Here is a 144,179-nt window from a genome sequence, read left to right as displayed (position 1 = left end):
AACAGCTAGAACAGGCAACAGACATATAAATAACCAATGAAACAATAAACAAAGAGAATGAACACAAGAACGACCGATAACAGCCGAGTACAGGATATAGCAAAATACAAACAAGAATAAGGCCAATACTAATATGAACGAATAAGAAACCTCTGAAATACAAGCTAGAAATACAATCACACACAATAATAAATGTAAGTAGTGAACGCGTTACAGACAATCAGGCGGGAGTACACAGTATTAAAGAAATAATATTAATGAAAACAAGTAGACGTGATGAACAATTAAGGAGAAAAAAAAACAATATAATACCGGTGCAAATGCACAAGTGTAGTAAAGACAAAAATGCATGAAAGGGGAAGTTATGTATGAGAAAGAGTGCTCAAAGTGGAACGTCACGGACATCCAATATAAAGGAAGGGAGAGAATTTTCGAGTATATGAAGGTGAGGACAAAGAGAATAATAATAATAATAATAATAATAATAATAATAATAATAATAATAATAATAATAATAATAATAATAATAATAATAATAATAATAATAATAATAATAATAGAGCGTTCAGTGGCACGCATTATGGGCAAACAAGAAATGATGTGAATATGAATACCTGCGTGACAAGAGGAATAGTACTGAAATCTCTCAGTGTCGGTAAAAGTCTTTCTTGCAGGCGAAAATACTGAAGTCTCTTAAACAAATAAGAGGAAATGTGTTATTCTAAACACTATTTTGAAGCGCATGAAAAGCTCGTGCTTTCATTAATATTTACCGGTATTTATTCCATGTATTTGTTCTAATATCAGCCAGCGTACATGTTCCTCATTAGCTGTTCACAGGGGGAATGCTATAGTTTCTATTTATCTGACTACGCATACGTCGCAATATTATATGGTGTCGGATATTTTACTTCGTATGATGTGGTTCCCACCAGCTGCTCTGTAAATTTTCGGAGCTATAGGAATGACGTTACTTCTCAATTCCTACAAGTTGGCGCGAGATCGCCATAACTGTTACAAATCAATCGGCTTTGAAAGTTTTCTAAAAATCATTTGCAATTTTAATTCGATGAAATTTGAATTCTATAAATCATGGAAGGTGAACTTTTTTCGAGCTGTGGAATCTAAGCGATATATTGTGTTTAGAACAGGATACTTTCAAACCCAACTGAAATAAATTAGAGGGCTTATCGACCACCCTCTGTCGGCTCATATAGGTACTTCTGCGTGCAAAACTGCGCTTATTCTGTGGACAACATGTGTGAAGAACGACGGGATGAAATAGACTTCTGCAAGGCGCCTGTGTGCTGTGCGATGTCAGTGCACGTTAAAGATCCCCAGGTGGTCGAAATTATTCCGGAGCCCTCCACTACGGCACCTCTCTCTTCCTTTCTCCTTTCACTCCCTCCTTTATCCCTTCCCTTACGGCGCGGTTCAGGTGTCCAACGATATATGAGACAGATACTGCGCCATTTCCTTTCCCCCCCAAAAAACCAATTAAAAGCCTTGCAGATTACGTAGGTTGTTCTAACGACCGCGGTCCCGCCCTTACAAAAATTTCTTTAGACAGTCTATAGACTGTCCATATATTTCAGTTTATAAAGTCTATAGACTATCTATAGACAAACTCTAAAGAACAATCTATAGGCAATACAAATCCTATAGACAGTCTATAGACAATCAATAGATTTATGGCCATACACATTTAGTAGACTTTCGTTTATAGACAGTCCATAGACTATGAATAGACAAAAATAAATATCGATAGGAAGGCAATACAATATATAAGAAGTCTATAGACTGTATATAGGCCATTTTGTAAGGTTGTACAGCGGTTTGATTGTTTTTTTTTGTTTCACGGTGTGCTTGCAGGCTGAACGTGCGCGCATATTAGGGTCACCTGTTTCACAGCAAGCGGAAGCAAAAGCGCGCTCATTCCGAGAATTCACACCGGCGAAAAAGCAGGACGCAGCGAGGTCGAACGGCGGTAGATCATTTCCGTACACCCGCTCCGCAGAAATGAACAGGAGAGCGCGAGAGTTGGTACGAATGCGAAGGTAACAACACGCATGCGAGTTCAAAGAAAACAATCTCATACAATCGGATTCTCATTTGGATAGACTACATCGATCACTGTAAAATGTTGAACGCGGGATAGAAACCGAGTCGTATGCAGGGAGCCAATTGATGTTAGCAGCCTGTGATTTCTACTTCCATTTCGCTTTCCTTTCTGAAAAGCGGCGGTGGCAATGCGAGTTTTAGTGGGACACTAGATACACTCTAAACACTAAAATGCTAATATGAGATTAAATAGGTTCAAACCCGACCGCGGCGGCTGCGTTTTTATGGAGGAAAAACGCTAACGCGCCCGTGTGCTGTGCGATGTCAGTGCACGTTAAAGATCCCCAGGTGGTCGAAATTATTCCGGAGCCCTCCACTACGGCACCTATACCTCTCTCCTTTCAGTCCCTCCCTTATTCCTTCTCTTGCGGCGCGGTTCAGGTGTCCAACGATATATGAGACAGATACTGCGCCATTTCATTTCCCCAAAAAACAATTATTATTTTATTATTACGAGAGGAAAAAATAAAAATTAGTTTTGGGGAAAGGAAATGGCGCAGTATCTGTCTCACGTATCGGCGTACACCTGAACCACGCCGTAAGGGAAGGGATAGAGGAGGGAGTGAGAGAAGTAAGGAAGAAAGAGGTTCCGTATAGTGGAGAGCTCCGGAGTGATGTGAGTGAACGTTAAAGATCACTAGGTGGTCGAAGTAATTCCGGAGCCCTCCACTATACGGCACCTCTTTCTTCCTTTCTTCTCTCACTCCCTCCTCTATCCCTTCCCTTGCGGCGCGGTTCAGGTGTCCAACGATGTATAAGACAGATACTGCGCCATTTCATTTCCCTCAAAACCAATTATTATTATTATTATTATTATTAATATTAATATTATTATTATTATGCAACGGGCTGGCGGTCAGCCGAAGGGCTAAGTAGACAATGCTGATCCCTCCCTTTTCTTTCCGCATTTTCCACCCCTGCAGCATTTTTTACACCGTCCAGCTTCCTGATGCACGCAGCGGCGCCGTTGGAATCGTTCGACCATGCCGCGTCGCGCTTGGTCTGCGCCGCCCACGTGACGAGGCGCGCTCCCCACGTAATCGCTGACGTCATCAGTTCACTTATAAGCTACTTCCGGACAATCAACACTGCCGGAAATGAAAGCGAGTGCCACAGGCATGTGCAGGGAAATTCCGCAGCCGCGAAAAACAAGGCAAGAAGAATACACAAAACAAAACGAGCAGCAGTCGAGTAGAGAACTGTATATACACACGTAGAGACCCGAAGGAATTCGTACCATGACGGTTCGACAGTACTGGTCAAGCGAACACCCGTTTTGACTCGCTTGTTTTCGTACAGGCATTATAGTTGAACCTCGTCATAACGAAATTGAAGTGCCCTTGGGATTACTTCATAGCCGTAGCTTCGTTACAGTCCGTGTTGAGAGAGGGAAGCTTCATTCCTTCGTTATATCCATTATTTCGTTATAACGAGGTTCGAACGTGTGCGTATGTACGCGCACACACACACACACACGCACACACACACACACACACACACACACACACACACACACACACACACACACACACACACACACACACACACACACACACACACACACACATACACACACACACACACACACACATAAACGCGCGCGCGCGCGCGGTCAAACCTCGTTATAACGAAATAATTGATATTACGAAGCAGCGAAACTTCGCCTTGGAAGCTCTGTCAACACGGACTACAACGAAGCTACGGCTAATACGAAGTAATCCCAAGGCAAGAAATCACAAGACCATCCCAAGTGGGCCCCATAGCTTCCTTTTCTTCTCCTAAGAGAGAACAGTGATGTATTTTCGTCTCTGCTCGTCGAGTCGTGTAAAAACCGCGCGCATTCACTGGCGTGGAACGCGCGCGCTGCCGGCATCTTGGCGCGTTTTTTTTTTTTTTTTTTTGGCGCGCTTCCTCGTCTTTTTCCTTCATGTTTGCGCGGCAAAAGTGAAAAGGCGGTTATTTTGTGCGGTATAGAGCACGCGAGGCTGCAGCGGTCGTCAAAGAAAAAAGCGCGTAAACACAGGCTGTGCTGCGATGTATGCTTAGACTTTATGGCTGGTGTGTATATCTTCATTGCGAGTAAAAAGGTTATGTTAAGGTGGTTCTTAGAGCGAACTAAATTAGTATTTCCTATAAACCTACTACAAGATTTTATTTTTTGCAAGCTAGTACAGTTGAACCTCGTTATAACGAAGTTGAAGGGGCCCGGCGATTACTTCGTTATAGCCGTAGCTTCGTTGTAGCCAGTGTTGACCGGGCTTCCAAGGGGAATCGTCATTCCTTCGTTATATCCAAAAATTCGTTATAAACTGTATCGTTATAACGAGGTTGAACTGTATTATATGAAGAAAGTGGCTTGCAAAGTGAAATAAAATGTGCATTGTACAGAATGGATCATTCCTACTTGACCAAGAGTTCGCTTGAAATCACTATCTATGCAGCAGTGCACAAATACATATGGTTGAAAACAGCAACAACGTGAAGAGCGAACCGGTTAGTTACCGATTTTCGTGAAACAGTTGGTCAGCTCAGCCAGTCATAAAATCGATAAGATCTTTAAATTATATCATGCCAAATCAATCTTACAGGTACGTGTCCCTTTCACACTACCAGGTCCCTTAACCGCAAAAAGGAAGAGTGATTGAGCAATATATTAATTATTACTCCGTAATTACGGAAAAAAGAACTGGCAGTGGCTTAGCTCGGCTATGCCATGATATACGTAGCGAAAGCTAAGACATAGCTTGCTTAGCCTTGGTTAATCTTGATTGCAAGTTCAGGTTACTCTGGTTGTCTGGCAAGTGGTTGTTACGTGGTTCGTCACGCGGTTGGTCACGTGACCAGTCACGTGGTTGGTCACGTGGTGCGGAGAGACCACGGAGAGATCACGGGAATGCGAGCACGGCGAATCCGGAGTTCCCGGGTTCGAACCCGACCGCGGCGGCTGCGTTTTTATGGAGGCAAAACGCTAAGGCGCCCGTGTGCTGTGCGATGTCAGTGCACGTTAAAGATCCCCAGGTGGTCGAAACTATTCCGGAGCCCTCCACTACGGCACCTCTTCTTCCTTTCTTCTTTCACTCCCTCCTTTATCCCTTCCCTTACGGCGCGGTTCAGGTGTCCAACGATATATGAGACAGATACTGCGCCATTTCTTTTCCCCCAAAACCAATTATTATTATTATTAAACTGCGAGCTTGTGACCAGTGTAGCTTTCGCTACAAAAGCCCTCTGGTTTCTTTTTTGCGACTAGCCTCGTGTCCGATCCCGGCCGCGGCGGTCGAATTTCTATGCAGGCGAAATTCTAGAGGCCCGTGTACTGTGCGATTTCAGTGCACGTTAAAGAACCCCGGGTGGTCGAAATTTCCGGAGCCCTTCACTACGGCGTCTCTCATAGCCTGAGTCGCTTTGGGACGTTAAACCCCCGTAAACCAAACCAGCTTTATGCTCAGCATATAATATCCAAAAGTAATCTTTTACTGTGGTTGATAAATAACAAGAAAAAATCGTATTTCTGTGCGATTTGTTTGTTGCACTTAATAACGTTGAGACCTGCACACGTTTTGCCGCATTACTTAGAAATTTTCAGGTGCCCTAGCCCCGCCGCGGTGGCTCAGTGGTTAGGGCGCTCGACTACTGATCCGGAGCTCCCGGGTTCGAACCCGACCGCGGCGGCTGCGTTTTTATGGAGGAAAAACGCTAAGGCGCCCGTGTACTGTGCGATGTCAGTGCACGTTAAAGATCCCCAGGTGGTCGAAATTATTCCGGAGCCCTCCACTACGGCACCTCTCTCTTCCTTTCTTCTTTCACTCCCTCCTTTACCCTTCCCTTACGGCGCGGTTCAGGTGTCCAACTATATATGAGACAGATACTGCACCATTTCCTTTCCCCCAAAAAAAAACAATTATTTCAGGTGCCCTAATCTTGTAATAAGGGAGTAATTACTCAATGAAATTCATTCAAGCGCAACCAAAAGGCTACAAAGGAAAGATATACAGCCTTTTCAGAGACTTCGCAGTTATAAAAAAATTCGTCCTGTTCAGGGGTTCGAACGCGGGACCCTCACTACACCGGAGTAGTAGCTCTACCAACTGAGCTAACCGGGACGGCAAGCTTATGGTAGACCAAGAGAGAATCGATCAATAACTCGAGGTGGGAAGTGTTGGTCAAATGTTTAGGGGAATCTTCCAGGATGGAGTAGATTTCTAATAAGGGAGTAATAATTAGCACCCACCCAAGCGCCGCCACACGAAGTGTGCTGAGAAAGCTATAGCTTTCTTTTATAGCCATATGGCTGTGATTGGGTGGATACCAATGAGCAGTTAATCCCTTATTAGAAATCTACTCCATCTTGGGGGATTCCCCTATGCATTTTGACCAGCCCTAATGTTCTTTTCACATAAAGCCGTTTATTGAAGAGCCTGATAACATATCCGAATAGCGACACCCTACGCTCAACAGGTGGTGGTGGTAGTGGTTTTATTAAAAATAATAGTAAAAAGGAAGGAAAAGATTTTTGCTAGCCCCGGCATCTGCCATCGATACTGAACAGCACCTGAGCTGGGGCAGCGGAAATAAAGGACAGCAGGCAGAATGGAGAAATGAAATGAAAGAGGTGAGGGGACAGAAAGAGAGGACAGGGGGAGAAGTAATATGTTCAACAGCCAGCCGGAAAAACAGCACACATTCTATTTCCCTCCCCGGTACACCCCTCTGTAACACGACTCTCACACGAACAGGAGAAAAGATTGGCTTGTGGGAGCACCCAATGTCACGCGCGCATTATATGACCCAGCTTGTTATAGGAAAACGCTCGCTGTCCCGACACGGGGAAACACATTAGTGGCACAGTGATACCAAGGCCTTTGGCGGTGACAAATGACCCCCGCGTTTTTTTTATTCTTTTTGTATTCACGTCGGAGCGCAACAACAAAAGTGACATTTTCCCAGTGTTTAGTTATAGCCAGACAAAGAATTTTACAATGGCGCGTGAGTAGGCGAATTTTGAAGAGTAGATTATCGTCGTTTTATGTCTTAACGAAAAATTGAAACATTGAGGTGTTTATCGATGTGGATGTTACTCTTCGCTAGCCTTTCGTGCTAAAAAAGAAAGTGGTAGGTTCTCAACGGGGTAAACCGAGTTGACGCGCGAAATGCTGCGTTTAGCCTGTTAGGCTGATGGTATTGCTTAGTTTACTTTCATAGCTGTTGTACACCTTTCTCTTGGGGGATATTGGTAACATCAGATGTATCTTACCGGTACTCACGTGACTACGGGGCAGAAACGAACCAAACGCTGAACGAAATGTGTTCAGCTCAAGTTAAGGACACCGCAGCGAGCCATGGAAAGAAAACTGATAGGTGTAACGTTAAGAGACCGGAGGCGGGCAGAGTGGGTGAGGGAACAAACGCGGGTTAACGACATCCTAGTCGAAATCAAGAGGAAGAAATGGGCTTGGGCAGGGCATGTAATGCGAAGGCAAGATAACCGCTGGTCCTTAAGGGTACCGGAGTGGATTCCAAGAGAAGGCAAGCGTAGCAGACGGCGGCAGAAGGTTAGGTTAGCGGATGAGATTAAGAAGTTTGCAGGCAAAGGGTGGATGCAGCTGGCAAAAGACAGGGTTAATTGGAGAGACATGGGAAAGGCCTTTGCCCAGCAGTGGGTGTAGTCAGGCTGATGATGATGATAATGACTTTCACATAAGGGGTGATCAGTTGCGGCGACAGCATAGCCCTCTCGGGCAGTGGAGATAGCAGTGTGCTCTCGTGCAGTGGCCAGCGATGCCGATTTGTTCGCGCCGCCGTGGGCTCAAAACATAGTCCCGGCGATATTTACTTCATATCTCCAGGTTGGCCAAGGTCAACGTCAAGGTCAAACTTAACACAAGATTCTTTCACGGAACCGTGATAAGTAAGGTCCCCCTAAAGGTGAAGCTTCAAACAAGATTTTTGTTTGGAAACTTGTTAAGTAGTCCTTTCGCTGTAAAATGGTTTGCGTTTATTTCTGAGATAATATCGGAACAGTACGTTACAATCACGATATGATTTTTCAGGCTTATCTGTTCCTCACTTATTTATAACTCGAGTTTTTCGGCAAAAGGTTTATGAATACAACAGCCTAATATACGATACACTTCCGAAAACAGTCAATGCTTGCTAGCACCAGAAGCACGCAGAAACTCGACTTGCGTGTTCGGATTAAGAGTGCAGCCGACTGCACCCTTCGTCTGTACTGTAGTATCTGTAACACCGTAGCAAGATAGCGCATGTTTCATAAGGTTCCTTTTCATGTTGATCATAATGGAACGGACAATTTCCCTAGGAGCCTTTGTGCATATGGCGTCATCAGATGGTGCGTTCCGGTGGTGGTTTATTCCTGCTTTCGAGGAATGAAGGCCCTTTTTTTTTCTTTTTTCCTCCCTTTGGAAGGGGCGAGTTTCCTCTCGAGGCTCCTTTGTTCGGCAACTCGTCTTTCCCCCGTAGAAGTAGCGTCAAGAGAAGACACGTTGGAATGCCCGAACTCTTCGCGAACACGCGTGACCCAGTGAACTTACGAGCTGATCCGAATCCTTGTTTATGGCACGCTAGGGAGGAAAAAGTCGAGCCTTCTCCTACCGAATATTTCGTGTTTTCGTTGACGTTACTCTCCTGTTCTCTGGTACCCGTTTAGGCTTCTTCTCAAGGTCGTGTAGTTCTTTGTGCCTCCTTTTCACCAGCATTAACACTTCCACCACGTGAATAGAAACAACGAGAAAAGGTATGAAAGTAAATGCGAGTGACAAACTAAACACAACTTTATTATAAACTGGCTTGATATCCTGTATGGGACACCAGGAATGCGCCTAAACCAACGAAAACCATTGGCAATGTAACAGAGCGAAGTGGTAGTCGTTCTCCTTTCGCGCCGACTTTTTTACGTATATATGTGTATTAAGGTGGTGTTGGTATTCTACCTTAAAGCCGATTCCCCCTTGCAACACCTGTGAATAATAAAATGCAAAAACGACTTAAAACGAAACAAAATCTACTCAAAAATAAGAACAAAATCAGACAAATATCGGGACAACGAAATCTAAACAATGAAAAGAACCACACCATGAATAATATTTTGATTATAGTGAACTTGGCCAAAAGTTATATAGTTTTGTTTACAAGCAGAAAAATGTTGGGACTATGGGAAATGCAACGACCAGCCGGGTCACTATAGAAATGAGAATGCGGATCGGACGGGCACTTAAGAATGTCGTAATTCGCCTCAGCAACGCCGGAATTTGTACCGACAGCGAGATTTCGGCATACGGTTCTTTTCTCTGGTTGCGTGAAAGATTCAGTGCATTGCGAAAAGTCGTTGTTCAGACTTAAACTCACCCCACGCTTCCGCAAAGCCCCCAATATCTACCCTTTGTCTTCGCCAGCGAAAGCGGCACAGAATGCTTAACCGAACGGCGCAAGTAAGTAGCTCAGGGAAAAAAAAATTAAAAAGAGAGGGTTACGTGAGCAGTTTGCCCTAAAAGCATCGCGCAAGGAAACGGTACACCAAACACCTGCGAAATAAACATGCCGTGCAATAAACATCCAAATGCAAACGCATTTATAACAGCTCCGCTGGGCTCTCTACTCATGTTGCTCTATTACCGCTTCAGCGAACTGAGCGCCACTTGTGTGCAAATTAGGAACTCCGCGCTGTTTGTAATTGGGCGCGAAGCTAGGGAGCGAGAAATTCACCGTGACGTCAGTGCTATTTACTGAGTGTTTAAAAAACGAATGATGTTAATAGAGAGCTTTAGTTTCACGTACGTAGAGCTCTTACGGGTGACCAGTGCGCATGCGCAGAACGCAAAGGGCCTGCGCGAGTCTCACGTACGTACGTGAGATTCGGATTTTTACGTTGCGCTCTTTGCGTTGCTTGCGTACGTAGCGTTGACAAACATGGCGGCGCCCTGCCCGCCGCTTCACAGCCATAACAGCTTCGTCGCTAATCCCTCGAGGCGATATCGTGTTCTAAACTGTTGTAGTCGCCATCAGTTTGCCCATTCTTACCTTCGCGTAAAGTTTCAAGCGACAAATAGCTTTTGTTTTTCAGACAGAAGGGCGATTTCCCAGCTGTTAAACCTGACGAAGCAGCGCTCCGACGCAGTTCGACTGGCTTGGCTTTGACTCGTCTTGTCTTAGAGTGGCTACAGCAGTGTCTTCATCTGTCGGTAGATGGCGCTAGGAAGAACGCGTGGCGTCTGTCGCGTACGTGCAACTAAAAGGGTTTGAAACGACATGCGCGTATGCTACGTAGACTTCTCACGTTTGCGTACGTGAACTCTGTACGTACGTGAAACTAAAAGTCTCTAATGGCTGAACGCGTCACATGCGCGTAGGAAAGTGTTACTACGTCGCTTGTTGCGTCAATTCCTTTGCGGCAGCCCGGGCCTGTTCACTGCTGCCGTCTGCACGCGAGAAAAACCAAATGGCGGCGTTTCCGCACAGCGTCGTCTGCTAACACTCGCTTTTATAAAAGGAGTGCACTAGAAGACAGCTTACTCCTTATTTACTCCCACATACATATATTTGTGCTAATAGTTTACAGTCTGATGCAGAAGAAAGCATTGTTTGGACGCTATAGAGCTTTACTGCTATGGGCAATTCTCCAGCAAATCGCTGTTTTTACAGCATTCTTGTGAACAAAAGTGGAGTTTCGGCATATCTTGAACGGTTTACCTACATAAGATATATTCCAAAGCCTGCATATAAGCGTGTGGAATGATTCTGAGATTAAGGCGTAAAAAAAAGACTAACTCAGAACTATACGGCAACGTGGAGGGGCAGCAGAATATACAAGACAGAGCCAGGTACAGAGAGAATTCAGGAGAATCCCCGCCTATATTTTGGCTATTTTGTGCACTTTCCGCCCTTTAGAGGGGTTAGTAGGGTCGCTGTTACTGTGACGCTTACTGTTGTGTTTTGAGTATTTGAATAACGCGGAATTTGTAATTAAAGAAGTTAAGAAGCTTTTTTACGAAGCCAAACTGTTTTCGAGGGTGAAACGAAATGGTTTGAAGTTGGTGAAGTGGAAGAGGAGAATAGTCGTTCACTAGGAATATTTCAAGTTTTTATTCCAGCCACAGAACGACATCTCTTGTCTTTACGAAATAGAAGTTTTTTTTTTATTAGAAGATGCTATTTGGAATCACTTTCAGTGCAGCTCATGACTTTGTGTGGTTGCTTGCGCTTTTTTTCTGTTCCATTAGTGCTGTACGAAAGCTCGCTCAATAATCAGTAACGAACAATGGCAGTGACTCTTGGACTGTTTGCATCGCTCGCCAATTCATTCATTTATTCACTAGTACGAAAAATGACCGGTTAACGGGCTAAGTTAAATAAGAATAAAGTTAACATAGTTTCTGTGCACAGCTGGTGTACGTATTTCAAATTCAATATATCTACTTATTTTCTCGGTAAAAACACCTACTTCCCATAAACCTTATTACGGCGAAAGCCCTTATAGGCTCATGACTCGCCAGCGCCGATGTTCGCACAAAGTGTCACACTATAGCTGTCAATCAAACGTGTGGTTCAGGTGTCCACCGAGATTTCGAGATCTGTGAGCTACTGCGTGCGAACCCGACCGCGGCGGCTGCGTTTTTATGGAGGAAAAACGCTAAGGCGCCCGTGTGCTGCATGTGCGATGTCAGTGCACGTTAAAGATCGCCAGGTGGTCGAAATTATTCCCGAGCCCTCCACTACGGCACCTATTTCTTCCTTTCTTCTGTCACTCCCTCCCTTACACCTTCCCATACGGCGCGGTTCAGGTGTCCAACGATATATAGACAGATACTGCGCCATTTCCTTCCCCAAAAACCAATTCTTATTATTATTAGCTTCTGCGTTTCCTCCTCCAAAAACCTTTCCTTTCCTAAAAAACATATGCTTCCGAATTCCTCCACGCAAGCAGACAAGTGTCCTCACAGTTAAATAGTAATTAGTAAGTTAGTAATTGTAACTCTATGCGGGAGGTGCGGGGTTCGATCCCCCGTGCCGCCGGGTACCCACCGGTGATACAATGGGTACAAGCTTTCCCCTGGTCTGGTGCTCGGCTTATCTGGGGTGAAATGCTTGGGAAATGGGTCTTTGATCCCACCTTGTGAAATGGAAAGTACCCTGTGCCATGGCGCTCTTAGGCCAAACCTGCCCTTTCGCCATAAAAATTCATCTTCATCATCAGTAACTTGCAACTAGTAACTATTGATTAGTTCATTAGGGATCAGTTATCAGTTAGTAGGGATCAGTTAGTAATACTACTGGCTGCATTACTACGTCGTAACAGGGAGTATTAGTAGTAAGCACTTTATTAAAATTATAATCAAAAGGAAGGAAAAGATTTTTGCTAGTCCCGGCATCTGCCATCGATATTGAAGCACCTGAGCTGGGGCAGCGGAAATAAAGGATACCAGGCAGAATGGAGAAATGAAATGAAAGTGGCGCCCGTGTGCTGTGCGATGTCAGGGCACGTTGAAGATCCCCAGGTGGTCGAAATTTTTCCGGAGCCCTCCACTACGGCACCTCTTTCTTCCTTTCTTCTTCCACTCCCTCCTTTATCCTGTCCCATTTCGCGCGGTTCTGCCGTCCGCCCATTTGTGAGACAGGCACTGCGCCATTTCCTTTTCCCCAAAACCAATTTTCATTTTAAATTAAAGAGGTGAGGGGAGAGGAAGAGAGAATAGCCGGGAGAGGTAAAAAAATGAAAATGAAAACTGGATTTTAGGGAACGGAAATGGCGCAGTATGTCTCATATGTCGTTGGACACCTGAATCGCGCCGTAAGGGAAGGGCTAAAGAAGGAAGTGAAAGAAGAAAGGAAGAAAGAGGTGCAGTATAATGGAGGGCTCCAGAATAATCTCCACCACCTGGGGATCTTTAACGTGCACTGACGCTGCACAGCACACGGGCGCCTTTGCGTTTCGCCTACATCGAAACGCAGCCGCCGCGGTCGGGTTCGAACCCGGGAACTCCGGATCAGTAACTGAGCGCGCTAACCACTGAGCCAGTAATATACCCGAACGCGGCGTCTGTGTTTTAATGGTGGCGAAACTCAAAGGCGCCCGTGTGCTGTGCAGTGTCAGTGCACGTTAAAGATCCCCAGGTGGAGAAAATTATTCCGGAGCCCTCCACTACGGCACATCTTTTTTCCTTTCTTTTATCAGTAATAATAATAATAATTGGTTTTAGGGGGAAAGGAAATGGCGCAGTATCTGTCTCATATATCGTTGGACACCTGAACCGCGCCGTAAGGGAAGGGATAAAGGAGGGAGTGAAAGAAGAAAGGAAGAGAGAGGTGCCGTAGTGGAGGGCTCCGGAATAATTTCGACCACCTGGGGATCTTTAACGTGCACTGACATCGCACAGCACACGGGCGCCTTGGCGTTTTTCCTCCATAAAAACGCAGCCGCCGCGGTCGGGTTCGAACCCGGGACGGCTGCGTTTTTATGGAGGAAAAACGCCAAGGCGCCCGTGTGCTGTGCGATGTCAGTGCACGTTAAAGATCCCCAGGTGGTCGAAATTATTCCGGAGCCCTCCACTACGGCACCTCTCTCTTCCTTTCTTTTATCAGTCGTTCCTTTATTCCTACCCTTACGGCGCGGTTCAGGTGTCCGCCGAGATATGACAGATACTGCGCCATTTCCTTTCCCCTATTATTTTTATTATTAATTGGTTTTGGGGAAAGGCCATTTCCTTTCCCCAATTATTTTTATTATTTATTGGTTTTGGGGGAAAGGAAATGGCGCAGTATCTGTCTTATATATCGTTGGACACCTGAACCATGCCGTAAGGGAAGGGATAAAGGAGGGAGTGAAAGAAGAAAGGAAGAAGAGGTGCCGTAGTGGAGGGCTCCGGAATAATTTCGACCACCTGATTATTATTATTATTTAACGTGCACTGGCAGCGCACAGCACACGGCCGCCTTAGCGTTTTTCCTCCATAAAAACGCAGCCGCCGCGGTCGGGTTCGAACCCGGGAACTCCGGATCAGTAGTCAATTCAAGAATAAGTATATACAGGTTACGCGCGTGATTAGTTCACGATGAAGCAATAGAAACACGCGAACAACACTGTTGACTACAGCTCAGTATACAATAATGCACTGTGCATGCGCAAGGCTCCAGCAGACAAAGCACCTGCGCTACTGCGCATGCATGTGAAGTCACTGAGTGGCGTCACCATCTTCCGAGAGGAGCGCTCCCCAGGCAGCCTTGCGCCTTTCTTCCTTCGTAATCTCCCATTCAGTCCCGTCCGCTAATCACTGTTGAAGCTTCGTGTCTTTAGCGTGTAATATGGGAGTAGTGCAAATATTTTGCTAAGCTGATTATGCAAACGGTGGAATGTGACGCGGTGATTACGTGAAAGCAAGTGTGAACGCTTTGACAATGCAAGGGAACTGCGAGAGCTTTTTTCTAAGCTAGTACATTCACGAATGTACGGTATTACGGCAAAATGTTGAGAGAATTCTCCGATGCCTTATTCGAAAAGCAGTTGTATGTGTACGAATTTGCGTAGGTCGGCACGCTTCAATTTCTTTCGCACCCATACTTGCAAACAAAATCTGCGGATGATTTGGTTGATCAGTACTTATATCTTCAAAGCTTTGCATACGTCAGTTTAATACGCTTCACATCCCTTCGCGTGAAAGTTGTTTGTTGGGGAAAGGAAATAGCGCATTATCTGTCTCACATCTCGGCGGACACCTGAACCGCGCCGCAAGGGAAGGGATAAAGGAGGGGCTGAGAGAAGAAAGGAAGAAAGAGGTGCCGTAGTGGAGGGCTCCGGAATAATTTCGAGCCCCTGGGGATCTTTAACGTGTGCTGACATCGCACTGCACCCTGGCGCCTTCGCGTTTCGCCTCCATCGAAACGCGGTCACCGCGGTCGGGTTCGAACCCGAATACTCCGGCTCAGCAGCCGAACGTCCTCACCACTGAGCCACCGCGGTGGGTACACAAATGCTGCCGCAGTTGGATAGTGGTGCTCTTTAGCGATATAAACTTAATGGCATTGAACGCAGGGACAGATGACAGTTGCGGAGGATCACAGTGCACCTGGCCCTTCAGCTCCCAGCTGCCAACCGCATACTCCAAGTGAGCGGCAAAGGGCCCTACCGGTCCTGCTTTGTGCGGGTGTGCAGGACTAAGCCTTTTGACATCTATTGTAAACGTGGAGCAAAGTAAACACAGCGCCTCTACCTGGCTCTTATTAAACGGGCAGGTGTGATTAAAGCGGTTATATCTATTTGTGACTATTTTGTTCGTTGCAGCAGACTGAGCGTCGCGCCTCTGGCATATTATTAATTAACATTATTATATCAATGCACTCACTCAGTCACTCACTCACGCACGCGCACGCACGCACACGCACACACACCTTTTTACCCCGGTTCACGCTTCGGTAGCTTTTGTACTCAACTATTAATGCACTATTCTCAATAAAAGGGTGGTGGCAGCCGCAGCATATTGTTTTTTTTAGAGAATTGTGATCAGGTGATGATACTTCTTGAAATCAGTTTGGCATACGCTTTCATTGTCGCCTCAAACTTGTCATCATACGTAGTGCATACAACTAAAACTGAATTGCCACAAACTTCTCGACGGGGATCTGCGGCAGATAATAATAATAATAATAATAATAATCATAATAATAATAATAATAATAATAATAATAAAAATAATTGGTTTTTGGGGAAAGGAAATGGCGCAGTATCTGTCTCATATATCGTTGGACACCTGAACCGCGCCGTAAGGAAAGGGATAAAGGAGGGAGTGAAAGAAGAAAGGAAGAATAGGTGCCGTAGTGGAGGGCTCCGGAATAATTTCGACCACCTGGGGATCGTTAACGTGCACTGACATCGCACAGCACACGGGCGCATTAGCGTTTTTCCTCCATAAAATAATAATAATAATAATAATTGGTTTTTGGTGGAAAGGAAATGGCGCAGTATCTGTCTCATATATCGTTGGACACCTGAACCGCGCCGTAAGGGAAGGAATAAAGGAGAGAGTGAAAGAAGAAAGGAAGAAAGAGGTGCCGTAGTGGAGGGCTCCGGAATAATTTCGACCACCTGGGGATCTTTAACGTGCACTGACATCGCACAGCACACGGGCGCCTTAGCGTTTTTCCTCCATAAAAACGCAGCCGCCGCGGTCGGGTTCGAACCCGGGAACTCCGGATCAGTAGTCGAGCGCCCTAACCACTGAGCCACCCTCCATAAAAACGCGGCAGATGAAATTTACATATTTAACACCGTGGAAAGGCAGTGTATCTCAAATGCAGGCATCTGTGTGCTAGATCGATTCGCGTTCAACAGCAGGAAAGCTGCCATGTTTTTGACGCATGTGCGGTAAATTTGGAGCCTTCATCACGCTACAGTTCAGTTGACCAAATTATTCGCACTTTTCAGTACATAATTTTTCAGCCTTGTTATCGTTTTTTTTTAGTTGACGGCTAGGTTCTTCGTTATAACTCCAAGTCTTCTTAATTGAAAGCAACTCATTAACCGTACGGCTGCTGGGAACGAGAAAGTAACAGGTGGTATGAAAGTCCTGTGTCAGCCAATTGAGAGAAGTCCATTTGTGGCCTGCACGCAGGCGAGGGTGCTTATTCATCAACGTGATAAAGGACCTGCTATAAACCCTTCAGTCCTTCAGCGCTTACCGCGTCTTCCGGCTCTCAACTCCTCGTGGCGTAATTAACGAAGCGCTCTTTACTGTTGCTATTACTACATGTACTGTTAATACTAACTACTTCTATTAATAGCACTATTCACCATTACTACTAGTACCACTCAGGTGATGATCGAAATTTCGCCTTGTCAGAAAGCGCAATCTAAACGAAGCATTGCAGTCACTGAAATTCAAAGACGATGACATTGATGTTTCAAAGCCCGTACAGGTTCCCCGTTGAGGGGCTACTGGTACTGCTCACTGATGTGTAATTACTGACTACCTACTTTGACTTCTGGCGTTAGCTACTGCTACCACAATTACTACTCCTCGACTACTACTACTACTACTACTACTACTACTAGTAGTAGTAGTAGTAGTAGTAGTGTAGTAGTAGTAGTAGTGCATGTTCCACTTCAAGAGTTTGCGGGCCTCTGGTTTGTTGCAGCGTGGCGCAGAACGGCTCGAAGTTCATCCCTAAGATGCGAATTGCTGGAGGGTACGGCAAACTTTTTTTGCATCCTATCAAGATGAAAAAGTTTTTTGTTAATCCTTCAGAACTGTAAAATCATCTACTAGAACCCCGCTACACATTCCGGACTCCACTCGACCAGAGAGGACGGTATACTTTATCATAGCATTGCTGCCCGAGCTTATAAGGTGGAACACAAAGCTTATGCCTTACTGTAGGTATGCATACGGTATACGTTAAAATTGAGGCGCCCTAGGAATTTCTTTAATGCGTTTTCAAGTTCGCTGCAAAACTAGAAACGCATTTGGTTCTTGATTGTGAGCTAATAGTTTTTTTTTATTTTCATATGCTTGCGCCATTACGTGGAATATAGTTGAGAAACCAGCAGCACGAATACATTCGCCTGGAAAAAATAGGGTTTTGCGTTTGTCGCTGTCAATTTTCAAGCTGTGTTTTATGCTACATAAAAAAGACTCGATAAGTGTGTAGTACGCCGTATGTGAAAACACACACGCTTCTGTAGGGCGCTTACCTTTCCGACGAGGCAAGTCCAGCTAGGTGCTGCAACAATCCACGGACTGACGGCTTCGGGTAAGCTTCGCTATATCCACTAGCACGTCACAACACAAGCGCAGGCGGTCCGGCAGCTCCTAGCATCACCGGCGTAAGCGCGACTGGCGACTGCGCCGAGCCCTCGTCGGCTTGCGCGCGGCGAACAGCTGTCCGACAGGTCGACGTGCGGCGTCAGACGACTAAGAACTTCTAGGGAGCGCTAGGGAGCTCTAGGAGGCGCTAAAGAGCCCTAGGGAGCTCCATGCAAGCGGCTGCCGTCGCCCCTCATTCCGTAACTACAACAGTTGTTTGGGGAAGTCTTGTCTCTGACAGCGCGCGGCGGTACCTAGACAAAAACGAAAAGAAAAAAAAAAGCAAGAAAACGGTTACTCCAGCCGCAAAGAAGGCGCCTCTTTCCAAACGGAAAGTGCATATACGTTCGGGTTGGACATGCTATCATGTTCGTTTCGTTAATAGCGTGTCATAAATTTTGAACGCGGTTTAGAAGTGGTTAGTTTCGCCTCATTCGGTTGCACTAGAGTCAGAACTTTGATTTCGACTTCAAACGTTTACATTTGACTGAGACGTATATGTTAGGGGTACGTCATATTGGTTTCAAAGGTTCCCTGTTGGAGCTTTCTGGTATTTTATTTTTCGCATTACGGATGCTCTTAGCAATGCATCAAACTGCCTGGAAAATAAGTTGAACGAAGATGCACCGCGGAGTTTCATACCCAACAATTCTGGGCAAAATCATTTTTAAGCGGGAAACCTTTTATGAACGCAATGTTTTCATATAATGAAGGACTTCACTATAACAATCAAAATATCAGCAGATCACCCGCCGGCAGCCTTGCATTTTTTTTCTATTAATATTTTTGCGGTCGTCAAAAGCACTCCCCATTCGTTTTCTACGGCAGGCTTAGCTGTTCGACTCGACGGATTGAATCTCTTTAAAGGAAAGATTTTGTTACATATCAGAAGAATGCACAATTAATTACGTTCAATATTTCCATAACAGTATCTTAAAACTTTCTCATTTTAAATCTTTTTTGGTCGGAAATGTCGGACATGTCTTCACTGTTTTCGCAGCAAGGGAGCAACTTCTTGGTAATAAACTTTTTAACCTCTGAATTTAGGGTACTCAGTTTATACGTTTCAATACCGTACAAAATACAGCATGCACGACGGTAATTTTTTTTAACACGGAAAGTTTCGCGCTGCAGCCCAACGATTGCATAGGTAACCTTTAGTTTTGGTTACGATTGTTTAACTAGCGCTTCAACCTATTTCACTTTACTCTGCACGCCTTCCTTAAATGAGACTCTTTGTGTCTGGGTGTCAGGACTACAACTGACCTCGAAACGCTAATTAGGTGCACTGGTATTATAATTGGTTTTGGGGGGAAAGGAAATGGCGCAGTATCTGTATCATATATCGTTGGACACCTGAACCGCGCCGTAAGGGAAGGGACAAAGGAGGGAGTGAAAGAAGAAAGGAAGAAGAGGTGCCATAGTGGAGGGCTCCGGAATAATTTCGACCACCTGGACATCTTTAACGTGCACTGACATCGCACAGCACACGGGCGCCTTAGCGTTTTTCCTCCATAAAAACGCAGCCGCCGCGGTTGGGTTCGAACCCGGGAGCTACGGATCAGTAGTCGAGCGCCCTAACCACTGAGCCACCGCGGCGGGGCAACACTGGTATTCCCCGGTGCAGTTTTACTAACTGTGACGATGTTATGTACTACCTATGCTACTGACGTCATCATGACCGTCACTTTCATGTTTTGTGAGAGACGATGAAAAAGTCCTTCAATCCTATGTTTTCGTTTTCAGGATATCGTACCACGTGGCATGATCACGTCAGCCGTAAATAGAATTTGAGAACTGTCACTCTCGACGGCAAGTTATTTCTTCCGCTTTTTTTTTCTTCGATTAGTGATCAAACTTTTTCCGGACGCCGCATTCGTGACATATTGCTATCCATTCCTGTCCCTTGCTTTGGAATGTTATACAACACCGACAGGCAATGACTGTCTACCCACAGGTGACATTGTTTGGTGTTCCCACAGTTTTTTAGCCTCTCTTATACCTTAATAAAAATGGCCTATAGACAGTCTATAGACTTCATCTCCACTCTATTTCCTTTCTATATATATTTCTTTCGCGCTATTCATAGTTCATAGACTCTATAGAAAAAGTCTACTAAAAGTGTATGGCCATAAATCTATAGATTGTCTATAGACTGTTTATGGCATTTGTATTGCCTATAGACCGTTCTCTTGGGTTTGTCCAAAGACTGTCTATAGACTTTTTAGACAGAAGCCTCTGGACAGTCTATAGACTGTCTAAAGAAGTTTTTGTAAGGAATGCTCTCGTTTTGTGGCACAGGTCCCCTGCAGTAGCACTGTGAATTGTAAACCTGTGTTTGGAGCTCTTCGCCTGTACGTTCTCTTGCGCCAAAAAAAAAAAAAAAATTCATCATCACCAGCAGCAACACTGTGAATTAGCTACCGAAAATAAATAATTACTTCATAAAATAAACAAAACAACAAGCGGATAGAACATGGGACAAGGAAAACATTCAGGTGCATTTGATGATGCTAGACAGGACGGTCAGAAGAATAGAACACACCAAGTTTAGTCTGAGACCAGATTTGGAAGATTCATTCTTCTGGGTCTTTTTCATCTTTCTACCCCGGATTATGAAGCCGACAACCAATTCTGTTTGCTTGATTCTGAGCCGAAACGTCACAAGCCACTTTAGTAATGATAGGTGCACAAAACAGTGAATCGGGCAAGAAATCACCGAAAAATATGATCGCTTAATTGTGTTTGAAAACACCGAAAGATGAGTGATGAAAGTCGTTGTATGTGTTTTTGTCGTTACGCTATTTACTGCTTAGATACTATCGTGCAGTCGGCATCATATCTTTACATGATAAGAGTGGATAAAAAAAGTTTATTTCGGGCGAACTCAGGCAGGCTAATCGCATGAAATGCGAGCGATTATTAAGTGATGTAGGTGCGGCATCCTTTGCCATTAATACCGGACAACTGTGTCATGAGGAAGCGCTGCATTTAATTTATTTCCGAGCCCACACATTACCGTAAATATTTGCTGCGGCTCTGTGCATAGCGTCCAACACATATCTGGAAATGAAAGAACGCGCGCACGCACGCACGCACGCACGCACGCACGCACGCACGCACGCACGCACGCACGCACGCACGCACACACACACACACACACACACACACACACACACACACACACACACACACACACACACACACACACACACACACACACACACACACACACACACACACACACACACACACACACACACACACACACACACACACACACACAAGAAGCCATGGTGGCTCAGTAGTTATGGAGCTCGGCTGCTGTCCAAAAAGACGTGGGTTCGATCCCGGCCGCGGCGGTCGCATTTAGATGGAGGGCAAACGCTAGAGGCCCGTGTACTGTGCGACGTTAGTGTGCGTTAAAGAACCCCAGGTGGCCGGAATGATCCGGAGCCCTCCACTTCTGCTCCCCTCATAGCCTGAGCCGCTTTGGGACGTTAAATTCCATAAACACAAAACCAAAACACACACATAACACCTGTGGTCCTAGATTTCGTTGCTCGTTAAAAAACAGCAAGTTTTCCTAATTAATTCTCAGCCATCTCCTATTGCGCACGTCATAAATTATAGTGTTTAATACATAAAAATACTTTAATCTTCGGTGTTATAGTAGTCATTTGTACTGAAGTGAACAGAGTTTATCAAGCATCACCAGCACAATACGCAACGAACCTTACAGCGTATAACATTTCTTCGAGACATGACAGGACTGTGCATTTGTCGTACTGCGCTCGCGCGCTTATTTCGCCACGTTCCTTCCCTCAGCCAGGAATCACATGAATAAACAAAACACGCAACAATGATACACAAGCCGCTAGCCAGAGAGTCCGGAAGTGAGTGGGAAGGCAAGACAGCGAGAGAGGGGGGGAGGGCGTTGAACAGCGGAGAGAACGTTGCGAGCAAGCAACCGCAAGAAAAATAATCTAACGTTACTGTACATATTGCCTTGCGACAAGCCCGTGTCGAGTACTCCAGGGTAGATGAAGCGGCCGTTGACACTTAAGTGAGCGGAAGACGTGAGGCGGGGAACAACGACACCCCTCCAACACACCCACACAAGGAGCAGCGGTTGAAAAGGCAGGCAGGTCGGTCGGTCGGTCGATTTGAAGAGAGCGCCGAAGCAACAGCTGGCTCGCGAGCGAGCGACCGACACTGTAAAAGCCGGAATGCCTGGAGGAGGCGGATGCTGTCGACCTCAGAGCAAAACAAAAAAAGTTTGAAAAATCAAGATAGAGAGAGAGAGAGACCGGTCAAGCGTCGTTGGAAACGCAGCACTCAACGACGGCACAATGCGACAGGCGGGAAGGCCGAGGAGCTAGCAGGAGAAAGCCATGTGCTGGGGCCAAGCAGACGCAGACCGGTCTGGAAACGCCGGTCCGGTGTCGTCTGCTACAGGAGAGAGTAGCTAAAATGGGGACTATTTGTCCCTGGTGTCACTAAAGAGACCTGTTTATCCTCAGCATTTTTAAGACCCGAAATCGTATCTCCCTAGCCTTGTGAGTGCTCGAACTGTTGTCGGCGTCACGCAATTTTGTACGTTAATCTGTGCTGAGCGTGCTACATGTCTGTGCACACGAACTGGACCGGAGATGTACGAAGTGCTTTAGTCAAGACCGCTACTAGTTTCTAAAAAAAAAAACAGATTTTTTTTCAGGTAGCGACAGGCTTTTTGTGGCATCGTATAACAGCGTTGGCGGACGTCAGAAAACAGGCGAATCATGTTAACTAGTGAATTGAGTAGATATATTGCAGTAGTTAAGTTTTAACTATTACCGATAAGCGCTGGATTGCAATTAGAGATTTGTAGCCGGCGGTTAGTAATAGCCATATTACGTTTTAGAATTTCGAAAGTGCGATTATCGTCACCGCTGTGGGCCAACAAATTTGGGACGTTTCTGGCGCCATTCGAAAAAACGCGCGCATGCTGAGAGTGCAGAGTGAGGTTCATTAAACCGCGTCACTCCGTGCTGCTCGTACCGCGTGACAATCTCTGCCCGCCCGCGCTGGAGCAGCGAAGTGGCGGAGAGCACCACTTTCCATTCATGGTGCGGAAATATAGTGTTGTACGGAGTACGGAAATATAGTGTTCAAGTCCAACATTGCAAGCAGCCGGCATCAGGGCTGGCGTGCCTGTAGCAAAGAACAACCACGTAGGTCTTCAAGAGGAATACCTGCGGCTGCACAAGTGTACTAGGAACAACCACCTCATTTGGTCTGCCAGTTAGTAACCTTGTAGTGGCGTGAAATGAATACAGTCGAAGCTCGTTATAACGAAACGGTTTATAACAGGATAACGGATATAACGAAGGAGTGGCAACTCCCCTTTGAAGCTTGGTCAACAAGGGGTATAACGAACTTACGGCTATAAAAGAATAATCGCCAGGCCTCTTCAACTTCTCTTTAACGAGGCTCAACTGTAGAACTTTGCGTACGCATTGTCTTGTACAAAGGTCACATGGACAAAGCGACCTAAACGGCCTAAAAATAAAAGCAGTGGTCCGAAGACATTTGACCCGATCTGTCCATTCAAACGTTCAGACAGAGGATGCACATCACATAACCGTTGCACGGACAGCTAGCTTGGGCATCGAACTCGCCGCGAGAAGCTACACAAGATGTGCAGTCTGTGAGTCTATAGCCATATCCCTCCCCTGTCTCTCCTCAAAGTATGCGTGAAGCTTATTTTGAGAAACAGCCAAACGGAAGAAGCCATTTTATATTTCCATTTCTGGTGTCATAAATGCCCAGGACCTCGCAGGAAGGCATAGTAAAGTGTAACCTACTCCAGGGCTAGTTTGCTCACCTATGCTGACGAAGTTAGCGCTACACGGGACGCATACGGGAAAAATGTCTTGAAGAAAAAAGGAACGCAGAAACGAATGCAAGATCGCAGCTATATGGCGGCTGCCGGCTAATATTCTAGTTTTCAATGTATTCATGAATGTGGTCTGACTTTGAGTGTGCTCACCAGCGCCGCACCCAACCACAGCCGCGGATGTGGTAGCGTCCTTTTAAGCCGCAACTGCCTCGTCGAAGGCTGTCCAAAGTGGAATGAGGCAGCCGTGCGAAACCCCTCATACTGCATATTCTGCTCCAGTTTATTGATTCTTCCTTTTGCGCTGAGTTTAATTTCGTTTTTTTTCTTAAATAGTATTCGAGCAGGCGCCTCCCCATTCTGGTATAGAAATCATAAAGAGTTGGTCGTAAATAATTAGCACATTTTTCAACGCGACGGCGTTAAGGAGATCGTGTCGCAGAAAAGCCGGTGTCGTCGGCGTCAGCCGTGAGCGAAAAATCCCTCCTCCTCCTCCTCGCAATGTACGCCACTGCCCCAACAGATGGCGCGCGACTGCAGCGCCTCCTAGGGAGCCTACATACATGCCGCCTGCCGCCTGGCTTAGGGTGGTGACATCTCTCCCAGTGTTGCCGAGAACGGCCGCTAAACATGACGGGCAGCCATGTTGTTCCCCTTGAAGAGAGCATCCCCGGCTTTCAGTGGCGTGGTCGCTGGGGCGATCTACAACATTAGTTTATATTCTAGTTTATCGGCGTTTCTTTCGAAGTTAGTACCAACAGATGACGCCGTTCCGACGACATAGAGCAGTTCTCAGCGACGGTGCATTACACTCCGAACGGGTCTCTCCTCTGCGCGCGTCATCGCGCCAAAAGGCAGCGCTTATCAATTACGTAAAAAGGGTTCCTCCTCACGATGAGCACTAACCGAGCTTAGGTGTTGGGCGTTCAGAATTTAATGTTATGACGGTAATCAAAAGATTACGCAGGCCCACTTTTTAATGCTTATCAATTACTTGGTTCATGCGCGGCCTGTACAGAATGTGGCCGTAGTGGCTGTGTAGCTTATGTCGGGCATAATCGCCGCAAGTGTTCTATCGTTGGATAGCTTATGTCGAGTATAATTGCACCGGACTAATTGTAGGTCTCAATTAATTACCGGTAATTAGTTAATTGTAATGTAATTGAAATTTACGCTACATCACTAAGTCGCTGGATAGCTTATGTTGAGTACAATTGCACTGAACTAATCTTGTCTTACCGACCATTAATTAGATAACCGTGATTAAAAATCAATCGTTATGCTCCATCATCAAGCTATATATCGTTGGATAGCTTATGTCGAGTATAATTCCACCGGAGTAATCGCAGGTCTTAATTACCATTAATTATTTATTTGATTTAAAATTGAACCTAATGCTATAGCATCGTCATATATCGTTGAAAGGTCTCGATGAGTAGAATCGAAAATGTAACGGTAAACCGAGCTAACGCTGGTCTATGTAGGTTCAAAATAAAACCACGCAACAGAAGCAAAACAGTAGCACCTAATGCTTATGCATTCACAGCACGGGAAGAGACTTAAGTGCCCCAGTAGTTCTATTACCGACATCACAATGGCATTTGCGTGTGCAATGTACCATTAGTTTGTGCATTTTGCTCTTCTGTGAGCAATTACACATGCTCTACGCAATGAGCTATGCAACCCCATACTAGCACACTGTAGCTTCAGCAAAAGGTATAAACATACTTAAAAAAATTTAGGGAATCTTGAGGCTGATGTTAACAAATTAAGATCGAGTGTTGTAAGCGTCTTAGTTTTGTACAGATTGCCATTGAGTTAACATTAAAGCAGTGCTTCATTTCACATTGCCTACCATTTTTCCACGTGTGCTGAGAAACTAACTTACACAGGGTGTTCAGTAGGAGGCTCAAATGTTCAGAGTGTAACATGAGACTTGCTGGAATGGAATCAGAGAAAGAGGAGCAATACAAACAATGGGACAAGTGAGAAAACCTAAAATCAAGAAACCAAATGACATTTTCAGACGCCTTCGTGTAAACATTCAAGAAGCTTCTTTTATTGCCGACACACTTCTGGCAACTGTCAATTAAAGGGGAGGTGCTCATATTCTTTCTCAAGCAAACTGACAGAATATATAAGCATCCGCAGCCAGCTAAAGTGCATATGAAATTACATTCTTCCATTATCAGCATCTGTGAAACCAGTGAAATTTTTGTACACATATCAGTCACTCCTGTAAAACATATCTGGTGCGCACACTGATGGTGTAATTGCAAACAGGCTTATTATTTTTAAACATTGACCGAAGTAAAGCAGCTTCGTTGCTCAATGAACACTTCTACATAAAACAAAATATACTGATAGCCATGAACAAATTGCATGAGTGCAGTACAGAGGACACAATAAATGGGCTAAATTAGCAGGACTAGTAATGCAAACAACTCAAATGATAATTAGAAACACCACGGCAACTCTGTGGGAGCGTATGTTTTACAGCCCCTAAATAATGCAAGGCATGGTAGTGATGCTCCAGCCACAAAAATAAGACTGTTACGCACTTCACAAAAGACTTGAAACAGTGGTTTACACATTTGCATCTAGTTCCAACACTTGCTCCTAAAAACTTCACCTTTGATGAACACACTAGTGGCACGCACTGTAAATCAGTTTGCTATTTCCAAATGCTGACTGAAGCAAAGCAGCTTCATTGGTTAGTGCACACAATCTGCAAGCAACAGCTTGCTACAGAGAGGTGACATAAAAATATGCTGAAAGACGTGAACAATTTACAGGCGAGCAAAGTACACACGACATACACAGTGAAAGTGTCAGAGTGCTATATTCGGGTACAACCCAAGGAAGTAGTGGCAGATGCCCCCCGACCGTTTCCCTCCAGCCAATAGCAGTGACCGATTTTCATGACAACGCGGTCAATCCGATTAAGCCACGGTTAACTGCCGTTCATCTGCCACTCCCAGCGATGCAACTTCCCAGCATTAAACATGGTGTCATGAAAATCGGTTGGCGCCATTGGCTGGATAGAATTCTTTAAGGACATCTCCCCTATTTTCTTGAGTTGTGTCAAACTATAGAAAAACAACGAAAGCAAGGCCAAATCATTAACTAGCTGACTGCAAGCATCTAAGCATATGATGTTACCATCCTTCTCAGAGTTCAGACCAGGTTTGTTGCGGCACATGTTTTGCTAGACATTCCATCCACCCTCTGTGCATGCTGCTGTCGTAGATGGATCCTCAGTCTTGTCCTCACATATTTTGTCAGGAGGACCTTCCCTGCCTGAGCATGATGTGTTTCACAGCAACCTAAGTTCAACTTGACAGCCTTGCACAGGGCATTCAGAATGCTAGCAAATGGGGTTTTGAGCACCATGATTTCCTTCATATCTGCAAAAGTCTTAAACTGCTCCTCACATTCTATAAGGACATTAATCACTGCTTGCGTTGGATAAATGAGGTTCTCAGAATTTTTCACGTACTCTTTAAGCTTAATAAGATTGCTATACTGATTTGTAGCATCTCCAACAAGGGCATTTTTGCAGTCACTACAGTTACCAATGGACTTCATGACAGACTTGACCAGGAATCCTCCTAGATAAGCAAGAATGTCACATTCTGCTTCTGTGAGAGCACACACAAACAGGTTTTCTAGCTCTTCAGGCTCTTGGTTTTGTCCTTCATGTCTCTGGATAGTTGGGTCAAGGAGGTCAGCTAGATGCAAGCTGTCATCAACCTCGTAGCTAGAATTTGTAGGTGTGTGCATGAACTGTCCAACACAAATCAGCTTCAGTGCACACTTAACGTCGTATGCACTAGGGACCGGCTTCTTGAGTCTCAACACAGAGAATATGTTTTCGAGACAATATTGTACGAGCCGGCCAAGAAGCACATACTTGTAGCTTTGGTTGTCCAAGAGGTCTTGCGACAGGCTGAGAGCAACAGTGGTCGATGCCAGAAGGCCAGCTTGTGAAGGCTTCCAATGTGCCGTTGCTCCCATTTTCATTTGACGGAAAGTGCTGCACGTCAGTTCCAAAAGCGCAGTGGCCTCTTTATGCTTTGAAGGATCTATATCGCTCAGAGCAACAACCGGATGTCTGGCCGACATAAGGGTGTACCACCTGCTCACGAGGTTAAAAAACCACGCTGTAGCCTCTGCTTCGGGGGGCAAAATTTTTTGTTGGATTAAATATCGGATAGCAGCAGGAGCCTCACGGAACAATTGCACAGCAATGTTCACTTTCATGGTAGTGAAATGTCCACTGCTGATGTGGATTTCCGACAGCCTATTTGCAATCTTCAGCTCACTTTGACAGTCGTACTTCAACACTGCTTCAACATGCTCCACCTTGACAGTGCCAGAAGGAAGACTTTGTTCCTTAACAGTTTCTTCACCCAGAGTGAATTCTCCCACTCGGAGTAGTTGGGCACGGATGTTCTTCAAGACGTGGGCGGGGTCAGCCATAAAGAATAGTTGCCTGCCACGGAGATGCGGGTGCGGAATACAGCAGACAGTCTGTGAGTTTCTGTGGTTGGACAAGCCAAGCAGGCGCCAAACTGCACGGTTGGCAGCTCCTATGTCACTTGTGACAACAAGCACTCTAAGCGAGATTTGAAAACAAAGCTCAATCAAGTGGAACACAATGTCCTTCAAAATAGAGCCATCTATCGACCTTCCAGTGAAGTGATAGGCGATAACCTGTTTCCATCTCGTGTTCACGCCACCAACCATGAACACAAGAGCATGGTTCGCAACATCTGTAGCGGACTCCGGCAATGTAGTGCTCCCAAAAAAGCAATCAAGCGAGCGATCGTGGTCAAATCCTTGGGAGATTTCCATCTCATCCATGAAGAGCACACAGTCTTTTTCTATGTCTTGCATTGTGGCTACTTTGGATTTCAGGACATTAAAAACTTCATGAAGAACTCCAGGCAAAAATTTAATATTTTGAAGCCTTCGTATTAATGTCCTATTGCATGGCAGTGGATATGATAATGATCTTAATAATTCATAGCCTGCTGTTCCACATGCGTGCTTTATTTGAAGGGCCTCTCGAATAGTCTTCTCAGACCACTTAAGGCCCTTCGTAGTTTTCACCGTCAAAGCCCTTCTCTGGTCGTGTCTGAGGAACGGTAATTGTTCCAAGGTTATCATTTTTTGTTGTGGCGACTGTGACTTCTTTACAAGACTGCGCAGTTTTCTCTTTGTTTGCTCGTGAAGCCTCTGTAGGTTTCTGTACTTTTGGGCCAAGTCCTTATTTCTCTTTCTCAGCTCAGCATTCTGTCTTTGAAGAGACAAGTCAGTTGAAGCCGTACTTGAACCAAGTGTGAATGCAGCTTGAGGTATTTCTTTACTTGATCGCTCATTACTATGCTGTGACCTTTCAGCGCTTAAGGATTCGGCCTCCATGGGTGAAGCTGCGGGCAGAGGAAGTCGACTTGCATCAGTGGAATCTTCCCCACTGGCTTTATCTGTTCTCAGAAAGGAATGGGCAACGCTGTCTGCATAGATAACAGTGTCGACAGCTTTGGGCGGCAGCAAGGTGGTTGTTAAAGGTAGATCATACCCTGGTACCTGAGCACATTGTAGTGGACTGACAGTGTCCTGGGAACTCATGCTGTCACTCACAGCCGAGTCTTGTGTTTGTTCGGCTGTTGATGCGAAGACAGGCTCTAGAGCAGCACTACCACATGGTTCATTTCCGGTGGGGTCAAGTACTGGGCTTTGCGTTGGCGTGGCCGGACGAAAGCAAGACCGCTTCTTCGGAGGCTTCCGGTGTTTCGGGATGGCTGAAATAAAAAATTCAGTCAATAGGGTAGCACTACACTCAAGAACTGCAGAAATTCTGCATTTACAGAAGAGCAACCTAGTACCTGCATAAAACTTCCAAATAAACTTCAGGAGTAGTAATATCAGTTGGGTTTTAAGATCCCAAAGCTGTACTGGGGGGCTTTAGATTTCTTACCGCCAGTGCATATTTAACAGCGTCGGAAAGCATGCTACAACTGGCAATGATTCAGTCGTGCAAAATTGTGCTCAACAGCAGGTTGTGTTAGCAGCTGAGGTACCATTGATGCAACTAGAATTACTAATCGTCCTGAATTTTGCCATTTTAGCTTCTGTGCCAGGTGACATAGAACAAATGAGACAGCACAGTATGCAGTCTGCTTTAGGATATTTGTTTGATTCTAGACGCCCCCTTTCTCGCAGGCGTCGGGTGAATTATAAAGAAAAAACGATGCTATACAAAGTATAAACACACTATAGGTGGCCTTGTGCTCTTTGAATACAAGGCTATATCTGTGTGTTACGTTTTGCATCTTAGTATCATATATATGAGTGCATTCAATGTGTAGAGAAGATAAACAGTAGTCCCTTAGGGAAGCAGTGGGTGTTCAAGAAAAGCAAATATAGTAGGGGTAGGCAGAGAGTTAGGTGGCAAAAGTTTTGTTTAGTGCCATACTTTATACCTTTATGGCTTACACGGAAGATTTCAATTGTCATTCATTCATTTTTTTTTCAATCTACAGTGAAAAATGAGCCAGAGGTAATGCAGAAGCCGTTAAAACACAGCTTAAGGTGATTTTATGTTTGAAGGTGCTGTTCGAATGCATGATCCTACAATAACGTGCAATATACATATTTTTTTATGCCCGCGATTTAGTTTTACAAGAAATGAATTGCATGGATCCCAACAAATTTCTAGCTAGGGATCTAGATGCTGATGCAAACATGCGCTGTAGGAATGCTTGGATATAAAAGCCATATCAATAGACCAAGAAGTTTGTGTGGATAATGTGGCCACAGATGGCACAGGAACCGGTTAAAGGGAAGTCAGTAGGATAGGCTTCGTCCTGCTATGGACCTTGAAATGCTGATGGTGATGAACCTTTCTTTGCAGCCTTCTAAAAGCAGATGAGCGCACATTTTTGAGCTTGCACAAAGCAACCACAGCACTACCGTATACGTGTAGACAAATTTCTTTGCAAACATTTCATATGAATGAGGCAGAGTTGTATTTAAGAGATGGATCAAAATTAGAAGCTTACCTCGATAAGTAAAAAGTGTGGGAACCGCATCTGGCCTTAGCTTCTTTAAGCCATCCTGTCTGTTTTGCTCGAAACTTGTTTCTTCAAAATGTGCCTGAAATGAATGGCAGCAAGTACTTCATAAGCATCAAGAAGTATATTCATACCTGCACATAACTGTGACAAATGCTGCAAACCGGAACATGACTAGCGTTACAACTACAGAGCTGTTTCTACCTGCTGTAATGTTTTCACATGCTGTCTTTTACCAGGCTATAGTGCCAAGCTAAAAAAACTGAATAAGGGCTTCCTAAAGGCTTCATATGCATGCCAGTAACCGGGCATATACAAAATGTGTTCTTTTAGTCTGATCTTGGGTTTCCAATCTTTTTCTACCGAATAGCGTCGTACAGCAGAACGGTGCCTAGATAACCAGACCTGACTGAAAATAAGTTCCTCCGACCACAGCGCTCACGAAACAGCGAACGCGTACAATGTCAGAGAGATGTAGAAATTTATTTTCACTACCTCAGTCATGTTCTCTGACATGAGTCTTGGCGCATGTATTACAGCGCAAACAAGGAAGCGGGCGCCAATATATCGTGAGTGCACTCGCGTGAGAATTACAGTCAGCGAGGGCGAATGCGAACCGTTGCTTCTCGCCCTTGGTGCTCGAGACACGCCGCCAGCGCATCTAAAAACTAACGAGAAGATTGCACCCACGCCCGCAATGCGTAGCCTGTTATCAAACCCACGCCGCGCACGCCGTTCGAGGCGGCCGTGGTTTAATTATCGTAAACGTGAAGCACAGTACACCAAACATAACAAGCGAGCAGGTAACAAAAGAGAAAAAGGTACGGTACTCACAGAACATATGCGAGAAGCAGCAGTGGGTTCCCAGCAGTCTCGCTTTACTTGTGCCAGCCAACGTTTTCTTCGGTTGGAGTCAGCCGGGAAACGAAACATCCGTGTGCCCTTCCTGCAGTGGTTCGAGCACTGCGGAACGCAACACCCGGGCATTGCTGCTGCGTAAGCTTCCTGGCGCACTTAGTGCAACAACCGACAACATATGACTGTCCCACTCAACGATGAACGGCGATGAAGACGCAACTGCTGCAGCAGCTAATGCGCGCCTATGCACGGCGGGGAACAAGATGGCGCGGCGTCTTCCCGTAACCATGACAACACACGCGCTGGCAACATGGGTCTTAGCGGGAGGCGGCATGTGCTGTGTCAAAGGAAGTCACCACCCTAAGCCGGGAGGGGGCGCGACATGTAGGCTCCCTAGCGCCTCCCGCTCGTCTCGTTCGGGCGCAGTGGGGCCGTGCGGGCACGCAGGAATCACGCGGTGAGCGGCGAACAACGCAGCGCACATCCAAAGCGCGTTCACCACGGAGCTTGCGGCTTGCTGCCCGTTCGTGGCATTGGGTTTGTCGAGAACGATGTGCCGACGAACTGCGACTGCAACTCGAGTCCCGCGCGTTTCGGCAAGGCGCCTGGCAGCGCTTCTACGTGGTTTGCCGCTCCACGCGTCCGTGTCACCGTACGTAGCAGAGCGATTTGTCTAACGGGCAAGGCGTCGCGCCGAACGGGGAATGGCGTTCCGTGAACTCCCTGGCAGTGCTGCAACACGCTGTCGCGTTCCACTCTTAAAGGCGAAGCCTAAGCAAGCTCCAATTTTTTAACATCCTTTGGGTTGGACAGGAGTGATTAGATGAATCGGTTGGAAGCTTCGAAACATGGTTGTGTACAGGGATCTCTAAACACATTAAGGACCTTAGAGAAGCCGCAAACTTGGAAGACGGCGGTAGGTTGTGAGGCAGAAAAAAAAGCCTCTACTGTCTTTCGCAGCATTCCGAAAGCGCGAATGAAATAAAACCACCGGGCCGTACGCGGACAACGCGATATGCGCGCCTCTTGCGTCAAGCAGTAGAAGTAGCAGCAACAGTAGCTGTCTACAAACCGAAGGCGACCTCAGCCAACGCCCTCACCAGGCCGCCTCGACGGTTCGTTATCTACCCAACGATCCCTACGACAGCTGTGAAAAATGTGAGCGTGATATATAATCAGGCTCGTTCGGACTAAACAGGTAAGCGGCGCAGGCGTGCCGAAATTGTTATAATATATTTAGTGATTTCTCTACTCTTCAATAACAGTTACTCATGCGTTATCGGCGTCAGCAGCTTCGCGACACGCCTCTGAAGACCCTCTACTTGTAACACCTCAAGTGATCCACGCAAGATGCGCCCAACTATGCGCAAAAAGTACAGGGTTGTCCAGACTGCTCAAGCAAAACAGGTCACCTTCTTAAGCAGCAGTTATAGGCGCATTGGCGGTCCTTGTTTAATACTAGTTCGCACTGGTTCCCGCGCTATCTAATAAACCGTCCACGAAACAATCCGATCGACAGCTGCTGGCTGTCCATCGTCAATGGCCTGGTTTCAGGTTATTCAGGAGTATTTGACAACCTATCGCTATTGTTAACAGCGCGCAACGCTCAGCTGCAGCATTTAACGCCCCTTCGCAAAATTGGGCTTATACCATTACAAAAAAAATTCTGGACAGTTTATAGACTGCTGATTTACTTCTGTCTATACACTCTGTAGACTTTCTATAGACAAACCCTATAGAACAGTCTATAGGCAATGCAGGTCCTGTAGATAGTCTATGGACAGTCTATAGATTTATGGCCATACACATTTTGTAGGCTCTTGTCTATCGGCAGTCTATAGACTATGAATATAGAAAAATAAATATCTATATAAAGGCGATATAGTCGATAAGAAGTCTATAGACTGTCTGTAGACTATTTTTGTAAGGGACATGCGCTCTACTGCATCTTTCAGAATCCCTGGAAGCGGGCAAAGTCTTTTTCAGTGCCCACGAAATCCACTGCACCGTCCCCTCCTCAGAGTCTTTCGAGCCGTGTAGTATTCCACTCTGCTACTACAGTCGTGAGCAATATGAGAGGGAACGAAGTTTTTGCACAAAAATTGCGAATTTTCTTGTTATTTCTTCATTGAATTTGAATATGATTTTTTGGATGTTATACGGCAAGAGGAAACCTAGTTGTAAAACTGAAGGAACTGAGCCTATCACACGTAATTATAGAGTAATCAATAAATGACTGCACAAACCTTGTTCCCTTTCATATTGCTCCCGAATGTATATGTGTATGTAAGTAGCACCTACTTAGGCTTCGTTTTCGTAACAAGTCCGCATAAAGATCGGTTGCTTTATGGGCTTGTTATGGAGAGAGGCTAACATGGGATCGCGTGTCATGTTTGGAGTGGATATCTTAGCAGCGTTTTGTTAAAGAGTTTTGTCGGAGTGGACACGCGCTAAACCTTAACTATATATAGGCCATACAGTTAATACACCGAAATCAAACCAAAACGGACTGGCGCAATCTAATGCACACTATCTTTGCAGTTTTGTTAAACGCGGAGGCAGCCATTATAGAACGTCTGCTGACAGCCTATACCGCTTTAAGCGGACCCTGTATATGACGCACTAATCTGGGAATGTTTATCTTTTCAGTTAGTGTATATTCTAACCGGTAACATGTCAAGCTTATAACTTTGTCTTGTTTTGTTTTTTACAAACTGCCAACTCATTGGTATCCTCAGAAAAAGGTTAATGGTTAATAGATGGACAAGCAACAACGAAACACTATGGGCTGTGAGACGCGCCGTAGTGTTGTGTTCCAGATAAATTTCTAGTCCTTCTTAGGTTCTTCACAATGGACGAAAATGTCTGCACACGTGAGCGTTGTTGTAATTCCTCGTTTATTTGAATGCAGAAACGCTGAAAACATGGAGAATAAGCGACAAGGTTTTGCCACCAAAAAACTGACGGTAGGTCAGTCACGACTCTCGTTTCTTCGTTCCCATAATTAATTAAAGGACGCGGATGAAAAATAGAAAAAAAAAAGTGCCAGCACTCTTCCTGTTTTTTCTTCACTCTTTCTTCAGGCCCCTTCTAAGCGTCAGTCTTTTTATCTTTTTGTATTAATCATAAACCACCAACTACAGCCAACCTTTCTACCTGGACAGCATTGATTAGTTCCCATTTACAGGTGACACAGACACGTTTCGGTTACTGACAATTGCAGTATCAATATGAATGAAGTTGGTAGAGCTTAAAAGAATGCAAGCGAAAATTTATATTCTCGCGGCTGATCGATATATTTTTATTCAGGCACATGATTGCTTACTGACTATTTGTGCGAATTAGAAAGGACAGTTTGAAAGCACAAAATAAAGTCCCAACGAGTTGCAGTGTTTGACAAGAACAGTTCAGCTGGTCCTGCATGCGCCCCGACTGAACAACCTCAAGACTTCGGTGAACGTGTAAAATATTTCGTGGCAATAGCGCAAACAGGACCAGGGACCAAGACGAGTAGACACACACAGCGCTACTCGTCTTGGTCCCTTGTTCTGTTTGCGCTATTGCCACGAAATATGAACCAACAAGCCCGAATTTCCGCGTGGTGTAAAATATAATGTGAGAAAAAGGTTGCGGGAATCCGTATGTCTGATAGCCCATTATGTCGGATCGTAAAAATTTACCTTGAACGATTAAAAAAAATAAATGCACTGAAAAAAGTTCTCGCTTACAATGATAGGCAATAATATTTGCTAACCAATTGCACTTAAGAATCTATATGCAACAAGAAACAAGAAATTAGCAAATAGCTAAGCTGGCATGCATAAATAATGTGTGGAGATATCACTCAAGTGAATGGAAAGGTTCGTAAAAAAAAAAATAAGTGTTCAAGCAAAGACAAAAAGACGTTGAGAAACAAAAGCAGACGATATCAATAGGCTTCTTGGCATGCTATCAACGACAGCAGATGCCGGTGTGCTCATACAACCTCGAACGTCCTCCTGTTGTTACCGTCGTTACAAAACCGCTTTATGCGCTGGTCGTTGTGGCAATGAATACACCCCGGAACCGACCGCGCTTGACATCATATCAACAAAAGCCGAACATCACTGGGCGGAAGTCCTTTTCGTCGGAAGTCGGGAGGCAATTAACCTCAAGGAGAAGACTTAAGTGGCTTGCGAGCTGACCTTGGTGTCTATGCATGCTTACAGTAGTTAACAGAGAGGCTGTCCTCAAGAATAAACACTCAACCCGGCATTCAAAGGGCCTCTGGAAGAAGTAGTTGTTAAACGCAATTAACGCGACTGCCCAGCCGTCTCATCCGGACTATTACAGCCCATAACGATGAATACCGACGGCGGTAGAAGTCGATCCCCTTATTAATCGTAGGCTCTTACAATGTCTTGAAGACGCTCTCTCAAGAACAAATGCCCGGCAGTTATTAAGAATACCTGATGCATACAAACGAAGCAATCCCGCAAGATGTCCCCATCAGTGCAGTAGAATGCAGATTAAAGATGAACCTTAGAAAGACCGCCCGTGCAGTCAGCTGAAGACTTTCCAAACACCTGCTATCTAGATGTGAATAAAACGGTGTACATGGAATGGCACCAGCGAAGGCGTTGCGAACTGGTCTCGCTTTAACCGTCTGAAAGTTTAATACTTCTTACTCTTTCTCCCGCCACGGTGGCTGAGTGGTTTGGCGCTCGGCTGCTGACCCAAAAGGCGCGGGTTCGATCTCGGCGGTCGCATTGCGATGGAGGCGAAACGCTAAAGGCCCGTGTACTGTGCGATGTCAGTGCACGCTAAGGAATTCCAGGTGGTCAAAATTTCTGGAGCCCTTCACTACGGCGTCCCTCATAGCCTGAGTCGCTTTGGAACGTTAAACCTCCATAAACCAAACTAAACCGGCTTCTTACTTTACACGATAGCTGTTCTATATCTGCATTTGCTGCAACGTATTGCCATTTATCGGGGTGTCCTATTTGTACGCACTTCAGCTCCTGTTGATGTAGAGCAAACGCCTACACTACGATGAATAGCATACCTCGTACAGAGTAGCGGTTATCGGCACTAGCGCACCTTTGCTCTGCGCTAATTCTATAGTACGCAGAAGAGAAGAAAGGAGCGACCCCCCCCCCCCCCCCCCCCAGAAAAAAAATAGAGTCGCATCTAAAGCTGCAGGGCCAGCCCACTCAAAATCTTAAACGCCGCCAAACCTTCGAGCACACTCAAATTCCCTATTCTAGCGAACACAATATACGAAGCGTTGAATGACGGCTCTTCAATACGGTGGGCGCCCTACGCACCCGCAACTAGGTGACCCGAGCGCGCGGAGAATAAAACAGCCAGGCTTCGTCACTGCAGCCACTTCATTCATTCAAAAGCCGCAGCGGTTCCAGCGGCGCCCACTTCACGGCTCAGTGGAGTCGCATCAAGCGGAGAGTGTAACGCGCGGCTTCTTAGCTCCCGTATCGCTTCGCTCTCGGCGGTGCCGCACTGTGCGCATTAAAGCGATCCCCTGCCGCGTGAAGGGTTGGCAACCTTGAGCGGCTGAGGTCGCTGCCATTTTTTTCCGTCCCGCTTACCCACTCCCCCCGCTGTCTGCAGCCGCTGAAGCGTCGCGGGGACGTATGCACCCACGCAAAAGTGTGACACAATCAAATCGCATGGCCCCGCCGCGGTGGCTCAGTGGTTAGGGCGCTCGATTACTGATCCGGAGTGCCCGGTTCCGAACCCGACCGCGGTGGCTGCGTTTTTATGGAGGCAAAACGCTAAGGCGCACGTGTGCTTTGCGATGTCAGTGCACGTTAAAGATCCCCAGGTGGTCAAAATTATTCCGGAGCCCTCCACTACGGCACCTCTTCTTCCTTTCTTCTTTCAGTCCCTCCTTTATTCCTTCCCTTACGGCGCGGTTCAGGTGTCCAACGATATATGAGGCAGATACTGTGCCATTTCCTTTCCCCAAAAACCAATTATTATTATTATTATTATTATTATTATTATTATTATTATTATTATTATTATTATTATTATTATTCGAAATTTCCGGAGCCCTTCACTACGGCGTCCCTCATAGCCCGAGTCGCTTTGGAACATTAAACGCCATAAGCCAAAATAAACCAAAGCAATAGTTCTTGTTCGTGGTCTCCTATGTCTGTGAAAAGGCCGACCTGCATGTCACAAGAAGCCTGCTTTCTTTTCCAGCTAGATCCACACGGCTATCGAATGCAAACCTTCACGTTGATTGCGATTCCATTTTTTTTTTGCCAAGAAAACGAGTTCGCTCAATGTGCACAAGGGCGCTCGAATACTGATCCGGAGTACCCGGGTTCGAACCCGACCGCGACGGCTGCGTTTTTATGGAGGAAAAACGCTAAGGCGCTCGTGTGCTGTGCGATGTCAGTGCACGTTAAAGATCCCCAGGTGGTCGAAATTATTCCGGAGCCCTCCACTACGGCACCTCTTCTTCCTTTCTTCTTTCACTCCCTCCTTTATCCCTTCGCTTACGGCGCGGTTCAGGTGTCCAACGATATATGAGACGGATACTGCGCCATTTCCTTTCCCCAAAAAACAAATTATTATTATTATGTGCAGAAGCCCGCCGCGGTGGCTCAGTGGTTAGGGCGCTGGACTACTGATCCGGAGTTCCCGGCTTCGAACCCGACCGCGGCGGCTGCGTTTTTATGGAGGAAAAACGCTAAGGCGCCCGTGTGCTGTGCGATGTCAGTGCACGTTAAAGATCCCCAGGTGGTCGAAATTATTCCGGAGCCCTCCATTACGGCACCTCTTCTTCCTTTCTTCTTTCACTCCCTCCTTTATCCCTTCCTTTACGGCGCGGTTCAGGTGTCCAACGATATATGAGACAGATACTGCGCCATTTCCTTTCCCCCAAAACCAATTATTATTATTAAGACACTGAAGCTGACTACCTGACGACGTTGCACCTTATTCCTACAAAAGGAGAATGTAATAGATATATCAAGAGTATCGAATCACATTCGCGTGACGTTCAACGATGTCAGCATAAAATTACTAACTGCACGAGGGGGAACTACAAGCACTTTTCAAGTTCGGAACATTCCTGCAGCAATTGCTTTGAATTTATTTTGTAATCGCTACTTTCAGGAACAGAGTGTACGAGGGAACAAACGCCGGTTAACGATATACAATTTAAAATCAAGAACAAATCATCGGCAGGGCATGTAATTCGAAGGCAAGCTAACCGATGGTCGTTAAGTGCAACACTTTGGATTCCCCAGGGAAGACAAGCACAGCAGAATGCGAGAGAAAGTTAGCTGGGCGGATGTGACTAGCTGGGCGGATGGGATCCGCGCTGCGACGAATTTATTGCGTGTTTGTTGGACTGAACTTATTTGTTTGCGGCATCAAACAAAGCTACCGCGGGTCAACGTGAGTTACGTGCTTTGCGGGCTCCCGGGAGTTTGAGCCGACCGGCAGGCAGCCAAGGTGCTACGCCAGCGGGGCAAGGGAGAGGGAGAGTGGGGTGCTGTGACAGTAACACTCCTTCCGGGAAGACCAGAGGGGTGCGTCTTCCTGCAGCCTCGGACTGAACGGACGTTACGGCGCAGCACCGGAAGCTAAGAGGGAACTGTGGCATCCGGTTGTCCAAACAGGGGAAACGGAACACCAAGCGTCATCACTGCATGAACACTCCTGTGATGCGCTGCAACTCCACTTCGGAAGCGGCACTCGTCGGAGTAAGGCGTGGCAACTGCAAAAACTCTCGAACTCAAAATTTTGACATCACTGAATGGCGACCTCACTCAACCTCAAACTCACGCGAGAGGTTGAGGTCTGATTTGCTGACCTCACTCATAAAATTTCGAGCCGTCGCCGACCTCACCTCACGACGCGAGGTTGAGGTCATTTTGAGGTTTAGGTCGACCTCATGAGGTTTCGACCTCATGAGGTGTCCACCTCTGCTGGTGACTGTCGGGTAACCTCCGGGGATAGACTGTATGAAGACCTCCTCGGGACATCCTGGGGACCTCCGAGACTACAAATCGGGAAAACTTAAAATACAATCCTGCAGAAAGAGTGCATTGTACAGACGTGAACTCTGAGAAAAAAACCAAAAGCCTGCGAAAAGTCTACAGTAAAGGTTTATTAAAAGCAGCCAACGCTGAAAAACCCCCGGAGTTTCCTTTAAATGAGGTTACAGAATGACCTCTAAAACACACATACTGCAATACAATATCCCCGGTTGGCGCTTCCTCTACCGGTCATGCATCCATGCCTGCCGAGGAAAGCAGTGAAAAGAGCAGCTGCAGGTCCGAAACGTCTTATACACGTGCGGATTTACTGCAACAAGCGGTGGTGGAGCGAGACGTTTCGGATAGGGTAGCTTTCCAGCTATGCAGGTCGGTCGCGAGTGTAGTGCCTGCTGAATATACTGTACGCGAAACGCATCGTGTATACCGTAAACGTGCTTGCGCCCCATTGCAGGTCGGGAAGAATCCGCAGCTAAAGGGAATGCTACGCTTGTAGCCCACGCACAAACCCCTTTTCTTGTCTTTGTACCTAAAGACGCGTGACGATATGAACGGTCGGCTTATTCTCATTCCCGCGGCGGTGTGAGAATGCAAAAAAAAAGACACAGCTATAGGAGAGGGCGTCTTCTTACGGACTTATGAATGCCGTATCTGGTATCGGTAAACAAGAGTTCGGTTTTTCACTGGTGAAAAAGAAAGATGGAAAAAAGAAAGTTTGGTCTTTTTTAACTTTCTTCGGTTTGAGAAAGAGATTAGAGATGTTAAAAACCGCTTGACCGCTTCGGAAGCAGAGCTTCGGGTATCCGATAGTGCTTAGAAGCTTCTTTCCTGGATAGCCGACTCTCGATAATTTAAGCTTGAGGTGTACTCAAAATTATCCCGGAAAAAAAAGGGAAACCTTTTAAATATACTTCACGCGGACTGGACCAGAGCATACAGTTGTAAATAAGCCGGATGTTCTCTTACAAAAATGGTCTATAGTCAGTTTATAGACTTCTTATAGACTAGATTGCCTTCGTTTGGTTTTTGTCTATTCATAGTCTATGGACTGTTTATAGAACAAAGTCTACTAAAAGTGTACGGCCATAAATCTATAGATTGTCCATAGACTGTCTATAGGATTTGTATTCGTTATAGACTGTTCTCTAGGTTTTGTCTGCAGAGAGTCTATAGTCTTTATAGACAGAAGTCAATGGACAATCTATAGACTGTCTAAAGAAATTTTTGTAAGGGCTTGAACGAAGCGAGTTTGAATTGACGGCAGTTCATTGCATACCGTCTGGCTGATTACAGAAATTGGAGCCTAGAGTTTTATAGGCCAAGTTGACAGTCTTTTGCGAACACATTTATTCCGTCACAAGAAAAAATTGGTATTTTCCATGTATAAACGCGAATTCCTACTTCGTCCTTGACGTAGTACAGAAAACTTCTCAAGAAAGTCTCAGTTCTCATTTGCTGTGACAAATACTGTTACTTTCACGCAGCTTCTTCAGATTGTCTTCAACAGCCGTTTTGAAAAGTATGACATCGGCTATCTTTGCTATGGGCACAGTTAAAGCTGATGATTTATTCTCTTTGTAGTCGGCAGTGCTGGAAGCTGCAGCGCATGAACTCTTGGGACAATATCGTTGTTATACTTCTATACATGTGAATGGAAAAAAAAATTGGGAACGGACAGCTGTTATATTAATCATCGAATCACAACAGCTTGCAAAATTCAGTACACAATTCGGTTCACCACAAAGAGATTAGGGAGCGTATTCCAATCAATGAACAAAGCAAAGAAAACATGCAGCTTGTCGCAAAAGATAAATAGTTTATGGTTTATGGCGGTTTAAAGTCCCAAAGCGACTCAGGCTATGAGAGACGCCGTAGTGAAGGGCTCCGGAAATTTCGACCACCTGGGGTTCTTTATTGTGCACTGACATCGCACAGCACACGGTCCTCTAGAATGTCGCCTCCATCGAAATTTGACCACCGCGGCCGGGATCGAACCCGCATCTTTCGGGCCAGCAGCAGAGCGCCATAACCACTCAGCCACCGCGGCGGCGCAAAAGACAAATAGTATTCTAGAACGAATTAACTAATGAAAAATAAAAGTGGTCTAGCCCGTTCCACTAGATATAAGTAGGGCTGCTCCAAAAGACTGTGCATTGCAGAATGGTGTGCACGGTTATGGTACAGGTGGCCTACAGATGGGGCTACAAGCGAGTTGTGGGGGTCAGAACAAATTATGTCCACCTTGTGTTGTTTTAACATGCACTGATATTGCACATAACACAGAGCTAGCCCGATATTTTGGGTCTTTAAAAATTTGGCCTCCGCGATTGATATGAGCGACCTTGGGATCAGCATTCGCGAATCAATGTCATCGCCATACCTGCAGCTAGTCAGTTATAGCAACTTGCTAGCCTAACCCACTATACACATTTAAGCTTAATACGACAGTATTCGGGAGAGCATTTAGATCAGCGAACAAGGTTTGAACAAAGCATTTGCAGAATACGCTTGAGCAACCTCTCGTGAGACCCGTCACAAAAGACCGTCGGTCCAGTCGCTTTGGAAACACGCTTACAGGAATACAACGCCACATTATTTCCCAAGCTACACCGCTTTATTTTTTTATTTTTTTACTTTTTTTCTAAGCCGGCTCATTCGCGCTCAGCGTGCTCAAAGCGACGACGACCGGTTTTAAGTCCGTCAGCGTGCTGGGAGAAGAACGAACTCGAAGAGAACGACGCGTGCGAGCCCCAAACAGCGGAGGCCGCTTGAATGCCATTAACCTTCGTACGCCTTCTTCCGGCCCCCCGAGTCATTTGTCCCATTGTCAAGGAAAGACGAAACTGTTGCGTGAGTCCGAGAGGTTTCTTTGGAGTGGCACGTGCTTTACCGGCCGGCCGCGGCCCAAGACAGGAAGCTTGTCCCACGTGACAATGAATTCGCCCGGCGTTTGGCGCGCTTTTGTGGCCGAAGCCTACAGGCCCAGTTAGCGAACTGGGCGGGACAGTTGCGTGCGCCTGCGCACGGTTCGGGATAAACGCGGACAAAGAATGCAGGTTTGTCCATAAAGCACTGTTCCGCAAGAGGACTTGGAGAAAATGATGGCGGTTGCACGCACGCGCCTTTGTAAGCTTGTGCTAATGAAACTAAAAAAAAAAAACTCACAGCATGGTTACGACTGTGTAAAGGGAGGTTCAGCGATAGCTCTCTAGGCGTTTAGTCACGTGACCACTGTCACGTGATGCACCCGTGCAGTTGCAGGCGGCTGTTCCAAACAGAGCCACCCGTAGGCTTATGGTGGGTACTCGCGCACCCAGTGGTTACGCCGACGGCAGACGACGACGACGCGAAAGTTAGGGACGGACGCCTAACAGCTATCGCTGTTAAAGACACGTGAGGAGGTGGGATAGGGTCGACGATATTCAAATGGAAGGGGATCAAAAACTTCCGGTAATAAGCCGCGTTTACATGAATGCGACACAAGTCGAATAATAATAATAATAATAATAATAATAATAATAATAATAATAATAATAATAATAATAATAATAATAATAATAATAATAATAATAATAATATAATAATAATAATAATAATAATAATAATAATTGGTTTTGAGGGAAAGGAAATGGCGCAGTATCTGTCTCATATATCGTTGGACACCTGAACCGCGCCGTAAGGGAAGGGATAAAGGAGGGAGTGAAAGAAGAAAGGAAGAAGAGGTGCCGTAGTGGAGGGCTCCGGAATAATTTATCCCCACCAGGGGATCTTTAACGTGCGCTGACATCGCACAGCACACGGGCGCCTTAGCGTTTTGCCTCCATAAAAACGCAATTATTTGAGAGCTTGGGGGGACTTGACGACGGTGTTAATTATAATTACCCAGAACTGCACCAGGTATAGCTATAAATAAAAGGAATGACTGAAACTAGCGTAGGAATTTCATATTTGCACCAAGTTTAGTTACATATCACATGCATGAATAACGAAAACACTTTTCATGCCGCGTCCCCTCTCAATCTCGCCACGTGTCTGTTAGTAGCACGCCTGCGGCTGCTTCTTTCCAAACAAGCTTCGCGATCATGTATTACCTCATGAAACATGACACATGCATGATACAATGAAAAAGCATATGGCGTTTAGCACACTTAAGGTACGCGACCGCGCAAGATTGACACAACTTACCAGACTTCTTTCTACTCGAATGAAATAATTATGTCAACATATCAAGAAACAGTTTCAAGTAAATATTGAATGCCATAAAACGCGCCATTAAAACATGGTGTGCTATTAACAAAAAAACGCATTCCTTAGGGGCGAGTGAACCTGTCGGCGCCCCGTGCACCCCGGCTCAAGGTGATAAGTATGTGTGCAGCTACATATGTCTTTTTTTCCTTGAGCAATTATCAGCCTATACTATCCTGAAGTTCAGGTGAATGAACGCAGTAACTTGCATGCTATTTAGTGCATTGAGCGGGAGTGACTATCGACTCCCAGACTTCGCGTTTTACTACCGTGGCCCAATGCCTGTTAGCCAGTTTCCGAATGCGGCATTTATGCGCAAGAAACCTATCGAGGCTAATTAAATATTTTTTTATGCTACTACGTGGATCCAGCAGTGACGCAGCTGGTCAATACATGCTGCTTCTGCAGTGCACAGGCTTGAAGCAGCCGCCGGTAGCTGCGGCAGCTGCGGTAGGCACGGGCAAGCGGAACCTGTTTTGCCTACCATGCGAAAGTCGCTGCTAACATCAGCGCCACCGCATCTTCGTGGCGTCGCGGGGTGAAGGAGGTCCATAGACAATCTACTCTATATAGACTGTCTACAAAAAAGTCTACTAAAAGTGCATCGCCATAACGGCATACTGTTTATAGACTGGCTATGGGATTTGTATTGCCCATACACTAGTCTATAGGATTTTGACTGTAGAATGTCTGTAGGCCTCAATGGCAAAAATCTATGCACAGTCTATAGGTCGCCTAAAGAAATGTTTGTAATTCAATAAGCAGCGTTAAGCCTTATTTGTACGAAAAAATGTAGAACGGTAGATAGCAATCGTTTCCACGCGCACACAGAAAGAAAGAGACAGAAAGAGTTTTTTTTTTTTTTAAGGTCAAATTATGACCTGCACGGATTCCTCTAACAGGGGGACCAAATAAAGGAGCAATGTCCTCGACATCCACTTCTGTGGCACGCCGGTGTTAAAAACGTTCTCACTCATTAAACACGCAGAAGCCTTCGTAGCAATGCACACAATCCTAACAAAAATAAAAACGTGTCATTGCAGTGTACGGAGCTCCGCGGGACAAGCACACGCCGCACGACCGACTGCACTGCAGATCTGATCAAGATTTGTGACAATGAAAAAAGAAATCCAAAGACAGTCGAACGAACCTAAAGGCGTGCTCCTCTGTCGTGGAAGCCCGGCGTGGCATTGTTCGCAGTGTATCCATTTTATCCGGTTCGTCCTCCGGTCTGCCTACTCCCGTGCGAGTGCTTCTTCCCATTGTAAACGAAGTGGAAAAAGAAAGAAGGCCAAGAGAAAGAGGAGATGAACGTTAACGGAAAGATATAAAGAAGAGCTTAAAGAACTGTTGCAGAGGCAACAGCAGCACGTTACGAGGACCCTAGAAAAAAAAAGAAATAAATCTTAAGAAAAAGAAGCAACGAACGACTTCTTCAGTTTCGAGCTCTCCCACGTATATACGTAGACACGTGTGTAAACGATTCCATGCGCGGGACACGGGGGAGGTCCATCTATACCGGTGAGTCGTGACGTTGTCGTAATCCTTGGAAGTGGGCTTCGGTGTCGGCCCCTTTGTCGCTATGGGCGGCCGGCACTGTATAGTAGAAGCCGCGGGGAAAAAAAAAACGAAATGAATAGATAGATGAAGCCGATTCCGCCGCTTTTGGCTTCCAGTGTACGCTTGTACTTTTGTACCTCCATCTATACAGAACGCACGACGAGCCTTCGCCTTCCCGCGGAATATTTGCAGGAACCGGCGAGCCGTGAAGGCGAAACTAATAGGCTTGCCGCGCAAAGCCTTTAATTCGGTCACAGCGGCCGCAGTGTGGAAGTCCCGAGTGTCTTCTCCTCAGCGCGCTGGGTGGCTTGTAAGAGCGATTACCCCGAATCGTAGATAGAAACGAAGTTGCTCGGGAAAACGCTCGTTGCTGTTTCTTCTTTTTATTTCGGAAAAAAAAGGGGGGGGGGGCGCTCCCGATTTCCGAGTCGTTGGAGGAAGCAGAGTTGCATAGTCGCAAGAGCGTTACATCGTTTTGGAGACGAAAGAATCATTGTGCGCCGAAGCGGAAATCGGTCGCCCTGCTTGGCAACACAGAGCACAGCCTCAAGACGTTAGCTCTTTCTAATTGCGGCAGTGTCCGCAAGCAGTCAAGCGGCGCTGTAGCTGCCGCGGTGGCTCAGTGGGTATGGCCTTCACCTGCTTAACTCAAGGACGCGGGTTCGAAGCTGGCCACAGCAGCCGCATTCGGATAATGGTGAAAGGCAGTTAAGTGATGGTGAAAGATTTGAAGACAAGTGTCAAAGAGCCCAGGTGGTCGAAATTGTACCTGACCCTCCACTACGGGACGCCTCATTATCCGAGAGGGCACCCTCCGTACAAGCACGGTGCTGTTTTTACGCTATAAGACCAATTCATAAATCAATCAATTAATCAATTATTTAGTCAGTGAGTCGGGCGCTTGGTTAGTCAGTCAATCAATAAATTAATGAGTCAGTCACTCGGTTGATCAGTCAGTCAGTCAATAAACAAATAACTAAATAAATCATTTAATAAACCAATCAATCAGTCAGTCTTTCAGTTCATTCATTCATCAATCAACGAATCGTCAGTCAATTATTCAGCCAGTCAGTCGGACGCCTGGTTAGTCAGTAAATCAATCAATGAGTCAGTCACTCAGTTGGTCGGTCAGTCAGTCAGTCAGTCAATAAACAAATAACTAAATAAATCATTTAATAAACCAACCAGTCAGTTAGTCTTTCAGTTCATTGAATCAATCAATCAATCAATCAATCAATCAATCAATCAATCAATCAATCAATCAATCAATCTTTTAAAGGTTGTGGAAGGCAGGAAAAAATTGGCGGAAACTAAACGTAGATCGATCAATTACCTGCTTCGATGTGGTCATTCATTCTTTCCTTTATACATACATTAGTACAGAACGGCACGCGGAATTGCTTCTGCACTTTTTCTGTTTCTTGTTTTTGTCCAGAATGGCGGTCATTCTAACAGCCTCCGGTCAACGCAATTAAAATGCCTGTTCCCGTATTCGTAGTGGCCTTAACCGACGCCCTTGTTTCCGCTTCTCCAATGTGGAGCCGCCCTTAGACTTGAGGCACGTGTGCTTAGCTACAGGCGAGGAGTTTTACTTTTCCGGCTTTGAGCGAAACCGAACACTCCGCACGCGCATTCCGACATATCGGGACCATCGAGATAGGCGACGACCACCAGTAACGAGAGACTGCTTAGAATCACTCGAGTGGACTCACCAGCCTTGAGTTTGAAAACAAAATGAAAATGGCGCTAGCAATCAGGTCCGCAATCTGTTTCCTCCTTGACTGAGTTCCACTGGCATGTACCATCGGGGGACAAAAGTAACAGACCCGCACTCCAAGTTCCGACCCGCGCCACTATGCGTAGGGGCGCCACCTGACAAAGCACTTCCGGTGTCGAAACAGACCCATTGCGCCGGTTTCGACACCAGAAGTATCTTGTCAGGTGGCGCCCCCACGCAGAGTGGCAAAGGTCGGAACTTGGAATGTGGGTCTGTTACTTTTTCCCCCGATAGTACATAGGAGACGTAATTTTGGGAGCTGACAAGCGGTGGTGTCACCTTAAGGTGTCAGAGCGGACATGAAAGCGTCTCCGCGGGAGGGCGAGAGATGGAGCTACGAGCTAAGGGCATTTCTTGGAATCACACGGACGATGCTGTCGCAAAGTATGTATAACTGGAGGTCAGTGAGGGAGTCTATTGAATTACAATGAATTAGACGATGGATGATGATGATCACAAAGACTTTGAAGCGAGAAGATACTACAAATAATTTGGGCTAACGAAATATTGCCTCGGGAAGACATCCATATCCTCACGATACTCATGTGCGCTGAGCAGAAAGTGCTCAAAGAGAAAATCGCGCCGATAGTTGACTGGTCAAGGTTTGGCTCTCCTTTGCGCCTCGCTGCTGGCTGTCATACTTGTAAAGAACATCCGTCTTCTAAAAATCAATGAATAAAATCCGTCCTCGGTACAGATTTCTAGGCTGTTATTCTGTTTAGCGGGCAAAACAGCTATGCAACACACCCACGTTGAGTTTCGCAGTCATATCTGTCAATTTCCTTTCACTTTCTCCATACCACACAAACATACAAAAAATTGAAAAGAAAAACGATTTTTGACAACACGACCAACTAAAATGTTTGCAAAGGCGATATATATTCCAATGAATTGCGTGAATGCCCCCGAAAGTAATTACATGGCAGTTTGTGCCACTCGCAGTTAAAGTTGGAAATGCGTTGCCAACGCATTAATCGGATAATATGTAAATGTCGACCAGGCTACCTTTTGGAGCCAGAAATTTTTGCACTGATGCACCGCGTATATTACACAGCAAGAGCTAGAGAGGAAAAGGACACAAGCGTATCTAGGCTCCTCTAGGCTGCACGGCCGTTTGTATCGAAAAGTGAGTGACCCTCACATCAAGAAAAGATGATGATGATGATGATGATGATGATGATGATGATGATGAATTTTTATGGCCCAAGGGAATCTGTGGCCAAACAGCGCCATGGCACAAGGTATTTCTGATTTCTCAAGGTGGGGTCAAAGACGCATTGCCCAAGCATTTCACCCTAAAGAAGCCGAGCACCAGACCAGGGGAAAGCTTGTACCCGTTGTACCACCGGTGGGTACCCGGCGGCACTGGGGATCGAACCCCGCACCTCCCGCATGCGAGGCGGATGCTCCAAGAAAAGATTATTAGTCCAGTTAGGTTGAAACGATAGCGATCTCTTTCAAATCGCGTGAGAGTGGACATATAAGACTTGAACGTGACAATATGTGGGACTCGGAAATCACAAGCTTCTTACGAGCCTACGCTACAGAAAGGATACCATGCCCCACTCTAAACTCTTCTGGCTTTCTCTTCACCTCTCGAATGACATTGCTTTGACCTTGGCCGTGACTGCTGTTGTACCTGGTGCAACAAGCCTACACGAGCATACGTCTTGTCTCATCGCGGTAGAAACCCAGCAAGCAGAGCTGTACCGCGTCCTTGGCGAAACAGGCGCTGCGCGCGTGTATATATACACACACACCGGCTGTGTACGCGTCGCTTGGGCCTATAGTCACCCAGAGAACGTCACTCGCTAAATTTACGAACGTAATAGACATGAAGAAAGCATATTACCTCGCGTTTATATAGCTGCGCTTATACGCCTGCTTGCGTCGAAGGCGGCTCCTAGTAATGACGCCTAGTCTTTAGCTTACTGCTGAAACATTATTGTTATTATTTTTATTAAAGAAAGCAAACAAACAACACACAGCTTCTTCCGATATGTATGCAAGAATGAACACGGTTCTGTTGGGCAGAAATTTATTTAGGTTCAAAATTGTTTTTACGTGTCCGAATGCAGAAGCAAAGTTTAGACATACTCTTTAATCGATGTAGATGTGGCTCACTATAAATCTAAATATTTCATGTAGGCATAAAGAAAGGCAATCACTGCTTAAATGAAAAACACCAAATGGCAAACTGCTTACAGGGATTCCAGCAACTGTTTACTAATCATCATAGTTGTAAATTGGTACCTTGAAATCGCTAGGACTTGCCAAATAAGCATATGTTGGGAATCATGCAAATAAATAAAAAAAAGATATTACGAGACACGAAATCTTCCTTCAGGACCAAATCGAAGGAAGTGTCGCTAAGCGCACTGATCTAAGAAATATAATCTACTGCGTCCACTTTCTAACGCATGAAGTGCTTTAATTTCTGTATAGAGAGCACCGCAATAGTCTGAAACGAAGAGACCACTGTTATATACAGCACATGCCCAGAAAAAGCTGCAAGATTGCTTTGTAAGAGAATGCCGTACACAACGTCCGAAAGGTTTAGGGCGGTACAATTTTCAAACAGAATTGATCAATTAATTACTGAATTTAGTACCATCATCTGTGAGACAAACTTATTTCGCCTCTGAAAGCATTTAATCACAGTTTTGGTAGAATTCATAGCGTCGAGATCCCACTCCGCAAAATTAACGCTTTACTTACACTATTTTGCAACGGACATCGACTGAGAGGAACAGCTTCCTTAATCCATAACAACAACTGAACGTTATATACCTATATATAACGATGGGCACGCAGACAGGAGCCATTTCTTTTGAAATCACAGAATGGTGCCTATTTTGTTTGCTGTGTCTACATTTGCGACCAATTCCCTCACGAATGCCTCTGACTCTTATCGATAAAACAAACAAAAAAGCAACAAACAAACGTTCGCTTCGCTATAGCGAAGGTCAGTGTGCAAAAAGAAGAAAAATACGATAGAATCGCCTACTTTAATAACCGGCCTCGGACCGGTTATTCTCGGAGCGTCTTGCAAGCGGTCGCACACAGATTCATCTTGTTTCGCTTACACTTTTAACAGAACTCTGAAGCTGCCGGCAAGCGAACCGTCGACCTTGCGAAACATAGCAGCGTTTCAGGGGCTGCAGAGATGAGCTCTCCCTTTAGACGTGCGTACGTACTTTAGTGTATGACTTATTCACGGCAATATGTGCACTGAGGCCCGGACGTAGTCGTAAAACCTGTCATTACAGGGCCCGGCTCAGCCATGGCGTTCTTCGAGGACCGGAAGCGTGAAACGATGAAATATCCGAAGGATCGTCGTAAAAGCGTTTCCGTCGCATGCATATGTCTTGAAAGAGATAGCAGTTCACGAAGCCGCACCGCCTCGGTCTCGGTAGTTGTACAGCAGAGTCATGCTGTCTCATTATGTAGGACACGTGTAGCAGCTTCAAAACGCTGAGAAAATCGCGACGCAGTCCATTTGGACCGATGACAGATAACGTCGCTCATGGCACCGGCGGTGTTGCGATAAAAGCTGGGCCGCCGCAAAGGAAAAAAAAAAGAAAAAAAGAGACAGAAAGCGCGACTTTACCGTCACGTCAAAGCTGCAACGTATCTGTACAGAGAGGCAAGGGTATCTAATAAATTTATCTTAAACTCCGGAATACATTTCCCTGTGTGCTTCCGTTCATCCTCAATAAGTCGCACTGTATTACCAGTCAGACAACAGAGATCACAACCCTAAAATTCGCAAGTATGATTACGGGATTTATAGCGTGATACTTTTCATTTCATTTCATTTATTGATCCCTTAAAGGCCCGAAGGCATTACATAAGGGGGGGCATATTGGTTTCCAACGGCGATGATGGGAACATGCATACTTCTTTGTGAATTTGATTTGACAGCAGAATCGACCGAGCGAAACGCAAGTGTGCTGTTCTAATGGTGATGTTTTTATTTTTTTGTTTGGTTTGGTTTATGGGGGTTTAACGTCCCAAAGCGACTCAGGTTATGAGAGACGCCGTAGTTTAGGCCTCCGGAAATTTTGACCACCTGGGGTTCTTTAACGTGCACTGACATCGCACAGCACACGGGCCTCTAGAATTTCGCCTCCATCGAAATTCGACCGCCGCGGCCGGGATCGAACCCGCGTCTTTCGGGTCAGCAGCCGAGCGCCTTAACCACTGAGCCAACGCGGCGGCTTTGTATTTTTTTTTTTCACTGTTGTAAGCACACTGTTCTGTTGCCTTTAAGCACTGCGTAGCAGTCTTTGAAAAGAGACTTACCCGCAGTCTCCATTCTCCCTAAACTGGCAGGTAATAATTTTTTCCTCCAGTTGTCATTAATTGCATGAAGCGTGTACAAAAGCCAGAACACTGCTTACCTTAATCACGACAGGCAAGAAGACACTTTGCAGCAAGAAGCGGTACCACCGCAAGAAAATGATCCCACAAGACGTGTATCCACAACCACGGTGCAATAATACCCACGCCACAAACCGAGGTTCGAAACTTTCTTAGAGCGCGCACGCTTAAGTTGCCACTCCTCCCGACTCAAAGCCTTGAGCGCACGTTGCCACGTTCTTCGAACAGCCGCGAAAAAGCCGGCGTGTTGCCGGTGCCGGCATCTGACAAGCGCTGGGGAACGCGTCGGAGCAGGCATTTCTCTGATCGTCAACTTCAAGGACAGTTCTGGGGAAAGAAAGCCTCTAGACACCTCAGTTTGTACCTAGGGAAAGACTAGGGACGAAATATCTCCGTGCCGGCAGTACCCACTCGTTTTCAAGCGCCTACTTGGCCGCCGCGGTCGCTCAGTGGTTATGGCGTTCGGCTGCTGACCCGAAAGACCAGAGTTCGATCCCGGCCTTGGCGGTCAAATTAAGATGGCGGAAAAATGCTATAGGCCCGTGTACTGAGCGATGTAGGTGCCCGTTACAGAACCCTAGGTGGTCGAAATTTCCGGAGCCCTTCGCTACCGTGTCCTTCATAGCCTGAGTCGCTTTGGGACGTTAAACCCCATAAACTAAACTAAACCAAGCGCCTGCTGAGTGGAAGGGGCGGGGGGAAGAGTTTGGGTTGCAACCGTCTTAATGCATTGCTGCTGCTCGAATATGTGGCTGAGCAGAAGCTTCGGGTAAAAGCGCCAGGTTTTCATCCCTTTTATACCCGCCTCTTCGAACGATGAAAATAATAACAATAGTAATAATTTGTTGTTCAGGAGAGAAAATGAGCAGCAACAATCTGATTCAGCGTGAACACCAGAACCACAGTATGCAGGATCCTGCTGCTGTGGGTGGACTTTGACCGTGACCTTCGGGTAGTGAGCCCAAGGTCACTGGATAGCTAGCATTCTGGCCGTGGCATTCGCGTTTCGATGGAGGCTAAATTCAAAGGTTCAAAGGTACCCGTGTGCTGTGGGATGCCAGGGGAGGTGAAAAAAGCCTTGCATCTTCGAAATTTAGCCAGAGCCTTCCGCTATATATATGACGCCTCTTGGTCATAGCCCACGTGCAGCTTTGGAACGTTAAACCACATATACTATGTAATAAGACGTCGGGATTGAAGAAATAGGCTCAGGAAATCAGGACAAATGCTTTTAGTTTACTCGGCTGCCACCACGAATTGTGTGGCGCTGAACACTCAAAATCACCGCGAGAATTTCAAATGTGTGGTAGATATCGTTGATTTTCTGTGGCGGTCACAAATAGCTGATGTGAGCTCGGGAAGCTTTTTATAGGTCAGATTTTGCATCTAGAAGGAAGACTCGGCTATGGTAATCACTAATGGTCACGCAAACATTTCGAACTCTATTGCTCTTTGCAAAAGAACGAGTTTAATGTATCCCCACTCAGTTACGTGGTGTTCGCTACTTGCGCCCAAAAGATGGTGCTAGCTGCCGATTTAGGAACCGATGTCCATCCATCCATCCATCCATCCATCCATCCATCCATCCATCCATCCATCCATCCATCCATCCATCCATCCATCCATCCATCCGTCCATCCGTCCGTCCGTCCGTCCATCCATCCACCCATCCATCCATCCATCCATCCATCCACACATCCATCGGTCCATCCATCCATCCATCCATCCATCCATCCATCCATCCATCCATCCATCCATCCATCCATCCATCCATCCGTCCGTCCGTCCGCCCGCCCGCCCGCCCGCCCGCCCGTCCGTCCGTCCGTCCGTCCATCAATCGGTCCGTTCGTCCATCCAGCCATCCATCCATACATGAAGGCTGGGCGTGAGAGGGAGGGACTGAAAATAAGGAAACAGCCAGAGAAACAATATATAATTTCTGTCTTACGAGTGGCGTGTAAATCCGTCGTTCGCTACAATCTTAATTGTGTACAAAGGCTTCCTGGAGCTTCTATATTATTTCAGACTCGTGATGACGTCATTGAGGTGCGCACACATTTCTCTGTATGAGCACCTCAAACATGGAAGGCCAGCTTCAAATGACAGTGGCGATCTCGCCTTAACATAGACGGAAATTAAACGCACTGGCTGTTCTTATTACAGGTATATAGCAGTCTGGGCGGATGTCTTTTGAGGTTCGTGTCGTCGTTCTACAACATCATAACCGAGAACGGCAGCATTCAACAAAACGGCCCCAGGAAATCTTATCCGGGGCTCACTTCCAAGGAATGACATTCTTGTTGGCGTTCTTTCAAACCGGAAAATACATTCAAGACTGTTTCTTCACTGAACCTTTGTTTGTTCAAACGTAGAGCAGACAGCGAGTCGTCCTCACTGAGCTTATGCGGAAGGGGAACTGAGAAGCGTGCATTGTTTTGCATGCTCACCGCCATTCGACCTTTGGGGTCCACTGGTGAAACAGACCTCGCCTCAAATACGGGGTCAGCTTCGTCAGTACGTTCTGATATCAGTAAGCCGAAATTTTGGTTTCAAGAGAGACGTATGAGCTCCTGAAACATATTCCGAGGATAATTTCATTCCCACAACAATCCCCCCCCCCCCCCCCCCCCCCGCCCCAACATAAACAGAATGCAACTTAATATGAACTAAGAGCAGCTTTTTTCCCCCGAAGAATATTTACATTAACAGTGGGGTGTTCCTTCTCCGTTGCTCTGTACCGAAGGCTAATGACACTCTTGCTCTTTAAACAAATTCACAAGGTGGTTACATGTGAGTAACGCGAAAGAATTTCTTCATGTTGTTCTTTCTTGTAGCTACGTCACTGTCTTCAACAATAAGCGGGGCTGCTTGCGGTGCGGATGCCAATACCGACAATGACGCCGCTAAACGGGGTCAGAGCTATCATAACGGCTATCATTTTTGAAACAGAGCTGCGATTTGTGCCTTTGTGAGAGGGACGTTTATTCTTGACACTAAATCACAGCGGTCATAGCATGGATAAGAGCTGCCAGTCAAATGTCTTTGAGAACCAAGCTGGAGGCCCTAGCGGAAAGTAGTTTCTTTACTATGGCTTGGATGCTTAGTGTCTTAGTAATAGTGAAGTCTCAGGTAGGCAAAGCGGTTGGCGTCGTAGAAGACTGCTGTCCAGGAAAGACGGACCACACATAGCCCCAGTAGGCAGTCCATAAATTTTCCTGATAACAGAAAAATAGATTCTTTCTTTTCATTTTTTTTTTTCAGCTGAGATAGTTTCGGCAACGCCGCGTTATTAAGTAAGCACGGCAACTAGCGTAGACTATTCTGGTTAATAGGGTAAAACAATCACGTATCGAGTGGCACCCAGCCCAATGGGCATGCTCTGGAGAAGCTCACAACAGCCACTGGTAAATCTATGGCAACAGGGTTTGCAATGCGACTAGGCTAACATAATAATGAGAAACTCTGAACAAAACGCCCAGTTAACAAATACAAAATAAATGATAGCTTGACTCCTATGCATCACTCTACATCATCATCATCATCACCATCCCAAACCGAGTCGGGACTCTACATGTGTCATCTTTAATTGGCGCATTTTTTTCCCTTCTGAATGCTAATAAGGCGCGAGCTATCCCGTGGAAATACGTTGTTAAAGACTTGGGTACTAATAAAGCATTACAGCAGGTAGACCTGTAAGCCGTGATTACTTTTTTTCTTGAATTTAATTTTGTCCAGCGGGCGGAATGCAGGAAGTGTGGCTATTTAATTGACTTCCGCAATCTCACGTTGCCGGGGGGGCCTTGCAGCGAAGCTGTTTCCCAAAACTGCATAGCCATTTTCTGTTGTTTTCCTTCGTACCTGGACGATATGCGGTGGGGCAACATTTTTAGAGTTCCAGAAAAAGTAAAACACAAGTTAATGAGCTTGCTTGGCGGGCCGGTAAGTCGGCGGCCGTGCCTAGCAGGAAGTGCGACACTAATAAGTCGGTACGCTGGCATTGCGCAATGCATCACGTTTGAAATGAGGGAACGCCGAAAACGTTAGTTTTTGTGGTTATCCTCATTTTAATTTATTTAATTTTAAACGCTTGTATCCCAGCTGGTATTTTAGCGCGGTGGGAAACAATATACTATGGTATTAAACACAGTAGCACCGTTAAGAGATCATTTACAAAAGAAATTAGCGCAGCCTTAACTTTCGTATACACGAGCACGAAGGAAGACCAAATTTTCCCTAAAATTTTTAATTTCAGTACATGTTGAGAAGTGCGTTTCCACTGGGTACCTGGATATTGCGCCATTGATGCTAATGTGATGGCTTTTTTTTTAAAGCAAAGTCTACCATTTGCGGACCTGTGGTGGCAATTGTTCTAAACACTGCGCATTTTACAATACCCGGCTTTCAACGTTTCCTGCAACTACACTCCTTGAGACATGAGCCACTCTTTGCACCAGCGGATTTGGAGCATTTGGCATTCCTTTGGACTGTCCTCTTATGCAGCTCACAGCAATGCGAGGAGCTCATAACCCTCTTGCGGTGCAGAATACCGGGAATGAATCTTCATTTGTGCCGATCTGGGTTCTCTCTGTCGAATCTTTTTGCATCGCGGTGCAATTGAATCACTTGTTCACTTTCTCCTCTCCTGTCGGCGGTATGCTTCTCAGCGAAAAGCTTATCTGGAGACTGCACTCGCTCGTTCAGGGATTCCTCTTCCTATTCCTGCTCTTCTCTCCATTGGGGCAAGCGCCTGGGGATATGTCCTAAAACCAATGTGCGATTATCTTCACAATTATACATCAATACACCAGGGAGATTCTTTTGTTTCAACTTTCAAAATTATTTCCTTTAACACAAACTTTTACCCACGTCAACCTTAGTCGCGTCAATGTGTCACTACTGTTTGAATGTTCAAGGCACCCTGGCCAATTCTTGGTGAGTGAACAGCGCAACAAAGCCGTGACAAAAGCAAGACAAGCGCTCACTAACAAACTCAGTTCTTATTCAGCGCTTGTCTTGCCTTTGTTCCGCCTTAGTTGCGCTGTTCACCCACCATGAATGCGCTTACCAATTCGCCCAAATATCAGCTTCACCCTGGCCAATTGAAAAATGAAAATTGGCTGTCGGGGGAAGGAAATGGCGCAGTATATGCCTCACATATCGTTGGACACCTCAACCGCGCCGTAAGGGAAGGGATAAAGGAGGGAGTGAAATAATAAAGGAAGAAAGAGGTGCCGTAGTGGAGGGCTCCGGAATAATTTCTTTCACCTGGGGATCTTTAACGTGCACTGACATCGCGAAGCACACAGGCGCCTTTTGCGTTTCGCCTCCATGGAAACGCGGCCGCCGCGGTAGGGTTCGAAACCGGGAACTCCGGATCAGTAGCCGAGCGCCCTAACCACTGAGCCACCGCGGCGGGTAAGGTCCCGCTGTGGATATGCGCCACTTCACCAGAGGTCAACAACAACAACAACAACAAAAGCGACGCAAGACGTTCACCTCTCAAGGCCGGCTGTTCAAAACGAAAGCGGTCAGACGACGCCCGCCGCCACCGTAGCGGCGTCTGTTGACGTTTCGCTATTCACGCGGGCGATGCGCCCAAATATGCGGGCGTCTGCGTTGGCCGGCAAGGTTGCCTCGCTACTCGCTAAACCGGTCCGGAGCGGAGGCGCGCCGGGCACCGTTAAAGACTAGTCTTGTCTTCTCACTGCTCCGTTGGCTGCCTAATGACCATCGTCTGCTACCGAAAACGAGCAGACGCCGGCCCCGCTGCCAACGATCCGATCATCTGCTCCGATGGACACGTACACCACGTCTCGCGGGCTGGCCTTGCACTACTCTTTCGACGTCACTGCGCCCACTTTATCTTGCATGCCTGCTACTAAGGGCAGCTGCTATTGTTAGTTGAGGCACGGGGCTATATTAAGATGACGCGTTGAAGGAACTACAGGCTGGGACTTACGGGCGGTTAACGTCCCTGAGGGCCAGTTTAGGTCTCTTGGGGTTTCAGGTTTAAGCTACTTACGACTACGGAATTCCTCGAAAGGAAAGCTTATGTAACTGGCGTATTCTTCCAGCAGACTCACTATAGTGTGTGGGAAATTGCTGGATAATGAGAAAAGGTTAAAATGAGAACCGAAGCTTTTCGCCATTTGCATGTTTTTAAACCCACCGCGGTGGCTCAGTGGTTAAGGCGCTCGTCTACTGAGCCGGAATTACCCGGGTTGGAACCCGACCGCGGCGGCCGCGTTTCGATGGAGGCGTAACGCAAGAGGCGCCCCTGTGCTATGCGATGTCAGTGCACGTTGGAGATCCCCAGGTGGTCGAAATCATTCCGGAGCCCTCCACTACGGCACTTCTTTCTTCCTCTGTTCTTTCACTCCCACCTTTCGCCCTTCCCTTACAGTGCGGTTCAGGTGTCCACCGACATATATGAGGCCATTTCCTGCGCCATTTCCTTTCTTTAAAAACCAGTGTCCGTTTGCAGTTTTCTTATGCTTTTAAGGGCAACGTATGGTGCCTTCAATGAATTTCGATTAGACGGGTTAGCACTTCATAATGTTGAAAACACGTTCGTGTTTCTAGAGTTTTAAGTTTAAAACGACAACGGATTAAAGTGCTCCTTAAATCAAATCGCTATATAACAAATGCGCAGTGCCACAAGCAACCTGTGGGAAGGGTGGAGATGTGCATAGCTAAGCAAAGTGATATAAGAAACGTTAAGGGGCACAAAGACAAACTGAGGTTAATGACCTTGAGGACAAACGCATGTCCATCATGTTCTACCTGATATTAAACAAGACTGAAACCTAACGTATCTGATGGCCTGTGTAAGTCTCTTGAGGTTTCTTTTAACTCGCTAAACGAATATAGTATTCATCAAAATCATAGTTTATATAACCGGCACATGGTGCCGGGAGAATGTGCCGGTAGGAACCAATGGGAATGAGAAATTGCAGGGTAATGAAAAAGCTCCAAATTTGAAATAAGCACCCGGGTTCCCGGGTTCGAACCCGACCGCGGCGGCTGCGTTTTTATGGAGGAAAAACGCTAAGGCGCCCGTGTGCTGTGCGATGTCAGTGCACGTTAAAGATCCCCAGGTGGTCGAAATTATCCCGGAGCCCTCCACTACGGCACCTCCTTCTTCCTTTCTTCTTTCACTCCCTTCCTTATCCCTTCCCTTACGGCGCGGTTCAGGTGTCCAACGATATATGAGACAGATACTGCGCCATTTCCTTTCCCCCCAAAAACCAATTATTATTATTATTATTCATAGAACCTTTCCCTCATGCGAACGCTTAGAGGAGCAGTTGCTGTTCAGATTATTTCAAAGAAATGCAGTTCAATCAACTGCCGCTTAATGTGTCTATGGGTTTCTATCGAGGCTTAATAACCTACACAATATTTCTCCAAGGGAAGTTTAAACAACGTTTGCAATCTATTGCTGTCGCCTGCGGGGAAGGAGGCTAAGGAAAGAAAAATGATATGAGTAGCGTTAAGTCACATAAAGGGCAGTGGACGTTGAACGTTGAGGAGTAAAGCATATGCACTGCGTTCCAGCAGAAATCAAAAGAATACTTATGCAGTATGCGTAAAGACTTAAAAGTGATGACAGGTGACTTACTACCGCCACAGGGTGTGTACCAAAGAAAAGTAGCGGCCTCTGGAAATCAATAGGCATGTTGAAATTAGGGAACTCGAATAATTCGGACGGTGATGCTTTGCGAGGACCTTGTTCTAAATCTGACTCTCATAACTGCTAATTAGGGGAATATTCGCGTTCTTTTGCCCGAAGCTGTAAAGCGGCTTTGCGGCCCATCTTCTGTGGGTCGTCTGAAACTAGGTGACCCGCGCCTAGTGTGGCTAAAGTAAGAATAAATCTAAACATCACCGGGCAGCTCTTCCAATTGAACAACCTCCACGGTGCTCCCCCTTCACGGCTCAGTGGAATCGCACCCAAAGGGGAACCTGACAGGCACCGCTCTTCTATATCGTTTCGGGCGTCTCGGAGATGAATAGCTTTTTACCCGCTTCAGAGCAAACCGCAAAGGTCCGCTTCAACCTTGTGAAAGCAAGGCAGTCTTGGGCAGCCGCTGGCCCTCGTTATTCACCCCCTGTTCCTCGGTCCTGTCTCCATTCAGGCAGTTCGCTCTCACACAGAGCTGGAGAGAGGTGAAGCAATCAATCCGACCGCAAGAGGTCTTGCGCAGCCTCCTTTCATCACCGCCAGCTGTCCAGTGCCCTGCTCGCAGCGTGCGATGCAGGCACTCATTAAGTGAACACATGGTGGCACGTGACCCAGATGCGAGCACGAAAGAGATGCACGTGCCTTGAGAAGAGCGCAACAATCCATCTAGGATTTCAACTGTTAACACGCATCACTGCACTAGAAAAAGTTACCAGTTGAAGCGCCGCCTATCGGCGGACAAATAAACTACTTATCTCATAATGCTTGATAGCGGGAACTATACGTTTGAGTATTGTTTGCCCATAGGCGGTGCGGGCATCCGCTAGCTCCTTGACACAGTTTGGGAGAGGTGGGCAGTTTTTGAAGCGTATTTCCGCAGCTGGTCGGGATGAGAACAGTGAGGCGCAAGTCGTTAAAGCAAACGGCTTGGATGCGGTTTCCCTTCATACCTTTGCCAGGATGCGAACAGGTGCAGCTGCATAGCGAGGTCAAAGGGGACAAGCACCCGAGGCAAGCACCTGGCATAGCAGATTAGAAATGCCGTTGATCCTGTCACAAACGCCTTGGCCGATGTATTCAGATGATACCGACTGCTTGGTTGCTGGACTCCCAATCATGGTACGCCTTCGAGGGTGGGCATCTCAGAATTTGCCAGACATGCCCTTTAGAGTAGACAAGATCGGCGGTTACTGAACGTGATTTCCTTTTAACCGAGTGGAGGATGCAGAACATCGCAAGAGTGAAACAAGGGTTCTTTTTTTTAACCTAGAAATAGGCGTCGAGCTTTTTGAAAGCGCGCGGCTCTCTACAGTGGCACCGAAATAACCAGGAAAGAAGCTCAGTGGTCAGTACCCGCTCTCGTGCGGGGAATATTTGGGGCGATTTTTATACACGGTCATCTAGGGCTGATGGAAATACTGGTGCGTGCGGTAGGCAATCCGCACGCCTGAGGATCACGGAAGTGAAGTCTTTGCATCTTTTTCAAGGCTGAAGCCCCCGGCAGATTATTACGGTTTTAATTACCACTTTGTGCCCGCCTTAACTTTACTAAAGGAAGTTGTTGGAAATGGTGGCATGGATTTCAAGGGAAAGAAAATTTTGATGACCTCATTTTTCTGTAGAAGGAGCAGATAGAGATTTCAAAATGGAAATGAATGGTGCAACAATATTGCAAAAAAAAAATTCGCTATTACGGCCAAGATCACAAGTATGGCACCAATAGGTTTTCTGCATTCCTGTAGATGACGACGCAAAGTGTTGATGACATCACTGCGCTTTCGCTTCTAAAGAATTCACGAGAAGGTGAGTGCGACTTTCTTCCATTGATTGGCAAATAAAAAAAAAACCTTTCTCACAAGGCGACAGTAGTAACGCTGTGTCCAGATCTCGTCTGCATTTTCTTTTTGTTCGAATATATTCATTTAATCGCGTTTGAATACGTGTGTGACCGAGATCTAAGACAAATGAAACAAACAGAGAAACAACGCGGTCCTCGAGAAAAACAAACGAGGTAGGGGACCTTGATTTATGATAGCAAGCAAATCAAAAATTTAATCGTAAATTGTTGGGCTAGTTCGTATTTTGATATCACGTTCATCTTATTTCGCGCTAAGGACAGAACAGCAGGCCAAGAAGAAGGCGAAAAACTCTTCTTCGTGTATGGTGTTGTGTCTTGCGCTAAATAAGATGAATGTGATAAATGAAGTCCGTTGGTTTATGTCCGGTATTTTTCTGGATTCAATGGAACAACATGATTCCGTTAGCCTTAATGTATTGCTTATGAGATTAAATGCTTTTATAATACAAGGCGTCGTTTAGTTTCTTCTCAACTTTACCGGTTACTAATTATTCATCACATAATTTTAAACAGGAAAACTTCGCAGATAGTAAATTTGTGAACCGATCTGGCTTAGGGACCACCATTGTGTCCACTACCTTCTCACTATAAAACAAATATGAGCCATTGTTTAAGCTTGTTCTATTGCGCAAACAAACATTCAAGTGGATACAAACAGCCGAACTAAGACTCGATAGAAATACACTACATACCCTGGTAACTGATTGGAAGAATTGTAGGTAGAGTAACAGACAAAGGTATATTGAAGCCTCCAAGCAGACAAACAATGCACGCGATTTAAACTGACACTGCACACAATAACTAAACGAGTGGGCGCAGCTTACTGGCAATTTGTTAAAAAGTTGCACTAAACTTCCACAAAATGCAAAAACTTAAGTTTTCTCTTCACATTTAACGTGGATTGCCCATTTCAGCGTCTGCCCCACAGGATAAGGGTTGGCAGAAACGCGGACGTCTTCAAAAAAGTACGGAAAACCGTCGAATGGGGATGATGTTCCAGGGTAATGTCACATTGGTTCTGGCTTTCTCGAGAGACCCCCCCCACGTAAGGCGCGGTAGCAGCGTGACTACGTTTAACGTGCCATGCGTGATGTGGAAGACGGCGAAACGAACTCCAACGTGCCCAGAGCGGCTTCCATAGATGCGCTTGTTGAGAGTCGCCAGACCGAATCCGCCCGTGCAGCGGAGACCCCCTCTTCTGATGCAGATGGGAGGCGAGCGCTGCCTTTTTAAAAATACCGCGCGCTTTACTGCGGTGTGGCGTGAACCTATCTCCCAAACAGCACTGAGCACCGGCCCAATGTCGGGTATACATTGGCAATAACCGGTCCTACAAAGGCCCATCATTTGCCAATATATCACCAATGTTGGGACGATGCCGTGTGCTGCTTTCCCAGGCAGCACGGAGAATTAGCCCAATGTTCGGTTTACACTGGAAATGACCGGTTACAAAGGCCTATCGCTTGCCAATATATTCCCAATGTTGGGCCGATGCTCTGTGCTGCAAGGACTGTCTGTCTACTCCAGTCGGCACACCGTAGGCGCGAGAAGTGCCGCGCAGATCGCATGGGGAAGGACAGGTGTGGCCTCAACTTTGGAAACAAATAAATACAGCAACGGTATTTTTTCCTTCGCCTCATTAAAGAGTGAACGACTGAAGACTGCACGCCTGGAGACTGCATGTCTGGTGCACGTATGCCTTCATCGGCACTGCGGGCTCGCGTTATCATTGTAGCGCTTTTTTCTGGTCATGTAAATATGCACTACCTTTGAATTTTCCTCGCCTAAGACATGGAACGGTCGGGAGTTCGGTATTGTGGTCTGGTGCGATTGTAGTGGCTCCTTCTGATCTCTACTCGTACTGGCGTATCCATACGTCACTGATTTAAATGACTTGGAATAGAGCAAGATATAAATGCATCATCTGATTTCTTTGGCCAGGCAAGAGCTGAAGTTCTGCTTTCATACATATGGACTCTATGTACTGGAGCATATTGGAGCACTGCCGTGCAATCTATTGTTAACTACTGTGCGGTGATGCGCTGCGGATGTACTGAGCAGTATAGTGTGTAGGCCTATATGCTGTTTGATTCCTAATCCTTTAAGTGGCCGAAGGTCAATTAGGTTCACCAAAAGCCCTCCATCCCTTGCAAATATTTATTTAGACAGTCTATAGATTGCCCATAGATTTCTGTCTATAAAGTCGCTATAGACTCGCTATAGACAAACCTTAGAGAACAGCCTATAGGTAATAGAAATCCTATGGACAGCCTATAGACAATCTATACATTTTTGGCCACACATTTCTAGTAGACTTTGTCTATAGACAGTCTATAGACTATGAATATACCAATAGAAGTATCTATACGAAGGCAGTAGAGTTTATAAGATGTCTATAGACTGTCTATAGACCACTTTTAAGGGATGCGCTCTCTGATTTTCAGGGTAATTGTAAGACGTGTCCGTCACCCCAATAAAGTGCACCGTCTACTTATGTATGCTTTTCTACTCAGTGCAGATGTTGCTAGTAATTATTCGCCCAGAAGAAGGACGAAAGACAGTGAGCTTTTCATTTGTTTGTTATTCTTAATGTGTCTAGCCGCACCGCGTCTCCAATCCCTCTTTTAATTCCTCGTTCCGCATTAGGTGCCTTTAGAGCGAGTCATCTGCTGCAGCGGTGAAACGCCCTCTTAGAACGCTCTACGGTCTGGAAGGGCTTGCATAACCCGTTACGTCGCATTGTTTTTCAACGCCCACGACATTTTTACCGGAAAGTCCAGGGCTAATCAAACACGGGCCAGTGCCAGGTCGAGGCGGAACGGGCGGTGAAATAAAAAAAATTAAAAAAAAATTCATTACCCCCCTCCCCCCGGATAGTGGCCGTCGGCGCATGCGCGGTGTTAGGATAGAGTCTTAGTCCGCACTGGTGATTCAGGTCTGCTTTTTATGGAAGGAAAACATGGCCGAAGGCTGCGGTGTATGCACACCTTCCTTCTTTATTCTTTTTAGTCTAGCCCCGTACTTTTTGCTCGAGCTCTTCCTCGCGTGATAATCACTCGAAATAACTCACTTGGAACACTGATTCTGGGTTCTTTTTTTTTTTGTCCCTAACGACACGAGTTTAGCCTAGAAAAACGAAAGGTAGATTTCCTGACTCGCCTACTTGAGATGCTGTTTGTTAGCAAAGCCATCGCGCTGTGAAACTCAAAATTTTGTGCCTTGTAGATTTTAGTCTTTTATTTTCCAAGGCGATTTTTTTTTTTTTTAGCGCAGCACATAAACCAGACAAGACGGACACTCACAACTGTCTATTCAGAAAGAACGGGCGCACCTATATGCGCTCGTGAAGTCATTCGTCATATAAAATTCGTCCCAACCTTACACACCTGCAGCCAAGATAATTTTTTTTGTTTCTAGCAGACTCAAGGGTCGCGTGTACACATATATCAGCATTTTTTTCTGATAAAAAATAAGCTTCCAGGGGTTCGCGTGCCACAGTGTCAAAGGCCAATGCAGTTATTAAATGTTTTTTGTGGCAACGAACACAGAAATATTGACAAAATATCAGCTGGGATTTCACAAGTTATGGCAGTACTGGGTTCATAGATTCTCTATGAGCAAAAATAGCCGCTAGCAACTCGGTTTATAAGTATGCCTAAATGATAGTGCGCGATTCCATCATTTTGAACTCACAAGTCTGCTTATCATACATAAATCAATACAATCCAAATACATAGTTCATAAAGAGAGCAGATATTAATACGCCGTTTTGATAAATGGATAAATTTAAAAAATGCGAAACACAAGCAATATTAAGTACAAAGTAGCGCAGAAACCATAGAGCGCAATGAAAGTAACAAGACTGAAGTTGTTGAGGCAAATGTGATAAGGCGATCTTGTTTTTAGAAATAATTAAAGAGAAGAATTTTGTGTTTTAGTATACTATTTATCTAGGATTATTCGATATTTTTCTTCCAATATATATAGTAAGCCAGCGCACGTGTCTCTTAAAGATTGTGAACTGGCACAATGCTCAAGTTTTTATTAATTTGGCAAAGTGCACATCGCATTAGCAGTATAAATAAGGTCATACTTTAAACATAACCACCTCGCCGAACAAATTGTCTCGCTGTAGAGAAGTCAAAGACAATGCGAAATATTATGCAAAGGATGCATTATGATTCTAGATCATGGAAAGAGAGTTTTTCATGCGCTACCAATTCTGTTCGATATTGCATAGAATGCTGCATGTCTTGAAAAAATAAACTGTATTGAATTCAGTCTACCAGTTCAGTGAACACCGCTTCTCGGCTTATGCTTGCGCTGTGTGCAAAACTACGCGAAATTTCTGTGCACAGTACCGGCCCAGAAAGGCGGACCAAAATGAGTTATACTTGTCTCAGCCTTTTAGAATATGCACGTGATTCCGTCCAACGGTGCCATTCAGAGGGTTGCATTTGTTGTCTTTTTAGCGAGATTGTAGGCAGGACGTCCACGCAAATTAGGGTCACCTGTTCCTTGACAAGCGAAAGAAAAATCGCGCTCATTCTGAAACTGTATATAAGGACCTATGTCAGAGACTGGCTGCAGCAAGGCCGAACGGCGGGCTGTCTTTTCGGCATGCGCTCCACAGATGAGGAAGGGGAGTGCCCGAACCGACGTGTTGTACACCAAGCTAAATACATGCATGTTCGACCAACGAAAAATCGCGTGCAATCGGTTTCTTACCTTGAGCGACTACATATGGTTTCAATGGGAGTGTTCAACGCGCGATAGAAGCTGAGTCATGTAGTGAATCAAGTCCTACACTTGAGCCGAATTGATCTCCGCATCGTGGGGCTCCTACAGCAATTCTGCCTTCTTTAAAAAAAAAAGATCGTATATAATGTGGCTATTAGTGTGGATGAGGTGCAACACTGAAAGCGTCAAAAGCGAATGGAAGCGCTGAATGAAAAAAAAGGAAATAAATGTGAAAATAAAAAAAGCAAAAAAAGAAGAGAATGGGAATAAAGTAAGGAGGGAAAGAAGGCAGAACGAAAGATGAGGAGGCAAGATATCGTGCGGCATTCGAAAAGTTGTTAGGCTCGTCGCCCAGCTAAAGCTGGCGCATGGCTTACACGGTTTCTAACCGTTCGGCGTTGAGTTCGCGACGTTTCGGCACAGGCACAGTGCTCTTTAAAGTAGTAGTACGACCCGTTCTTTCCATTTGTACCGATTAGGCCTAAAAGCCAATATTTATTAATACTGCGTTATCGTGAGCACTGCACTGCGGACGCAAAAGATGGCAGTTGAAAATCCTGCTTCCATACCGTTCAATTTCAGGAAAAGCACCCATGTCGCCACGTGCTTTCAACGTGCAGTAAGGCAGTGCTACATGAATGCGCCATAATTTGAGCCGAACGGGTACATTGTGCCGTGTCATGCCAGAGAATATGCGCCTCGCATTTCGAAGTGGCGGGAATTAGATTAACCAGCGCTGCATTTGTCCGGGACGACAACATTTTACAGCCCTGCGCCTAACACCTCCCCCCCCCCCCCCCACCCCCATTCAAAAGAAAGACCCACCCACCTGACACACCCCACGGCTAGGCATCACTCACCTGTCCAAGGGCCAGTCCCGAGAGCAAGCGCTGTTGTTCACATAAGCTGAGAAACAGCGGCGTGTCAAAAAATATAACAAAAGGACACAAAAATGCGTGCACGGTGAGTAAACACTCGCAGAACGGGATTTGACAGGCTATTGAAAGTTTTGAGCTGCAGCCTCACGAATATCCAAAAAAGAAAATCAATTCCTTGCACAAATAGCTTTACCCTGTCAGTACCCACCTACTTGGGCGGAAAATAATGTCCAACATTCTTGAACAAAATTTTGAATATTAGAAAGTTATAAGCCCCGTCGCGGTGGCTCAGTGGTTAGAGCGCTCGACTACTGATCCGGAGTTCCCGGGTTCGAACCCGACCGCGGCGGCTGCGCTTTTATGGAGGAAAAACGCTAAGGCGCCCGTGTGCTGCGCGATGTCAGTGCACGTTAAAGATCCCCAGGTGGTCGAAATTATGCCGGAGCCCTCCACTACGGCACCTATTCTTCCTTTCTTCTTTCATTCCCTCGTTTATCCCTTCCCTTACGGCGCGGTTCAGGTGTCCAAAGATATATGAGACAGATACTGCGCCATTTCCTTTCCCCAAAAAACCAATTATTATAGAAAGTTATAAGGTGCTGTTATTGAAATATTGAAGGCAATGGTCCATTATTGAGAAGCATAGCCCGAATCTATCTTTTAAAGTTTTTCCATAGATCGCATCGAACAGTTAAGACTGGCGTTGAAAACCGATGGGGAACGGTTTTGGCGATAGCAGAAAACGTTGATAGCAAAAAAAAAAAAAATGCAGGCCTGTCGACGGGAGATCTGCGGATATATTGATTGTTGCAGTGAAATCTTACAGTATATGAAAAAATTGCGTTCATAAACTCCTTCCGGTTCAAAAATGCGTTTGTCCAGAATTGTTGCGCATGTATAAGACATACGAGGAATCTTGAAATTGGACTATGGAAAACGAAGCGCCTAATGAAAAAGAAAACGATGCGCTAAGGTCGGGGAAATAGAAAGAAAGCTGCTCGGTTTGGAGAACAAACAAGTTCGTGACATCCAAGCGAGAATAATAAGGGTAAAATAAACTTGAGTCGGACAAGTACAGCAGAAAAGAGACAAAAATTATGGTGGGGCAAGAAAAAAAGGATTGAAAATAAAATGCCCCAGCCCGAGCAGGAAAGAGAAAGGCGAAGTTCTCAAATCAGGCAAAGTGTATACAGATATCGAAGCAGCGCATGTAATATTTCCAATATTGGCAATACATTGGCAAAGCCGGTCCTACATTGGTCCAGAGTGAACCCATTCATGTCCAATATTGGGCCCATAACTTGTGATGCTGGGTAAGGCCCGACAAAGAAAAGTTTTGCGGGAAGTTAAATTCAGTAAATTTGCTAGGAAAAAGTGAGAGCACCTGGTGCGGGACAAAGGCAAGAGTTAGCTCATTACGAGAGAATTTCAGCTTGAATTGGACGAAACATGTCTGATGGGGTTGACTACGCCATGCGTGTTACGCTGCCAGAGAAAAGTCTCTTCCGCATAGACTCCAACTGCGCATCAAAAACTGATCTGTTATTCGCAGTGGGCGGTGAAAGAACACAATAACTTTCTAATTTGATGGTGTGTGAGCAGGAAAGAAGGAGGAGGCGTAAAATACGGCTGCACGCTATGGAGAAACATCCGCATCCGAACGGCAGGAAGTAATTCACATAATGCTCTGGCTCTTCTGACCAGTAACGCACAGCGCTATAGAAACGCTAGGTGGCGTTCCGAAACTCGAATATAATTGCTCTTCTACGCCGCCCACGATGAAGCGTGAATTTCTCGTGGGAAACAACGCATCGAAAACGAGGCTGGTCACCGTTTCTGGCTCACACAAAACTGTGCAGCGCCATGAAAGCTGTAGAATCGCCGCCGAGATGTAATGCGCCGTAATGGTTTATGGATAATCAATTGTTTCGGACAAAAGCTTCACTGCGGGGTATGAGGAATGCCGTGCTGGAGGTCATCGGTAAAAGTTTAGGTCACCTAGGGTCGCCTAGCTTGCAGAGAGCTCTCAGTGCCCGGGCGTTCTTGCATTCCGCCTCTATCGATATAAGACTGCCGCTTGGGCTCTCACTCAGCAGCCAAACGTTCTAGCTATCACCACTGCGCACAATGACTCGCAATGTGCAGTAAAATACAGTCGCACTTATTACTACGTGCAACGCACGAGATGTGTGTGAGTTTTACCGCACGAAGCAGTGTGAGCTTGGGCTCCTGTAATGTGACTCATTTCGACGTGAATCGAAAGGAATATGTTCACTTTCTGAGTAGTGTATGATCGCGTGGTAGGCTCATACAAAGTGGACAACGAAGTTCACTAGCAACGAATAAGTTGCAGGTTACAATCAAGCGCGATTAGTATTCGCACAAACGCGCAGAATTCTTTCACAGCGCATGCGTCTAAGCACGTGGGGTACCATAGCTTGAACTGAAAGTGCGGACGGTAGCCCGAAGCGCCATTTTCCAACTGGTGTCCTTTGCCAGGTTGGTTACTCGATAGAATACGGAGTAGAAGGTTTGTCCACACTCCATTTTTTTTAGAGCGCAGCTTTTCGTGGGTTTAGCCACGTCACCGCCGTCGCTGTAACAGAGTCAAACCATAAATAAATAAAAATAAACATTTCCCGAGTCGGATTGGAACCTGCGGCACCGCAAACAGATCAGCTTCGCTGGCCACTGTACAAGAGCACTAGGATACCGCCGCAGCCAATCACGTGTTGCGCTCAACTTCAACACATGCACTGTCGCGCTGGGCATTGCACACCATCGTCTTCATCAAGCTAATACTGCTATCGAGCCAACGTCTGCCGACGACCCAGCAAAGCAAAGCAATTATCCTACAGAGCCTGAGACACCTACATAGCTACGCTCAAACTTTGCATCAGGGAGAATCGCAATCATCCTTAGAATATTTTTCTGAGTGCAATGATCGTCACAGTGCGTCTCGTACCGGCTGCAGCACTGCAACGTTTTCTACCGAGAGCGTAGCCGCGATTAGGATTCGGAAAGGCGAGCGAATTCCGAACAACAGCGGCGAGAATTGCCGAGCGCGGAACAATACCTGTCAGCTGGGAGTGGGCGTAGGCATGAACGCAAGCGGCCACCAACTCACGCTGGCATAGTACGCACACAGCGCCTAGTTCCCGCCGCTCTCGAATACCTGGGCCGTGTAATGCGCTGGCGAAATAACACCGGCTAGTAGTAGACGTGAGACAACGCCTCTCCGCCCGCAGTGCGAGCGAAGGCATCTGGAACAGGCTCCCCGAACAAATGAAGGGTTTCTTGTCGACGCGGAAACGTGGGCTGGATAATGCAGCGGCACCGGAGGCCAGCCGAGATAGGCCGAGCCAGGCGAGATGTCCGGCCTGGAATGCTGGCTGCCGCGGCTGTTGCCAAACGCCCCCACCGTCGTTTGATTCGGCTTTCCCTAGCCTGGCTGCAGTGGGGGCGGTTTATCCCTAGGCTGCCGGCTGGGACAAAGCAATGCCCTCTGCATTGGGCATTGGACAAAGCATTGTCCCCAAGGGGACACTGTACAAAGGAGGGCAGCAGAGGGCGCCACGTATATACGCTAGGGGCGAAGACACTGATCTACGTAAAGGACGACAGACTATCGAGTATATGCCCGCCATATTCAAAACGATGAGCTAAACCAACAGCACGCTCACTGGGCTCGGCAGCACCCTAGTAAAAAAATATTCATATATCACCGGGGTCGCTAGTCGGTTAACAATTCTTTCCAAATTCCGTTTCATTTCTCGAAAAAAACAAGATGAAATTTAATTCGAAAAGAATGGTTAACAATATACCAATCCAGCTGTACCGCGTTGCTTCGACAGACGCTTTCAGATACCCACGAAACACTTGGTGCAACTGCTTATGAAATGCATTTCCACCGGCCGCACAAAGCCCGCGTTATTTATCGCGGCTATCCATTTCTTGTACCTATACTACTGCTCGTTCATTTTTTTTTCATTCCTTCCTAACTCGGTTGAGTTCCTTGTCAGCTTCTACGGAAAGGGAACGGAGCAAACAGGAGGCAATTCCCAGACAAGAACAAGAACACAAGTGCATGCCATCCCTCTTGCTGGGAATTGCATTGTGCTTGTGCTCACAGCCTTCCGGAAATGTCATGTACTAACTGCCCAAACCCAAGTTCTATCTAAGTATCAAGTCAGCCGCCCCAGGGTTTGCAGTCAGCATCCGTACGGTCTTTACGTGAACTCTCTGCTCACCCTGGCGTTATAGCGCTGTTCTAAAAATGCCTACCTTATTTGGATAACCTGACTAGGCAATAATCTACCTGCATAAAACATGCACGTTGTGTCTGCTGTACGTAGCCATAAATAAAGCGTGCGGTTTTAAAGACTTGAGTGTTCTGTGTTGATATACTAAAAAACAGGATTAATCCTTGGTTAATCAGGATTTAACTAAATCTTGATTAACAAACTCTTACTAATGCAGCAAGCGAGCTCTGACGTGCGGACGCATAAGTTACTGCCGTTAAAATGGGATTAAAAAAAGTAGGTCTCCCAGGTGCGGGCATGAAGTTTTGACAAAACTCGGCAGTGCGGGCCTTGGAATGCATTTTTGCATTAAAAACAACTATCAGATCGCCATTAGGTGTTAATTTTAATATCTGATGCCTACATTCCTTAGTCGCATATTGCCTTGCCCGGACCATCAGAGCGAACAATTGGTTTCCTACTAGCTGTTTTCTCCTTGTAAATGCCTTAGGGTTTTTAGTTGTCTTGAAGAGTGTATGATCACAAATAATTATGCATTCTTTTTTTTTCTCACTGGTAGGACAGACGATTAGCCCAAGTAATAGTGCTCAGCAAAAATTTTTATTCGCATTGTTTGGCACAATATTTGACATTTGGAAAAATGTGAAGGTCAACATCACTCGCATCTAAAAGAAACCTGAATTTCTGCCTTCAGCTAACGCCAGAGAGCTGGGTGGCTAAAAATATATAATGGTCATATAACATATATAAGCAGCTGTGGCAAGCATGTCATTCGTGTGGATTGAAGCGCATTTGAAAGAACAGTAAAATAATCGCAAATACTGTTAAGCTTTAAAACTCTTTGTTTCCCGTTTAGCTAGTGGTGCTGTCTGGATGAATTTCTATTCCAATCAAACGTAATTCGTCAAAATAACATCAACTGATTGCTTTCTCTTTTTGTTTGAGTACGAAAGAGGTACCATGACGAAAAACAAAACCGAACATTCTCTGTCGTCACAAAAGATTTTTAGAGTATTTTTGTCCGTAAATTTGTAGTAGCAGAATTTTCTGTATTAACAAAAGAATATCTATATTATTGTGCTGCCCCTTATTGTAGCGATCAAACCACAAAAACATACTACAGAAAAATACTACAGTACTACAGAAAAATACTACAATACTGGAGAAACATCTGCAGTCACGACGAAACAACAAAACACCTGTAGTGGTTTGCTTAAGATTCTGTAGATTTTTTTTTAACTGGCTTAGTATGAATTAATCCCTGCATGCTCACAAATATATTGGTGCTCCTCGTTTACCCGGGTGAATTTTGTTAACCAGACACTGCCATGTTTTCAAGGTTTTGTTGAAGTGTAGGAAGAACTCGAAAAAACTTGGAGGCAAGCTTAAAGCGTAAGATATGTTTGAGCTTCGAATGAACTTGATCTTTATTTGAAGATTAGTGAAGTGTATCGAGTGCATATCAAGTGCATACTATCAGTATGCACTTGACAAATCAGTGTCCAATCAGAGAGTACAGAGAAACACGTGTGTGTATTGGCACACAAAACCTCATTTATTTACAAACACATCGCACGAAAAAAAAATGTGACCAGAAAACACTACCATTGCTTTCAAGAAGCAGACATACTCTCTTCATGCTTCTCGTGGAATAAGATTCTGTCAAAAAATGAAAGCGCGCACAAGATCAAAGGCAGTCGCATTAAAATATTTGTACACTGTTCTGACTTTCCCAGTCTTTTCCCCGCTAAGCATAGATTGTCGTAAGATGGATGCCTAACTGGAATCTCTTCTTCGCAGAACACACCTCGCAGCATAGTCATTGTAGTGCCATCAGTGCTACCTTGAAAGTAATTAACCTATCTTTTTAAACTCAATTTATTTTGGGGCATACACTTCTTTATTGTTTAACGTTCAATTTGACGTTATATGCTTTGAGCGTAGCAGATATAAGCACTACAGTTACAAATACCCACAACGTACAATTCCCGAATGTGTTCAGTGCCGTTGCTCTAATGCTCAAGTTCTTCAATTCCTCGATTCAAGTACGATTCCTCAATTCACTGGCCCCAAACCTATATTGTACACAGAACATTGGGACTGAGAGTTCTGTGAACGCACCAGCTTTAAGCTCAATATAAAGCACAGATATTTGAATGCTGTATTCTGATTGGTCTAATACTTAGCGGTTAGGTGACTGTCACGCCGCCAGCGGCTATGAAATGAACTGCTCAAGGCTCCATAACAGATAAAAAATGATGATAAATATTTATGTGGACATTGGTGGTTTCAAATCTGGGTACTGCAGCTCATATAGCTAAAGGCACGTAACTGCGACTGCGTTCCTAGTCTATTGTGACCTCTGGCGTCGGACGGATGACTCGTATTTAGTTAATGGTGGGATGGTCGATGGTGGTGTGCTCTTCTCCTTTGCTTGCAGTAGGCGTGAAGCGAACCCTGACTTTGGCTCCATCGAGCGGTTCGTCCAGGTGCACGTTGTAGGCGTGAATGAAGATGTTGCACGGAACTCCGGGGCTCAACTGAGGCATCCGGAGGGCCGTCCTGCTGGGGTCGAGGGTGACGACCGTGCTATTGCCCTTGATGTCACCGTTCACGCACGTGAATTTCACTTCGTAACCGGCGCCCGGGCCGTTCCAGGACTCTGGAGGAAGCCAGGTGAGGATGTGGCCGTTGTTCAGTTCAGCGACAGAAACGTTCCTGGGTTTGGTGGGTGCTGGAAAAGAAAAGTATCGACTGATTGGAGATATGTGCATCAACTGCATGCTGTAGCGCATTAATGGCGCTAAGAAAGTTGTTTTAAATTCTCTTTTTATTGATGTTCTGTGCAGTGCATGCACTAGTACAACGAGGCAGTAAACCGTTAGCAAGAAGAATGTGTTCAGTGTTTTTTTTTTCCTCTTCGCGACAGCGCAATCATAACTATCAACATTAAGAAAACGCAGTTATCGGACCAGGCTATCAGTATGAATAGAACGCTTAGTGTGGAACTGCCAAAAGTCCAAACAGATGGCTGCTATTCAAGTCTGAATTTTTTAAAAGAAAACGTACCAAACAATTCTGGACAAAAACATTTTTCAACAGGAAACAATATTGTTAACGCAATATTTTATAAAAATTGTAAGATTTCCTTATAAATATTACTATATCCGAAGATCTCCCCTCAGTAAGCTTGCATTTCTTTGCCATTAAGTTTTTACTATTCTCAGATATGTTCCCTATTGCTTTTCTTAAGAGCCTTAACTACTTGACGCGCGTGAGGAAAAAACTTTAAAAGAAAGATACTGCTGTGCATGAGAAGAATGAACTATTATCTTCAATATTTCCACAACAGTACCTCACATTGTTCCAAAGTTCAAAAATTTTGTCCAAGAATGTTTGACATTCTGCAGAGCGCTCGATGGACCGAGGTTGAATTTGTTGGTGACATCATACATCAGAATATCCCTCGCTTCAGGTGCCTGGAACCCGTGCTGCTAAATATTGTCCTGATCTACACTTTACCACCGAAATCTGATGATATTAGGTAATATTAATAATATCTTATGGGACGGAAGTACGTTGATTCATTTGTTTCTTCCAGGCATAAGGAGATCACGGCTGCTTGGGTTCTTTCACTATGTGCGGCCAACAAAGGGGTAGCGGCTGAGCAACTAATTTTCTAACACCTGTACTGCAAACACAGCAATTACTAGCTGACACAAACCACAAGCCGTGCCTTATGCAAAACTCCAAAGTTTTAGCAATTAAACCATATTGACAAAGGTGGAATTAAGTGCTTTGTCGACTTGTAGAGGGGTGTATGAGCACTCGTAAAGTTGATGCTCTTAGCTCATCTTGTACCCACGCCCTCTTTCGCCGCTTCAATGCAAAGAAAACATGATTATTCCAAGCTGTCGAATTTTACGCCCAGAAATGCCGCGGGGATGCGGGCATTTTACGGAGGTCACTAAAGAGGCTAGTATGAAGAATTTACGATCCCAATAAAATACATTTTCCGATTGAAAATGAAAAACGATGGGGAAATACCTTTCGGCGTTATTTTAACCAGGAGCTGGAGTTTGCAATGTGCTAACCGGAGCATTGGTTTACTCTAACTTTTACCGTTATCCGTCAGCCTGAAACATCACTAAAGAGTTGTACTATAGCGTGATCCGCGATCCGCTACCCCGATCTGCTTCCGCGGGCACCACTGACGACACAGTGACACGTGACCAATGGCATGCGCTGAATTGGCCCGACGCGACACACGCGCACGCAGGTGACGTGCATGTGGTGCCATCTGGCGCTCTCGTGGTGTCCTGCGCACGTGCAGTGGCGACTCGCGGAAATCGATCACGGTAGCGGATCGCGCTATTCTAAAACTCTCTAATAAGAAGGCAACTTACCGCCTACAAGCGTTTCGAAGCCTTTGCTGCTGGCCAGGCCCTCAACGTCCAAACCCCGTCCGACGACTCCTGCCGTGACAGTTACGGTGTAGTTCCTCCAAGGGGACAGTTTGCTCAATTCTATCTCGGTGTCACGAGTGGTGAAGTTTCTCACGACATTTCTTTCGGACTCGACGGCGGTTTCGCTTTCCGACGAGCTCTGTCCGGATTGAGACGTCGCAGCATTTCGGTTCACGTCCTGTTGTGGGTGAGCGCTGAGCACAACGCGATAGTACGACCCGTGGATGCGGTCAAATTCTGCCACCTTCGACCAAAACACATCCGCTGAATTCTCTGTCACGCCTGCCACAGTCAGGCCAACAATCTCCGGAATCGGAGGAGTCCAACTTGTGCTAGTGGTCTGGATGATCGCGCTTTCAAACACCTCGTTTTCAGTCCTGACCAGCAGCTGCACTGTGGCGACCAATGCTGCGAAGTTGTCGATTCCTGGAAACGTCACGCTGAAGATGTGGCCAGATACTGTCTTGTTTAGGCAGTCTTGAGCGTTTTCGTGAGTGCCAACACAGAGAGTGACGCGGTATTCCAGGTCATCCATTGATATCACGGAGTTTGTAATAGACCAGGCGACCACCATGTCGGACGTCGAAGGCTTTCTATTCGTCGTTGTAACGGAGACGTTCGCAATAGCGGGAAACCCTTGAGCTTTTGTGGTTGCAAAATGCCGAACGGCGCTGCCTTGCCACGTTACTCTAAGTGAACCGTAAATAGGCACGACTTCTACAACATACTTCGTGTAAGGCTGGAGTCCGTCAATAAGTGCCATCGTACTGTGAGAAGACACAGATGCATTTCGTTTGACGACTTCTCCGGTTTGGTTAGCCTGATATAGCCACCAAGACACCTGGTAGCTCTTCAGGTCTTCATGTTCACCTGGGGGTGCCCAAGATAGGCGGAGCTCTGAGCCGTTTACTGCCTCTACGGTGTAGTTGACGAAGTCCTCTCGAGGGCCTGTAAAATCATAATAGAACTCTTTAAATTTGTTGCGTACAAAAAAGTGCCCAAAGTATTCTTTTTTTAAAAAATAAGCGATAGGCTAAGAGCAAAAGCAAATGGCTTGAAAACGCCGATTACATTCACATTAGGCATCAAGCAAATCGTGAATCTTTCGTTAATATAGGCGCCGCCGCTTGATTAGTTGCCGACGCTCATCTGGCAAGCGGCTCAGGGAAACAGAGTTATCAAGTTGGAATCCGCACTAAACCATGTACCTTAATTTATGATGGTCAGTAAAACAAGTGCCATAATGGATTCTATATGAGAAACTGCTGAGGAGTCACACAGTCCGAAAGAAATTTGGGATTGGAGAAGTGGCTAGAGTTGGCGATATGACGTTCACTGTTGCATTTAATTACACCTTACACTGCTCCATGACTTACATGGTCCACACTCACCCCAACGGGCACTGAAACTCCACTGGATGTCCAGAGGACGTCCCACACGTCTCCATGACATCCAAGGGAGCTTCAGTGCCCATTGGGACATAGTGGCCGATTTCTGTGGTAAATTAACATAGAAAGATCTATATCCAGAAATGTCATTTAAACTGGTCGGTTTCATTTGGAATAATTTATATTCCGGTCATTTGAATGGACGAATGAACGTTAAGAGCGTCCACTTCGAAACAGGGTGGTGGCCGATCGAAGGCAGCAGTCTTGGTACTTTTTTCTCGGTTTATTTTTTAACCAATCTTAAGACATTTGCAAAGCAAAACATAGAAATTCATCGGTTTACGCTATACGAAGTTTGCATCAGAAATTCTTTCTTTAATGCACTGCAACAAGGAATTGTTCCTTTTTTAATGTTTGCCGCACGTGCATTAACCTTACCTTCGTTATTCCTGAATCGTGGGGTTCGGGGATACCGACTGTGCCGGCGTCAACATCTCAGTGGACATTGCCCCATTCTATGCATGCCCAACAATTTTGGACTAAAGCATTTTTGAGCGGGAAAAAGTTTAGGAGCGTATTTTTTTTTCATATATTGTAAGATATCACTATAACCATCAATATATCCGCAGATCAAGTCATTTTTCCTCCCAACAGCAAGCGATTGGAACGACCTTCCCTATGCAATTGCAGATATCACCTGTCCATCAACCTTTCTAGAAAAAATTACGTTCCACCTGTCATCATGAAAAAATGTTTTGCTTCCTCATTTTAACCCCACTCATTATGTAAAACCCCCTACAGGGGGTCTTTAAGGAAATAAAAATGAAATGAAATAAGATCTCCAGTCGACAGGCTTGCATTTTTGCTGTTAACGTTTTTTGCTATTGCCAAAAGCGTTCCCCGTTGGTTTTCTATGGCACTGTTAACTGCTCTATGCAAGCGATGGGAAAACTTTAAAAGAAATATTTTGCTACACATAGGAAGAATGGCCCATTACATTCAGTATTTCCATAACAGCACCTCACAATATTCTAATATGAAAAATTTTTCTCCAAAAATGTTGGACATGAAAATATGCTCAGCTGTTTCTCCTGATTTGCACACACTGCACACGGCTCATCACTTTGGGTAGATTTCTTCTTGTATCTGTGCATTCTAAGACTTCCTGATCTCACTTCGAACAGTTGCGCTCTGCCTCCAGAATTAGCATAGAACGGTTACCAATGCGAAGCCACTAGAAGTCACAAGTTGGTGGCGCCACCTAGTAGGAATTCATGAAACCTTTAGCGGCACGTGTTCTCCCAATGGCTGAGAGCAACTGAGAGTTTCCTGTTATGAACTTCAAATCGAGTGTGTTGACATCTCATTTCCCTGTAATCACAAATCATGCCTTCTGGTTGGTATCCTTGTTTTGCCCAGAAAAAAAAAATAAGGCGTAGTGTCCTTCTCATAGGGATTGAGCGTAAAATCTGATTAAAAATGACTAATTTATCTCCTATTCTTCCATTTGCTCCATTCTGTTATTTGAGTAGAAAGTTGTTTTCCTTCTAGCCCAGGAGCTGCCATTCGGCAGCGCTTAAAACGCTTAAAACCAATTAACCCGCAATGATTAACAGGTATTGCCAATGGCTGCCCACATGTCAACCACGCAACCCCCGTCATTTATTTGCAAAACGTACGTTCAAGAAGTGCGTCATTTGTTACATTAGGCTCAAATTACACGTTGTAGATATAAATACATCAATATTATATCATATTTGAATGCTTCCCTTTTCCACAGCAGAGACCAATATGAATTGAGTCACTAAATATCCACTAAATCACTCATAAATAATTGGAGTCGAGCCTAAAGAGAAAAAAAAGACTAAATAAATAATGATCTTTGCAGAGACCATATATGGGATTCAAATTTTATTCTTGGTAAAATGGTGCCGACCCGACGCGGCAAAGGTGACAACATACGGTCGTTGGCAAAGAATTAAAGAACTTAGTGAAATGAAGAGAGTAGGCAATCTGCAGAATAAGAACCACGGAAATTATATTCCAGAGGTGGCCCTCCTGAGAACTATAGGCGCAATGACTGCGTGAGTATGAAACATTCTACTGCTCTTAGTATCAACATTAGTATCATCCGTATAAATCCTGTTCGCAGAATTCCTGAAATAGCCGCGATGCGTATACACGTCATCGAGAATGAGTATTATACCTCATAATAATGTAATTTCATTAATAATATTACACTAAATAAAGGACGTATGGAACCAGCGAGTACAGTACCGGAACATCCTAATTTGACCCGCAATGTTTTCACGTCGGTCTTTGAGTGCAGTCTTCGCAGTTGCTAGCGCTACATTATACGGTTTCAGGTTAATAAACGATACCATCTAAAAATAATTATATCCAGCCCAGCTTTCCTGCGGAAATAAAAAAAAACGAACATAAAATCCTGATTGCACTAGCCACAGGCTGCAGCACTCGAGTACGACGGCGCTATTTTCAGAATAAGTGCAAAAGTAAGGCATCAAAATTCGAAACGACGTTTGGAGATGTACATGTCACATGTCACTCGCGTAAAAACGAGAACAGAAAAGAAGGGAATACAAAAAAAAGATCACGCTACTTACACATGTCTTGGCCGACCGATTTGTCGACATTGTTACATAAAATAATCAATGGTTCGACGAAAGTTCGTCCGGTCAGGCATTGCATTAAAGATAAAGGAATGCGGTCACTGACCATGTCATGAAATTCAAAGCCGTTTGGAACCTCGTACGGGTTCCTTGATGGTCACTGACCATGTCATGAAATTCAAAGACGTTTGGAACCTCGTACGGGTTCCTCCCTTTATGCACATCGACTAAGCGCTTACTACAGCTGGGGATCCATAACACCATCGACAAACTAATAGAGGCCCACCGTGTAAATCAAATTGTCAGGCTCTCAACATCTAAGCCTGGCAGGAAAATATTACAGAAGCTGAGAATCAGTCCACCCCGGGAAGTCGCTGACAAGATCGACATGCCCATGCAGATGAGATCACACATCGCGACTCACCCCATACCAAAACGCATGGATGAGGAATATAACAGAGGACGGAGACTAGCCAGAGCTAGACACCTCTCTAAGCGCTGGGATGGAAACAAGGACACGATCTACGTCGATGCGGCTGGACCCGCTAACGGAGTCGCGGCAATTGCAGCAGTTTCACCCCGGGGAGATATCATTGCAAGCAGCCTTATCCAAGCGGTGGATACCACATCGGCTGAAGAAGCGGCTATCGCGCTAGCGATATCAAAGAACAGCGAGGCAACGGTTATGTCCGACTCACAAGCAGCGGTACGCAATTACCTCAGAGGCCGCGTTGGCGCTCCGTGTTGGGAAATTTTGGAAAGGTCTAATTCTTCCAACATCCAGATCTTCTGGACGCCAGGGCACCTCTCAACGACGGGCAATGAGGCGGCCAACACAGCTGCTCGAGCTCTCCTCCTCCGAGCATCTGGCACGCAGCCTCTCTCTGACATAGTTGACAACCCCTCACCCTTACTAAGCTGTAACAAAAGAACTGTAGCGCGACCAAGACGACCTTACTAAGCTACGCAGAAATTACGGAGTACTATAAGATCACAAGAAGGAAATATCCTCTTCCTCACAAAACCCTAAGTAAATATGAAGAGCACATAATCAGGCGACTACAAACTAATACTCTGCCCAATCCTTACCTAATGAGTAAATGGTACCCAGAAACCTACCATTCGTCCTGCCCCTTCTGTGGAGCAGTTGGCACACTCTTTCACGCGGTTTGGGAATGTCAAGAAAACCCAGACTTGGGCAGCAATACCGATCCGACTCATGAGCGCTGGGAGGCAACCCTTCATAGCCACAGCCCACTCGACCAGAAATTGCTGGTTGAGAGGGGCCGGATTATGATGGCGACCAATGGGTTCTCGTACTGAACCCACCCAGTTTTTGTGCTCTGAATAAATGTTTTTCCTCCTCCTCCTCGTACGGGTTCCTTGATCAAGGAACCCGTACGAGGTTCCAAACGTCTTTGAATTTCATGACATGGTCAGTGACCATCAAGGAACCCGTACGAGGTTCCAAACGGCTTTGAATTTCATGACATGGTCAGTGACCATCAAGGAACCCGTACGAGGTTCCGAAACGTCTTTGAATTTCATGACATGGTCAGTGACCGCAATCCTTTTTCTTTGTTACATAACAATGAGATTAAAATAAAATCCGAGCCATATTACATATTCAGTTGAGAATGCATGCGCAAAATTCGTCACCGGGGGGAATGGAGGAAATATGTTTGTAGTCATTCAAACTGAAAGCTCAGTAAAGGTTGAGTCAAATGCCTGTCTGCGGAACATTTATCAGTTTGAAGGACATTAACAAGGAAAATTAGTAGCGGAAGTAAACAGATAATTTCAGCCATGCATGGACAAGGGAGCCTCCACATGCCATTGGTCGAATGAACTACAATCAACGAGGAAATGGTACTTAGTGCTTAGGCGATATATACAGGATGTCTCACCTAAGACTGAGATTTACAAAATTTGGTTTATTTAGTGATAAGAGCGCTTTTTTCGGCACAGCATGTAAGTGCTGTAGTGCATCAGAGTAGAGCTAAGAAGTGCTAACTAGTAGGCTGGTTAACTACTATTGAATTGTTAGCGTTTTAACTATTACTATTAAGCTGCTTATTTATAGAGAGGCGTGTAGACCCTCTGACAAAATGAGCAGCTTAAGAGTAATAGTTAAAAAGTTATTCAGTAGAAGTCAACCAGCTTGATAGTTAGCACGTCTCAGGAGTATTCTGATGCACTGCACAGCTGACAGTGTTATGCCTAAAAACCGCTCTTCTAGGTCAAAAATTCCATTTTTGAAAACTGCCGAAAATCTCAGGTGAAACATCCTGTATCGGCACCAGTAACTTCCACCCCTTCGTGAAAAATCCAGATCTTGCCTTTACGTGAGCTAAATCATACAAAAATTTTATCATGACAGATGCGACCTGACTGACAATGTCTAATACTAGATATGCATTATGTGTATGAATGGTCTTCAGATAAGCCTAATCGTTCAGCTTAACGTTTTCACTGTATTCCACAAGGGTAAAGTTGTTTACTAAAATGCATGACCGCTCCCTTAATTCCGCGCCATTAATTGAGTGGTAAGGTAAGGTTGTGTCCAAAGGTATGAAGACAGGAGGTGGTATTGTAAACGCTCATTACATAAAGAATATCCATGAGATGCAATATTGTAAAGAAATAACAAATCCAGTAAACATTTAAAAACTATACCAGCTGCTTTACAAGGACAGAACTGATTGTGTTCTGGGTTTGGCTAGGCTTGTTTTAAATTCAAAGCAGGCAGTATGAAGCAAGGTAATTTCTACGGTATTGCTCTTTACCAGGACACCAATGTGTTATATCTTGTTTCCACCGCAAAATACGAGTGTGCTTACGTATCAACGTTACTTATTTATGCGTAACACGTATAACGGGCATATGTTTTACTCTGCATTTATTGAACTCGCGCGAAGACTTCTGCTTTGACATCATTAACGTGGCACTTTTATTAATAAAGAATGCTGTGCAGCCATTCCCACAAGATTCGTGCTCAAAATCCCTCAGATCGGTGGAACTGGCCAACACTCCATGAATAAATGGCTTCACCAAGATTCACTGCTCTGCGCTTCCGTCACTGACGAAGTGCTGCTGGACAGTGTTAACCCCCCAGCGGACGGGCCAGGCTCTTCATGAGCCGACTTTAATTTTTGGCTCATCACGAGCCCAGCTTGTCCCCAATGGATACTGAAACTCTGCTGGACGTCATTTGGACGTCCATGGGATGTCAAAGGGAGTTCAATGCACATTGGGTCGTGTGTTTTCTGGCAGTCCGTGCACGGTTTACTGAGAGGGGCTCTTCGGGAGCAGTTTTTTGGTTTGCCCACAGATGGCAGCACGGGTAGTAGATGACCATCGGAAGCACTTTTTCAGTGTGCCCACAGATGGCAGCACCAGTACTAAATTTCCATTTTGGTACCATTTTCGGAAAATTAATATGTCCGTTAGGGGGTTAAGGGCACTGCTAGCACTAAAAGTTATGCGGCGGTAGCAAGAGCAATCGCCACTTCTCCTTCGATGGTATGACAGTCGTGCTCCACAAAAGCCCGCACTTCGACTACGTAACCGCCTCCAGCCCACTGTTCGGACAATGAGAAAACGGTCCTCGTCGCATCAGACACGGTCTTTCGGCTTTCGCATGCAGGCTTTGAACGCGAGGCAGTGGCCGCGGATGAATCGTTCAGCGGGCACAAAGTCACTAGGTATCCCGTGGGCGGTGCACCTCCGGTGTACGTGGGCTCCTTCCAGGTTACCAAAGCTGTCACTTCTGGTTTGCCATTGTCGTGCTGATGCCTGACGACGTCGAGTGTCAGGTTGGCAGGAGAGGTACTGGGAAGCGGATTCGTGACACCCTCGCCACCAGTGATCACGAGGGCGCGGGGGCTCTGCTGGGCGTCGCTCACGCGAGTCACAGAAACGGCGTAGGACGTGTAAGGTTGAAGATCCGTAATGACGAACTGTCGACCGGGCTCTTCAGGCGTGAAGGTTAGCTTTCTTGAAGAGACTTGACTGGAATGGGTATCTCTCTTTGGTCGCCACGATACGGTGTACTCTTCGGGTGTCTTGCCGGAATCTTCCCGGTGCCAGGTGACTTCGAGAGCAGTGGCATTGACAGCTTTCACGGAGACTGGAGGCATGTCGTCGCTCGTGTCTGTTGTGGTGAGGTGCGGGGGAAAAAACCAGACGGGAAACGCATGCTTAAACAAATGTTTATTTCAAAGACGGTGTTTAACGAATTCTGACATAAATAAAGACGCTAGCATAGAAACAATTGAAAACGTCTATTACATCAAGCGCCAAACAATTACTGGACCTCGCTGTGTTAAGGCTTCGGATGTGCAATGATTGTGCATGGGTTGTAGATATGAATATGAGTTTTGTCCAAAAGGCCGCTAAAAGCAGCAGGACATAAGGGAAGACCACGTGAGCCTAAAACTGATGCTTCTGCCTTTGTTTTGCTGCTGTTACGCTGATTATAGAGAAGTATGTTCCAACTAACCCAGCTGAGCACTTTGCGGAGAATGTTTCATCGATGCTATGAAACTTATTCTCTCCTCAGAGAAATATATTCAACAATCAATCTACTAGGAATGCGGATTGACCATATCTTAGTTTAGTTTTTAGCTCCCCTCAAGTAATACGCCACCTAGTGAATGGGATCATAAGTACCAGGTACAGAAGTCAGCAGAACAGGACGCGTAAACAAGGATTCACACGGACCACGCTGGATCATAATGTACGCTGACGCCTGTAGAATCTAGAAACAGATTTCAAGTGCACATCTGTCGCTGTTTGCGATTTCGACGACTAAGCTGCTCTGGTGTGGAGTATTGAGTCAAATGTTGCACGGTGCTGATGATTGGCATAGAAATGTCCAACTATTGTCCAACAAGGAGGTTGAGAGGACGCCAATTGAAGTACTTATTATTCAGATCCCCAATAGCCTTCTAAAGAAGTGTATTGAACTCGCTTTCTTCCCTGGTGCAGGCTACGCGTAATGCAGTGACAGCTAGCATCTCGTTCATTTAAACACGCTACAGCTGGCAGAGGAGATATGCGAGAGACTCCCGTGGGCACAGTGAGATCGCAGTGCGCGTTATTGACTCATGGGTTATCGATGATGATGATGTCCTCAGGCTGAATATTGACCTTTCCACTATGATGATAGCTTCTCCTCTTCCTCCTTACATACCCCCTTTACTCCACCTTTTCCCCTTCACAAATTAATGGGGCAGTTACTACCTTTTGCTTTTTTAACAAAGCAATTACGATTTCTCTTAATTCATGCAGTAAAAATATCCGCTAGCCTAAACGTTAAATATCAGCCGTGCCACTCGGGCATATCGTTTTAGGCGGCTGTTGATGTTGCAATATCAAACAGTTTCTTCGAGTCGTCACAACCGTTCCGCAGACTCTCGGCTTGCTAAGAGCGAACACACGTCGGATGAGAGAACGAGACGAGAGTGTAAACGGAGTGAACGAGAACGGAACACAGTGAACGAGAGTGAACGAGAACGAGAACGAGAAGTGAACGAGAGTGAACAACGGAGAGTGAACTCTCGATCGACAGTCAGGTTGTACTACATAATGATATCACGAATAGTACATTAGCCTATTGGTAGCACATGTATGAACCTTTCTTTGCGTACGTGGAATGAGTGTTCCTGTTATGTTTTGTGCGTAACGAGGGAAAGACATGGATTCCACGGTGCTGATGTTTGTAATGCTAAATCTACGCTCACGCGTCTCCAGAAGTGTCAGTAGCGATGGTTTACTACTGTGCGCAACACAAACGCATCGTAACTTGTTATTATAAACACGAATACGCCTATATCGGAGTAAAAAGAGTTTAAGCTGCCCTTTAGAGCACTCCCTTTTAGGGGAAGGGGGGGGGGGTATGCTTCCCTCTGTCCGGAGTTGATTTGCTCACCAAGTTTACGGAATGCTTACTTTTGGCAGTTGAGTTATATTCCCACTCTAAAGCGCAGTAACTTAATTTCGTGCAGTTTGCAATGGGAGGACGCTGTTAAACGTGGCACCGGAGGTATTGAGGTCAGCAAATAAAAGAGCTCCAAACATTGGTTAAAATCTTCGTAACTGCTAGAACTTCCCATGTTTTGAAGAGGGAATTTATTTCCGTAGACAATGATTACTATTACGTATTTTCAGTGATGGAAACATATCCCAGGGCATGGTCAGCATACCCTGCCCCGTAAAGAAAGTGCGGCATGAAGCCAGTTTACTTCCCATATATTCCTTTCATGTTTAGAGTGTAGTACGACATGCAACGACGTGCACAGTCTACGCGAAGGAGAAATCAACGGCTCATTCCTTGAAATTAATCCAGGTTTACGGACTTTGTTAATTATCTCCTTGCAGTTCTAGAAAACTACTGGCGAAGATTAGGACTATTCTTGTGACGTTAAATTTCGTACTCACAGAATCCTTCCCTGTGCATGGCTTCATGATCAAATGAACAAGGCAAATTTGTAAGAAGAGCCACGTTCTCTTCCATGCTATGGTATAAATTGCCGTAGCGTCGTCAAGAAGTGGCATAACGAAAAAAGGCTGCAGACACTTGGGTCATGTTGAGAAAAATTTCGCGGCCCAGTACCACCCAGATATTTTTAGACAGTCTATAGACTTCTGTGTATAAATTATATAGGCTCTCTATAGACCAACCCGAGAGAAATCTATAGGCAATACAAATCCTTTAGGCACTTAATAGACAATTTATAGATTTATGGCCACTCAGTTTTAGTAGAGTTGTCTATAGACAGTCTAAAGACTGTGAATAGACAAAAATAAATATCTAAGAAGCAATAGAGTGTATAAGAAGTCTTCAGACTGTGTATAGACCATTTATATGAGGGCGTCCCGCCTTACGAAAAAGAAAACCGCATCGCTGCTGAACTAAGTCATCATGCCCACGCCTTATCGCCTACTGGTTCTGTTCAATGTCTTGAAGCAAATCGTGAGTTTTTTTTGGCGGCAAACTTAAGTCTCAAAGCAAAAGTATCAGAATAAAAAAAATGTGTCCACTGTTTCAAAGAAACTTCAGAGCTTATAAGAGCGATGAAATTTGCATCTGTGAATGTTTAAATACGAAGAAAAAGACAATATCAATGGGTACTTTTTGGGGAATAGCTTTCACTTACCGGCTCGCAGAGTCTTGAACTCGATGGTAGTGTTCCCAGTGCAATGCTGTCGGCTTCTCCTGAGGATGCACGTCGCCACATAAACTGTGTAGTTGGTCTGGGGCTTGAGGCCCTCGAAGGCCGCCTGTGTCACGTTGGTGACCAAGCGGACGGTGGACTGCGGTGATTCCCGGTACAGGATCACGTGGTAGCGGAGTTCATACTCATCGAGTCCGGCTGGCCGGCTCCAGAAAAGAGACACATCGCTCTCTTTCAGATCTGCTCGCAGCGAGTCCCACAGCTCCGGCACGACCGGTGCAGGAGTCGTGAAGCGGCTGACAGCGGAATCACCCTGGCCAGTTGAGTTGCCGTCGAAGGTCACAACGGCCCACACCTCGACGCGGTACTCGGTGAGACCTTTCAAGTTTGTGAAGACTGCCTTAGTGTTGTCCGCAGACTTTATCACTACATTGCAATCTACTAGATTCTCGTCAGGTCCGTTACCCGCGACGTCGCAAAGCATTACGGAGTAATTTTGCACGGGCGAGTCTTCCAGACGAACTGGGAAAGGGTCCCAAGTGACGGTCGCCTGTGAAGCGTTTGCGTCATAATCGACGTGGAGGCCACTAGGCTTCTGGAAAGGGTCGGGCTGCGTGCTGCCTGCCACTTGTTCGAGGTCAATGGCGTCTCTTTCGTTGTCGCCATAGATTCTGGAGACGTTAACGTAGTAAGTGGTACTGGGCTTCAAGTCTCCGATGAGGAAACTCGTGGAGTCTGCCGCCAGGGTCTTGTTGGATACAGACTCCTCATCGATGGCTGTTTCGTTGGCAGTCCACCAGATCACGAGGTAGCCGTCGAAGGGAGTAGTGTTGGTTGGTGGCGAGGGCCAGGTGATGAGTAGCGCGGTGCTGTTGACAGCTTTGATATGCAAGTGGATTGGCTCCTTGGGGCCACCTGAATATACAAGCAGAGCATATTGGGAGTAAGTTCACCAACTGCAATGATTAAAGCCAAATTGATGCCCTTGAATATAAGAATCAAAGCGCGAAGTTAAGAGAGCAAAGAAGCAAACGACTTTGGGGTTAGAACATGGAATGCTTGTAGTGGACATTTGATACTCTTTTGCTAGTGTGCGCTTTTCATACTTGAACGAAACTACTCAAAGTAGAATAAACAACGTTACGTTTCACCTATGCCAGCATCGCATGGAAGTAGGAGTTATTTTATGAAGCTTGGTGTATATGTTTTAGATGTCATTTTCGTCCATAGTGTCGCGGTGCAGCACTACAGTACGAGGTATCTCAAGCAATACAGGCGGTATTTGTGTGTCCTGTAGAACAGTACGTGCTCTAAGCTTGAAAATTGAAAAATGTCGATTAACAGAAAAAGCTAGACAAAATTAACCTTAATTAAACGTGCCATGAAAGGGGCTCTGCGGCTAGCACTTCGTTGGCGCCTTCTAAACAAGATCATACACGGTAAAAAAACCTTAGAACCTAATATCTCCAGGGCTGCTGAAGATATGAAAGTCCGGCAAGCTCAAGTGTTTTTCTGATGAAGTATTTACAGTGTTCGTTAGTTCCTTTAAATGAAAGGAACAGCCACTCAACGCTAGAACAGCATGTCGATTTATGCACCATTGAAGCTATAAATCAGTTAATACCGTGAATTTCATCGTGATAACTAACCTTTCGATGAGCTCTTGAATGTGGTGTAGCTAGAGTTTCCGCATTCCCTCCGACTTCCGCTCACGAGGCAGGGGGTAATAGAGAGGGTGTACTCCGTAGAAGCTTGAAGATCTTCCACCGATATTCCCGTGACGTTCACATCACGCCTGGAGAGAACACGTCCGGACGCCTCTTCCGTCAAGACAACCTCGTATACGACGTCGAACTTTGCCGGAATACCCTGAGGACGAGTCCAGGACGCGGTTGCCGATCTTCCCTCGATTGAATTCGATACGACTTGACTGACTACGGACGGAATCGGCGGAGCACTTGTGGTGACGGTAGTTCTCGTGACGTCGCCTTTCACGATGCGTCCGTTATTGGTCGTGTAAGCGGTTATTTTGACCTCGTACTCAGAGAAACTTTCGAGCGTCGTCACGTCGACATGCGTTTCTGTCGCGGACGTGTTGAATGTCTGGCAGGCCGTAGCTTTTGCTGATAGTTTTTCGCGGGGACATATGGTGACCTGGTAGCCCTCTATGGGGGGACCGGATGAAGAGACGGGTGCGTTCCAGCCAACGGTAAGCGTTGAAGAGGTGCCGCCGGAAGAAGTTGACTTGTGGACGACTCCTGTCGGCTTTGGATATGGCTTGGGATCCGTGACGACCTCCGTATTAGAGATGACTGTCTTCCACTCCGCATTTCCGTCACTGAAGACTTTTGTGACTTGCACGTCGTAATGTTCGGATGGAAGCAGGTCGGTGATGACGAAACCAGTTTCATTCCTTGGAAGAATAACCGAACCGGTGCTTCCAGGCTGCCCTTGACCAGTTGAAGGTTTTTTCGGTGACCACGAAACTTCAAAGCCGACCAGGGAAGGTTCTGCTGACGTCACTTGGTTGAAGGTGACCGCTATGGCTGTGCTGTTGACAGTTTCAGTCTTGCTTCCTTGCTTGTCATGAACTGTTAACATAGAGAGAGAGAGTGAAAGAGAAAGATCACTGTAGTGAATTATAGAGTCAGCTTAACCAAAGGGAAACGTCATATTAAACAGAAATTTTTGTACTTAAGAGCACGGCATGTACAATGTAGCTCGGTGGAAACAAAAAGTTACGATAACGGCAGGATGAATGGAAGTTTGTAAAGACCACCAATCTTCCTAATTGAATGAAGCAGTCAAGGCAATAAAAGAAGCTGTTTTCCATGTTTGTTAGCGGTAGTTATACTTGGGAAGGCGTGTATTAGGTTTTCTTTTAACGGGGCTAACAAATGCAAAAGTAATCGTGAAACATTGAAGACCAGGTCCTTAGTTTTCGTATTGCATGGATATTTTTGGTCGGAAACCTCTCGTCAAGCAACATGTGCGACGTGCAAGCTACATATTATTTTTGCCCCTTGGGCAGCGCCTTTAGATATCCTGTCGCGGAAATACATGATTTAATTTCCCACGTGCTTACGCAAGAAAGTTGGGCAGCGCGCGTCTGAATTTTTGGGGTACTCACCATAAATTAAAGGCTTCACGTCGGCTCTGCTCTTCCTTCCACACTGTTTTTCACCGCCTCGGATTATGCACGCCTCTACTCGAATTGTGTGCTCATCGCCTCCACTGAGGCCAGTCAGAGTAACTTCTGTGGAGTTGACCGTTCCCACAAAAACTTCTTTGCCGGAGCTCTTGAGCACAACTGTCACTTCATACAGGGCGGTCCACCGAGTAGACGAGAGGTCTACACTGCTCCACGAAACCTTTACACTTTCCTTGCTCACCACTTCAATTTTCACGTCATGAACTCTGAGAAAAGGTGTGAGATCCGCACTAACAAACGTTTGAGCTGAGTTACCGACTATGATGAGGCCTTGGTGTCTCGTGTAGGCGCTGACAAACACATTGTACGCCTCAAGCCTGTTCATGCCTTCCAGTACCGTCGTAAATGTAGTGGAAGACGTGTTGTACGTGAGGTACGTGGCGCCACCTGGTAGAGTAGGGCGCTCTTCGACAGGGCATATGTTTATATAATAACCCTCCAATTGAGGTCCTGTGATTTGCTTCGGTGGATCCCATTTGAATTTCACTCGCGTCAAGTTGTCGATGTCGCTCGAGATCTCAAAGGCCACATTCGAGGGATGCTCCAGGGGCTTGGGTGCTGTGGTGCCTTTGGAAATCACCGAGGTGTTCTTGGCCACGTTGCCCACGACGTAGAAAATGACGATCTCAATGTCGTACTGCTTGTAGGCTTCAAGGCCGGTGACGATGAAAGTGGTCTCGTTGCCGCCAGACAACTGCGTTTCCACTAGTCCGCTCTGCGCGGTCGTCCCTGACAGGTTACTCTCTGAGAGCCGCCAGCCGACGCGATATCCCGTGACGCTGACTTGGGATGTGGACGTTGGTATCTGCCAGCTGACCTTCAGGGCGGTGGAGTTGACAGCGACGACACTGACGTCTCTTGCACGTGGGATGTTATCTGGAATGGTACATACAGATAACAGATAATACAGATAACAGATATACAGATAATGGTAATGACAAACAGTATATAGACTCCCCACACATTGATTTAGGTACCTGTTTTTACCTATCCAGTCCTTTAATAATTCCAATTTTATCCTCGCTCAACTACACCTTCATTCTAAAATTTAGAGGCCATACGTCTCATACCGTTCATAAAATAACGGTCGGCACGATTGCACAGCACTTCAATTCACAATTAAACCGACAAAATACGCCCCTTTTCAGAACAAGCACAACACATTACGATTACCACATTTACCAATGGAAACTACGTGTAAAGTTCCAGTCCACCTTAATCTAATTCATCTATATAATCACCGTAGCTTAAAACAATTCTAACTACGATGGACCCATATAGACCATACGTCAGACAACACTCGATCAAAAATTTACAGCCGAAGGTAATTCCCAGGTTAAAATCTCAACAATTCGACTAAGCACAAAGTAACTATTAATAGCACTTATAATATACAAAGAGGTGAGGGGGGCACCCATGAATTTCTTAGATTTTTCCCCAGATCAACCGCCCAAACACTTAACCCGTAACCGCAAGAGAGGGAGTCAACAAGAAAGATACTCTATCATTATTTGGCCTCCATTCATCAAAAATTCTTCATCCGCCGATAAGGAGAGGACATAACGAAGCCTGGGTCTATCATAATACTTATTATGGCTCCTCATTGTCATTGGCTAAGCCAGCTCAGCAAAATATCATTTAATCATGATTTACCGCTCTCTTATTACATTAACTTCCCGTTTTAAAAGCCCTTCGTATTGTTACAGCTCCGATAGAACAAGTACGTTTTTAATTTCTTATTATTATCTGTTGTTTTATGGTATGCAAAATAATTATTTATCTATGTCATTATTTCCTGTTTTAATTGTATTAAGCCCGTTATGTTTAGTGGCACGGGCCGTGAAACTTATTTTTCAGTTCTTTTATTTATTACTCCCACCACGGCACTAATTTGAATTTATAGAAGAAGCACACCATATGATCTTAAATTGCCAAGGTTCAAGTTTTCCGGGATTTGGGGTACTCATGACCCTTAAAAAATAATTTATCCCAACGGACACCCTGACATGCAACCAATTATTCAGTTGTCGCTGGCTGCTCCCACAGCTTTTCCTTGGAATGAGTTCATGTATTTGATCCCTGGATGTAACAAATATAGAATAAGTTCAAAGAATTTTTAATAATAATAATTGGTTTTGGGGGAAAGGAAATGGCGCACTATCTGTCTCATACATCGGCGGACACCTGAACCGCGCCGCAAGGGAAGGGATAAAGAAGGGAGTGAAAGAAGAAATGAAGAAAGAGGTGCCGTAGCGGAGGGCTCCGGAATAATTTCGACCACCTGGGGATTTTTAACGTTCAAAGAATTTTTAAGAACAATTTTATGCCCATTCCTCATTAGGCTGCAGTGCCTTTCCCTTTATGACACACCTTTCTATTCGAGCGATTCGTCATTTGATAATGAGGATACATATAATTTAATCAAAGCCGGAAAAAGACAGACTACGCTGAGACTACCAAAACACCGAGACTGATAAATAGGCTGTGCTGAAATGCATTGACCCTTAATAGCATGTTGAATGCTTGGCTGCGCAGTTACTCAATATAAATGAATCGCTTCACTCTTCACATGTAAGAAATACGCGCAAAAGCACTAACCTGCCTTGGAGGTCTGGAAGCTGGCCTCGGTCGACTCGCCGCACTTACGGATGTGACCCCTCAAGTCACATGCCCTGATTCGCACTGTGTAATTGGTATTCTGTTGCAGACCCGTGAACGTGGCCTCGTGAGATGACACCACGGTGCTGTCCACCTCCTTTCCGGTTCCTGCCGCAACCACCTTCACCTCGTAGACCGTTGTACTCGATTCGACAGAGGCGCTCGACTTCCAGCGTATGACCAAGGCTCCATCGGGCGAGTTGGTCGTTTCAATCTGCGACACCACGAGTAGGGTTTTAGCATCGACAGCTATCCGCAACTCCGCCGCTTCACTCTTAACCAAGAAGCCTCCAAAACTGATGTACGCTCTAATCTGGACGACATACTCGACAAACGGATTCAGGTTTCTGACGTTGAAGAAATATTCGGCGTCGACCGGGTTGACCGTAAAGACAATCGGTTGCTTTCCTTCCTCAATGCGCTGAACAAATACTTCGAATACATCGTAGTGCGCGTCCTCGTCGTAAAGTGGTGGCGGCTTCCACGATATGTGGATGGAAAACAACGTCGCATCCACTCTGCGAATCGTAAACCTTGCGTCCTCTGGTTTGGGGTAGGAATTCGGAGTCGTCTTGGCTTTAACCAGCGCCGCGATCCCTTGTATTCTTTCGGAGCCTTGACCGTTGATTCGACGCACTTCAATGGAATAGAACGTTTGAGGATTCAAGCCGGTCACGACGTATGAGTAAACGTTGCCTTGGAGAAAGACGCTCGTGATGTTGCTTTGGATGGCCTGTTCGCTACTGTTGCCAGCCGGATAAATTTGCCACCAGGACACATTGTAGCCTAAGAGAGGCCCGTTTCCATGTAGAGGTTCCTCCCATGTTATGTGGATCGCGCTGTCGTTTGAAGCAACAACAAGGCTCGTTGGCTCACTTGATGCTGCAAGGGAAAAGCCAGGAATTGGAATTATTCGACAGAAGCAGGGAGCGTGTAGAAGGGAAAGTATTAAGCGCTTGAATAAAATACGACGACTTAGCTATAATTTGAAAATTATTTGCACTTGTGAATAGACCCAATCCTGAATGCACTTTATGTATTCTAAATAGTTATCATGCAAACGTTAGGTGTACGTCTTGTAGCTTATTATTGTTCCTGCCTGCATTGCTTTAGGCTCAAAGTGACGTAAAAATATGGAGGTTTTGCTCTCAACAAGTTCGAAAGACTTCAGGGTCAGCATAATATAACTATTCCTTCCCAATGTATTTCATTTTTAAATTAACCGCACGCCACCATTTGCTGTAGTGACGCCGCGCCCTGCATTCACTATTCATTAGTGGCAGAGGCCTATAACGTGACATCGCTTAAGCCAAAGACGAAGGGCGGGAAATTCGAAAATAGATCATTTCGTGAAGGAATCGTTTTGTTATACCGACCCAGATTATTAACCAATCTAAACCACCTTTTTATCACAGCGTCTTTTCTAAATATACAGTTTTTATTGCTCAGTGTAGGTTCTCTAATGAAACATCTCGGAGTTTAGAGTTGCATCGTAGTTAACAACTTTCTGATACGGAATAAAATGCCTGAATTCTCTGAATACAATTCGCAGTGCAGCAACTGCATAAACGCGTCTCTCATAGCTGAAAGGAAGGGGAGATGGGTACTGGACATTCGAAAGTTGTTGCTCACCTTTAATGCTCATGACGACTGTGGCGCTGACTGAGGGAACTTTTGGCGTCGCGCTATCAGCAGAATGGTGCACACGCGTAGATTCCAGACAGATCTGATATAGGCCTCATTTACTGCCACTTGATGTGAAAACTTATCGTGCATTGCTGTACGCTTCACGTCATGAAAATCCGAGCAATTTTGCCAAGCTTTCCGGTTTTAGAGCTCCGTATTTTGCCCCTGCACACTCTTAGGTACAGGTGTTGAGTTTCGAGGGCCGTATGGAAAACTAGCTGGTTTGCTTCGAATGCCATACAAAGCAGCAAGGTGAGCAGGTCAAAAGGGGCGAGGGAAACATGCAAGCTGAAAGCTGGAAGCTCGTGCATCAAAAGCTTATGGCAAGCTGAAGAAACTGCGTCTGCGTCTAGAACAAGCGATGACCATGAGCATCGCGTATTAGGTCGGGCCCAAGTAAAGAATAAACACAAATGCTTGATGGCGTATGCACACGGCGTTTATTTACTGAAATTATGAGTTCGCAGGGTGAGACACTTATGTTACCTGAAACTATCAGAAAGATAAAAATGACGCTTAAAAACATGACATCGCAGCCATCGCCAACGTTTTCGTACATTTTTTCGCGACTTCATCCTGAATGATCTTACTTCAAGTGTCATTGATGTTTCATTAGAGAAGCATAGGTATACCTTTAAGCAAGTGTTCGACAACTGAACTCTCAGTGGAATTCCGCCATGCTTAAAAATCGTCCCCGACAGAGTCCCTCGCGTCGTAGGCGATCATACAATGTATATCAATTATGGCTAAGTAGCTTGCGGAAATATGCAGAGATCTTAGGAAAATTGTGACCTTTATGGGAGGTTAACATGTTCATAATATTTAGCTTTACAGTACTAAACGGTCGTGCCCTGTCTGTGCTAATGTTAAGTAGCTAATGTAGTGGACGGCACAGTTGCAGTCGACTGACCTGTCGCCGCTGTCCGAACGACACCAAGTCTGGCGGCTCCACACTGGCGCTTTGATCCTCGTTCCACACACACAGACACATAAACATGATACACCGTGTACGCTTCCAGGTCCGCAAAAGTCACTCTCGGCTCACTAACAAACTCCTGTCGCACTTGCACGCCGTACGAATCGACTGCGGTGACGTTGTAAGTCACTTCGAAGTCCTGAACAGAGCCTACAGGCTTCCAGTCCACATATATGGCCGTAGAATTGGCTGCCGTCGCGTTGAAGTCCGGGACGAGAGGTATCACCGGCGCCTCACTGCTCACCCTGGCGGAGGCCGACTGGCCCACCACGACACGGCCGTGGTTCAGGACGTAGGCTTGCACAACAAAGACGTAATCTTCAAAGTTGGGCACCGGTTCGAATGTATGTGAAAGCGTGGGCACTGTCGTGTTCGCTTCCCAGCAGGTGGATGCGTTGTGGTCGGTGCATACTTGGAGGAGGTAACCTTCGACAGGTGGATTCAGGGTGGCGTTAGGAGGGGACCAACTGCAGACCAGCTTCGAAGCCGTGGCATTGATCTTCACTGCCTGCACTGAGACGTCGACGGGTGGAGGACAAGGATCGGGATCTGTGATGCCCTCAGCGTGCGCTGCGGCTCCTTCCAGAGTCCCGTTGCCGTAATTGTTAACTCTGACGACTCTCACAGCGTAGGTCGTGTAGGACTGAAGGCCTTGCAAGATATAGGACTTCGCTTCACCAGCAAGGAAGACGCTCTCACTGGAGGAAACCTCGTCGACGTCATGTACCGAGCTACCTCCGGTCTTCCACCAGCTGACGTTGTAACCATGGACTGGACCATTCTTATGGCTTGGGGGCTGCCAAGTCACCAGAAGAGTCGTGCTGTTCACAGTCTCTACGGTCAGGTTTGTAGGCTCACTGGGCTCTGCTGATAAAAAGCAGTGGAAAAAGAACGTTAATTAAAAAGGGCTTTTAAGGCTCCGTTCTCGACCCTATACTGCTCCAACTGCCGAACATGCTATGCAAGTCTAGAACATTGTTTTCTCCCTCCGGTGTCACCCTCTCTAAACCTTTATTCCTTCCTGAAGCTCCCAGCTGCCGACGGCAACACCTAGATGACCAGCTTGCCTCGGTCAGCGAGGCTTAAGATTGGCTCAGCTATTGATCTGAGATCTATCATTAAAATGATGCTATCTATCCACCAAAAATTGAAAACTGAAAATTGGTTTTTGGGGAAAGGAAATGGCGCAGTATCTGTCTCACATATCGGCGGACACCTGAACCGCGCCGTAAGGGTAGGAATAAAGGAGGGAGTCAAAGAAGAAAGGTAGAAAGATGTGCCGTATTGGTCAGAAAATTCGATTTTTGAGACAACGCGTAGAGAAGGGCCCAGACGACGTCGGAAAGGGTACGTCGGTATTTTCTAAGCTGTGTAATCCAATCACCACTGCTACCAGAGCTAGCCTGCTATCTACAATTTCAAATAAGCATGGTTGCGGAACTCACCGCTTGCTGTGGTAGACACGGCAATGACAGCAACGTCGCCCTCGGAGGTCTTTCCATCCGGGAGGTTGTTGAAGGCTTTCACCTGGACCTGGTATTTGGTGTAGGGTTGCAGGCCGTAGAAGGTGTTATTGTGCGTGCTTTTATGGAGCGTCTTGGAACGGCTGATCACTCCAATGGCGGGGCAGGTTCCGAGCTCAGGGCAGATGCGCACGCGGTAGCCGTCCAATGGACCGGCAGGATCCAGCGGCGTCTTCCAAGATACGTCCACTTTCGTCGCCTGTCTACTGACGACGACCAGATCGACAGGCCTGCTGGGATCTGTGAGAAAGTTGTGAAAGCGCAATGTAGCCCTAAGGAGACTGTCTATCGACGAGGCGCCTACAATATGATGATGATAATTTTTTTGTATGGTGCAGGGGCATCTGTGGCCAAAGAGCGACATGGCACAAGGGTTTTTCTTCCCCTCAGGGTGGGGTCAAATACCGATTTCCCAAGCATTTCACCCTAAAGAAGGCAGGCACCAGGCAGGAGAAAGCTTGTAGCCACTGTATCCCCGGTGGGTAACCGGCGACATAGGGGATCGAACGCCGCACCTCCAGCATGCGAAACGGATGCTCAAACAGCTAGGCCACTGCTGCGGTGCGCCAGAGTGCAACGATTCTACATGGCGGTGTAGTGCATGGACCTCTTTGAGGATATCACTCGACTACGGCCCACCTGTCACCAGCAATTAGGCGACACAAATCGCTCAATACACCTATCTAGAAACACTTTCAGAAATTTCACAAACAGTCAAGCCGCTGACACGTCCTCTTCCTGATGGTTATGTCAGTGATGACGTCCGGATTTTATTGCTTTCTTTCCCCAAAGCTTTTTCTTTGCTGCTGGCATGTTCATATTGATCTCATTGGCTTTAACTAACATACGAAGTTGCGCGTGCTGGGGAACATTTACTTTTGTTTTTTCTTTTATTACCTGCTACCTTTACTGATTAAGCAACGAATAAAAAAAATGCTCCACTTTGCACTGAGAAAGGTGGAATTTTTAGTTATAAGATTTTTAGAGAACTAGCCCCGCAACGTTCTTTGATAACTGTTATCTCCTTGTCACTATTACCTGTAACAATTCACGCTAGGGCGGAGGGCCATCTATTGATCCTGTACTGGATGAAATACTAGTAAAATATGTAACCCTCAATATAGTGTGGTTGTTTGTTTCTTTTCCTTAAACCGGAAGAGTATTTTGTCTAGATTGCTTAGCCAGGGCGACAAAATAAAAGAAAAGCACCTTACACGAATACAGAAAACACCTTTCGCTTCCGTTTTCTTTTTAACCTGTCAACGAAATGTTGACACTGACACTATATCAGGGGCCGAAAGTCCCGGGTTTTTCAGTTAGAGCTGTAACGGTTTCTTCCCGGTAGAACTAGGCCTCGATTGTTAATTCTACACGAAACAGCGGGAGAACAGTCATTTAAATTTGAATGCGAGTGAGACTCATGAGGGTGCTAACCGCACAGTTTGTTAGTATACAAACCAGCACGTTGTATCATCGGAGGAAAAAGTAACAGACACCCCTCCAAGTTCCGGCTCGTGTCACTCTGCGTAGGGGGCGGCACCTGACAAAACGCTTCTAGAGTCGGGACCTGCGCAGTGGGTCTGTTTTGACACCAGAAGTGATTTGTCAAGTGGCGCCCCTGCGCAGAGTGGCCCCGGTCGGAACTTGCAGAGGTGGGCCTGTTACTTTTGCCCCCGATAGTACATTTTGGGCCAACGTTCGTCGGGGTAACTGAAACTCTAACTTACCGTGAGGCCAGGTCTTCGCATTGGCATTGGAAACGGCGCTGTTCAACCAGGGAGACGTGAACTGGGCCAGGGCTTTGATCATGAAGCGGTAGTCTGTGTACGGAGCCAGCGGAGTGATGACCGCCTCCCTCACGTTGCCAACGTCCAAGTTGAAGCAGACCTTGTCCCCCGCTGTGCACCAGAAGATCCGGTAGTGGCTCGGAGTTACTTCGAAACGCGGCGGCAAGTCCCAGGTCAGCTTGACTGATGTGGAGCTCAGTGCTGTCGCCTTGAAGTTCTGCGGCCCACTGGGAGCTGCCATAACAGACGTCCAAAGCGACATTAGCGGAATAATAAGATATTGTGCTTAATATTAACTACGGATGTGAGTATGGTAATTACCCTGGCAGGCTACTGTTGATTGGAGCAGCAAGGATGAAGTGACTGATCAAAATAATTACTGGCCGTACTTCGTGACAGTTACCTAGCAGCTTCATTTTTATGACATTCAATTAACCTTTGTTTTCATAGTTGAGCATCCTGAATGGCGGCTAAAAAAGTTGACCAAACTTGCACACTTGTGGTAATGGAAATTTTAGCCACAGCTGGCGTGATGCGAAGTGATGATGCCTGTCTGAGTTGCGGAAATCGATACCGACGACTATGACAACGCCGTAATTTTGGCATTTGCCGATCGGGCCATGTATAGCTATTGTGTAAAATCTGCGAGTGGCAGGTTCCGATATGGTAGGTGGGTTTGATCCCTGGAAACGCAACAACAAAAAGACACTTAAAAATTATCGTGAATAGAAAGAATAAAATAGGAACAGTGTGTCTGCAAAGAAACGTTACGACGTTGGTCACTCCAACTACATTGCATCCATCGAATGAAATCTCTCTAAAAATCCAAAGAACTTATGGAAACATATGAACACGAGTTCAGGGGCAAGCGAAGGAAATGTATATCGCCTTGTTATCGACGGAAGCGTAATTGCAGATATCGCAAGTGTATTTGTAGACCAATTTTATTCTGTCTTTACGGGCACTGGAGATAGCAACATTGCTGACAATTATTATGCCTTTCGGCGAGCCGACCGCAGTACTCATTGATGGAGGCATTTTTAAACGTAGTATTCGTTACATCACTCTCATGTGGCCTGGACGGCATCCCTATGGCTCTCTTAAATGCTTTCAGTTCTCTTCATGAGTTGGTATCAATTTGTATATTTATTACTTGCCTCAAAATGCGAACGTTCACTGTACTGAGGAAAGTTGCAAAGGTTGTCCCTATCCGCAAATCTGGATCGAAATCCCAAGCGAAAAATTACCGGCCGACATTGCTTCTTCGAAAATTTGAGAATGTGGTACACATGATAATGTTGAGCAGAGTTAAGAAAGCTGTCCTACAAAATCCACACGGCTTTACTGCAGGTCGATCAATGACTACAAATATTCTTACTTTCATGTCCTGTCCCTCTGATGAGGTCGTAAAAACAAGGCAACTTGGCACAATTCAATGTCACCTAAGTAAAGCCTTTTATGCATTTTGTCATCAATTGCTTATTCAGATTATTTCAGAAAGAGCCATCCCTGCGATATTACTGGCACTCTTTCATCCATGGGCATCTTGAAAACGGCAAATGCTATGTGACTCTTGGTGGGCAGATCCCGAAAACGTACTCGGCCTCAAGAGGTGCGCCCCTGAGTTACGTTCTCGGACCACTCATATTTTATTTATTCTTAAATGACATTGCCATTACTTTCCAACATTTCTCATTTGTCCTTTACGCTGACGACATTATGATATTTAAGTAGTTCGCACTAACAATGACTGCACACTACTGCAACAAGTATACCGGCCTTCATTGTCTGGTGCGATGCCAACAAAGTCTTATTCAACAGTACAAAAACTAAAATTGCCTCGTACAGGCAAAAAACTCAGGACACATACGTTTACCATATCGGATATATGGTGACCTCTTGGTGATTTAAATACTGGGCCTGGTCATAGTTTATGTCTCTTTGGTTGTCTTCTCTGCGCACACAAATCACGTCATCGGGAACGCCATGCGAACACTCGGCGCAGTGAGTCGTGTAATCATAAAATTTGGAAGATCTTACTGGAACTTTATTGTTGCTTATGTCATCCATTACTGGAATATGAGCCCATCACATGGAACAACATTTGTAAGTCGGACAAAAATCAAATAAAACCAGTGAAATTGGGATTTCGCGCCATATCTAACCACTGCTATTCCAGAAGAGAAGACATCAAATTCGTTTCCTCTTACCTGCCCTGCTTATCTGCAGTAGAATGCTTGGACTCTGGACGCACGAAAGGGACATAACCTTCTTTATTTTTAAACTCCTCCAGGGAGCTACCGATTGTCCAGAACTTCTCAACTACTTCAAAATTCGCATCCCACAAACACAAGAATATGTGCGCCTTTTGATGTGACTCGAAGCGCCACAAAAACCCCCAGCGCACGCATTCTGAAAGCGTGCAATGCATGCACATCGAGAATGTCTGGATACTTTTAACGGCTTGCAATCTGCCTTTCGTGAAAACTTGGACCTAATGTGAAAGACACGATTGCACATTCTGCGAGACGCCATGCAGGAAACAAGTACTCGATGTTCGCATCTCCGACGACTGCAAATCAGCTTTATGTTCTGTATTTCAGAGAAGTGCTGTTCGTCTCGTAATCTTGTTATATATTTCCTCTGCTATGTCTGGTAATATATGCTATCTTGTATTAATATTTGCTTATGTTGTCTTATATGATCTGTTTAAAGCTGATTTGTATGCTCTGTGCCTGTGATGCGTTGCAGTTCTGATCCTATTTGTGTGTTGTATTATGTGATATCACGCACAATTTTATGCACATGCACATTTTTTATACGCTCTGTTTAGATCTGCTATGTCCGCTCTTTTGCAACTGTTGCTTTCAGTTGCAGTCCTAATTCTGTCCACTTCCTGAAAATCTCAAATTTCTATGCATGTTCACTACAGTGTGACTACTCTCCTTTGCTGAATTTCAAACGATTATTATTTATTAATATCTGTATTTTTTTTTGCTGATGAACATAGTTTCCGCATTTGCTTTGTCACTGTTTCATTTGGACGCGCTGTTATTACCGCACCAGCACCAAGACCGACAGGTTGCTCTTGGGAACTCTAATAAGCATTAACTGATTGATTGATTGATTGATTGATTGGTTGATTGATTGATTGATAATAAGGTCCAGTTCTGGCAAATCTTTCGAGACGTTAACTATAGCTTCCTCGCTGGTTTTGTCCGTTGTTGTTCTTTTGGCGCCGCATCAAAACTCTTCCCGCTGTCTTCTCCACTGCCGTCTCCTTTTCAGTCTATCATTTATGCTTGATCGTTTTCATGATATCTTGGCATGGACATTGTTTGCCGAAACCTTTTGCTTTTCGTTATCGCTTTTCGCTCCCATCATGCCGTTCCCTCGAGAGCAACTTCAAGGTAACGGAAGATAATTTTCTATGGTCTGATTGTTTGCCTACCGCTCCCGGGTCTTCTAGTATAAATGTTCAAGATAACATATAATGGAAGATACCAGTCCCGTTTATCGCGTCAACTGACGTCTGGCCTGCTGACGACAACATGTTTCGCATCGAATCAGTGGAACGTTGGCAGTTTTCCTGGGTGCTTTTAAAATCTTCCCCAGCCATCTGCAGCAAGATTAGTCATATTGTGGCCGTGAAATTTGACTCTCTACTTTGTGAATTGCATAGTTACTTCGGGTAGTTGCAACATTACTTCGCAGGCTGCGTTGTGGCTATTTGCTACTTGCTCAGACGAATACCTAGCGGCAAGCATGAACCACTATAAGAAAACAAGACTAGTATTGCAATAACAAAAATAACTCTAGTACCCGGATATAGCGAAATTCCGCCTGCTGTGTAAAGTAGCCTCCTGTTTTACCTACAACCAAATTACAACCGCAAGAAGGAGTAGTTTACAGCTAGTTAAGTACACCGATCGCGATCACCGTAATCGACATCATGATAAACCACGCTAATTCCAAAGTACAACAAGTACCTCGGCAATCGACGTCCAATAATCCTGGCCTTGCACCTATCCCAGCTACTCGATCCTAGCCCATTTTGAAATGTCATCTTATTGTTTACAATCATCGACAACGTCGTGCACTTCCCTCATACACTCTTTACAAGAGACAAAATGTTGTCCCTTTACAGAGACCACGTTTCGTAGCAGAGTGCGCTATACAGACGGGAACTTTGAAACATAGAGTTCGATATTAAAGTTGTACTTCAAATTACTCTCAGTACAAGCACCGTTGGGTAAGCAATGTAATTTGAAGCAATCTAGAGCCATAGCCTGCACGTATCGGGTCGTGCTAAGAGCGACTTTGTATGTAATTCTTGCATCTAAGAAATGCAAATCCTGTGCTCAGATATCATACGCCTCCTGTGCAAAAGGGTGGGGGGGGGGGGGGGGGGGGGCTATGTAAGGCTGAAACAAGCGACTTACAGAACGGCATAGGCACCACGGTTCCCTTGACCTCGTCGCTGTAAGCCCTCTCGCTGTTAGTCGGCACCGTGTTGAAGGCCTTCACCGAGACCTCGTACTCCGTCCAGGGCTGCAGTCCCGTGATGGACTGAGTGCCGGCATTGGACTGGAGGATCTCGCGCGTGTTCACGTTGTCACCGTAGCAACGCCGCTTCGGACACCACGTGAGCACGTAGCCGCTGATTGGTCCGTTGGGGTACTTGGGCACGCCCACCACGACGTTGACTTGTGACGTCGATACTTTCGTGAAGGACAGTGACGACTCCGTCGGATCTGGAATAGCGGCGGACACACAAGCGTTGACAGTCTGTAAATGGACTGAGGTCTTGTTGCTTGACGGTGACTGCACTGCTTGGGATATGTAGTGTGTTAAAAATCTATCGTTGTTATACAAGGTGCTTTACGCAAGACTTTACATAATTTCTAAAAATAGGCTTTTATAGTTAGAAGAGCACAGCCTATATAGACTGAAGTCTTGTTGCTTAGCGTTGATTGCACTGCCTAGTTCAAAGCCAATGCAACTGTGGTATGTAATGTTCTAAAAATATAACGTTGTTATGCAAGCTGTTTAACCTAAGACTTCACGCAATTAAAAAAAAAAAGACTTAGAGTTAGAATAACGCTTTTTTCGACATAGCACTATCAGCTGTGTAATACATTAGAAAACAACTAAGACTTGCTAACTAGCAGGCTGGTTAACTAATATTGAACAGTTAACTTTTTAACTATTACCGTTAGGCTCATTAATTTTCCAGAGGCGTGTAGCTCACCGTGATATCTATATAAGCTTTAGAATCTCGAAAACGAGGTTCCCTTCCCTGCAGTGGAGCAACAAATTTTCGCTAGGTCCCGCCAAAATACATGAGCTTTCGAGAAGCTTGCAGGCAAAGCGACCTCTCCAGTGCACGTAACTCGTCGAAATATCCAAAATTTCTTGGGCCACAGTGCTGAGGGTAACCGCGTTTTCGAAATTCTAAAAACTTATATGGATATTACTTACAGTGGGCTACACGCCTCTTGATAATTAAGGAGCCTGACAGTAATAGGTTAAAAGTAAACTATTCAATATTAGTTAACCAGCCTGCTAGTTAGCACGTCTAAGCTGTTTTCTAATGTATTACCCAGCTAACAATGCTATGCCGAAAAAGAAGGAACGCCCCTCTAACATTAAAACCCAAATTTAAAAAATTGATTAAAGTCTTAGGTGAAACACCCTGTACACCTTTGCCAAGAGACTTCAGTGCATTGCACTAAATCTGCGTTAACGAGCATAATAGGTAAATACGGTTAGTCAAAATATCAGCGCCAGAAAACTGATCATAGTTCGACCATTACAACGCTGCTTGCACCACGCCGTGGTCAATCGTAACAGCCCAGCAAAGTTTCACAAGACGTAAACGAATAATAGGTTTAGCTCAGTGACTAGGTGTTTTCAGAAGACAACTTAAAGACGCCCAAAGAAGAAAATAGGGCTGCGCAGTGGAACAGCGGTCTACAAGACGTTCACTCACAGGTGTTTATGAGGCAGACAGTCAGGAACACATACAAGCCTCTGTGATTCGCGTACGCATTCTGCGAGAAAGGCATCGCACATGGGCATGCGCATAAGAAGGCTCCCTAAAAACGCGTAGTTCACAGAGGATAATGGGCGCTTTGGCGAAGCAGTCCTCAACTTTTATTCTCGAATATAAAATGCCTCTGTAAGTTCACGTGCCGCCTTGTCATCTCCTTCTGCCCACTTTCTTCACACGAAACAAAGAATGGCTGTCTGCCGCAAGCTTTATAATTCTCAAAAAGGTCTTCCCGGCGCTCCATTGTTTACAGTTCTGCTGTGCTGTCTCAAAAGGTGACGGGAATCAGTGGTCGTTCTATCCTTTGCACGGATTTTTAGGAGTCAGGAAGACTCCAAAAAACACTCCTGTCGCATAGCCTTTGCAAAAGTTGACATGCTTAACCTGCTTAGCTTAATTTTTTTTATTTAGAAGCTGTCTTGCCTCTTGAGGACAACTGACCTACCGGACGGCTTGTCGAACACAGAGCACTGGGGATTTTCGTTTGACGAGGTTCGAGTGACAGGGACGCTTTGTTGTGGCTCTCAAGAAACAACAACAGCGCATGTTTTTGATTTTTAAATTTTGAAAATTAGGGATGAAATATGAAAGTGAGTCGTGAATAGCGAGCTTAACTGTTAAAGGCGGCCGCTTTAACACAAGCTGTTGTCGCTTGCTGTTTGCGGTCTGACCCAGGCCCTTCGATTCTTGATATTCTTTTGTGAGAAAAATAGGAGGAAGCGCTTGACAGCGTCTTCGGATTATTGCACATGTGTTAAAGATGTTTTCCTAAGCTCATAATTCTATATTTATGGTAAATAACGTTGTTCTCTGGCGTATGATGGCGAACCGCATGTGAATCTACACTATATGAAAAAAAAAACGCGAAAAGGTCTGTAAGCATAGAGGCCCATGTTGATGACACACCGTTATTTAAATCGACGACAGAAGCTCTTTAAGAAACACGGGTGTATGACACTGCGTTCTTTGAAATCAAGGAAAGATCTCTGGACAAGAATAAATCTCAGTGCTGTACCTTACTTCGGTAGCCAGAGAGTCACATCCTCGCGAGAAGAGTCTTTTTAATAAGCGGATTACGCGGCACTGAAACCCAGATTAAGTGCGCCAAGACTAAAGAGTGAACACTCTTCGGGGTTGGTTCATTTATTGCACCTGTCAAATGGAAGCAGGTCATATGGCGAACTCACGGCTGCGTTAATGATGAAGTTAAGGACCGCAGACCGCGGTATAAGCAGGTATCTTAATGCCACCTTTTAGGTCGTTGTAGAGGCTGCGACTGGAAGCCGTTAAGTTTCTTCAGCGTGCTATCTAAAGAGAAGCAATCGCAGCAGTGCGCGCGAATATTTGGAAGTGTTTCGGAGCAAGGAAAAAATTCACAGCGACACCTAATTTAATTTTGTATCGGCAGTGAAATAGCATTAGCAGCTGTTGATATATTTTGGCGTCACTTCCGGTATGGTGACATCACTATCCTCCAGGCAATGTGAATGCTTCGGCCTGGTGACGCCACTTCCCTAGAGCCATGGAGATTGCACCAGGGTAGTGATCTGACTTCCCTCCAGAAAACGGGGCAATGTTTGTGACCACCGACGCATTTTTACTAATGGTGTCTCTAAATGCTATCGCCCTAATAAAGGCAAAACACATCTTAGGTTGTCATCTGTTGAGGTTAGTGACACACAGTTTGCATCTCACAAGGCGCAACTCGTTTGCAAAGCTTGGTAAACGCTATTTGTACTGCCCGTTCTACCTTAATAGTTGGAGTGTCCCACAATCACGATTACGTTCCTGCCCATGTGTGGAATATACCCTGTTTTCGGTAAGCGCATTTGCCGTGCCCTTTTTTTTCTGCTTTCATATTACTGCGCACTTTTCCGCTCTTTTCAAAGCAGGAAATTTTCCTTAAGAAGTGTACGTCTATGATCTGCACAGTAGTCTGTGAAGACAAAATGCTCATAAAATGTTAAAACGACGTCTCCGGGTATCGAAAACAAAGCAAGTGGCGATAATGACAGCCAGAAACGTTTTCTACGGGCTCACACGAAACAGGTAAGAGTACCTTCAGGGCACACAACTGTAAAAAAAAAAAAACATGGCGGTGATTTGAATTTAACAGGTCAAGTGATGAAACGGCGAAGCGACTGTAGGCATCGTCACGCAAGGCTAGTCCCAACAGTTGCTAACAAAAACCTCAACCTTCCAATCTCAAGACCCGCCGCGGTGGCTCAGTGGTTAGGGCGCTCGACTACTGATCCGGAGTTCCCGGGTTCGAACCCGACCGCGGCGGCTGCGTTTTTATGGAGGAAAAACGCTAAGGTGCCCGTGTGCTGTGCGATGTCAGTGCGCGTTAAAGATCCCCAGGTGGTCGAAATTATTCCGGAGCCCTCCACTACGGCACCCCTTCCTTCCTTTCTTCTTTCACTCCCTCCTTTATCCCTTCCCTTACGGCGCGGTTCAGGTGTCCAACGATATATGAGACAGATACTGCGCCATTTCATTTCCCCCAAAACCAATTATTATTGTTATTATTAATCTCAACGTATCGGTAAATATTGTGCTATCTAGTGTGCGCGAAAGCCTGTTACTTAACAACTACAAGATGCCCTGCTACTTACATGTAAAAAAAAATGAGTATGTCGTCTAGTTATCTAGATACTAAAGCTCTGAACGGCCGAACATCCCAACTAGTTGACAGGATGGGGTTCAGTGTCATGTCAGATACCATTAATAATCAGAATACATATCCTGCTTCAGGCCTCTTTTGGATTTCGCTTTCTGGGAAGTGCAACCCGTCATGTTCTGAACAAAAAGGCTGTCTCGCAGCGGATAATCCAATTGCGCAGCGCGGAAGATTTATTTCTCATTATAAACAAAATTTATTATGAAGTAGAAGTGAAAGTACTTGAAACTGAGCACGACCACCTAAAGTGCGAATTCCATTTGAATGCACAGGTGTACTTTGTTTTGCATTTAAGTGAAACAAAAAAGGATTGGGAGACAATTAGGCTCTGTTCTGTAGCCTTTCATATAATGTGTCTGTGCGGTATTGCTCTAATTAAGTGTCGCGCCAAGGGCGCAGGTGGCTTGCGAAGTGAAGTAATATCTATTGTTAGTTGCTCAGCTGTATAGAGGCTGGTACGATAACAATTTGTTCCCAGAAACGTTCACCGTGAACCTGCAAGGGAAGACGTGGAGCCAAGGTTGTAGTAATAAAAAGATTTGAGTATTCTATGCAGCGCCCTTTGAAATGGCTATTCACTGAGTAGGCTGTCTATAGGAGGTGGTGGCGGTGAGGGGGGGGGGGGGGCACAGATTGTTGACATTTTGCGCATAAAGCAACTTTTTGCTGGCTTGCTGCCTATCGACTCGTTCCTGGTAGCGGAATTCATGGTGAGCTGCTCGCGATAATCTGGATGTGAACTAACAGGACAATTCCGCTCTGGTTGTGTAAATAGCGGAGACAATGGGATTTGCCTGTCAATGGGATTTGCGTGATAACGACATAAAGAGTGCATATCGTGTAGCTCGGACATGAGCTAAAAAATAAAAGTGTCCTATCTCTCTCTACCTGACGACGTTTATCTAATCAGGAAGAAAAACACAGCCCTGCCAGCCTTGCGCACCTTTCTGTTGTTCCCGATAATCGATTACGATTACAAAGGGAATTTTGTCTGTGGTCCCCCGCCCAAGCATCAAACTTACAAAATGATACTTTTTGCCGCTCTCTATGGCTTCCTTTTGAATATTTGCCTTTCATATAGTCGTCCTTCTGCTGGACCAAATTTAACTCCTGCCCTAATGCCCATCACAGATATAGACACATAAGGCCACTGCAGTTTAGGACGCTGAAGCTGACAGGTATTCACGAAATTAATTACATAAAGATTATTTACAAAACGCTTTTACCCACTCCCTAAATCTAAAAAAAAACCATAGAAAGATTAACTAGAATACTTCATCGTTTCTTTTTTCGATCTATCACCTTGCATGGACACTATGAATGCTCAAGATAATTGCTATTTGTGCAAAAAGGCTATTATTGGTGCATTATGACTCTGTTTTGCAGCTTGTCCTGAAGAAAAAGATATTGTACCAGCAAATACTACTTTCACTTTATAATCTGTGTCAATTACACAATATAAAAATTGAAGACCCAGCAAAGGATTTCTTTCAACACTACGGATGTTAAATCTGCTTTTATTAGTAACGAGTTTACGTGCGTTTTCCGCAATTCGTTGTAAACTGAATCTGTGACTGAATGGAATATTGAGGGAAAGGTTGAAAGAAAAGAAGAAAGACAGAAAGAAAAAAGAGAGGGAAAGAAAGAAGAAAGGAAAAAGAAAGAAAGAAAGAAAGAAAAAAGAAGGAAGAAAGAAAAAGGAAAGAAGGAAATAGAGAAATAAAGGAGGAAGGAAGGAAAGAAGGAAGGAAGGAAGGAAGGAAGGAAGGAAGGAAGATATGAAGTAAAAAGAAATAGAGAAATAAAGGAGGAAGGAAGGAAGGAAGGAAGGAAAGAAGGAAGGAAGGAAGGAAGAAAGGAAGGAAGCTATGAAGTAAGAAAGAAATAGAGAAATAAAGGAGGAAGGAAGGAAGAAAGGAAGGAAGGAAGGAAGGAAGGAAGGAAGGAAGGAAGGAAGAAAGGAAGGAAGATATGAAGTAAAAAAGAAATAGAGAAATAAAGGAGGAAGGAAGGAAGGAAGGAAGGAAGGAATGAAGGAAGGAAGGAAGGAAGGAAGGAAGATATGAAGTAAGAAAGAAATAGAGAAATAAAGGAGGAAGGAAGGAAGGAAGGAAAGAAGGAAGGAAGGAAGGAAGAAAGAAAGAAGGGAAGGAAAGAACGAAAAATGAATGAATGAATGAATGAATGAATGAATGAATGAATGAATGAATGAAAAAAGAGACTCACACGTGGGAAGCGTGTACTCGCTTATTGATGCCTCCGCGCCGTAGAGCGTCTGGCCGGTGAACGGGTCCACGTTGAAGCCCGACACGTAGACGTTGTACTGGCGGTATGCGGTCAGACCTGTGATCCTGAACTGGCGCACGTTGGGCCCGTGCAGTGTCTCGTAGCTGGAGACGCAGTTGGAGGCCCAGCACCACCGGATCCGGTATCCGTCCAGCGGGCCATTGAGGACAGTCGGGTACCGCCAGCTGATGTCCAGAGAATACGGGGTGTGCTTGGTGGCGAAGATCTGGAACGGCTGGCTAGGCGCTGCAACAGAAGGGAGGGAGAGAGAGAGAGGCGCCTCTTTGTCAGGTACAGTCTTGGTCAAATGTCTTAAGGCCAAAGGCTTTCCGCTTCAGCCGCATAACAGAGCCATTACGGCACTATTAAAGACCGAATGACCTTAAAATGCTAGCAGAAGGTTTCTTCTTGCGGTAGAGAAGATTCCTGCTTGACTTGTGTTTTGAATGATCCGCTAAAGAAGCATTCTAGGAACATCCATTTTGCTGCAGCTCGACGCTGTGGCCTTAAGTCTTTTGACCACGACTGTACCTCCCTTGTCGACGTTATCCAGTTATGGCGAGTTATGTAGAAGTCTGAGAACTTTCAAACGCAGAATACAACTTCTGTTCACTTCGAATAGGAGTCCGAACACGTACGAATAACGATTTCTAATTGCAAAGTTTTTGTGTTCTGATTTCTATATTTGTGTACAAAGTGTTAACGATAACATGTGTTTCTTTCTTGTTGAACTTGTCACATGCTTCATGTGCATTTTTGTACGGTGATGATTGTTATATCCCATTGTATGTGTGGGGCCAGGGCCTCGTCAAGAGACTAATTACCTCCTTGTGTCCTGCCCCACGGGCAGTACCATATATTTATCATCCAATAAATAAACAAATAACCATACGTGATGCTTTATACGGGCGAGATATGCACAAGTGGGCACCTAGTGAGAACTTCGGTAACACAACGGATTACTCACGAGGTGTGAGGGTCAAGCACACTGACTTCTATGCTGCTTATTCCCGGCCAAATATATTGTTGTCAAGTTCTACGTTAAAGCGAAAATCAGTCAAAAGTGTTGGGTTCTTGCATATATTATGTTTGTAAGGTGATATCAAATCCTGTCGCTGGTCGGCTTGCAACGAATCAGCCTTTGAGTGGTGGACGGGTGGATGGGTGGGCGGATGGTGGCTTGGGTGGATCATCATTATCATCGGCCTTACTACACCACACTGCAGGGCAAAGGCCTCTCCTATGTCTCTCCAATTAACCCTGTCCTTTGCCAAATGCATCCACCCTTTGCCTGCAAACCTCTTAATCTCATCCGCCCACCTAACCTTCTGCCGCCCACGCTACGCTTGCCTTCCCTTGGAATCCACTCCATTACCCTTAAGGACCAGCGGTTATGGTGGCTTGGGTGGATCATCATTATCATCGGCCTTACTACACCACACTGCAGGGCAAAGGCCTCTCCTATGTCTCTCCAATTAACCCTGTCCTTTGCCAGATGCATCCACCCTTTGCCTGCAAACCTCTTAATCTCATCCGCCCACCTAACCTTCTGCCGCCCCCGCTACGCTTGCCTTCTCTTGGAATCCACTCCGTTACCCTTAAGGACCAGCGGTTATCTTGCCTTCGCATTAGATGCGCTGGCCAAGCCCATTTCTTCCTCTTGATTTCAACTAGGGATTTAGACTTGGGTGGACGCCAGCGAGTAACACAAATCGACTCCACCTTGGGGGATTCCCCTAAACATCCGACCACCACTATTCCCACCTCGAGTTATTGATCAAAGCGCTCTCGCTCTACCGTATGCTACCCGTCCCCTTATTACAAGTCTACTCCACCTTGGGGAATTCGCTTAAACATTTGACCATCAGTGCTCCGACTTCGGGTTACTGTTCAATTCGCTTTGGCCCTACCATATATGCTAACCGTCCCGGATAGCTCATCATGATAGAGCAACTACGCCGGTGAAGCGGTGGTCCCGGGTTCGAACCACGGACCACGATGAATTTTTCTTTAACTGCGAAGTTATTAAGAAAGCTGTATAGCTTTCCTTTGTAGCCGTATATATGGCTGCGCTTGGGTTGATGCCAGTGAGTAAATACTCGTGTATTATGGATCAGCCTCGCGTTTTGATATCCTTTGTCTCATGGCTCGCGTATCACAAGACGAACAGTCCATGGAACGGAAAGCGGTTTCTTTGGTTGGGAAGGTGAATTATCATTCGGTTGAAGTATGCAAGAAATCTTCAGGGATCTGAAACTTACTTGTCCAGATCGTAGCCGTATACCTCCGCTTTATTCATCCAGCATAAGAATGAAAGAAAACTAGGAAAAATGCTGCAAGCTATGCAGCCTCGAAAAGCGTGTGTCTGCGGAAATTGATAGAACGAGTGGGGCAGGCTGATGTCTATTTAAATATTATTCTAGAAAACTGAAGAAAATGCTATATTTACAAGCGCGAGTTATTAAAACGTGAGTTACACAAGTTAGCACCGTATGGACTCCAGAGCTTGGAAGTAAAAACAAACCTCATTTTGATGCATAAGCAAAATGCCGCTTAATATCTTTTAGAGAATAAATAGCAGACAACATCTACATCATCATAGTATTAGTACTAAATGTGTGGGATAAAAATAGTCGCACTTTTTCAGCTGCTTTTGGAATGACGCGTCAATGAATGCGCCATGGTGCACTACCTAGTTGCTTTATGACACTGTCTTGTAAATACGCTACTGATAAAATTGTTTGGTTCGCTTTATGGGGGTTTAACGTCCCAAAGCAACTCAGGCCATGAGGGACGCCGTAGGGAAGGGCTCCGGAAATTTCGACCACCTGGGGTTCTTTAGCGTGCACTGGCATCGCACAGTACACGGGCCTCTAGAATTTCGCCTGCATAGAAATTTCAGCGCCGCGGCAGGGATCGAACCCGAGTCTTTCGGGTCAAAAGCCGAGCGCCATAACAACTGATCGCCCGCGGTGAGGTTAAATTGCGGTTGATGCAGTGGATACCATAATCTCACATTAAAACAAGGTTTTTGAAAATCGTTAAAGCTCTCTTAAAGTTCATATGTCTGTAAGGAACAAGAAAATTGTTCTCCCACCAGAATTCAAAATTATTCCGGCCTGTCATTAAGGGGCATAAATCCCGCGCGGAGAGAGATATATCAAAGCAAAGAATATAATGCGGTGTTTTGTAAATAAGCTAAATATCGGTCTAAATAGTTCGATAGCGATATGAGGCTCCCCCTCAACCCCTAATTGTTGCATTTGTTTTTGTGTTGACAAGTTTGAGCGATATGCCTTGCTTCTGCCCCCTTCTGTTCTGCACAGCGTTCGATTGAGGTCGAAATTTCTCCATTTGTCGGGTGCGACGTGAACAGTACGATGGTGAAATGTCTTGGGGAATCCACCAGGGTGGAGTAGATTTGTAATAAGGGAGTAATTACTCATTGGCGTCCACCCGAGCGCAGCCTTACGGCTACAAGCTGCAAAGGAAAGCTGTACAGCTTTCACAGAAACTTCTCCCGGTCCAGGACGAATTTTGCTTTAACTACGATGTTTCTGGGAAAGCGGTACAGCCTTCCTCTGCAGCCGTATACGGCTGCGCTTGGGTGGATGCCAATGAGTAATTACTCCCTCATCATCAAACATTACGCGTAGGCGTGCGAACAGAAGACAGGAATGCTAGGTTCAACACAACTGATCCCACGCGATATCTGAAAACCATTTCAAGGATCTCACTAAGGCGTAGCCTTAAGGGCCATATTAAAAATGACGCTTCTCGCTAGAAGAGGCTAGAAGAAGAAGAAGAAACTGGAAGAAAGATGCACGAACCTCAATTCTCAGATACTCTCTCCCGATATTTTGTTTCTTCCTTTTCTTTTAAATTACTCTGAAATTTCACCCAAGGCACAATAATTAGTTTGACACCAGTTTACCCTACTCTATGGAGTCTCCCCCCTGAACCCTGGCCAATCCCCTGTCGTGGGTATGTGCCATGCGACCAAGACAACAACAACAACAACAACAACAACAACAACAACAACAACAACAACAACAACATCAACAACAACAACAACAACAACAACAACAACAACAACAACAACAACAACAACAACAACAACAACAACAACAACAACAACAACAACAACAACAACAACAACAACAACAACAACAACCTCACCTGTTGGGGAAGTCCTTACAGTCGTGCACACGGGGTTTGAAAAGTTGGAGCCGGAACATTGTGTTTGCACACACAAGGTGTAGTTGGTATACGTGGCTAAACTCGTCTGAGGTCTGACGTATCCGGAAACACTTGTGGCGCAAACTTTGGGCGTGCTGCCACTCGAGCATTTCTCGCCGTAGTTGCCCAAAGACATGCAGGTGCAGTGCAAAGGATTGGGGATGTACCTGCAGAGGGGGAAACAGTTAGTGCTTCAATCAAGTCTCGCCACAATCACGTACGATCAGCTGGAAGAGTAAACAGAATAGACCGCGACTTTGAAAGTTTATCGCAGGATATGTTAACACTGCACTCAGAAAATGATGAGCACCAAAAGCGCGGTGAACAATACATTTATAAACAAAAACGTAGCATATGGACGGGACGAAGAAGGGCGAAGACTGGGCGGTGTATATAAACGTGATGCTGGACGAACATGCCTCTTCACTTCGCCATTAAACTGGGGAACACGTACCAGAGCATTGCAAGAAGTGCAATGGTTGTTTTCCCCTGCTTAATCGTACTAAGATTGTAGGGCGTGGTATAAAGACCAATTGTCTAGGGAAATCTTGGAAGCCCAGGAAATTTCGATATGCAGTGAAGGCACGTGCATCAGTACCCCATCTGTGTATCTGATGGAGAAGGGATCGAAGTTTTTAAAACGCACTTTAGTTTACTTAGCACCTTTATCATCAATCGTTCTTTCTCTTTTCTCCTTTTGCTCTTCTTCCACACATTTTAAGATTATCAGTTTGCTTTTACCTTGTTTTAAGTCATGCGCATGCGTGTTGTTGCTCTGGGATGGGGCGTGGTTTACCGTCTCATTCTCTTCAGTTGTAAGTGTAGCAACCGTCCTGCCTTCGCCCTTTTTCGTCCCGTCTATATGCTACGTTTTTTGTTTATATTATGTCTGACCAACTGGCCCCTCAGTATACTCTGTTCAACAATACTATGCCTCTACTTTTTGTAATAAACTATAAATGCTTTGCCAGGTTTCAAGACACAACATTTGAAATCCGCTTCCGGGGTCAGTTTGTTTTTACTGTTGACAGTAGAGGCACTCGCATATGTGTAACAGATCCTAGTACCCTCTAGTATTGCTTGTGTTCACAACATGAGGTACATGCAGTACGTCATGTAGTAACTCTACGAGCGCATCGTGTTGCATTAGTTTGCCCGTACTTGTCATTGTGTTGGCCTCTCGTCACTGAACTGCCCCATTTTGAAAAAAATAAAATTAAAAAAACGTGACACGTGGAACAGAAAGTCTTCCCTCTAAAAAAAATTTCCTTTCACTTAGCAAACTTTTGAGAAGGTGAAAACAGTTATCTACCTTTGTAAATGCGGAGGTTGTTTCAAACTGGCAAAACGTATTTTTAAGGGGGCTTTAACATTTTTCCTGGAAAGAAACTTGTCTGGCACGTTGCTTAGAGACTGTTATACCGCACAAAACAAAATATACACGACTTATGAGAGGACAGAGTTCAAGCGTTAAGTTAGCTTTCAACTGAACCTTAACTGCTGGAGCAGGAGCAAATGTATTCCGATTTGCACTTTAGAAAATAAAGCAATTTCACAGACACACACGGGACAATTAAACTGCATGGTTCATAATCTAAGCTAAAATTTGAACTCTTCCGCCGACAAAACTATTGACGATGCACTCACGCACTCAGGACTCGTTCTCGTAATGTCATTATCTTCCACTGTTTCCCTCATTACTGATGGCTATGACTGCAAAGAATCATTCTCCTCTAGAAAAATGGCTCGCTAAGAGCCTTACAATCACACGCCTTGCTGCGAGCTGCCGAATGCTCGTGTGTACCACGACGCAATTAAGTTGCGAACGCAGCTGAAAAAAACAAAAGTGTCGTCTGTTTATAAAGTTCGCCCATTGGCTTAAGGGAAGTGCCGTCATCAGAGCGGATAATTCTCACTGACGGGAGGGATGTGCAGTCACAAAACTGGAAGCGACCTCATGTCTTGTAAAGGCATCACCAGAGTCTAATTGCACTCCATTAGCAGCAGCAGTAGGCTAATTAAACGTCCCTGTGATTTTTTTATGCTGTCTTAGCGTGAGTTTATATAATGCCTGGTGTGGAAAGTGTATAAATGTTTCAAGCACGTATAAAGCACTACATCGACATGCGACGCTGTCTTAGTTTATCAAGATCACGCGACAAATCATGGATGTAAAATCAAAGCGATCCATTCGTTCCCTCTTTTTCATTTATTCTTTCTCTATCTTTTTTTTCTTTTTTTCGGCCCATTCTCATTTCATGCGTGACGAGTGCCTCTCGAGAATGGATCACAACTTCGTCCAAACACGTTCACCTCTGATGCTGCAAACCGCACGGTTCCTTCAACTACACAGCCCTTGCAAAGCAGTGACATGAAAGACAGCTGATCGAACTCACTTCGTCGCGTCCCAACGGAACGTGATCGAATTGTAGGCAATAGCCGGGGCGTGGAGACGTGAGGGCTCTGGGCAGGATTGAGCCTGTTGAACAAGAAAGTATCACAGGTAAGCCGAAACCAAGAACTCTCGGAAGAATATAAACTCGTTTCATTGCGCTGTGTCGTGAAGAGGGTGAACATTTGCGAGCTTAACTTGTTTTCGAAAGCGCGAAAAATACGCTATACTTTTGTTTCTTTAGAGCGGTAGCTCTACTTCTCGCGTTTCGGGTCTGAGCGTTATGTTTACCGTTATCGTAACCCAGTGGTTGCCATGGTGACCGATGTGGTTACATAATTGAATAAAACGATAACAGGCGGCAGCGTGATGCCCGAGCACCGCAACTCGAAACTGAACTAGAGGTCCGTGTACTGTGTGATGTCAGTGCACGTCAAAGAACCCCAGGTGGCCGAGATTTCCGGAGACCTTCGCTACGGCGTCCCTCATAGCCTGAGTCGCTTGGGAACGTTGAACCCCCATAACCCATAAACCACAAATTATGTGAATCTGGTATATATATTCCTGTCTGGCAGGCATCAAAGTCATGTCACTTAGTCCCAACATTCATGTACAATTTGTGGGCCAACCGTTTGCTGCAGAATGCTCCGGATGGTGTAATAATAATAATAATAATAATAATAATAATAATAATAATAATAATAATAATAATAATAATAATAATAATAATAATAATAATAATAATAATAATAATAATAATAATAATAATAATAATAACAAGTTTTGTGGGAAAGGAAATGGCTCAGTATCTGTCTCATATATCGTTGGACACCTGAATCGCGCCGTAAGGGAAGGGAGAAAGGAGGGAGCGAAAGAAGAAAGGAAGATAGAGGTGCCGTAGTGGAGGTCTCCGGAAAAATTTCGACCACCTGGGGGATCTTTAACGTGCACTGACATCGCACAGCACACGGGCGCCTTAGCGTTTTGCCTCCATAAAAACGCAGCCGCCGCGCTCGGGTTCGCACCCGGGAACTCCTGATCAGTAGCCGAGCGCCCTAACCACTGAGCCACCGCGGCGGGTCGATGGTGTCATACGATTGAACGTTTCGTGCAGCATGAACTTGCTAGTTAAGTTCGAGTCTAGCTCGCGGTAGGGATTTCAACAGTCGACCTATGTACCCCAATTCCTCGTCTTTACGAATCTTCATATGAACATTGGGTTCAACCCTTATCGCAGTGTGTTCGAGGTTGCGGTATAATATTTCGCGTTTGGTGCAGCATAAACTTAGTAGCTAAGTTAGAGTCTAGCTCTCGGCAGGGATTGGAAGTGCCGGCCTATGTTAACTGATCATAAATGATTAAGGGGCCAAGGCTCGATATACGATCGCTGCCTCAGCGTCGGCTCATTCATTTTTTTTTTTTTAGAAACATACCCTCCTGATTTTCGTTCCCGTGCTGACTACCGAAGCCGCTCGGCATATTCAGAAAACAGGTTTTCTGTCTCTCGCGTATTTCGAGGCGCTAGTGGAAGAGAATTTAGCAACGCATGGACAGGAAGTATGCAGTGGTTGCGAGAAACCTGAAAACGATGTTTTCGCGATGAGTGAAGTCGTCTGCGTTCTTAAGCCAGACTCCGCACTGCGGGTCTTCGCATTGGACCTGGTGCTCAAGTCTAGCATCACCGCTAGAAACACTGACGTAGACTACTTAGGTCTGGATGATTTCCTCTCCGTTTCATTTTGAGGGCTTTCGTACACAGCGCCGAGCAAAGGAATCCGAAACTCGTGGCCCTGTCAAAAGTGCCCTACCGTGCACATTCACAGGCAAGAACAGGCAATCACAAAGAATCTGTTTCGCAATTTCAGCTGCAGCAACATTTGAGAACTTTTCTTGCAATGAGTGATTGCAACAATCGCACCGCAAGCACGCGGTTTTCAAATCGCGCGAGAACTGACGAAACTTTGTTGCAAAACCGTGTCGAGGATAATCAAGTTTACGAAATTGTAAAAACTAATATGCCTATTACTAATGGCAAGCAATAAATCCCTAGCTGCAACCAGGCGCCTATCGGTAATATTTAAACGTTATTTGTTATAAAGTTAGTTATTCAATTCACTGGTTAACATTGATCGCCTCTTTTCTAGCGTACGGCAATACTGGTATTATTGTTCGGCGAAAAGCCCCATTTTATCTAAAAGAAAAGAATTTAAAAAATTGTGGCGGGATTCTCTTAAACACCTGGTATAATGCCTATCCTCATCCCACGAGCTCCAAGGGAAAAAAAAATCACATAGTACAATCATTCAAACTACAGTCCACAAAGTTCAGACTAAATGACGTGGGTGATGAGTGTGCATATAAGCTTGCCGTACCAGTGTTTGTTCCTATGTTTGTTGAATGGACTATCTATATAAGAAAAGTGCGCTTTCGGCAGACATGAAACATGTTACTTGGCGCGCACTTCACGAAGTTGCTTAGAGTGCAGTTTATGTGGTTTACAGTATCCGGCTATTTATTGCATACTGCTGCAGCATTGATGACTGTTAATTCTGCTGCGTTACGCGCTTTTTAAACCTATTTTCTGCCCCTCTCTTTTTAGAGCGCTGTATGTTAAGGATATGTGCATAAATAAATGCACATTATATTATATTCATGTTGCATCATTTTCACTCTCTTTGTATCTTTATTTATTCAATGGACCGAAAAAATGTTTGAATTGAGCATATTGTATAGGCGGCAGTATGGGCAGGCAAAAATGCAAGTACAAGAGACAAAAGAAAAATAATCGAATGTTATTGAACATACAGTGTTATGCACATAAAGGACAACCTAAAGCACCGAATGCAGGTATGGGTGACGATGAACATCCTTCAAACGCATACTTCAAGAGATCAGAGGCAGCTATAAAGAGTCGCTTCAATATCTGCACGAGGCGGTATATATACTGCTATAAAAAGAAACTGAACGCGAAAGGCAATAAAAAAAATCTCTTGTGCTGTTACTTCACAATTTCTGTAATTTTCTTGATCATAATAGAAATTTTAAAAAATGGTGAAAAAAGACAGGCGCACCAGAAAACGAAAAAAATATATTTGATTTAGGTGAGGAACTCCTGAAGAGGTAACCGCATATTATCATTTCGTTTCAAAATTCGCCATTTAAACGGTAATTACAAAAAGAAAGCGGCAATCGATCTAGCGAGAAGGCAAGATGTGAGCGCACATGGATGCTAATGATGATGATGATGTATTTATATGGCGCAAGGGCAGCGTTGGCCAAAGAGCGCCATGGCATAAGGTAGTTTTCATTGCACAAGGTGAGGCCAAAGACCCATTTCCCAAGCAATTCACCCCGAAGAACCCGAGCACCAGGCAAGGGAAAGCTTGTTTTGTATCACCGGTGGGTACCCGGCGGCACTGGGGATCGAACCCCGCACCTCCCGCATCCGAGGAAGGACATGGATGCTACTTCTTTCCGTAGTGTCGACAATCACAGCTATGATGGCTATTATTTAAGTATCAGCGAGGTCATCGATTGGTCTTTCGAAAGTGAAAAACTGCGACACTCTCGTTTTAAACTGCGCAAAGCATGCAGACATGGCCTACTTAAGCATGTTTTCGAAATTACCAGCTCACTTGCGTGCTAGCCTGAGTGCGAACAGCTTTTTAGACTAGAAATGGTACTCCCGAGACTGCTAACATATATTAAAAAAGAAGATTTACTCACTTGAGCGTGATCCACAGCTGCCACGAACAGCACAAACGCCACCCCCACGAGATTCCATCTCGCCACTTCCAAAAGGCGGGCCATTGCTCCAAGAAAACAAAGCAAACAGCCCTTCTAATTCAGCCCCCTGTAATTCTCGTCCCGCGTTTCACACCACTTCGCATCGGTCTCCCACGCCCCAACGCATGGGCCGACTCCCTCCTGAAGCTTCCGAACACCCCGGCTTTGCATATATACTCCAGGGGAGAGGAGGAAAGGGAGGCTCGTATACCGTCACCCCCCCCCCCCCCCCTTCCCCCCTCAGTCACTCCCCTCCTGCTACCGGCAGATAAAGTTACTCTCACTCTCCGAGCAGCAACAGCAGCAGAAGCAGCGGTGGAAGCAGGCTGTGGATGTGACGCCGGTTTGTTGGGCCAATCCACCCTTGCACAACACGCCGGCAACGCACACGCCGCAATCGCTCGAAGGGAAGGGAAAGACAGGAGGAAGAAGAGAAGGGAGTCGAACCCTCGCCCTTCTGTCCGCGTGCGAACGCGTGTCGGTGATACGCGGTGACGGCGCTTGTCAAACCCAGGGGAACTGCTGTTGTCTGCGCATTGTTTTCGTCTGCGTAGCTCGGGGAAGACCTCGCTCGCGAAGCGATTATCGGCCAATACCGGAGTATACTATATATGGTTGAGGTCGCGCCGACGTGTTGCGCGTGGGCGGGCTTTCATTTTCTTTTTAATTTATTAATAATTGGTTTTTGGAGAAAGGAAATGGCGCAGTATCTGTCCCATATATCACTGGACACCTGAACCGCGCTGTAAGGGAAGGGATAGTTGTCTATGTTTAATGTCTTGAATGTGCGATGTCAGTGCACGTTAAAGATCCCCAGGAGGTTGAAATTATTCCGGAGCCCTCCACTACGGCACCTCTTTCTTCCTTTCTTCTTTCACTCCCTCCTTTTTCCCTTCCCTCAAGGCACGGTTCAGGTGTCCGCCGACGTATGAGACAGATACTGCGTCATTTCCTTTCCCCAAAAAAACAATTTATTATTATTGTCTATGTTTAAGGATGCCGCGATACGACAGTGACGCTTCGTCTAAGATGTGCACGCCAGTGCACGTGCTTTGCCGCACGTGCACACACGTCTGTCTGTGCTCAGCATGTAACGTTTATTGCTGCGTGTATAGAGTGCCTCTGGAAAACTTTGTGAACACCATGGAAAAACTCAACCAGATCGTGACGCCCTGAACATTTCAGCGAAAAAACCCGCCGCGGTGGCGCAGTGGGTAGGGCGCTTGGCTACTGATCCGGAGTTCCCGGGTTCGAACCCGACCGCGGCGGCTGCGTTTTTATGGAGGAAATACGCTAAGGCGCCCGTGTGCTGTGCGATGTCAGTGCACGTTAAAGATCCCCAGGTGGTCGAAATTATTCCGGAGCCCTCCAATACGGCACCTCTTTCTTCCTGCCTTCTTTCACTCCCTCCTTTATTTCCTCCCTTACGGCACGGTTCAGGTGTCCAACGATATATGAGACAGATACTGCGCATTTCCTTTCCCCCCTAAAACCAATTATTATTATTATTAAATATAAACCTCCACAGGCAGCCGGGGACGCAGGGTGATGATTTCGAGCTTACGTGTAATTTGATTGCGCTTTTCATATATACCGCTTTCCCTGGGTAAGGCAATACGTGCTATGGTTTCAAAACGACTGTTCGTTATATATCTTTAGGCCTCACATGAGTGTCAGGCAGCAAGCAAGCGAAAATCAATTTTAATTAAGGAACAAATGAAACGTGATCGGGCAGCGTCCTCAGCCCTTCCGGTCAGGTGCGTTAACGAAGGAAGTAGTTACTTTGCGAGGTAAATAAAAAACAAACGAATAACTACGACTCCATTATGACAACAACGACGTTTTACGGGGCGGGGTGGGGGAGAGGGGTTAACTTTGAGAGCGTTAATAACGATAAGAGGTGGACGGAAGGCGTGAATGAAGCTAAGGGTAAATTTCGATTACGGGTAACTAGATAATTAAACTCTCAGCCCGCTACCATGCTGTCTCATACCGGCCCTCCTGAAAGGCTTCTTGAAAGTTTTCGCTCTTTCAAGAACCAGTGACAAAGATCGATAGCTAACATGTGCAACATTCTTGGACAAAAAATTTTGAATATTGGAAAACTGTAAGGTATACTGCTGTGGAAATATTGAAGGTTATGGCCCATTCTTGCGATAAGTAGCAAAAATCTTCCTTTTACAGTGTTTCCATTTCTCGCATAGTGAAGTTAAGGCAGTAATAGAAAACCATTGAGGAAAGCTTTTGACGATAGCAAAAACGTTAATATAAAAATATGCAATCCTGCCGACGGGAGCTCTGCCGTTATACTGATTATTACAGTAAAATCTTACAACATATAAAAAATTGCGCTCGTATATTCTTTCTCGTTCAAAAATCCTTTTGTCTAGAAATGTTGCGTATGGGTAAGATTTAGGCAGAATAAGGTCCACTTAAGTAGGCACGCACGTTCAGAGAAATGACTCAGCCGGCATCCTCATGCAAGAACTCACAAGCAGACACAATTTCAGCGCAATTCTCTATTCCAATAAGCTTACTTGCTTGACTGGGATGTCGTACTTTATTACAGTATTTTCTTTACCACAGTGTGTTGTTGGCTTTGATTTACTTATTCTTACTATTAAAAAATGCTAATATAGCTAATTCCCAAGGCAGAGGCAGAGGAACTGCGGAACATCAATTCCTCTTCTTTTATTGGAGCACGGCTATTCTGACAGGGAATAAGGGGCGTGGTCTGCGCGTTTAAGCCGCAGGTTGAAAGCTGTTGTCGAGCCAAAGTCACTCTGCAGAGCAATCCTAAGAACCCTGGCGAAATTCACCGCGTCAGCCCCATTTTTCCAAGCTCACCTTTTAACAAGGTATTTCATAGGGAAACGGTCCTCATTCTGGTCACAGCCATGGATAGAGATTCGCGTGACCCATATAAAAATGGTCTATGGAGAGTCTACAGACTTCTTATAGAAAATATTGCCTTCCTATAAATATTTCTTTTTGTCTATTCATAGTCTATAACCAAAAGTCTACTAAAAGTATGTGGCCATAAATCTATAGATTATCTTAGACTGTCGGTAGACAATCTATAGACAATCTGTAGATTTATGGCCATACACTTTCAGTACACTTTTGTCTATAGAATTTGTATTGCCTATAGACTGCTCTTAAGGGTTTGTCTATAGCAAGTCTACATATTTTATAGATAGAAGTCTATGGACGGTTTATAGACTCTGTAAAGAAATCTTTGTAAGGGGAGTGCACGTTGAGGATCTGAGTTCAGCCGTTGACGTAGAAGTACGAGAGCACATGAGCCTTCGCCCATTGCTTTTGTTTTTCATAGAAGAAGCCGAGGTTTGTGATGTACAGTCTTTGTCAAAAATATACAGCCCAATGCTTCCAAGTTATGCAGCGGGGTCCTTAACCACACTTGACAGTCCTAAGCTTGGGAGGGTGGAAGACTTCGGTTCCTCCCGTCGTCGCGAGATTAGTGTCCCTGAGCATGCAAGAGGAGCCACGCTGCAGGGATCAGAGGCAGACCGCTCGGACTGTATATTTTTGACAAAGGCTGTACATCGAGAGGACGCCCGCAAGATGGCGCAACTGGCACTGCCTGCTAAGGCCACGCTCGAGCATTCCCATCTGCCTCCCGAAGCATGTCCCAGAGCATCTCCAGGAGCATGCCACGTGTTCTAAACGCGCATTAGGGGCCTGTGTTCTCCTCCGCAGAATGGACGGGATATTATGTAGCGAAGCATGTGGACGGCTCCAGGTCTGCCATCAGAATTCACCAAAAAACACTGTTCGTCCACACGCGGGGAGAATAGACGACCGGAATTGACAAGAAGGGGACAAAGAGGACGCACGACGAAGTTGTCGAAGAAGAACGATATTGTTGCACTCTTAACTACCAAATAGGTTTATAGCAGTGGTTTCTCACTGGTAGCCTGCAGAACAGTACCCTTCTCAATAAAGGCAGATTTGTTGCCCATATAAGTAAATAGGTTTACAACCATGGTTTCTCATGTCACCTTCAGACGGGTACCCTTCAGGTTAAAAGCAAGTTTGCGCACAGATAACTAAATAGGTTTATAACAGTGGTTTCTCATCGGTAACCTTCGGAAGGGTAATCTTCAGGTTAGAAGCCTATTTGTTGCACAGATAGCTTAATAGGTCTTTAACAGTGGTTCCTCAATGGTAACCTTCAGAAGGCTACCGTTGAGGTTACAAAAAAATTATTTTTCTTACAGCGCGCACACTAGCATGGGCAAAAAGACACGATGAGCGTGTGTATTAATTTCTGCACACCCACAGCCACCAACAAAAGTGAATATGATGGGGGTTTGCGCATGAAGAAAAAAATATTTCGTCGCAGTCAAGCAAGCCAATTAGGGAAATCTTGCATGTAAGGTAGCTCCATCTGCCCGCATCAACGTCAGGCTACTGGGTTCGCGAGACAGCGCTACAAGTTCATTCCTGAGCACCGGGAGCACGTAAACTTTTGCTGCCGACTGTACGCGCACCTTAACAACCCTGAAATATGGAGTAGCTGGAGCCTTGACATCAGCGGTAGCTGGTGCGATAAACAACGCGTTAGGAGAAGTGCATAGCTGCCCGCATTGTTGGAGGGCCTGATTGCGTTCTCGGTGCGCATTGAGCTTATCACCTGTGCCTTATCTCCACCCCGTGCCTTATCTTCTACGCACCTCTGGGGAAAAACTTTTAGCATTGACACGCTCTTGCAGCTCAACACCCAAACTGGGCGAAGGATAACAGATAGGTGGGGAAAATCCGAGGTGAGACGACGTACCAGGTATCTTATGAAAATATTTATCTATGCAATGGTTGCCACGTGCATACATCATGAATACACTATGCGACAAGAGAGTTTACTGAGAGGCCGCCCTGCTTGAAAAAAGGTAAATGATGAGGGGCATTTCCAACAATGTAATACATGGAATTTAACGACTCAATGCGACACGCTCGATAGTGGAGAGACGCGGAATAATTTTTACCAGGTGGGGTAGTTTAACGGGTGTATACATCATTTAGAACAAGGCGTTTTTGCATACTGAGGCCACTGAACCGCGGCAGTTGCGGCCGTGGTTTCGATTCGAAGCAGCACATGTAATCGGTCTAATATTGCAAACATATTGGCAAAGGCCGGTCGTATAAGGGGCCAGAGTGAAACCATTCATTTCCGATATAGGGACGATTATGAGTCTACTGAAACGTGGTAGCCGCGGCCATGGATTCGAACCCGCAACTATCGGCTCGAGAGACGAACGCCATACTTACAAATGCGCCATGGCGGATGCATGTCCAGGGAGATGGACAGTGACGTACAGTGACAGTGACTAAAAATTTAGCAGGACAGTGACAGTTCGCAAATTAGAGAAAGTCGCAAAGCATATATTAAGCCGCGCGAACATATGCACGAGTGCTACTTTGCCTAGTATAGGAACTCTCATGTACACTGCAAACATTAATACGCATGTATGGGTGTGAAAAGGGGGTAAGCTGTCACCTATTACACTCCCTTATATAAAACGGAGTGTGCTAGAGGAGAACTTACTCCTTTATTACTCCTTTCTGTTTAGAGTGCACGGCACACTGTTCACTGCTCCGGAGTTAACAGGAAGGTACGGTTTTCCTGTCGCATTATTCGGCAGCTTCCAACAGTGAAGACATATGTTGGGAAAGATGAAAAGACAAGCATAAAAGGGTTGCTGACTGATGAAAGTTGTGGTCTAAGGAAAAAGAAACTTTTGTCTGCCGTCGGAACAGAATCAGCCGCAAACTGAGCCGACCTTTGCCCACATCTGGCCAGAAAGGTCGGCCCAGGGCTGAGGATTGACGCTGGCCTTAAATTTATTGGTTCTGGGGGGAAAGGAAATGGCGCAGTATCCGTCTCATATATCGTTGGACACCTGAACCGCGCCGTAAGGGAAGGGATAGAGGAGGGAGTGAAAGAAGAAAGGAAGAGAGGGGTGCCGTAGTGGAGGGCTCCGGAATAATTTCGACCACCTGGGGATCTTTAACGTGCACTGACATCGCACAGCACACGGGCGCCTTAGCGTTTTTCCTCCATAAAAACGCAGCCGCCGCGGTCGGGTTCGAACGCGGGAACTCCGGATCAGTAGTCGAGCGCCCTAACCACTGAGCCACCGCGGCGGGGCGGCCTTAAATTTGCCGACCAGCGACTGCCAACGTCTGCCCGAGTTTGGATGCTAGCCTTACCATCACCACGCAAGCAGGAATGACTCTTTTGAGATGAATTATCTTCAGCCGTGAAGGGTGAGAGGTTTACCACTGCCACGATCACCACACCACGGCGAGGAACATCGTTACTCACAGAAAGCCTTAAAACATTTTCGCTTCTATTTGAATGCGCGTTCTCATGCGTTTTGAGGAGCAGGAATGTGAATGCGAATATATGTATAAGCCGCATTTAAGTAAAGCCCTGGCCTACCACGATCAACAGTTACCATCTGTTATCCACGGCTCTGTGGCCCAACAAAATTTTGCTACATCGCAGCAAAATACATGCGCTTTCGAGAAGCTTTCAGGCAAAGCGACCTCTCCAGTGTACGTAACTCGTTGAAAAAGCCAGAATTTGTTGGGCCACAGCGCCCAGCGTAAGCACGTTATCTAAATTCTAAAAACTTATTTCAATACTAATTACGTTGGGTTACACGCCTGTGAATAACTAATAGCAATAGTTAAAAAGTTAAATTTTCAATATTACTCATCCAGCCTGCTAGTTAGCACGTCTTAGCTGCCAGTTAGCACATCTCAGCTGGGCTAAACCGCTTGCATATAATCGTGCTGTAATTTGACGCCTGTGGTGGCATTTGGTGCTCCATTTTTTTTCATATTATCCCTGAGGGGAGTACTTGCCTGATTGGATCAAAATTACAAGAAATGTACTTCGTCTGCAGCTACGAAGAGCCAATACAAGCGGCACACGCAAGAAAATATTATATTAGAGTTTTTTAGTAAAAAAGAAGCGATATTATATTTAAAGAAATCTCTAAAAAATAGATTAAACAAGAAAGATATTGATAATGGCTCTTCTTCAATGGCTCTTCTTCACCTTGCTTCCTCCTTTGGGCAAACTACCTCTCTTCCCATGCTAGACAAATCTTTTCAGAAAAACAAGCATGACTGCGCCACCAGACTGTTGATACATTGGCTCTTCCTTGATGCAGACAATGAAGGTTACTCTTAAATTTGATTTAATCAGGCAGCTACTCCCCTCAAGCATATGAAAAAAAAAATATAGTGGACCCCCAAACACCACCACCCACGTCAAATTACAGCATGAATATTCCAGCGGTTTAGCCAAGGTTTAATTAGGGATGCAAAACTGACGCCAGTTAAATACCTGACCGATTTTACCCAAATCCCCATGTTGCCTCCAGCCTCTACAAAAGCAGAATTCTCGCAGCTTTTATGATTTCCAATTGTTCTTCGATAAATCAACCTATACTGTATTGTTCACATCAGCTCAGTTGTCTCGCACAAAGTGGAAAAAAATGTACAAAACATTGTCCTTCGCTTGTGAAATATTTGGCTCCAAACCAAGAATCGAGGGTTAAGGTCACCTCAAGGTATCGCTATACGTGGTACCATTGTGTAGACTTTCGTATACACGCATTGTTCGGGGCAGGCATATCGTGTGGTTGGACACGTACTATCAGCAACGAATGAAACGCGAACAAGAAAACCCAGGTGGCGACAAGAAAACACGAACATATTAGGTCCAGGAGAAGATATACAAGAGAGGTTGATTAACACTTCCAAAGCAGACCCCTTGCACCTTCAAAGTGAAGTTGTCTTCCACTAGTATTGTGCTTACCCTGGCTAAGAGCTTCTTGTCTTGCCGACCATGACTCGATTATCTTGTTCGCGTTTCATTTCTTGCTGATAGTACATCATACATCACAGTCCTATCTGCGAGGAATGATGCCGGCTTTCTGAGAAATTACGCCCTCTGCACTCCGTGGCACCATTGTTCACACTTCCATATACACGCCTTGTTCTGGCTAGGCTTATCATGTGGTTGGGTTGGACAACGTACAGTCTGCTTCACACTTAGAGGGAAACTGGGAACGCGTGACTGCCGCCCACAGCAGTGGGGAATCAGCAGCAAAGGGGCATCATCGATAAGCACGGCCCCCTCCCTTTTCGGCGAAAGTGCCTGGTACTCCCTATTCTCGCCAGCTCTCGGCAGGGGCGCCCCTCGAAGAGCGGCGGTCACGTGCTCCCAGTTTCCCCCTAATTGTGAGACAGACTGTACACACATGACAGTCCTATTTGCGAAGAATGGGGTCGGCTTTTCACGTGCCCGAAATTTTCTCAGAAATTACGCCCGCTCCATTCTATGCACTATGCCGTTACCCGTGCGGAGACTGGCGTTTGGACGGGCCATTTGCTATTCGCGTGACGCCCATACGCCCACTTCGTACTTGTATACGTGACGACATTAAAATGGCTTTAGAATCATTGCACTTGAGGTTTTTAACATAAAAAAAGAAAAGCTGCTGCAACGGAAAACTATTTCTTCACTTTTCTTACACTCCCTCCTTTATCCCTTCCCTTACGGCGCGGTTCAGGTGTCCAACGATATATGAGACAGATACTGAGCCATTTTTCTTTCCCCCAAAACCAATTATACATAATTATATATATCACTTTTCTTACGATGTCAGTGCACGTTAAAGATCCCCAGGTGGTCGAAATTATTCCGCAGCCATCCACTACGGCATCTATTCCTTCCTTTCAACTTTCACTCCCTCCCTTATCCCTTCCCTTACGGCGCGGTTCAGGTCTGCAACGATATATGAGACAGATACTGCGCCATTTCCTTACCCCAAAAACCAATTACTTTCTGACGTTCCCGCCTGTCGGGGGCTGGCCACAAAGCAGCCAAATTCGTTCTACGGCTCTCGATGAATTGAGGATGGACGAACAAACGGAACAGTTCCTTGGTCAAACATTCATTTTTAAAACTTGTGCCTAATGGAGGAGGCTGAAGAGACGCGCTGGCCACTGGCTGGTAGAAGACGTCATTCTGGTCCGGAAGGTCGTGGGTTCACTGTGGTTCACTCATCCTGGGTAGCGCTGGGTCCGGCATGGCGCTGTCGTAATTCTACAACCTGGCTCTATGAGTGCGAAACCCGCCGCGGTGGCTCGGTGGTTAGAGCACTCGGCTACTGATCTGGAGTTCCCGGGTTCGAACCCGACCACGACGGCTGCGTTTTTATGGAGGAAAAACGCTAAGGCGCCCGTGTGCTGTGCGATGTCAGTGCCCGTTAAAGATCCCCAGGTGGTCGAAATTATTCCGGAGCCCTCCACTACGGCACCTCTTCCTTTCTTCTTTCACTCCCACATTTATCCCTTCCTTCACGGCGCGGTTCAGGTGTCCAACGATATACGAGACAGACAGTGCGCCATTTCCTTCCCCCCCCCCCCCTCCAAAAAACCTCTAACCAACCAAAACATCTATGAGCGCGGTCTCAGATCGTTTCGTACATAGGTGTCTCTGCACGTCTGCCCTACGTGTAGACACGCACAGCACTGGCCTTCCATAGGCAATCACAATTTCCCCGCGCTGCCTAACCTAACCTAACCTAACCTAGCCATGATGCCTATCCGTAAGATGACCGTGTTGCCGGCATGACAGTATGTTGAACATGGCAAGAACGCGGGTTGGCTGGCTTATGAACACCGGTTTCACTCCTGTCCGTTGGATGCGGTGCTGAATCGTGTTTGCTTGTTACTTGGCATTGATACCATCCTCTCCTTATATACAGCCAACTTTCTTTAGTACAATGTAACATTAGACGCGGGCTTTGACGCAGTAAACGGTTTCCTGAACTTCACCAGATAGAGGATGCTAACGCAAAGCACGAGAACAAACCTACTTCTTTTGCAATGGGCAAACGTAGCAGTACTCCTTGAGAGAATTGCAAATATGTTACTGCATGCGTCCGTTCATTTGTATAAGCATTGCCCAAATTTTACCATAAATAAAATTCATTGCGAAATTATTGATAGCCGCAGCACTATGTAATGTGACATTTCCACACATTTCAGACAAGTTTTATTTTCGCGCCAGTTATTCGTTTTATGCAAATAGAATAACATTACTTCGCCACATCCAAGGACTATGAACAGATAGGATGGCCATGCTTCAGGGCACACCGATGTGGGTGCTTAAAAACGACATGGCCCACAACCAAGAGATGGAAAACCGATTCATCAGGTATATGCAATAGGAAGACTAGTAGTTTCGCACATCGAGTTAAGTTAGATAAAGTTGATTTTGTCCCTCTCTTCGTGTCTTAGTGATTTGCTTTCGCTATTTACAGCTGTTAAAGAGTTTTATCTTCATATCTTCGGCTTACAGGACTGCTCGATGTTGTAGAGTAAAGCGGTTTGTGGTTAAACTCATAATAATAATAATAATTGGTTTTGGGGGAAAGGAAATGGCGCAGTATCTGTCTCATATATCGTTGGACACCTGAACCGCGCCGTAAGGGAAGGGTAAAGGAGGAAGTGAAAGAAGAAAGGAAGAGAGAGGTGCCGTAGTGTAGGGCTCCGGAATAATTTCGACCACCTGGGGATCTTTAACGCGCACTGACATCGCACAGCACACGGGCGCCTTAGCGTTTTTCCTCCATAAAAACGCAGCCACCGCGGTCGGGTTCGAACCCAGGAACTCCGGATCAGTAGTCGAGCGCCCTAACCACTGAGCCACCGCGGCGGGGCCGTTAAACTCAAGGCAATCTAGAAAAAGGAAGGAAAACATTCTGCTCAAAGCAACCGGGTTGGAATCTCAGGGGATGTAGCCGGTGTGTCAGAAACGCACACTTTTTTTTTCCGCGTTGAATAAGCTTCTTAACTCTTCACTCATCCGCTTCCCTGCGTCAATACATGACGTCACAGCTCCATGGACGGGGTCACCGCACGCGTCACATGATGCTCGTACGCCGCTTCGTCTGGGAACGCGCCGGATTTCCACTTCCGACCATCTGCCCTCGCCTTCCGAGCCAACGGCACGTGCAGAGAACGAAGTGTACTGCATTCACTCACATATAGGCCGCATCGTGTGTAAAAATTCGAAATAAAACACGGGTTCGAACCCGACAGCGGCGCTTCGATGGAGGCGAAACGCAAAGGCGCCCGTGTGCTGTGCGATGTCAGTGCACGTTAAAGTTCCCCAGGTGGTCGAAATTATTCCCGAGCCCTCCACTACGGCACCTCTTTCTTCCATTCTTCTTTCACTCCCTCCTTTATTCCTTCCCTTACGGAGCGGTTCCGGTGTCGGCCGATATGCGAGACAGATACAGCGCCATTTCCCTTCCCCAAAAACCAAAGGACCCTGAAAAGCCTACTATTATTTTTATTATTAAAAATAGTAGGCTTTTCAGGGTCCTCTGGTGGACGTAGCCTTGGTCAAAAGTCTTAACGCCACAGCTTTCAGCTCCAGAGAAATGAATTTTCCTAGAGTGCGCCGTGTAGCAGATGGTTCAAAATTGTATTTAGCATGCTGTGGCAAGTATTGTTTCTCTTAATTCGGCATAAACATGCTGTAACTTATGCGACAGTGTACGTTGATTAACCTGTCCTCTGTACACGGACTGCATGGCCTTTTCAGGCACTTTTTAGAACTTTTATTGTGCCTCTTAAGGTAGCTTTGTGTGAAATTAAAAGTCAAGCAGGAAGCTTATCACCGCAAGAAGAAACCTTCTGCTATCACTTCAAGGTCATTCGGTCTTTATTAGTGGCATAATGGCTCTGTTATGCGGCTGAAATGAAAAGCCTTTGGCCTTAAGACTTTTGACCAAGACTGTAGATTCTAAAACCGGAGCAAAGAAAGAAATTGATGCGTAATTCACCCACCAAGCTGCCTTGGTATCTGTCGATCTTAGGCGCACATCCCCTGGCAATAGGGCACCAACTCGTTTCACAAAAGTATTGAATTAGAGCTTGTCTCCTAAAGGCGTTCTGTGGAAACCCCGTCTTCCATGCGTACAGACTACGATGACTTCATTTTTAGTAGCGCCATTTATTTTCAATTCAATTCAATTTTATTTTCACCGAAATAAAGTATACATGGCGAAAAAGGGGGGGTAGGAGAAAAAGCTGCACAATAGCAGCTAAGCGCCTGCTTGTGAGAGCGGCGAATAACATGTTTTTTTTTCTATTCACACCGTTTCTACGCCGCATTAAGGACAGTTGCCGGGCCAGTTGGTACATGATCTCACCGAAAAACAGCGCGCTTACACAGGACACGAGAAAGGAGACACGCACACACAGCGCTGACTTACAACTGCAGGTTTTATTGCATTGCTCACAATAAATACTAGAAAGGAAAAAACAAAAACAGTGGAAAGCGAGGAAGAATTCCTTCTGTCGCATCATGTCGTCATAGTTATTCAAGATATTCAAGATATTGAATCTCTTTTCTTGTCAATGCTTGTCAATCTTGAATAACTATGACGACATGATGCGACAGAAGGAATTCTTCCTCGCCTTCCACTGTTTTTGTTTTTTCCTTTCTAGTATTTATTGTGAGCAATGCAATAAAACCTGCAGTTGTAAGTCAGCGCTGTGTGTGTGCGTGTCTCCTTTCTCGTGTCCCGTGTAATAATAATAATAATAATAATAATAATAATTAGTTTTGGGGGGAAAGGAAATGGCGCAGTATCTGTCTCATATATCGTTGGACACCTGAACCGCGCCGTAAGGGAAGGGATAAAGGAGGGAGTGAAAGAAGATAGGAACGAATAGGTCCGTAGTGGAGGGCTCCGGAATAATTTCGACCACCTGGGGATCTTTAACGTGCACTGACATCGCACAGCACACGGGCGCCTTAGCGTTTTTCCTCCATAAAAACGCAGCCGACCGCGACGCTAAGGCGCCCGTGTGCTGTGCGATGTCAGTGCACGTTAAAGATCCCCAGGTGGTCCAAATTATTCGGGAGCCCTCCACTACGGCACCTCTTCCTTTCTTCTTTCACTCCCTCCTTTATCCCTTCCCTTACGGCGTGGTTCAGGTGTCCAACGATATATGAGACAGATACTGCGCCATTTCCTTTCCCCCCAAAACCAATTATTATTATTATTACACGGGACACGAGAAAGGAGACACGCACACACACAGCGCTGACTTAAAACTGCAGGTTTTATTGCATTGCTCACAATGAATACTAGAAAAGAAAAAACAAAAACAGTGGAAGGCGAGGAAGAATTCCTTCTTCGCGTGTAAGCGCGCTGTTTTTCGGTGACTTTCTACGCCGGCCTGTCTGTGCGCATTGAATCTATAGCCATGTTGATAACTTCACCTCTATTTTTCTTTCACGGGTGAAATTCGGCTCGACTATGACTGTATGCGGGTAAGTACGGTAGCTCCTTTGTTGCAAGCCCAGGTGCCGTTATCGCAGGCCGTGCACCTTGCTGCTCGCCCTCGTAAAACACCAAAGGTGCAAGCATGAGCAGTGATAGTGACAGCATCGCTGACTACGCAGGGAGAGAACGGGCAAGCTCTGGCAAAGAGCTGCCCCTTTATGGCGGCCTATCTTCGAAGTTTGCATAACAGCGGCGAAATACAAACGGCGGCTCGCATTGTCCATTGAAGCGCAAGACAATGATGGGCAGTGGGAGGTTTCTAGAAGGCGAAGTTGCTTTCACAATGCCGACAGATATGTGCCCATGTTATGGCACATTATCGAGCACACCTGAGCAACAACTTTGCCGACAGAGAGATATTGATGCGTCTGCATCAAATATTGATACAATACGTTTGCAGAGGCCCCTAAAACGGTTGTTTTGTTTGAAGCAGCTTGCAACACCGAGAAATGACGCTTACGGACACAATGCGTAACAAAGGTGAAGCCGGTTTGTTCCATAGAATTATTCATCTTCAGCGTTGGTCGGGTTATGTCGACTGTTGGACAAGCCTCATTGTCATTTGTTTCCAATTAGCCCTGGCTTGAGCAACCAGGTGTTTTGCCAGTCGTTTTGGTCGTCACCTTTATCAGCTATTTCCTGCGGTGTGCATAAACGCACTTGGTGATGACGCCATTTAGGAAGGCCCGAACCTGTAAGACCGTCTCGATCCTAAGGCCCACCAAAGCGTTTACGTGTTCTTGTAATACGGGTATAATTGCGTGCAGTATAAAAGTGCGCATTGGTGCTGGCCGTTCGCGTGCGGGGGAAAGAGCTAAGCCATCGCAGATGTACAGTCTGTGCCAAAAGTAACCAGGCCGCATTATTTGCTTCTCGTTCGTATAGTAGAGCCCTTACGACTTCCCTACAGATCAAATAGGTCTTGGAAGATGAGTACAAGCGTTCTCCTTACCATACAGAGATTCATAGCTTGAAGGCTGGCATAACAGCTCCAATATACGACTGGTAAGCAAACAGTGCAGCCTGGTTACATTTGGCAAAGACTGTACGTTATCTACTCGAAAAAGCACGGCAGCAGTACACGCTGAAGGGCTCGATCGAAGCGCACTCTCGTTTGTGGAATAGGGGCTACTTTTCTCGAAATTTGAGGGAACCCTCTCCCGATACTACCAGAGCGGGACCGGCTTTCACTCACACAGCTTTCGCGAATATTATTTCATATTCCCTACACCTGCATGCCTGCTGACGCTTGCGCAACATTCGCGCTAAAAGTCAATCTAGTTGCGCACTTAGCTAGGTGGGCCTTAATAGTTGGCTACACATGTAAATTTATAAACTTCACTATTTGATACCTAATCTTTGTGCCTCAAAAAGCCGTTACAAAGCACTATACAGTGTTGCATTCGTGCATGTCTCGAAGAGCTACCCACGATTAAACTGTGACTTTGCTGTTTTGGACCGCGTTCCGTTATTTTGTAATATTATATTTCTTACAGATTCTGTATTTAACCTAATAGGTTTAGATATTTTCAGTAAAGTATAATCTTAAGCTGGGTCCTTTTCTTCCAGCAGATGCATAAGAGCTACGGATTTGGAGCAGTGGTACCAAGGAGGAAACCGCAAGGACTACCACGGCCTGGCCCCTGGAGCTCCTGCGCTAATAATAGCACTCAAAAGCTACATGTCTAAAATGTTTATTTGGCTGTTTTATTCAAATAAACATGATTTTGCACACACCATATGTGCGGCATGTTGAATGCTAAAATAAAGTACAGGAAAATGAACATTTTAACGAAACTATCAGTAAGCCAGAAAATAAAATTCTTGAACAGAAAAACCAGGACAAGAAAACAGAATATCTTTGAAAGATACCGGGAAGCTGAAAACAGAAAAGAGAACGCTATCGAAAATTTCTGGAAAAGGAGCTGCCGGAAAAAATACCTGTTTTTCAGCGAAACTTTTTCACGGTGTAGGTGGGTATTCACGACCTGAATGGCAGCGCCTTCCTCATGTGTAGGCTACCCTTACTGCCTCTATAATAACCTTCCTCCTTTTACCGTCTGGTTACCCACGAAGAGAGCAGTAAAATACGACCGCTCTTCACAGCAGACGATGAACATGCAAAAACATGATCAACACCTGTATTTTGTGGAAAACATTCGAAAGCCTAGAAGACAAAACGGGGGCATACACTCCACCAAACTCAGGCGCTTTAGCAGGTTCACACATTACATATGGCTGCGTTCCAGTTATTTGAGGGATAACACAGCACGGTTAAGTCGGCGCCAAACACAGATAAAAGCCGAACAAAAAGGGAGGAGGCATAGAAAGTTAACTGCCTGTTTGTAATAATGCTGAGGTTCGGCATGACGAGTTCGGTATTCGAAAGGGTATCCATTTTCTGGTCGGTCTTGTGCCGGCGTGCATAGAAGGGGACGTGAGACAGAAAGCTCTTTTTTGACGTTTCACAAAGGCACTGAACGAGAAATACGTAGTGGTAGGGGGCTGTGTAGCAGAGACAGTAGACGAGCAGGAAGACTATGATATGTCAGCAAAGATAATACACAAAAAAAACCTGCGTTAAAGAAAATGATGCGCCATTTGTCCAATTCCTGTCAAAATGGCGCAATTTTTCATTTTAATTCAGTCAGTAAATCAAGCTGCGGCACTTTTGAGGCAACTTATGGGCGACCCTTTTAGTGCCAAAGCCCTATTCTGATCGATAAACATAGGTCAAGATTATTCGATGTTTGTATGCTTGTGCTGTTTAGGGGCTCGTGCTAAGTTAAATAAAATACAGCAAATAAATATCCGCGAGAGGGATTCGAACCTGTGGAGGTGCGGACAGATCAGCTTCGCTGGCCACTGCACGAAAGCACTGTGCTGTCGCCGCAGCCGATCGTGCCTAGTTTTAAACCGCAACACACTCTCGCGCTCTGCATTGCACATCGTCTTCTTCATCAATTGATACTACGATTAACTATCATATCAACTAATATCAACTAACATTCGCGCTTTGAGCTATGTGGCGGTAGTTACAGGGAGACGTGCGCTGCGTATACGGTGGCGTGGACAATGTTGTGGCAGAAACGCTGCACTGGAGCATAGGCCGCCAGCGCAGATTACGTAAATTGACACTGACGATGAAAAAGTAGAAGACTAGCATAACTGGCTGCATGGGTCAGGGGACACCTCAATCTCGCTTCCAGGTATACGTGGCGATGGTGTCCACATGCAAAAAAAAAACTATGCTTTCGCGCAATATTAAGTGCATAGCAATGCTAAACCGCCAGCCATTTTTTTCTTCAACTATATTGTCATAATCGACGAAAATGCGATATATTACGATACATGCGTGATCACTTCAATAACACTCTCGCCCTTCTATTCACGCGTCCTGCCGCCTCAGTGCAAGGTTGCTCACCGGAGAGTACACGTATGCCGACGAAGTGGTCTCCATAAAAACGTTTCACTTTCAGCTCCTCATGACACAGAATTTCATTGCCGCCTTCCAGCATTTTTTCTGGAGGGGGGGGGGGGGGGGGTGCTCTACGCACAGACTACATCTGTGTGAGTCCGATCGTTCATGAACTCCGACCTTTCAACGGGGGTCAACACCTCACAGCGGGTAGCTGAGCATCGCGGAGCCGGAGGTCACTGATGTCTGGGTCCTCCCAAACTTGAAACTAGAACTTGTCCTGTATAACCTTCGAAAATCAAAATGCACTGCGCCAACTGCAGCCCAGCTTCCGCCGTTGAAATCGACGAATAGCTAAAAAATGGAACAACTAAGATCCACATCGAACCCCATCTCACACGACGACTAGATTTATCAGTCCAGTCCTGGGAAAACGAAACTAAAAAAAAAGAAATAACAAGGAAGACCGATCAGCTCTTTCAGTTCCCAGAATTGCCCAGCTCATTCTCCACCGCGGGAACCACAGAATAAGGCAGCAACAAATGGAGAAAATAAAGAAAGAAAAACTGAAAGCGAAGACCGGAAAAAACATCCGGAAAAGATACGGGAAAAGTTACGTCGACTTACCGGACATGGCGCCGCGTCGCATATCTTGTCGCGTTTTATTCGAGTTTTTCTTTTTTTCGCTTTCGCGTAGCCGGTATTTTGAAAGGCAACCTGATTCATAGTCAGCGCCACCGGAGCCATACGCTCCAGGCAACGACCTCTGTCGGGCGACGGACGAACTGCTCGCCCAAGGGATCAGCACGTGGTGACCATTAAACAGCGGGAGGTCCGCGGCGAGGCGCGCCGGGTGCCACTCGAATCCGGAAAGGCACGAAGGAGGTAATGAACTGAGGACTTGCGCTTTAGACCGTACGCGAGAGGGACAACGTACGGATTATCGCAATTTGGTGTGCAGGGGTTACTTATGCTTGAACCAGGCGAACTAAGTAGAAACAAGCATTTTGAAATACTTTTCCCTGTTATTGTTAAAGCAAAGATAAAACCTGTAATAAGGGAGTAATTACTCAATGGCATCCACCCACCTAGGGGGCTGCCCTTAAATATTTGACCAAAGATAAAACCTGTAGCTTAAAAAATGTGGCAGTTATATGGGTTCCTTAAGCGTTCCTGTTTCAAAATTTCAAAGAAATGCGTAACGTAAGAATAGCAGTGAAGAGTAATTTTTGTTGTTTCGACTAAGATAGCAAACGTTTGTTTATACAAAAAATTATTCTTCCCAATAAAAATGTTTTTCGTACCGTTCCTCAGGATAATCCTGAAGAAAAATAAAACCTGGAAACTAAGATATTAGCAAAACAAATACGAAGCTAAGCTATAACATTTAGGTTATTTCAAGGTGACCAGAAAGAAGGCATATATCGCACATAAGTTGAACATTTTTCTTCAGGGTACGTGCTCCCAACAGTTCCGGCGCCTGCTCGTAATAATAGAGTACAAATAATAATGTGGATGGAATAAATTTAACAGCGACATAGATTTAATGCCTTTTCTAAATATCTTTTCTTTAAGCTCAGCCTATTCGTTGAGATTTTCTAGTGTACATATTTGTGGTAGCGCACACTGCACCGGCTGAAGCTTCGTGTTGCCATTGAGAGGCCTTGTGGTTTGAATCATTTCCTCGAAGGTTATCCTTAGATTTTTAACACCAAGCTTTTTATATCCCACCTGATATTAGTGCTTATGAATAGATAAATAAAAATAATGGAAGGTACATTTGTCACTCCAGATATAGTTGTTTACATCAAAGAAGAAAACATCGCTGGAGCTACAAACTAGCAGCTTTGCTTGGAAATCTCGACGCTATACCCTAAAGGAAGAAGAAGAAGAACAAGAAGGTATGTGCCATATACCGGGGGTGAAGAAGAAGAAGAAGAAGAAGAAGAAGAAGTTATGTGCCATATACCTGGGGTGAAGAAGAAGAAGAAGAAGAAGAAGTTATGTGCCATATACCTGGGGTGAAGAAGAAGAAGAAGAAGAAGAAGAAAAAGAAGAAGAAGAAGTAGTTATGTGCCATATACCTGGGGTGAAGAAGAAGAAGTTATGTGCCATATACCTGGGGTGAAGAAGGAGAAGAAGTTATGTGCCATATACCTGGGGTGAAGAAGAACAAGAAGGTATGTGCCATATACCTGGGGTGAAGAAGAAGAAGAACAAGAAGGTATGTGCCATATACCTGGGGTGAAGAAGAAGAAGAAGAAGAAGAAGAAGAAGAAGAAGAAGAAGAAAAGAAGAAGGAGAAGAAGAAGGTATGTTCTCGGTGCCCGCCATCTTGCTGCCGCTGCTGATGTTCTGCGCTCTCAACGGCTGCAGCAGCGTCGTGCTGGTCGCCAAGCGACTGCAGGTGCACCACGCCAGGCTTCGCGGCTCCCTGGTCCTGGCTTGCGCGGCCAACGGAAAGCTGCCGGTGATGCAAGCTCGCTGGACAGACCAGGCCGGCGGAATGGCAAGGCTTAGCCAGGGGCTGCTGTCACCCAGGTAGGCACTGCTGCGTCTTGTGTGCCTTGGTTCAGTGCATGTCATCTGGGCTGAATCAGAGTGCATGATCCACTCGTAGAAGAAAGGAAAAAATGTGAGAGAGCTCGAATGGTCTTCTCAAGAACAGATCCCGCCCACCCTGCTTGTAATTCGGCCTTTGCCTTGCTTAATTCTGACAACGTTTGAAATGTGTTGTCTAAGCCGAGTGCTCTTGAGAGCGTGAGAGAAAGTAGTAGCGATCGGTATGACATTGCCGGTATAATAAGAGGAGGTTCTGCTTTGGAACTGACTTTCTATTGGCGGGGAATCACATTCTGGTGATGAAGCAGATGAGTGGTTCCTCTGGATTTCGTGGATGTCAATGATTGACCTGCAATACCTGAGGCAACGCATTGCGTTTGTTTATTTGTTCGGTGTTTCTTCGATGCCTAGCTTTAATTCACTTAAAGAACGACGAAAATAAACTCCCATGCGTGAAAAGAACTTGTTAATGCTGCGAGCTGGGCGAGTTGGTACCGATTCATATTTGAACAGCGCAATAAAGCACCGGGACACAACTAAGAATGGACACCACAAGCGCTGACTCGCAACTAGATAAAAAGAATTCAAAGCGCTACAGACGGGACAAGGTGAAAAAGGAGACACAACACACCAGCGCTGGAGTGTTGTGTCTCCTTTTCACCTTGTCCCGTCTGTAGCGCTTTTAATTCTTTCTGTCATGACTCCAACTGGCCCGGCTGACTCCCCTCTCGCAACTAGATTCTTATTCACGGCAATGGCCTCTTAAATACTTTTCTTTTCCCTCTCGTTTGTGTTGTTGTTCCCAGCATTTAAGAGACCTTTGCCGTGAATAAAAATCTAGTTGCGAGTCAGCGCTTGTAGTGTCCATTCTTCGTTGTGTCCCGTTGTTTTATTGCGCTGTTCAAATATGAAAAGAACTTGCCTGCTCCAAGAAATAGGAGGCTACAGCGGATAGTGACGGAAATCGACAATATTCCACAGGAATAGATGCAGTTGGAATGGAGGAACGTTTCCATGGCAAAGCCCTTTTCTCGTTCAATTCCGATGATGAAGTGTTCTGGCTTTCCACAACTGTCAGTTGTATTTTGTTTCACGTCACATGAAAAAAAAATTACTTTTATGCTGAATGAATCTAAAATCAAACGTATTTTGTTTCGTACACCCGGAACCTTACGTTTTATACGAACGTCGCTCTCCGCCCGTACACGTTAGGATTTGAAAATATGTCAAAATTCTTTTGTGTATTATTTCCTGAATATATGTCTTGGAACGAATATGTAAATTACTTATGGAACAAATTAAGCAAGATTCTAGGACTGTTAAATCGAAACCGTCATAATCTGCCACATTTCATGAGAACACACATACATAACGCAGTTATCAACTCGCAATTACAGTACTACGCATTAGTCTGAGCAAATACGACCAAGTCGAATGTAAGTAAACTAACCTTGATTCAAAAGAGGGCTGTCCGCATTATTGGAAACGCTACATTCCTAGAACATAGAGCCGCCTTAACATAGAGCCGCCTTACCTCAAGCACAATATACTAAAAGTGGAATACTTATAAGAATACAACCTTTTAAGAAATTACAAGACTGCACTAGAAGGAAAATCTGACGCGTTCCTAAACTTAGCAAATCTGGTGAGAACGGAGAACACATATCCGTTCAGGTGCCAATCACCATGGCTTCTTCCTTTCTCCTGTACAATATACTGAAAACAAAGAATAAAACACACGCTACCGTATACACTAAACTGCCTAGACACTAAACAGATAGATATCCTGACAATGCAATATAGAAGTGTTTTATTGAAGTACTACTTCAAGGAGTCAAAGAGTCAAAGAGTTTATTCATACAACGTGTGGTACAGTTGCCTAGGGCGCAGACCAAAATGCAAATGGATGCCTGACAGAGAGTCTGCACCCTTGTACTACTGTATTCAGTAGTACTACTGTAGTATTGAAAAGTACTACTGTACTTCAATAGTACTACTACTACTGTACTATTGAAGTTTTTCGAATTGATATTGAAAACCTGGGTCTCTTTGGCTATTTTGTTTCCTTACATTTTAATATCAATGTTTTTAAGAGGCTTTCACTGACAAATTGCTTGCCTGTTTACAATGAACTGCCTGCGCTGTGTACGCGACGGCTGTACAGGTGGCTGGAGCCTAGTCAAGCTGTAAACAAAGCAGCATTTTTCTCCTGCCACCTTTTTTGCTTGTGCAAAATAAAAGCTGATTGATTTATCTATCGATCGACCGATTAAATAATTAATGAGACTGACACTGAATGAGCACTGCCCTCGTTTAAATAACCTGCACTTCTGCTTAACGAGCCCTAACTATAGATAGTGATGTGAACAAGTGAGCGGATCTGTAGCGACATGGCATACATCAATTCAGAATCGACTTTTTCGAACGATCCATTCTCCTCGTTCCCTGGGGGTTGGTTTCCTTGCGCAGCACGGGTCGGCTACGGTTTTCGAAAGTCACCGCGGAGATGAGCGGCTACTATCAGTGCTTGGGATACGTCCGGCTGCCACGACGTGAAGTTTTTATCAAAGTCCTCCATGAGATCCAAGGTATAAAAGCACTAAGTGATGCTTCGCTCTGGTGTCAACGCTTTAACTATTACTTCCTGCCTTACTACTTGCGCGAACCGATGGCAGCCACACCCGGCTTCTCCGCGCACAGTGATGCACTATCTCTTTGCAATTAGTCCAGGTACCCGGCTGCAATATTCCGTGCTATAGCATAATTTTAGGTAAACAAAATTCAGGTGACCTAAGAAAGGGGCTAAGTGAAAATGATTAAACAAGATGAACGCATTACTTGCGAGCTAATAATGTATAAATTGTAGGTTCGGCGTCTGAAGCTTTGTCGCCATGTTTCGTAGTTTTTTATGTGTTATATTCATGATCTAGAGAAAATTTGTACAGGCTACCGATATGTGTAAGTGTGCGTAAAATTCAAGTGAGGAAATCAGCATAAATAAATAAATAATTGGTTTTCGGGGGGGAAAGGAAAGGGCGCAGTATCTGTCTCATATATCGTAGGACACCTGAACCGCGCCGTAAGGGAAGGAATAAAGGAGGGAGTGAAAGAAGAAAGGAAGAAGAGGTGCCGTAGTGGAGGGCTCCGGAATCATTTCGACCACCTGGGGATCTTTAACGTGCACTGACATCGCACAGCACACGGGCGCCTTAGCGTTTTTCCTCCGTAAAAACGCAGCCGCCGCGGTCGGGTTCGAACCCGGGAACTCCGCATCAGTAGTCGAGCGCCCTAACCACTGAGCCACCGCGGCAAGCATCTAAATGCATTTTTTCTCCGCTGAATCAAAATGATTTTTTTTTTGCTTTTGCCCGAGTTACCACACAAGTTGTCCTTCACTTAATTGCCTCACTGAAACTGAGCATGGCGGTAAATCTAGAGCTATGGGAATTTTTATTTTGGCGAGCGAAGTCTAAGGCAGGGTGTCCAACTGGACACACTTCCCCTGGAACTAATTTGGCGCTGCTGGCAAGCACACAGTTCCCTCTCAGCTCATGACATAAATGTAAGGTGTTTGCCTAACTGCTACCCACATCATTTGCTCTGACTTACCTCTGCACTCTCTATAGTGACGCATGATGTATAGTAACACGATTCCTTCCACGTTAATCTTGCAGTATATGATGAATACACAAACAAAACTGGCTGCAGTGTGGGCTACATTGTCAACGACCTCCACTGTTGTGAGTACAATCTTGTTCCGTCATCTACCGAATGGATAAAAATGCTGTGGAGCCAGCGCCGCTATTTGGAAAGATCGCTTAACACGTTCTGTTGGACAAATTGTTTAGACAAATTTTTTTACGAAAAGACGCCAGCAGTAATCGGTAGACACAGGATTATTTACGAGACACGCAAGCAAGGACCTTATTCTCTATCGTTCACTTTTGGCGCATTTTTCGTAAAAAAACGAAAAACATTGTTATTTGTACAGCATCTAAAAACTCTCGTCATTGCTCTATGGACCTTGCTATTCGCAAGAGTTTCTTGGACGAATTGTTCGTTTATTCGCAGCCTTACCTGTTGACTTTGCTATGTTGTCTCGTGTTTTTAATTTCTGTTCACAAATTTTCTACCTTTTGGGAGCACTCGTAAGTAAAGACGAGTGAGGTGATACGGAGAAGAAAGCGTCAGAAAAAGGAGTGCGTCCCTACTTTCAGTACATGGAGACATTAGGCCACTGTGCCTGAGGCATACGAGTAGGCGAGACACGCAACGTCTTGCGCTTTATACAGACGGCTCGAAAAAAACTTCTCTTAACACCTCTCGGGCTATTTCACTTGCCTCTGTAAGCGTTGAATTTTAGCAAATAACAAGAACGGTCGTAAGGACGTAGCCCTGATGCTAATGTCAGATTTTTATAAGGAACATGCCAGGAAATTTTCAACCTTTCATGAAGAAAACTGTACATTTTTTGTCAGATTCCCATATATTCACATTGTGATTCAGCACCATTTTAAAGGTCTCATTAAACTTGTCTTGACTCATTCCTGCCCCAGCAGTCGTTGTGAAAAACAAATTAACATATATTTTATGTATCTTAGGGGTTTATGCTCAAAAAAAGGGGAAAAAAATGACACACACGGGAACCATAGCAGAGGCACTATACAACACGGAGTGATCTATTTACAAAAAAAGCAATTCCCGCTGT

At 45.5% G+C, this 144,179-nt stretch overlaps 2 protein-coding genes and 1 non-coding gene across 5 annotated transcripts; 2 read left to right on the top strand and 1 right to left on the bottom strand.

Annotated features, from left to right (window-relative positions):
• The first annotated feature begins 38,345 nt into the window (after positions 1–38,345).
• TRNAS-ACU (transfer RNA serine (anticodon ACU)) lies at positions 38,346–38,417 on the top strand. Its single transcript has one exon. It is a non-coding gene; the product is annotated as a tRNA-Ser (tRNA).
• Positions 38,418–72,077: 33,660 nt separating this feature from the next.
• On the bottom strand, positions 72,078–120,237 carry LOC144104473 (fibronectin-like). 3 transcript variants are annotated; one of them, XM_077637512.1, is made up of 14 exons: positions 120,023–120,237; positions 116,301–116,383; positions 113,845–114,071; positions 109,606–109,911; positions 103,090–103,401; positions 98,588–98,881; positions 96,783–97,100; positions 95,272–96,204; positions 92,616–93,557; positions 89,937–90,893; positions 88,456–89,397; positions 86,789–87,721; positions 75,551–76,558; positions 72,078–73,878 (listed from the first exon to the last, which is right to left on the bottom strand). In XM_077637512.1, exons 1-14 carry the CDS (start codon positions 120,104–120,106, stop codon positions 73,532–73,534), a joined length of 7,686 nt encoding a protein of 2,561 aa, XP_077493638.1. In that variant the 5' UTR covers positions 120,107–120,237; the 3' UTR covers positions 72,078–73,531. The 3 variants fall into 3 exon arrangements, with proteins under 3 accessions (XP_077493638.1, XP_077493639.1, XP_077493640.1); XM_077637513.1 differs by having other exon boundaries at positions 95,272–96,201; XM_077637514.1 differs by lacking the exons at positions 72,078–73,878; positions 75,551–76,558 and adding an exon at positions 82,968–83,781.
• Positions 120,238–139,223: 18,986 nt separating this feature from the next.
• On the top strand, positions 139,224–143,114 carry LOC144103706 (uncharacterized). The gene is made up of 3 exons (XM_077636363.1): positions 139,224–139,450; positions 141,941–142,059; positions 143,098–143,114. Exons 1-3 carry the CDS (start codon positions 139,224–139,226, stop codon positions 143,112–143,114), a joined length of 363 nt encoding a protein of 120 aa, XP_077492489.1.
• The last annotated feature ends 1,065 nt before the right edge of the window (positions 143,115–144,179 follow it).

This window comes from Amblyomma americanum, chromosome 9 (assembly GCF_052857255.1).
Source record: "Amblyomma americanum isolate KBUSLIRL-KWMA chromosome 9, ASM5285725v1, whole genome shotgun sequence".
Taxonomy (NCBI): Eukaryota; Metazoa; Arthropoda; class Arachnida; order Ixodida; family Ixodidae; genus Amblyomma; species Amblyomma americanum.
The sequence above is the reverse complement of the archived record's forward strand: the minus strand, read 5'-3'. Positions and strand labels throughout refer to the sequence as shown.

Excerpts from the sequence above, each read along its gene's own strand:
- LOC144104473 (XM_077637512.1), bottom strand. The coding sequence starts at position 120,106 with ATGGCCCGCCTTTTGGAAGTGGCGAGATGGAATCTCGTGGGGGTGGCG. Across the intron at positions 87,722-88,455 it reads ATTCAAGAGCTCATCGAAAG|GTGGCCCCAAGGAGCCAATC; the intron begins GTTAGTTATCAC and ends TTGTATATTCAG. Across the intron at positions 76,559-86,788 it reads GTTCAAGACTCTGCGAGCCG|GCCCTCGAGAGGACTTCGTC; the intron begins GTAAGTGAAAGC and ends ATGATTTTACAG.
- LOC144103706 (XM_077636363.1), top strand. The coding sequence starts at position 139,224 with ATGTTCTCGGTGCCCGCCATCTTGCTGCCGCTGCTGATGTTCTGCGCT. Across the intron at positions 139,451-141,940 it reads CAGGGGCTGCTGTCACCCAG|CACGGGTCGGCTACGGTTTT; the intron begins GTAGGCACTGCT and ends TTCCTTGCGCAG.